Source organism: Hemiscyllium ocellatum, chromosome 38, assembly GCF_020745735.1.
Source record: "Hemiscyllium ocellatum isolate sHemOce1 chromosome 38, sHemOce1.pat.X.cur, whole genome shotgun sequence".
In the NCBI taxonomy this organism is placed as follows: domain Eukaryota; kingdom Metazoa; phylum Chordata; class Chondrichthyes; order Orectolobiformes; family Hemiscylliidae; genus Hemiscyllium; species Hemiscyllium ocellatum.
In genome coordinates, this window is record NC_083438.1 from 36,390,594 (window position 1) to 36,534,772 (window position 144,179).

Genomic DNA, 144,179 nt, shown 5'->3' on the forward strand with positions numbered 1-144,179 from the left:
AAACCCTGAAATCCTGACTGCTTTTGACTGAAGAATCTACAGTTGGATTTGAACTGACATCCTCAGGAGATTAGTACAGTGTCTGGCTTAACAGCTTTGCATGATATCAGAAGGCCGTCAGCTAGCCTACAATTAAGGGCTTGATAGTGTGGGCTAGGTAGTGTTGGCATCTTCACCTTTCTGCTCTGACCTTCCTCATTTTTGACTGTGAACCGGGAGTTGAAATTGAGAATTGTAATGTCACCTTTGAGCAACAGTGTATTCCCTTTAAAATAAAGAGTATATTATTCTGCAGCTTGCTTTAGGAACTGGCCTGGAGAGATAATGCCCATCAATCACTGCTTTAAGAGCATTGTGGGTGATTCAGCACCGAGATAGTGATACGCTTGTGGAAGATGGCTGTACGTTGATTAAGGGAGGACCAGTGCTGGACAAATACCCACAGACCATGTTGAAAAAGAAAAGGGAAGTAAACATTGAATTGTGGGAGATCTGTAAGATGTGTACATTCTCCGGTATCCTTTTGGGAGAGAGAGGTTGAGACAGAGGTGACAAATGGTCTGTTCCAAGCTAATAAAATGAATAGCTTGTGAGGCCTTGGCTTTTTTTTTAAATGTGGAACAATAGAAGCAGCATGAAGGGATGGACACAAGCTCCAACAGAAACAGGATTTTACTTTAACTTTTAGTCATTACTGGGTCTGGAAGTTGGATTTGGAAGCTGTTATTTCTCGTTTTCTTACACCTGAAGGTTTGCCGACTCTCCCTGCTGCTAGAATTGCATGTGAGACAATCTATTTTACTGAATTTCCCTTTGCCATGGGTGCGTTTTTGGTGTGTCACTAGATTGGAACAGTTACTGTTTAAAATAAGCTGTTATTATGATAAGGTTTCCAGTAGAGTTCAGTTTTACCAATTCTTCTTTGTTTTGTTGTTTTTATTTTAACTGTAGCACAAGAATAGAATGTATTTTGCTTCAAGCCTGGTCATTTGAACAATCGAATTGCAGCTGGAACACAAAACCTTATTCTTACTTTAAAAATTGGAAAAGTTAGAGTAGATGTGGGTTTGCTCACTGAGCTGGAAGGTTCGTTTTCAGATGTTTTATCATCATACTCGGTAACATCATCAGTGAGATGAATCACTGGTGGCATGGTCCGCTTTCTATTTATGTGTTTAGGTTTCCTTGGGTAAGTGACATCATCTCCCATGGTGACATCATTTCCCGTGGTGATGTCATTTCCTGTTTTTTTCTCGGGGGTGGTAAATAGGATCCAAGTCAATGTGTTTGTTGGTCGAGTCTACTCTATAACTCTATAGAGCTCAGCAAACAAACCTACATCCAGAACCTCAACCTGAGCGACAAATCTTCTCAAAACTCACGAAAAGCTAGAGTCTATGCGACCTTCTTAATATATTTTGAGAGAGTTTGGTGCAGTCTGTAACAATTGACTCTGATAGGGTTGCAAGAATGAGACAGATCTTACTTTTCTTTTGAAAGCTTCTGGATAGTGCTGCTTTTGTTTTGCTCTCTCACCTCAGTTATAGAATTGTTGAAAATTCTGAGAAAATAATGTAATAAATGAGAAACAGTCTCCAGAAGCCTGAAAAAGCTTCTTGTAAGGGCCAGTGCCTTCAGAATTCAAGCACAATACACAGTCCAAGTGCTTGAGATGCAACCCAGCATCCAAAGATTTCATGATGTTCAGGTATTCATTGTTAAACTGGTTATCAAACTGGGAAATTACAGATCGCTTCTTTATAAATTAATTCCTTCATGGTTAGCACTGCTGCCTCACAGCACCAAGGACCCAGGTTCAATTCCCACCTCGGGCGACTGTCTGTGTGGAGATTGCACATTCTCCCCATGTCTGCCTGAGTTTCCTTTGTGTCCTCCGGTTTCCTCTCACAGTCCAAAGATGTGCAGGTCAAGTGGATTGGCGATGCTAAATTGCCCATAGTTTTAGATACATTAGTCAGGGGTAAATGTAGTGGAATAGGTCTGGGTGGGTTGCCCTTGGAGGGTCAGTGTGGACTTGTTGGGCCAAAGGGCCTGTTTCCATACTGTAGGAAATCTAATCTAAAAAAAATCGTCAGTCCTTCAATATGTGAGTGGACGTATAGGATAAAGAATGATTGGATTTAAATTGCAGATATTGTTTATTGTGCCTAGCTGATTATCTGTGTTTCACTATGAATAATGCATTTTTTTTTGTGATAACTTTAACGCGTAAGATGTAATGTTATAACCTCTGGTGAAGAACAGTTGAGCAAATATGTGGGACATTGAATGTTTCCATTTTGTTGTGTTGTGAATCCAGTGAGAGGGAGGCAGTTTTGCTTTGACTGGTTCTTCCTCTGCTATAACCATAGAATTGATCAGATATTTTAAGATGAATTGGACTGTTATGTTGAAAGGGAGATTGTACAGGTACACTAACATGGACAGAGAATGGCCCAATACCCTTGGAAAGGAACACATTAGTGGACTTCATGGAGTTTGAAGACAATCAGCAGTTGTTACATGCTAACCATTTAAACAAGTCTTTATTCTAGATTTTAGCAATTTTAAATTTCACCCTTTGTGATGGCAGGATTTGAACGAATAACCCTAGGAGTGTTAACCAGGTGCTTTAGCTTGCTAAATCAGTGATAGCAACACTGTGACACCATCTTGGTCAGTTGTGTGGATAATCACCGTGTCAATCATAGCTCATGATGCACTATATCCACAAACTTCTCAATTCATCTTCCAGTCGTTTGGGTGACAATTATGATTCTCTGCTGGGGCAAGTGTGGTATCACCAATGGTGTTTCCCTCTATTAAATCTCCATGGCAACAGGATATCAACTGGTCACTTTGTTTGGTGTCATAATCAATGTACTTGGTAACAGATATTTCCCACTCTCATTCCTGTTCTACACAGCAGTGTGCAGTGTAAATGCTGTGTTGGCCTGTGCTGCTATTGACTGTTCTGTCTGGTAAACCATCGCTTTCACCTTTGACCACTTTGTGGCCATTTGTTGTCGCAATCTGAAAGCCAGACATTACACTGAGAAAGCAGCAGGTACCGTGGTAAGCACTGTTTGTCTGGTGAGCATTCTGAGGAACATCCCATTTTACTTTAAGTATCAACCACATGGGGTGGTGCACCCTCGGGCTGTGCCACCAGACCAGAGTTCTATATCTTGCCAGGATGGGTGGTATTAGTCTGGCTCCACCAGCTGCTGAACCCGTTGATCCCCTACCTCCTGATCCTGCTGTTCAATGCTCTGACCGTCAGGCACATTGTCTTGGCAAATTGGGCACGCAGGGGTCTCCGAGCTCCCAGTAACAGGGACCAGAGAGGAGATGGTCAACAGGCGGAAATCCATCATCCTGCTGTTTGTTGTCTCGGGCAGTTTTATATTGTTGTGGATGCCCAGTGTTTTCTTACTGATGCAGATTACCAACAACCATTTTTACCCCAGTTATGACCATCCTGTTATGATCGCTGACATATCTGGGACAATGCTCTTCTACCTGAGCTCCTGTACAAATACTGCCCTTTATGCCCTGACCCAGAGTCGATACAGAGAGGAGCTGAAGAGGGCTCTGAAATACCCCTTCACTCTCTTCAGTGAACGGCACAGATTACATGGACAGATGGAAGCAGAGGGTGAATTGCTATCAGAACAGCGCAGGTAAGGATTATTGGAGCAATCACTGGGGTTCTAGCATGTTGTCTGACCAGTATTGACAGTGACTCCATATCATAGACCTTTCTGCATTGAGCACTGTTTCATCAGAAATCAGGGGGATCTTGGAAATATACTCCCAAAGTCAGAATTGGTTGGATAGATAGATAGATAGATAGATAGATAGATAGATAGATAGATAGATAGATAGATAGATAGATAGATAGATAGATAGATAGATAGATCAATAGATAGATAGATAGATAGATAGATAGATAGATAGATAGATAGATAGATAGATAGATAGATAGATAGATAGATAGATAGATAGATAGATAGATAGATAGATAGATAGATGGATGAAAAGATAGATAGATAGATGGATAGATAGATAGATAGATCAATAGATAGATAGATAAATGGGTAGGTAGATAGATAGGTAGGTAGGTAGGTAGGTAGATAGATAGATAGATAGATAGATAGATAGATAGATAGATAGATAGATAGATAGATAGATAGATAGATAGATAGATAGATAGATAGATAGATAGATAGATAGATAGATAGATAGATAGATAAATAGATAGATGGATGGATAGAGAGATAGATAGATAGATGGATGGATAGATAGATAGATAGGTAGGTGGGTAGGTAGGTAGGTAGGTAGATAGATAGATCGATAGATAGATAGATAGATAGATAGATAGATAGATAGATAGATAGATAGATAGATAGATAGATAGATAGATAGATAGATAGATAGATAGATAGATAGATAGCTGGATTAGATAGTTGGATAAACAACAGATACACCGATAGACAGATCAATACTTAATGCATAGATAGATAGATAGATAGATAGATAGATAGATAGATGGATGGATGGATATTGATCTTGCTGTGTGCACGGTGCTGTGTGTAAGTTGAATGCCTCACTCTGTCTAAGCACTCTATGATCTGTTTCCTCTTCCTTATTATGATTTGCCTCTATCATTTGCAAACACAGCTTTTCACTGTATGGAAGTACACGTGCCTAGAGTAAATCATATGAAATCAAATCCAAGATTGACGGATGGAATTGATCGCTATTTTAGTTCAGGGGAGGAACAGACAGCCCCTGAAATCTGTCCAGGCAGTCAGAGAGATTGTGGCAGAATATGATCCATGCCCTAAATAACCCAAACAATCTGACTCCCTCCATCACCAGAGAATCATTGCTCATCTCATTGCGTGAATGTTAACTGAATTACATCCCATGTCGTTTCTTGTGCCGAAAGAAATTCCAAGCGTGTAAAGAAAACATTGTCTCCTTTTATTCACCATTTCTGGTTTATTTGGACACGATGACAATACAGGAACACCAGAAGAGGGGAAAAGATCGTCAGGTGTAGCATTTAGTTTACCAAGTTTGTAATGTTAAAAGGCATGCAAATATTTGGTAAAGGATTCTGGAGCAAATACAGATTCAGAAGAGGCTTGATAGGGTCAATGCAGAGAGGGTGTTTCCCTCATGGGAGAGCCGAGGAGCTGAGCACACCGTCTCAGAATAAAGGGGCACCAATTTCATACTGAGATGGGGAGGAATTTCTTCTCTCAGAGAGTTGTGAGTTTTAAAGAGAGCTGTGGGGGCAGAGCATTTGTCTACATTTAAGGCTGAGATTGATTGATTCTTGATGAATTGGGGAATCACTGGTTCTGGGGACAACAGGGATGTGAGGAATATCAGGTCAGGCATGATCCTGTTGACGAACAGAACAGCATTGAGGGGTAGAATGGCATCCTCCTGTTCATATTTTTTAAGCTCTTTTGGTATCACACTATCATGAATCACATGAAGATTCTGTCAACAACATTGGAAAATAAAGATACAACACATGTAAAATGCAATTTATTCAAATTCATCAATTGTGTACATGCCTCTGAATATTCCTTAAAACATGCACAGTCAAGTTTCAATGTGTTTCAAATGGAAACAGAGGTGATTGTGACTTTGCAACAAAAGGATATTTCTCTTTGACTGAGACACATTGTGCCCGTATTTCCATTCCGTTACCATCTGGTTTGGTCTGGGGATGTGACATTGTAGAGCTTTCCACACGGGTAACTTCACAAGGGTCATTGCAGAGCAGTGGTCGGGGCAAAACGGGGCAGGGTTAATGTTAGGGTGAGGGTTAGGGTTAGGATTAGGGTTAAGGTTAGGGTGAGGGTTAGTGTTAGTGGTTGGGTTTGGGTAAGGGTTAGGTTTATTGTTAGGGTCAAGTTTAGGATTCAGGCTAAAGTTAGGGTTAGTGGTTGGGATGGGGTTTAAGTTCAGGTTAGGGTTAGGGTTCGGGTTAGGGTTAGCTTTAGGTTTGGGGGTAGGGTTAGGGTTCGTGGTTGGGTTTGGGTTTGGGTTTGGTTTTGGGTTAGGGTTAGAGTTAGGGTTAGGTTTAGGTTTAGGTTTAGGGTTAAGGTTAGGGTTGGTTGACCAGCACTGGTCCTCCCTTAAATAATCATTTCAACATCCAAGGAGCTGCCAGCCCCCCGAACATAACAACATCTTAGGGCAGCACGGTGGCTCAGTGGTTAGCTCTGCTGCCTCACAGCACCTGGGTTCGAATCCTGCCTCTCTGTGTGGCGTTTGTACATTCTACCTGTGTCTGCTTGGGTTTGCTCCAGTTTCCTCCCACAATCCAGAGATGTGTAGGTTAGATGAATTGGCCTTGCAAAATTGCTCACAGTGTTACGGGTGTTAGTCAGGGGTAAGTATAGGGTAGGGATCTGGGTGGGTTTCTCTCCAATTGTCTCCAGTGTCCTGTGAGCAGTATTAATCTGTTTTATCTTTCTAGGCCATTTTCCAACATTAAGCAACTGTATTTTGTACTACTGTTTTTAAAAAAAGGAAACTCATTGCTGCACAAGTTCCAATTTTCAATTCTCAGCTTTAACTCAAGTTTCTAAAACAAAAATATGAAAAGTCAATGCACAATTGGGGTGGCACGGTGGCTCAGTGGTTAGCTATACTGCCTCACAGCACCAGGGTCCTGAGTTTGATTTCCACCTCGGATGACTCTCTGTGTGGAGTTTGCACGTTCTCCCTGTGTCTGTGTGGGTTTCCTCTGATTTCCTCCCACAATCCAAAGAAGTGCAGGTTGTGGTGGATTGGCCACGCTAATTTGCCAATCAGGTTAGGTGCATTAGTCAGGGGTCAACACAGGTCTGGGTGGGTTACTTTTCAGAGGGTTGGTGTGGACATGTTGGTCCAAAAGGCCTGTTTCTATACTGTAGGGAATTTAATTTAATCTAATATTGAGGTACAACCTGACTAACAGGGCATTATCAAGGAGCTCATTACAGCCTAGTGATAGTGTCCTGGTAATACAATGAAAAATACCTATTTATTATTCAAAATGTATCCGTAGCAGAACATAAAAAATCAACAAGGCAACATAATCAATATCTCAAATTTAAGCCCAATCATCATAGATCATATTTACCCCATCACACACCATTCACAGATATTAAATGTACAAAGCTATTGCTCCTAATTCATGCAGAGTTGGTCAGACACATCAGAAATACCAACAGCACCACACACAGAGGGATGTAAGGCTGTGTGGTGCCATGTCTTTGATATTTGAATCAGATTTTGTGTTAGCTATTTCAGAGTTTAGCAGTGGAGTGATGGGGTTGTGTGTGTGCGTAAGGGAGGATTGAATATTTTTATATTCACCAGTGCTCAGAAACTCTAATAGGGAACTTTCATGAGCAACGGAGTTTGGAAATGCTTCCAGAATTGGACAATGTTGCATTCAGCAATGAGAGAAATGTTCCCGTCCTCAACTCAATACATGAGAGTTCCATTCATGGAAGATTAAATGCTTTGAGACCAGGAAATATTCACGGAGGGATATGTACCAGTGGGAAGCTGCATATCCACCTGTGTTTGTTACTGAAATGCAGGGAGTGATTCACGGATGAGAGTGAAGGGGTATTTCAGAGCCCTCTTCAGCTCCTCTCTGAATTTACTCTGGGTCAGGGCATAAAGGGCAGTGTTTGTACAGGAGCTCAGGTAGAAGAGCATTGTCCCAGATATGTCAGCGATCATAACAGGATGGTCATAACTGGGGTAAAAATGGTTGTTGGTAATCTCCATCAGTAAGAAAACACTGACCTTGGGCATCCACAACAATATAAAACTGCCCGAGACAACAAAGAGCAGGATGATGGATTTCCGCCTGTTGACCATCTCTGCATCTCCTCTCTGGTCCCTGTTACTGGGAGCTCGGAGACCCCTGCGTGCCCGATTTGCCAAGACAATGTGCCTGACGGTCAGAGCATTGAACAGCAGGATCAGGAGGTAGGGGATCAATGGGTTCAGCAGCTGGTGGATCCAGAAAAATGCCACCCATCCTGGCAAGGTGAAGAACTCTGGTCTGGTGGCACAGCCCCAGGGCACACCACCCCATGTACCATATGGTTGGTACTTAAAGTAAAAAGGGATATTCCTTAAAATGTTCACCAGACAAACAGTGCTTACCACGGCAGCTGCTGTTCTGGCAGAGCAATATCTGGCTTTCAGATTGTGGCAACAAATGGCCACAAAGCGGTCAAAGGTGAAAGTGATCGTCAACCAGACAGAGCAGTCGATAGCAGCATAGGCCAATACATCATTTACACTGCACACTGCTGTGTAGAACAAGAATGAGAATGGAAAGTACCTGTGACCAAGCGCATTGATTATGACACCAAACAAAATGACCAGTAGATCGGCTGTTGCCATGGAGATTAGGTAGAGGGAAACACCTTTGGTGATGCCACACTGTCCACGGCAGAGAATCATAATTGTCACCAAATCAGCTGCAAGATAAATTGAGAAGATTGGAGATAATGCGGGTCTTGACGAATGATTAACAGAGTGAACATTCATGTCCGTGACAATTTTGGTGGCAGAGTAGTAATCACACCAGAATAGCAACACAACATACCTGGCTAATGATTTGTGGAGGATTGATTCAAATCACACCATGACAAATGGTGAATTCTGAAATTGCTAATATCTAGAAGGATGATTCTAATGGCTGGCATGGAGAAACTGCAGACTGCAATAAAAAGCTTCAGGTTCACCAACATGTGACTTTCCAAGGGCAATGTGCCATTATCTGCCTTTCCTCACTGGCCCTGTCCCTTATTCCTTTCAATATAACAATGTTATTCAGTGTAAAGTACACCATTAACCCGATTGTTATGACAAAAGGACTCCCTGCCAGATCAAAACTGCCCTGCTAGCATTAGATTTACAACCCAATGAAATTAAAACATTGAATGTTCCTCAATTTTACTCAGTTGTTCTTAACCAGACCTTACTGGTAATGTAGATAGAACATCAAGCTTATACTTAATGATGAAGAAAATTATTATTCATAATGTAACTTTCACAGATCTCTCAGACATTATAATTAATATTTGCAAATTTATCCCAACCTTTGGTAGACTGTACTGTCACTGACATCATTGCAAGGTCAATAATGTTTTCAATATATTACAGTGAAAAATACAAAACTATTATTCATATTGTAACTTTAATAGAACACATATATTCAACAAGGTAATATACTTCCTAGCTTCAATTTAAACTCACCAACCCCGATCTTACACACCCATTGATGTACACAAACAGAGATGGGAGAAATGTTCTCGGGACACAGGCTGAAGTCCAGCCAGATATTTTAAATTTAAAAGGAGTTGGCATTTAAGAATTTAATGATAACTATGAAATAATTGGCAAGAGTAAAAATAAATCTTGGTTATGCATATTTTTTTTGAAAGAAAACAAACATCCTTACCTTGTCTGTCCCACATGTGACTCCAGACCTACAGCAATGTCACTGACTATGAACTGGTAACTGTGCAATAAGTACTGGCCCAGTCAGTGCTGCTAACATCGCATTCATAAATTGGAAACTAGCTCGTCATTTAGGCCACTCAATAGCGGGAGTTGCTGGATAAGGTCTGCTTCCATTTTTCAGCTGCCTCTCACTTCAACTGCACCAATATTTCTCACCCATAATCACATCCCTCATCTTCACAATATGCTTCCGTAGTGTTCAGAATATTCAACTGCTGTTTTGCACAGACGTGATGGGCCGAAGGGCCTGTTTCTGTGCTGTACTGCTCCATGATTGAAAACTAACCCCTGAGTGAGTGATTCTCTCTTATTCTCTCATCCAAAGCTGTACCTTACACAAGGCCCCTTCAATGATTGTGTTTTGTATGATGGCATACACCATCAGAGATTGACAGGATTATAGAGCACAGAAGGATCCCAATCCACCCATACTGCTGACTCAGGAAAGAAATATTCATTCGGACTCACACTCTCACTGTGCCAGTCTTTCCTCACAGTGTTTGTTTTTGATTTTGACCTTTTCCTGTACCTATTCAAAACTTCCTTAGAAATTGTTCCCCTGAAGAGCACCTCAGCAGCATCGGTGCAGAAAGGGAATTCCAATTATCCCGGCTTGCTGTGTGGAATCTTATTCCACCTCTGGCTCTTTCAAAATCCCGTTCCTCTGGAAAAAGAATGGTCCAGTCATGGAAACACCTCTCGCCTTTTATTGTGCACCATCATAACTTCAATCATCTCCCATACACTCTCACCACCTCTCACAGCTCTCACGTCAATGCACAACTTCTTTCATCTATTCACCCCACTGAAGATTCTCACCCTTCACACAATTATCTCCCTGAGTACAATGTATGAAACACTGCAGAGAGATAATGTCCTTGCTCCCCACTTTGGCGATTAATACCAGGAGGCTTTTGATTTTGCCTGAAACGTCGATTTTCCTGCTCCTCAGATGCTGCCTGACCTGCTGCGCTTTTCCAGAACCACTCTATTCTTAACTCTCTTGATTTCAAAGTCAACTTTCTAATGACTAACCATTAAAAATAGACAGAGGACCATAATTTAAGAGGGTAAGATGATCTCCTCACCTGGAAGACAGACGATTGCAAGGCCTTTTAAGAAAACAAACAGAATCTCTAAAATTATTGGTTGTTGCATGTTTTGTGCCCCTATTCATTGAGTCTACAGGTCAAGTTCAGAAACTGAATTGTAAATGGTTCCTTATGTACACAGTATGATAAACCCCCTGTGACATAGTCCATGTTATTCCAGTGTACTGAGCAGGCTCATTAAGCACATTCCTATGACATTGCACATTCCCTCTACGCTGGCCGTTTGAAAATAGAAATGGAACAAATTATAATCTCTCCCCTTTCCCACCCCAAGGACTTTCATGAACAAATAAGTGTGTTTGGTTTTCACTGCTGCTTTGGAAATGCTTGGTTTAGGAAATGGGTTATTCGAATTTCGCTTCTTATGTCAGACACTGGACGGATTACTGTGGGTGTCGTGACTGAAGCCCAGAGTTGTGTGAATTTGGTACACTGTTCCCCTTGACATTGTGTGCAGCGACTAAATTCTAGGCACTAAGCCTAGAGAAATATTGTATCAGATCCCACTGTAGAAAGTTACCATTTCAGACACAATATTCTCATTTACTCAGTAAATGTGAGGGTAAGATCCTTTCACTCCAGAACAGGTCTCCAGTGCATCAGACACAATTAATGGCTCCATCTAAAGTAAAGTTGCCTTTTCCCCGAAATCTCCCTATGGAGAACCAGCCTTCCTTTTCTCCCAGAGTTCAGTTCAGTTCTCGCCCATGTTGAAGCTCAGATGGTGATGTTTTGGTTGGGTGAGTGTGGCAAGGCGTGTGGAGCCATGTTGGTCAAACAAGGAGAGGGACGGAACAGCCGTGGTGTGACAGAATGGGCTCAGAGGGCTGAATGGACTTCTCCTTTTTTCACCTTTTCTACCTGAGCAAGTGAGGAACCACCTCACATCACAGAATTGCCAACTGTGGGAAAATGTAAGTGGCAAGGAATGAAACATTGCACGCAACAATGAGATTCCTCACTCTCCGTCCAACAGTCAGTGGGGATCAGTCAAAACAGGAATGAATCATCAACGTGATAATGTCCAAACTGATTGTACTATGGAACAAGGTCAATCCCAGAATGAAACCTGAATTGATAGATCATCTTGAAACATAAAATATAGGTGCGTGGGTAGTCCATTCATCCCATCAATTCATTGTCAATCCCATTTGATATAAACATAGCTGATCATCCAACTCAGTCCCCTGTTCCTGCTTTCTCCTCATATCCTTAGATCCCTTTAGTGCTAAGAACTATACCTGACTCCATCTTGAAATCACTCAATCTTTTGCCCTCTCCAGTTTGCTTTAATAAAGAATTCCAGAAGCTCACCACTCTGTGTTTGTAGACATTTCTCCTGGTCTCAGCCCTAAATGGTTTACCCTGTACCTTTAAACTGTGACCTCAGTTCTGGTATAATTAATTTTTGGCATTCATTAACCTCACGGTTTATCACTGCGACACAGCGACACACAGCATCATAGGCTTTGTCGACAACAGAAGTTTATTGGAAAACAGAGAAAAAAAACAAACACATATCTAGCACAGAAGGCAGGTTTTCATGAGCTTAAAATTAGATATATTCAATAATATTTGCAAATCTGTCCATTACTGGAGAATCGTGCAAAGAGACATCACACGCCACTGATACCTCTTTCAGTTTCTCATTGACTAGTTCCTTCTGGAATCTTTCCCATGTCTGTGGAGACGACTTCACGATTGGTTTTTTGGACCAGGTGGAATGATATTTTCACACAGATGTTCGGTTCTGAAGTTTCTCATGTCTAATGAGTGGTGTTTGTTTCATCCAATTTCTCAGGAATCTCCACAAACAGTTTCAGGGACTGAAGGTGAAACAGCTGGGGAGAGTGTTTGAAAATTTGGAGGGTGTTACCAAGAAAGGGAGGGGTACGCGTGCTGTAGGAGGTTAGAGAGATGGGGAGGGGGTATAGGGGCTAGAGGAGGTTACAGAGATAGGGAGAGGATGTAAGGGCTTTATGGAGTTATAGAGAATGGGAGGGGGTATAGGAGCTGGAGGAGTTTACAGAGATAGAATGTGATGTTGGGGTTGATGGAGGTTTTAGAGAGATTTGGGAGTGCTGGGTTTGGAGGAATTGACTGAGTTAGGGAGGGGTGTAGGGACTGTATGAGACAACAGACATAGGGAGGGTTGTGAGGACTGGAAGAGGTAACAGAGGTGGGCGATGTAGGGGTTGGAGGAGGTTACGGAGATAAGGAGGATGTGTAGGGGCTGGAGATAGGGAGGGTTTTGAGGGATGCATGGAGATTTCAGAGACAGGGAGAGGTTCATGTATACTTACTCTGCTATCCAACTCAGTCCCCTGTTCCTGGTTTCTCCCTAACCCCTGTGATCCATTAGCCCTGAGAGGAACGTTGAATGTCGGAGCAGGAAAAGAGTGATGCGGATCACCTTATGTCAGTTTGCAATCCCATGGTGCATTTCATTGCCCATTGAGGCTGGGAAAAGTCACATGATATTGAAATACTGTTAAAACTTGGAGACAGACTATTGGATTACACCATCCTCCCTCCCTCAGTATTCACAATTCAGTAAAATTAAATCATTCAAAGACCGTCAACATTGACGCAATGCTTCCTAACCAGCCTTTTAAATAGCCATTTCAGACTCTGCGAATAATTAATTCCAGACCCTGGGTTGTATGGCAAATACAGGGCTTAGCAATTTATTAACAAAGGGGCAATGTTAACAGAGTAAATATAAACAGCAAAGTATTCCAATTAGTCTACATTTTAAACCCCAATAGCTGTTTTCAGTCTCATTCACACAGTAGACAGACAAACTAACAGTTCAGGGATACATTAAAGAATGTGAGAAAGCTGACCAAATTATTTCAGTGGTTCACAGGGTGGTTCATGGGCAGGGATGATGGTTTCTTGCTTGACTTTTTGAAATGTGTATCAGACTCTCCTTTACAGATCACTCAGATAAAGACAGTCATACTTATAACTTAGTTTTCTGTTCCCTGAGTTCAAAAGAGCTGATTAAGGAAGTTAGGCAGGAAGATTTCAAATCTTTGCCCTGCAGCGCCAATAGCCAGATTAATAGAAACTCAGCCCAAATCCAACCCAACTTGTGACCATGCCCTGACAGACTGACTGTCTCTTCCATGATATCCCAGTTACCATTCAACATCTGCACTCTGCCTGAGATAAGGTCTTTTCCAGACCAATTCCTGGAGAGTGACCTAATCGATAACCAACTTCTGTCATCTGTTTCACAAAGGTGGCAGGTAGGAGCTCTCCCTTCATTGTACAAGATAATGTGAAAGTGGATGAATTGTCTAGAATGTGAAACCAATTAATTAACAACTTAAAGGAAAGTGACAAAAGATTACGAAGAAAACAGGGATGATTCAGTGCCAATGGAGGGAGGTTTTGCTTTCTGTTGTCTGTGTGTCAGACACTTGGTGAAGAAATGCATCTTGGGAAATGTGCTTCATCTCACTTTAGGGTGGAGGCATATAAAGACACTTTTACTTTTATTATTGACTGTGGAAAAAAAATGGGGCAAAACGTTGTTCTATGAACAAGAAAACTGTGTAGTAAATTCTGTTCAGTGTTAAAAAGATTAGTGGAACATATTGACAGTTTTATACACATTGTTGTCTGTTGGGACAGCAAAAGAGTGTCTCAAAAACTTTTTGTGTGTGTGAGAGAGTCTGTGTGTCTGTGTGTGTGTGTGTGCGTGTGAGAGAGACAGAGCATGTGCGTGTTTCTGTGTGTGTGTGTGCATCTGTCTGCGTAAGACAGACAGAAAGTGCGTGCGTGCATGAATCTGTGTACGTTTGTGCTTGTGTGTGAGAGAGAGGGTATGTGCCGGGAAAGACACCATTTGATTGGTTTTTAATCAGCACCTGTTGTGTGTTCGGGAGAGCTCAGGACAGTGACAATCTCTTGCTTGTTCCCTGGACAGGTCAGTGCAGCCAAGTGTGTGGAGAATACAGTGTAAGGACCAGCCTGTGAAGACAGAGCATCTATATCACTCTCTCCTTCCTGCATGGGGAACTGAATGAAGACACCCTGATAGCTCAGCGCTCCCTCTCGGTGTTCCTCTGCTGTCTCTGAAAACCCTCTGGTAAAAGGGACAATTGGAAATCACTTCCACACAAACAGAAATGTCAAATTTTCAAGCAGTGAACGGCCGACAGAGAATTGCTGTCCCCACAACCTCGTTCATCATCAAACTTTTTGAAGAAATTGAAAGGTTCTGAAAGAGAGCAGCACATGTTTACTTGATTTTATTTTATCTTAGCGCATAAAATATTTTCCTTCTCTGTCCTTTTTGGTCATCTCTCTGAGTGAACAAAAGTCTTTGAAGTGGAAGAAATGAAGTTACAGTTTGGCAATTGAACACATTTTTTTTCAATTTGTTAACAGTAATTTGAACACAATAATGTTATTTTCACGATTATGCTAAAAAGGTGTGCATATTCCTTTCACAGAAATTGGATATTTGTGCACAATTGGGTAATGTGGTGCTTTCATCAAATGTTCACGTTCTTGAGAACTTAGTGAATCGTGGGGCTGGATTTCCAGTGCACTTCAGTTAGACCACGGAAAGAGTATTGTGTGCAGTTCTGGAATTGATGATAGGAGGGGTGTGTTTACACTGGAGAGGTTACAGAGGGAGATGTACCAGCGTGTTGTCTGGGCTGGACAGAGTTTCAGTTATGTGGAGAAATTGCACAGAGTGGGTTTCTTTCCTTGGAGCAGAGGTGACTGAGGGGAGAGATGGTTGAGATGTGTAACTGTATGAGGGACACAGACAGAAGAGACAGGAAGAGGCTTTCCCCATTGATTGGAGGCATGGATAACCAGGGAGATCGATTTGAGGTTGAGGCAGGCTGTTCAGATGGAATGTGAGGGAAATGCTCTCACATAGGAGGTGGTGGGAAAGTGGAGCTCACTGCCTGTGAGGGTGGGAGAGGCAGAGACCCTTCTAACAATGAAGAAGTATTTAGATGTGCACTTACAATGGCGAGATGTTCCAGGATATTGAGCAAGTGCTTGAAAATAGCTTTAGAATAGTTAGGTGGTTGCTTTTGACCAGTGTAGATTCGATGTGCTGTGCTGTAGACATCAAGGGCTCTCTGACTGTCCTGTTGAATCATAAAAGTTGCTGCCCAGTCTCTGAAATTCTTCAGACCATTCATACCTGCCTCTTGCTGCAATCTCTTCAAAACTCACAAAGCTAAGTCTATAAAATTTTTGTCCATCAATACCCCTCGCTCCTCCAACTCTGCCACCCTACCCACCTACTTTTATGTTTTACTCAGTCACAGCATACTGGTGTCATTATCTGGGACAGCATTTATTCTTCATCATCCCTGAGGATGGGCAGCAGACTGCATAGAGTGTGCTCCTATCTCTCTCTCTCTCTCTCTCCATCTGTCCTTTCTGTGCAGGGAACTGAACCAAGATAACTGAGTAGCTGACAGCTCTCCCTCACCTCTCCTCTGCTCTCCCTGAAAACCCCCCTGTGGAAAGGGACAGTTGACCCCACTTTCAGAGACCCAGAAAGGGTGAATTCTGAAGCCCACTGGTGCTGCATATCATTCAGTCAGATGGTGCAGCTCCATTTCCCTCACTCACCCTTTGTCTATTTGTACAAGAGAATTGTTCCCGTGCTAATAATGCAGGATGTAATTCATTCCCAGCATGGTTAGTGATTGGGGAGAAGGTATCCAGATCCTCACTCTACCTGAATGATTAAGGTACTTTATGATATCAGTCTTTCAATGCACTTGGCTCACATTTTAAGACTGTTTGCCCCGCCCACAGTCCCGGTCCTGTTTCCCACTTTCCACACACATCATCCCATCCTTTATCTCCTCCTGTCATTCAGCTGAATCCACACTGTACATTCCCCAAAGCCCAGTACCACCTTCCTGCGGAGCGGTCCCTTACACAGTGATGAACTTACACTGATCAAGTGTAACCATGGGTTTATCAAACTGAAGCCTAACTGGGTTCCAAATCCAATCCAAACACCATTGAGAAATGTTATCACTGCAGTGACTGTCTTGAATGTTTCTTGAATTCCTTGTCCTGATTGTTACACGTGTATAGATGTATCTGCTTTCTTGGTACAATGTTGAATTCTTATTTTGTAACAAGTCCCACACTGACCTTTCTGTGAGTCAAGGAACCTCCTCCTGTTAGATTACACAAAAAGTCAAAATTTCAGTCTCTCTGCCAGATGGAAAGTCATGTTTTCATACTTTGTGACAAACGTTAAATACACTGCTCGTTTTCTCATCATTTCCCTCACAACTGTTCCATGTTCATTGGTAAGAGTTAGCATTCTCAGTCTGTGCCTTAACTCCGAACGATATAGCATCAATGTTGGTTTTTGGATTGAATTTGCATTCTTGCTCTTTGTCCTGATGAGTGCAAGTCAAAAATTGCAACAACATATGTCCTTCCTCAACAATATTTTGATGAGTTTATCCATTATGTGTCTGGATTCATGACACAAGATCCATGGTTGAAGAGAAAAAAACACGGCAGATCTGTCCAACAGTGTCTATTAACGCGACTGGAATATATTGAGCAACTTAGTGATATGAACAAATGCGTATTTGTTGCTGAATGTGCCATGACATTGGAATTGGACCCATTGCATCTGGGTGTTGTATTGAACTCAAACAGAGTGAGTTCAGGGGTGTGAAAGCTGCATGAGCTGACCTCAGTTGAGTTCCAATGGACTCAGCTGGATAGAAATGGTTTCAGTGAGACTCTAAGTGATGGAGCAGCAATGGGCTCAGTTAAAACCCATCTGATTGTTTTCTTGTTTTCTTCAGTGGAAGACTGTTACAATTTGATAATCATCACAAAAGAGTTTGATGTGAATTTTACCACCTGTTTGAGAAATAAAATGTTCCCTGGTATTTTTTTTTAAAGTCAATTGCAAGTCGAATGTTGGTGCTACTAATATTCAAAGCACAGTTGTGAACTCCCTCTTGACAAGATAAAGGACAGCAGTCTATTGTTGGAACGTAAGTCCAGGATGTCAACCCTCCGTGGACGATAATATATTGAGTGATTGACATGTGAGAGAAAGAAGGTGGATAATGAAAAAAAGTAGAAAAACTAACACTGTTAGAACAGTGTTTGGAAAGCAAGTACAAGTATTAAATTAAGGAGCATTCTTTAGAGAGTGCTGTTTACAATCCTTTTGTATCTCCATGTGGAATATGCCAGTGTTGTGGGGCTGTACAATGTAATGTGAATGATTTTTAAGAGAGTGTTTAGTCAACTGGAAGTGACACCAGATGTCACACACGGTGTTTACGATCATGTATAAATGAGTGTTGATTCTTATCCCAGGGGCTCAGTCCAGACTCCAAGCCCTGCGCGAGAGTTAATGAATGAGATTGCCCAACATTAACAATGCAAGGACCAATAATTCTACAGATCTTATTCGCTTTCTTCCATTTCTTTGCAATTGTCTGTGTTCCAGGTGAGGAGATCTTCCCCGTTACTGACTGTGGTGTTTATAGTTCTGTCTGTGTTTTATGGTGAGATATTTGATGGATTACTTTGGAAGTGGGATGTGGATGGACTGATTGAAGGAGTGACCTTGGGGAAGCTGCAGTGCCATTACACGGGAATGTTACCAGGAATGAGAATCTTCAGTTGTATGGAGAGAGGAAAGAGGTTGCCCAGTGTCCTTCGAACTGAACATGATGAAGGTGGTATAGGGACCATGAGCAGAATAAACCCTAAACCTGAAGACCATTTCCCTTGAGCCTACTTCACCAATAACTCGGATCTTGGCTGATGGGAAATTCCTCACATCCTGCTCTTTCTCTGCATTCCTTGATTTCCCCGACAGATCAAAAAAATCCAAAATGAAGGATGAGAAGATGGCTGCAGGAGCTGCTCCGTTTTGAGGTATTTTAGGTGTTGGAGATCACTTCCTCGAATTCCAGGAGCAGAAATTGCTGTTTTGTATGCTGTTGCATTGTTTTGGAACTTTGGGGGAAAAAACCCCTCAAAACAACAGCACTTTTAAAAGACAGAAAGACAGACGATAGGCAGCGAACACATTGTCAGTGAGGGAGGGAGGTAACTGACCCAGCAATGAATCTGCACAGTTGCTACCTTTGCTGTTTGAGTTGCTGTATCTCTGGACGTCAGAATTGGTCTAGGAAAAAGTTTAAAAAGTGAAATTCACAGCTGACCTTGGAGGAACCTATGTGGGAGAGCTCACAGCACAGGAACATATAAATGCATAGTTTTAAATGTGTAACTTTGCTATACGGTTGCTGTTCTGAATGGGTTCTTTCTTGATTATAAATTTTATTGAAATCTGCCTGATGATTAAATTTTAAAAATATTAACCAGAAATACTAAGTTAGCCTGGAGCACTGTTTTTGTTTAGAGCAAACAGATAATGCTATCTTTCTGGATCTATTGATTGTGAAGGAACAAAGATGATTTTTTTTAGAGTTACATCCTCATCCTGTAAGACGTGGGAGTTTAGGGAGAGTTTCCATGTTACTGATTATTTTGTCTGCAGTAAGTGTGCTTGGTTGCCAATTCTATCGGATCGCATGGATTGGTTGGAGCAAAAGTTAGAGTTAATGAGGAATTTACAAGAGCTAGAGGGTGTGATGGATAGCAGTTATAGGAAGGGAGAAAAGCCGCAGATACAGTCAAATGGACGGGTTAACTCCAGGAAAGCTAGGAGGGGTAGTGCAGGTAGTGCAGGAGTCTCCTGTGACTATCCCCATTTCAAACAAGTATGCTGTTTTGGAAAATGTAGGGGGTGATGGACTCTCAGGGGAACGTAGCATGGAAGCCAAGTTTCTGATATTGAGACAGGCTGTAATGCAATGAGGGGTAAGTCGGGTTCCAAGCAAAAGAATTGCGATAGGGGAATGTACAGTCCAAGGCACGAACAGACATTTCTGTGGCCAGCAGCAATAAATCAGAATGATGTGTCGCCTCCCTGGTGCCAGGATAAAAGATGTTGAAGAGAGGGTGCAGAATGTTCTCAAAGGAGAGAGGGCCCAGCAGGATGTCATTGAAACCAATGACATAGGATTGGAAAAGGATGAGATTCTGAAGGGAGAATGTATGAAATTGGATAGAAATTTTTTTTTAAAATGAGGTCTTTGAGAGAGGTAATATCTGGAATACTCCCAGTGTTACGAGCTAGTGAGAGTAGGAATAGGAGGAGAGAGCAGATGAATTCATGGTTGAGGAACTGGTCCATGGGAGAAGGTTTACACTTTTCAATCTTTGGAATCTCTTCTGGGGTAGAAGTGAACTGTACAAGAAGGATGGATTGTACCTGAATTGCACGTAGTCAAATATACTGACAGAGAGATTTGCTAGAGCTGCTCAGGAAGATTTTAAGGTGGGGGAGATGGCAAGAGTGGTAGTAAGGTAGCATCACACCCTCTAGCTCTTGTAAATTCGTCATTGCCTCTAACGTTTGCTCCAATCAATCCATGTGATCTGGTAGAATTGGCAACCAGACACACTGCAGACAAAATACTCAATAACATGAAAACTCTCCCTCAAGTCCTACAGCCGACAGGTTGAACATGTAACTCTACAAAAGACCATCTTGCAGATAATGCATTGAGAACTTTAATCTCCCATTATCCATCAGCTTTCCATTCAAATCAAATTCAGAATGCTGGGATAGGCATAACGTCCGTCATTTGCTCTGGATGTGAAATCAAACACTTCATGCGGTTTGCCACATGGTCATTTCACCTTCACTCTCTTCTTAGTCAAGAATAGATTGGCTAGAATTTGTAATCATTCACTCTGTGCATATTTATCTTGTTTGCAAAGGAGAGTTCTGTGTGGAACCAATTAGAATGAGGCAGTTTTGTCCAACTTATAACTAGCTCATCCCAATAACATGTTGAGGATTTATAACTCCCTCAGTTCAGCTTTCTCATCCTACTCAGTTGTTTTGGTTCAATTGTTTGCATCAGTTGAATTTCAAAATTCTGTGTTCAGAGTTAACTCCAGAATTTCAGCACAATGCTAAACTTTGCCCTGCTGAGCAGTACTGATGGTGTGCTAGTCAGTCTGAGGTGCTGATTCCACATGCAGTATCAAGCCAACACAGCTTCTGCCTGCTTTATTGGATATTAAATATTCCAAGGCACCAATAATACTTGGTTTCCTCACCAATCCCTCTCCCTCAATCAGCATCACACAAAAAATTAACAACTATCTATAATTCTGGTTGTGGGAACTTGATCAATCTTGGTTATGCCCTTCCTTAATTACAAAATTTATCATTTCTAAGACATGCACCGTAGATGATAAAAAGTATTTCTGGGCATCTGGTGGTTATCCATTTAAAATCCTTCTTGTACTTATTGTTGCAACTGTCCCTGTCCCTGTTTTTGATATTGATGCATACTGCAGCAGTGAAGGTTCATGATCCCACATGCAGAATAATTTTTCAATGTCTCTTCCAGCTAACTTAATGACGATTGTGATTCTCACGCGTGGAAAGTGTGGCATCACCAAAGGTATATCCACGCACCTCATTTCCATGGCAACAGCAGATCTCCTCGTCATTGTATTCAGTGTAATGCTCACAACACTTGGTTTCAAATAATTCCCAGTTTCCTTCCTGTTTTACACAGCGGTGTGCAGTTTTAACATCATCATGAGCTATGCTGCTATTGACTGCTCTGTCTGGTTGACCATCGCTTTCACCATTGATCGCTTTGTGGCCATTTGTTGCCACAATCTGAAAGTCAGATATTGCTCTGCCAGAACAGCATCCTCAGCGGTAACCATTGTCTGGTCAGTGAGCATTTTGAGGAACATTCCATTTTACCACAAATACCAATCTTTGGGCACATGGGGTGGTGTACCCTGGGGCTGTGGCATCAGACCAGAGTTCTTCATCGTGCCAGGATGGGTGTCATTTTTCTGGCTCCACCAGATGCTGAACCCATTGATCCACTACCTCCTGATCCTACAGTTCAATGCTCTGACCGTCAGGCACATTGTCTTGGCAAATACGGCACGCAGGGGTCTCCGAGCTCCCAGTAACAGGGACCAGAGAGGAGATGCAGAGATGGTCAACAGGCGGAAATCCATCATCCTGCTGTTTGTTGTCTCGGGCAGTTTTATATTGTTGTGGATGCCCAAGGTCAGTGTTTTCTTACTGATGGAGATTACCAACAACCATTTTTACCCCAGTTATGACCATCCTGTTATGATCGCTGACATATCTGGGACAATGCTCTTCTACCTGAGCTCCTGTACAAACACTGCCCTTTATGCCCTGACCCAGAGTAAATTCAGAGAGGAGCTGAAGAGGGCTCTGAAATACCCCTTCACTCTCATCCGTGAATGTATCTCTTCATCAAAATAAGAAATGCGGTTGAGACAGGAGCACGGTTTATGTCCCTCACTGAGCTCTCTCTAGTTCCGGGACTTCACCTGATTTTTCCTGTTATGTTCTGTGCAACTGAGAGAAGAGAAGGAATTGTCTTCTTCAGCCGTGAGATGTACACGCGCGTGGCTCGACATGAGGGTTAGTTCATGTCTATTGGCCCTTTCTCTGGTTATTTCTCTATTACTGTTCTCTAGCCCTTGGATCAAGTGAACACATCGCCCCTTTCCTTGCGAGAGTGAGAAGTCACATGACACCAGTTTGCATTCCAACAGGTTTATTTGAAATCGCAGGCTTTCACAGGGCTGCTCCTTTGTCAGGTGAAGCCCTTCCCCAGCCCAACAACACCACTTCCACATCATTTCTTTGAGAAACAGAGTTGTCCAACAGTCTTGTATAAATTACGGTCAGTTTGTTAAAGCTGCATTGATGCATGGTCACATCTCTCTTCCTGTAAGATTTCAGATGGTTGATGTCGCTTTGACCCACTCTGCTTCTCAATGTGGAGAGTGTGCATTCTACACCCTCCCTTCCAGCACAAACTCTATTGCAATTGTCCAATTCCCCCCAAAGCCCTGTGGAGTGCAATGTCTTTTGGATTGTACTTTAATATTCAGCCCTGCGGACGGAGGCCTGCATTCCCTGCTGGGCTGTATCCTGACCAAGAGTCTGAGAACGGTCTGACTAGAAAACTTCCCTCACCTCCTTTTCTCTGCTTTATTACACAGTGGAGGTGATTCTGTCCATGGCTGAGAGAGTTTTCATGAGGAAATGAATAAAAAATGAACAAAAAATGCATGCTGTCAATGTTATGTCTCCATTTTACTTAATTCTTTTTCCAAACCTCACATGATCTGCAATCATACACACTTAAAATGGTCTTCAGGGAGAAAAGAACATCTCAGGGTTTAAGGTGATACTTTCAACATGAGACACATCATTGAAGCTGATCCTCTCTCCACACATTCATAATTTGTCTACATCTCCTTTACTTTCATTCCTTTCCCATTCCCTCCTCCTGTTGTTTCTACTGTTTAGGGGTGGCACGGTGACTCAGTGTTTAGCACTGCTGCCTCACAGCACCACGGTCTCAGGTTCGATTCCAGCCTTGGGCGACTGTCTGCCTGAAGTTTGCATGTTCTCCCCGTGTCTGCGTGGGTTTCCTCTGGGTGCTCCGGTTTCCTCCCACAGGTCAGGTGAATTGGCCATGCTAAATTGCCTCATAGTATGACATGCATTAGTCAGAAGGAAATGGGTCTGGGGGGGTTAGTCTTTGGAGGGTCGGAGTGGACTGGTTGGGCTGAAGGGCCTGTTTCCACGTTGTAGGGAATCTAATCTAATCTAATCTAAACTCATTCGACGGACATCAGGGGGATTGGATAGACTGACATATATTACCTATCCCTAATTACCCAGGGGACAGTTTAGAGTGAAGCACATTGCAGTGGGTCTGGAGTCACCTGTAGGTTCAGACTGAGCAAAGATGGTAGGTTTCATTTCCCTGAAGGGAATGAGTGAACCAAATGGTACTTTATCCCCCAACAATCAAGGACTGTTTCATGTTCATCCTGAAGTTCTTGATTCCAGATTTGTATTGAAGGGAAAACTCCATGGTAGGATTTGGACTCAGATCCACAGAACATTATTAGTGTCATCGGAATGAACAACCCAGTGATAACAAGGCCATCACCATATCCTACGTTCCCTTCCCTTCCTCTCCTTTTATCTCCACTGAACCCTTCAGGTCTCTCTTTCTCTTATTCTCTCCCTATCTGGTAATAATGTAGTCAATTAAATTAAGATGAATATTTTGGAATTGGTCGACATTGATGTTGTCATGTGTACCGAGAGACAGTGAAAAGTGTTGTTTTCCGTGCTGTACAGGCAGATTGTACCATAGGAAGTGCATCAGGGTAGCAGAACCGAGTGCAGAATACAGTGTTCCAGCCACAGAGAAGGTTCAGGGAGAGAAATCATCATCAACATTCGAGATGTCCATCCAAAAGTCTGATACCAGCGGGGAAGAAGCTGTTCTTGAATCTGTTTGAACATGTATTCAAACGTTTACGTCTTTTGACTGATAGAAGGGGATGGAAGAGTATAACTGGGGTTTGACGGTTGTTAGATTGTGATGGTTGCTTTCCAGTCACAATGGGACAAATGGATGGAGTAAATGGATTGAAGGCTGGTTTGTGTGATGGACTGGGCTGTATTCACAACACTCTGCAGTTTCTCACCATCTTGGGAGAAGCAGTAGCCATACCACACTGACATGCGCCCAGGCAGCATTCTTCCTGTGGTTAATCTGTAACAATTGCCCTTACACCTCGCCCTCAGTCTCTTTTGTGTGTTCTGTCTCAATGTTGCTTGAGATCCGACAGACAATGACGTTGTCTTCAGCAACCTTGCAAATGGAGTTAGGGCAGAAAATGGCCACATAGCCGTGTGTGATGAAGGCACAGAGTAGAGGGCTGGGCATGCAGACCTGCTGGGCCTTGTTGTTGAGGATTACGCTGGAGAAGACATTGTAGCCTTGTCCTACCGATTGGTGTTTGTGGGCGGCACGGTGGCACAGTGGTTAGCACTGCTGCCTCACAACGCAAGAGACCTGGGTTCAATTCCCGACTCAGGCGACTGACTGTGTGGAGTTTGCACGTTCTCCCCGTGTCTGCGTGGGTTTCCTCCGGGTGCTCCGGTTTCCTCCCACAGTCCAAAGATGTGCAGGTTAGGTGAATTGGCCATGCTAAATTGCCCGTAGTGTTAGGTAAAGGGCAAATGCAGGGGTATGGGTGGGTTGCGCTTCGGCGGGTTGTAGCACCAATAGCATATGTAGGGAAAGAATGAGGGCCAGAAAAATGAACCGAGGGAGTTAGTTTGGAAGTGGAATGGAAGGATGAACAGCGTAGTAAACTCAGGATTGCTACCGGTGCCGAGGGCTCGTGAGGCTCGGTACAGAGAGCGAGTACAGGTGAACACATGGCTGCAGGGCTGGTGTAAGTGAGATGACTTCAGCTATGTGGATCATTGGGATACCTTCTGGGGAAGGTGGGGCAGGTACAAGGAGGACCATTTACACCTGAACTGTAGGGACACCAATGTCCTGGGCTGGGGTTTTGCTGGAGCTCTTTGCGAGGGTTTCAACTAGATTGTCTGGGGACTGGGAAGTGGAGCTACGGATCACACGATGGAGTATTTAAACAGACAGTGCAGAGAGCTGGAATAGGCAAAGGTACAGTCAGTGTGATGGGTTGATATTTGTCTATTTTAATGCAATAAGTATCAGGAATAAGGGTGATGAATGCAGAGCATGGATCAGTACTTGGAACTATAATGTTGCAGTCATTACTGAGATTTGGATGTCACAGAGACAGGAGTGGGTTGTTGGATGTTTCAGGGTTTAGATGTTTCAAAGGGAAAAGGGAGGGATGTAAAAGAGGTGAGGGGGTGGCATTGTTAATCAGGGATAGCATCACAACTGCAGAAAGGGAGGTCCCCGAGGAGGGCTTGTCTGCAGACTCAGTATGGGTGGAAGTTAGAAACAGGAATCAGGAAAGGAGCAGTCACTTTATTGGGGGGGCAGATTTTGGAAATGTGCAGAAGTAACAGGGTTGTTGTTATGGGTGACTTTAACTTCTCTAATACTGGTTTGAATCTCCTTAGTTGAAATAGTTTGGATGGAGTAGATTTTATCAGGTGGGTCTCGGAAGGATTTCTGACTCAATATGTAGATAGGATCAGTGGTGCTGGAAGAGCACAGCAGTTCAGGCAGCATCCATTTCGGGCAAAAGCCCCTTCCGTCGATTTCGCTGCCCGTTGGATGCTGCCTGAACTGTTGTGCTCTTCCAGCACCACTGATCCAGAATCTGGTTTCCAGCATCTGCAGTCATTGTTTTTACCTCAATATGTAGATAAGCTGACTGAGGGAGGCCATATTGGATTTGGTGCTTGGCAAAGACCCAGATCTGGCATCGTCTCTCTCGGTGGAAGATCATTTTGGTGATAATGCTCACAACTCCATGGCCTTTACTAATGTCATGGAGATGGAAAGGAACAGTCAGTCTGGGATAGTATTGAATTGGAGGAGGAGGAATTACAATGCTATTAGGCAGGCACTGGGATGCCTAACTTGGGAACTGATGTTCTCAGGGAAATGCACAATAAAAACGTGAAAGTTGAGGAAGCACTTGCTGATAGTGCTGGACAGGTTTGTCTCACGGAAGCAAGGAAGGGGTGGTAGGGTGAAGGAAGCTTGGGTGCCAAGGGATGTGGAACATCCAGTCAAGAGGAAGAAGGAAGCTTACATAAGGTTGAGGAGGCAAGGGTCAGACAGGGCTCTAGAGGTTTACATGTTAGCCAGGAAGGAACTGAAGAATGGACTTAGGAGAGCTAGAAGGAGGCATGAAAAAGATTTAGTGGGAAGGATGAAGGAAAACCCTAAGGCATTCTATATTAATGTGAGGAACAAGAGGATGGCCAGAGTGAGGGTAGGGCCAAGGGAAGGAACTTTCTCCTAGAATCGGAGGAAGTAGGTGAGGTCCTTAATGAATACTTTGCTTCAGTATTCACTACTGAGAGGGAGCTTGATGTTTCTGAGGACAGCGGGAAACAGACTAATATGCTAGAACAGGTTGACGTTAGGAAGGAGGATGTGCTGAAAACTTTGAAAAATGGAAGGATAGATAAATCCCCTGGTCCAGATGAAATGTAACCCACGTTACCACAGGAAGCGAGGGGAGAGATTGCTGCACCTTTGGTGAGGATCTTTGCATCCTCACTGTCCACTGCAGTAACGCATGTGATTGGAGGGTGGCAAATATTATTTCCTTCTTCAACAAAAGGAATAGAGATAATCCTGTGAATTACAAACCAGTCAGTCTTATGTCGGTGGTGGGAAAAGTATTGGAAAGGATTCTGAGAGACAGGATTTATGATTACTTTGAAAATCATAGCTTGATTAGCGATAGTCAGCATGGCCTTTTGAGGGGAAGGTCATACCTCGCAAGCCTTATTGTATTCTTTAAGTATGTGACAAAACATATTGAATATACAGCAGTGGATGTTGTGTACATGGATTTCAGCAAGGTGTTTGATAAGGTTCCCCATGGTAGGCTCACTCAGAAAGTACGGAGGCATGGGATACAGGGAAACCTGTTGAACTGGATACAGAATTGGTTGGCTCACAGAGGACAGAATGAGCTAGTAGATGGAAAGTATTCACACTGGAGCTCGGTGAGCAGTGGTGGTTCCACAGGGATCCGTTCTGGTACATCTGCTCTTGTCTTTTTATAAATGACTTGGATGAGGAAGTGGCAGGGTGGGTTAGGAGTTTGCTGATGACATGAAGGTTGGTGGAGTTGTGGATAGTGTGGTGAGCTGTTGTAGGTTGCAACGGGGCATTGACAGATGAGCAGAGGCAGATGGAGTTAACCTGGAAAAGTGTGAAGGTTAAATTTGAATGCAAAGTATAGGTCTAAAGGCAGGATACTTGGCAGTGTGGAGGAACAGGGGGATCTTATGGCTCATGTCCATAGATCCCTCAAAGTTGCCACCCAAATTGATTGGGTTGTTAAGAAGACGTATGATGTGTTGGCTTTCGTTAACAGCGAGATTGTGTTTAAGAGGCGTGAGGTTATGCTGCAGCTCTATAGAGCCCTGGTGAGACCACACTTGAAATATTGTGTTCAGGTCTGGTTGCCTCATTATATGGAAAGATGTGGAAAGGGTTCCGAGGAGATTTACCAGGATGCTGCCGGGACTGGAGGGTGTGTCTTATGAAGAAAGGTTGAAGGGGGCAAGGGCTTTTCTCATTGGTGTGAAGAAGGATGAGAGGTGACTTGACAGAGATTTAAAAGATGTTGAGGGACACACATAGAGTGGGTAGACAGAATACTTTTCCAATGACAGAAAAGCCTATTGTGCAGAGGCATAATGGTATGGCGATTGTTAGAAGGTTTAGGGGAGATGTCAGAGGTAGGTTCTTTACACAGAGAGTGGTGGGTGTGTGGAATGCACTGCCAGCGATGGGAGTGGAGTCAGATAGATTCAGGATATTTAAGTAACTCTTGGATGATAGTACAATGAAGAGTATGTAGGATAGTCTGATCTTAGAGTAAGATAACAGGCTGACACAACATCAAGGGTTGAAGGGTTTGTACTGTGCTGTACTGTTCTATGTTCTATGTTCTAACTGAGGGCATTCTGACGAAGTTTGCAAATGATATAAAGATAGGTAGAGGGAAGGTAGCATTGAGGAGGTGGGGAGGCTGCAGAAGGATTTGGACAGGTCAGGAGAATGGGCAAAGAAGTGGCAGATGCAGTGCAAGGTGGGAAAGTGTGAGGTCATGCACTTTGGCAGGAAGAATGGACTGTTTTGTCAATGGGGAGAAAGTTCAGAAATCTGAAGTGCAAAGAGACTTGGGAGCTCAAGTTCAACTTACAGGTTGAGTCAGTAGTTAGGAAGGCACATGCAATGATGGCATTTATTTTGTAGGACTTCAATATAAAAGCTGGGTTGTACCTCTGAGGACCTATGAGGCTCTGGTCAGACTACATTTGGAGTATTGGGCCCCATATCTCAGGAAGGATGTCCTGGCCCTGGAACATGATCGCAATATGTTCTCGAGAATGGTCCCAGGAATGAAAAGCTTAACATATGAGGAACGTTTGAGGATTCTGGGTCAATGGTCAATGGAGATGAGAAGGATGAGGGGTGGTCTGATTGAAACATAAAGAATACTGAATGGTCTGTACAGATTCGCTGCTAAGAATATGTTTCCAATGGGTAGGAGAGTAGAGGACCCGAGAACACAGACTTCGGGTACAGGGAAAACCTTTTAGAATGGAGATAAGGAGAAACGTCTTCAGCCAGAGACTGGGGAAACTGTGGAATTCATTGCCACAGAAGGTTGTGGAGGCCAAGCCATTGAGTATATATAAGACTAAGATCGATACTTCCTGAATATCTCCTCGATACTCAAGAAAAACATGGGGGGAAACGTGGAGAATGGGATTGAGAAATTTATCAGCCAAGATTGAATAGTAGAGCAGACTCGATGGGCTGAATGGCCTAATTCCTGCTCCTGCGTTTTATGGTCTGTGTAAGTTCATCATTGTGTAAGGGACTGTTCCTCAGGAAGATAGTACTGGCCTTTGGAGAATGTACAGTGTGAATTCAGCTGAATGATAGGAGGAGATGAAGGATGGGATTATGTGTGTGGAAAGCGGGAAACAGGAACGGGTGTGTGGGTGAGGCATGGAGTCTTAACATTTGAGCCAAGTGCATTGAAGGACAGCCATGATAAAGTAGATCATTCAGATAGAGTGGGGATCTGGAAACCTTCCCCCCAGTCACTAACCGTGCTGGGAATGAATTACATCCTGCATTATTAGCACGGACACAATTCTCTTCTACAAACAGACAAAGGGTGAGTGAGGGAAATGGAGCTGCACCATCTGACTGAATGATATGCAGCACCAGTGGGCTTCAGAATTCACCCCTTCTGGGTCTCTGAAAGTGGGGTTCAACTGTCCCTTTCAACAGGGGGGTTTTCAGGGAGAGCAGAGGGGAGGTGAGGGAGAGCTGTTAGATCTCCTCTGCTCTCTCTCCAGTGGCAAACACATCCCTCTGGAAATGTGCAGTTTGCTGTCTGTGGTGTAACCAAGTTTATCCCACTGTGCACTGGAAATCAAGCCCCACTATTTACTGAGTCATCAAAAAGGTGAATGTTTATTTAAAGCAACAAATTGCCCAACAATACACATCGTATTAAAAGGCCTGCAGTTTTCTTTGCTATTTAACTCTTTAATATAATCAAACCAGTTTAAACCAATGACAAAAATTGCCGTGTTGAGTTGCCAATCTGTAATGAAAGTTTAAGTGTTAGTTCTTTTATGTAATCCCATTCACACAAGCAAAACCAGAGAAGACACAAATATTGTGTTTTGTTATAAAAGCTCAAGAAGGAAACACTATTCAGTCGTTCCAGTTGAGATGGCAGGGACTGAAATGTTGTTCTCTTTCAGATTCTTTTGATCCCTTCCAAATGTTTGACGATGACATGAGTTTGCAGGAACACCAATTCTCAATTTCCCATTCGCTGTTTGAAAATGTGTTGTTTCTGTGTCTCTGGAAGTAACTTCCAATTGTCCTTTTTAACAGAGGGTTTTCAGAGAGAACAGAGGAACGCTGAGAGGGATTACCTATCTACCAGGGTGTCTTCATTCAGTTCCCCATGCAGAAAGGGCAGAAAGTGATACGCATGCTTTGTCTTCACAGGCTGTTATCAAAACCTGTATTCTCCACACAATGGGATGTCGTGAGTGACCAAGAGATTGTTACTTTGCTGAGCTCTCCTGAATACACCACAACTGGTGCATGTTGTAAAATGGATTCAAATAGTGTCTCTGATCAGAATGGCACTGAATGCACACGCAGACACATACACAGCCACACACACACACACACACACACACACGCACGCACACATACACACACATACACACTCACACACACACACATACACACACATACACACTCACACTCAAACATATGCACACATTCACACACACACACACACGTACACGCGCAAACATACGTACTCACACTCGAACATACGCACACATTCTCACACACACACACAAACACTGACACATACGTACACACGCACACATACACACACACACTCACACACACTCATGCAGATACACACACACACACACACACACACATCCATCCACTCACACACGGACACGTACACACATGCACACTCTTTCTTTTGGATTACTTTCTGCTTTAAAGAAAAAAAAATGAATATAAAAAACACAATTTTGATGGTCATTCTCTTGTCCATTTCTGACACAGTCTCCTTTTGTTAAAAGCAACACCTTTTCCTACTCGGATCCATGAACCAACAAAGTAAAGTGCTCTTTTGAACCCACCACTGTGAACAGAAATGTGGAGGAGACAGTGTTGGACTGGGATGGACAAAGTCAGAAGGACAGAAAGATCAAGAGGATGCGAGAGATCAAAAGATCCCACAAGTCCCTGCAGGTTACCAAGGGTGTTAGACGGTGTGAGGAAAGTGTCATCAGCTGAAAAACAAGGGAAGGGATGACCTATAATCCGAATAAATGAGGCAGAGAGATAATGACAAACAGGTTAATAAGAAGGTGGTGCTGGAGACAAACCAAATGATTGAAGTAACATGGAACACAAACAGAAGCTGCTGGAAAAGCTCTGCAGATCAAGCAGCATCTGTGAGGAAAAGCAGAGGAAGGGTCACCGGACCTGAAAGGTTACCTCAGATGTTTCAATAGAAATTGGCAATTGTTGGGCAGTATCCAATCTTGTGTTGTTGTAGTGTCTGCACAGTCTCGCTAATATACCACGCCTCGGAGAATCCTTACCCGCAGATGGATTCAAGCAATAGAGTACCCTTCATCGTCCAGTACTTCCCCTCACAGCCTGTCCCTCACAGCCTTCAACACGTCATTAATGACAACAAACATCTCACCAAGGGTCAGCCCTTCACCTCCACTTCTCACCTTCAAACAACCAGCGAACCTTAAACAGACCATCGTTCCAACAAACTGCCTAGCCTTTCGGATCACATCGATCAAAACACCACACCACCCTGGCACAGCACCCTCTGCAAAACATGTCAGATCACCGACGTGGATATTACTATCACACTTGGGAACAATACCCACCACGTACACAGCAGACACTCATGTGACACAGCCAGTGTTGCCTACCTCATACACTTGATGTGATGATGCCCTGAGGCATGGTGTATTGGTGAGACCATGCAGACACTACAGCAATGGATGAATGGACACTGTGCAACAGTCACCCAGTCAGGAATGTTCTCTCCCAGTCGGGGAACAGGTCAGTGCTCAAGGACATTCAGCCTCCGATCTTCGGGTAAACTTTCTCCAAAGCAGCCTTCGAGATACAGAACAACACAGAATCGCCAAGCAGAAACTGATAGGCAAGGTCCGTACCCATGAAAAGGGCCTCAACTGTTATCTTGGATTCATATTGTACTACATGTGACTCCACCAGACAGTTCTGTGTCTGTACAATCTTCCTTGCTGAACAATGAGACCTTGGAGTGCAGGTTCATAGCTCCTTGAAAGTAGAGTCGCAGGTAGATAGAATAGTGAAGGCAGCGTTTGGCATGCTTTCCTTCATTGGTCAGAGTATTGAGTACAGGAGTTGGGAGGTCATGTTGCAGCTGTACAGGATATTGGTTAGGCCCCTGTTGGAATTTTGCATGCAATTCTGATCTCCTTCCTATCGAAAAGATGTTGTGAAACTTGAAAGTGTTCAGAAAAGATTCACAAGGATGCTGCCAGGTTTGGAGGGTTTGAACTATAGAGAGGGGCTGCACAGGCTGGGATTGTTTTCCATGGAGCGTCGGAGGCTGAGGGGTGACCTTATAGAGGTTCACAAAATTATGAGGGGCATGGATAGGGTAAATAGACAAACTATTTTCCCTGGGGTGGGGGAGTCCAGAACTAGAGGAGAAAGGTTTAGGGTGAGAGGGGAAAAGATATAAAAGAGACCTAAGGGGCAACCTTTTCACACAGAGGGTGATACGTGTTTGGAATGAGCTGCCAGTGGAAGTGGTGGAGGCTGGTACAATTACAACATTTAAGAGGCATTTGGATGGGTATATGAATAGGAAGGGTTTGGAGGGATATGGGCCAGGTGCTGGCAGGTGGGACTAGATTGGGTTGGGATATCTGGGTCGGTACGGATGGGTTGGACCGAAGGGTCGGTTTCCATGCTGCACATCTCTATGACCCTATGACTATCACCTTGATTACTTGTCATGATCCCATCACTGGAATTAGTTTGTACAGTTTAGATGACATGTTACTTAGGATACACAATTGGCATGTGACTCTTTTACCCAGCAAGTTGTTCCAGCTGTTTAGTTGGTCTCCAGCACAATGTAATATTTGAGTTTTTTTGGAATTATCTCTCTGCCTTAATTACTCGGATCATAGACTGTACCTTCACTTGTTACTCAGCTGTTTGATACTTTACTCCCAATGTCGGTCCCTTTCGATCACCCGCAGAGACTTGTTATGCAGCCTGTCGACACTCCCACTCACACCATGTGTACGATCTTTATATCGGCCTGCCTATAAATTCTGTGTTCTGTGTGCTTCCATCCCCTTCACCTGACGAAGGAGCAGTGCTGCGAAAGCTTGTGATGCCAAATCGCCGTGTAGAACTGTAACCTGGTGGTGTGTAGTTACTAATGTTCTCCAGCCCAGTCCAACCCTGGCCCCTCCACATTGTAATGTACAGTGATGAACTACTTTGTCTTGAGACGCAGAGAGAAGAAGAGGAAGAGAAACATGGAGGGTTCAGTGAAGGTAAAAGGAGTGGAGGAGAAGGGAAGTTAGGATGAGGCGATGGCCTTGTGCAGTTATCACACGCTGTTCATCCAACGACTCAGAAAATGTTCTGGGAACCTGAATCCAAATTTCACCAAGGACATTTCACGACACTAAAAATCTGGAAGTAAGTGGCCCGGTGTCTCAGTGGCTCGCCATGCTGCCTTAGAGCGCCAGGGACCCGGGTTCGATTCCCACCTCGGGTGACTGCCTGTGTGGAGTTTGCACATTCTCCCCGTGTCTCCGTGGGTTTCCTCCAGGTGCTCCGGTTCCATCCCACAGTCCAAAGATGTGCAGGATAGGTGAATTGGCCAGGCTAAATTATCCCACAGTGTTCAGCAATATGTCGGTTAGGTGCATCCGTCAGGGGTAAATATAGGACGTAGTGGAATGGGTCTGAGTGGGTTTCTCTTCGGAGGATCACTGTGGACTTGTTGGGCCGAAGGACTGTAAGGATTCTATGTAAGGCGTAACCTTTGGGGCAGCATGGTGTCTCAGTGGTTAGCACTGCTGCCTCATAGCACCAAGGACCCAGGTTTGATTCCAGCCTCAGGCCACTGTCTATCTGGAGTTTGCACATTCTCTGCCCGGGTTTCCTCCAGGTGCTCCAGTTTCCTCCCACAACCCAAAAGACATGCAGGCCAGGTGGATTGGCCATGCTCAATTGCCCATAGTGTTAGGGGCATTAGTCAGGGGTACATACGCGGCAGGGGAATGGGTCTGGGTGGGTTACTCTTTGGCGGGTCGTTGCGGTCTTGTTGGGCTGAAGGGCCTGTTTCCACACCGTAGGGAACCGAATCAATTCTCTCAAAAGGAAGATTTTACAGATATAGAACAGTGTGGTGGGGGGTTATGTTCAATGTGACATGAATCCAAGGTCAGAGTTGAGGTTGGCTTCATGGTTACAGGACTTAGCCATCAGTTTCTGCTTGGCAATTCTGTGTTGTCAATTATCTCAAAGGCTGCCGTGGAGAACACATTCCCGGAATATTCTTAACCCCTGAAGGAGGGAGCAAACATTCCTGTCAGGGATATTGCTGCACAGTGTCCTTTCATCAGTTGCCATAGCGTCTGCCTGGTCTCGCCAATGCAATCAAAAGAAACATTCCTTGATTTTTGGCAGATACAAAAAGCTCTCGTTCATTCATCTCCTTCAGAGAAGAGAATACGACCATCCGAGCTTAGTGTGACCTTACATGTGGCTCCACACCCACAGGAACGTGCCTCACTCTGAACTACTCCTGGGAAAGTTAGGGATGGGTCATAAATTCTGGTCAAACCAATCCCAGTGATATCCCTTGAATGAATGAACACAGATGTGAATGAATACAGAACCAACAGATGGAGAGAATGAGAAAGGAATGGAAGTAAAAAGAGAGATGTGGACAAATTATGAATGTTTGAGGGGAGACATAGCTTCCATGAAATGTTTCACGTTGAACGTATCACATGAAGAATTAAATGTTTTGTTTCCTGGTGAATATTTTGAGTGGGCGTGATTGTAATTCATCTGACATTTGTAAAGGGAATCAAGACACAACTCCCATAACATGTATTTTTCTTCATGCTGTGTCTACACAAATTAGGATGACAAACTTGTGAAAGGACCGAAGTCAAACAAAGACACAATGCCCACAAGATGTGTTTTTCTTCACTTTTATTCCTTTCCCCCTGAGCTCTCTCTCAGACTTGGACAGAAACACCCCCAATGTTTTGTGAAGGAGAGAAAAGGAGGTGAGGGAAGTTTTCCACGTCCCACGGCTCAAGCAGATAATTTCTCCTCTTCATCTCTTTACGTGGAGAATAACAGGGGAATTCAGGTGAGACATGAAGATTGGAGAGAACTCAGAGATGGCAACAAACTGTGTGTGGTATTTCAGTCTCAATCACTTTTCTTATTTTGATGTAGGGATACATTCATGGATGAGAGTGAAGGGATATTTCAGAGACCTCTTCAGCTTCTCTCTGAATTTACTCTGGGTCAGGGCATAAAGGGCAGTGTTTGTACAGGAGCTCAGGTAGAAGAGCATTGTCCCAGATATATCAGCGATCATAACAGGATGGTCATAACTGTGGTAAAAATGGTTGTTGGTAATCTCCATCAGTAAGAAAACACTGACCTTGGGCATCCACAACAATATAAAACTGCCCGAGACAACAAACAGCAGGATGATGGATTTCCGCCTGTTGACCATCTCTGCATCTCCTCTCTGGTCCCTGTTACTGGGAGCTCGGAGACCCCTGCGTGCCCGATTTGTCAAGACAATGTGCCTGACGGTCAGAGCATTGAACAGCAGGATCAGGAGGTAGGGGATCAATGGGTTCAACAGCTGGTGGATCCAGAAAAAATGCCACCCATCCTGGCAAGATATAAAATTCTGGTCTGATGCCACAGCCCCAAGGCACATCACCCCATGTGCCCAAAGATTGGTATCTGAAGTAAAATGGAATGTTCCTCAAAATGCTCACAGAACAGACAATGGTCACCACCAAGGCTGATGTTCTGGCAGAGCAATACCTGGCTTTCAGATTGTGGCAACAAATGGCAACAAAGCGGTCAAAGGTGAAAGCGATGGTCAGCCAGACGGAGCAGTCAGTCATCGCATAGCCCATGATGTAGTTAGTACGGCACACTGCTGTGTAAAACAAGAAGGAAACTGGGAAATATTTGAAAGCCAGTGTTATAAGTATAATGTTGAAGACAATGACCAGTAGATCAGCTGTTGCCATGGAAATCAAATAGAGAGAAGTACCCTTGCTGATGCCACACCTCCCACGAGAGAGAATCACAATCGTCACTAGGTTTGCTGCAAGAGACATTGAAAAGATATTTCATCTGTGGGATCATGAATTTTCAGTGTCATAGTGGGCACCAAGATCACAAACAGAGACATGGTTCCAACAACAAGTACAGGGAGGAGTTCAAATGGATAACCACCAGATGTGTCATGGAACTTTATCTTCTACACTTTGAGCAAAGATCACTTTAGAATTCAGGAAGTGAGTACCCAACATTGAACAACATCCGATAAGCACTAAACTCATTAATTCAAGATATTTCTTGCTACCTTAGTGTGGGATATTGACTGAGCGAGGGAGATTGGTGAGGAAATCCAGGATTACTAGTGTGTTGGGATCTTTCTTATCCAATAACACAGGCAGAAGTGCCTTTGGCTTGAAATCACATCCAAGAGCAGCCTCTCAGACTGCCCAGTACCTGGCAGCATTACTCTGCAGGACAGGATGTGAATAATGTGCTACAATTCTGGAATTCACTTTCAACACAGAATCTTCAGATTCAACTTTTACCACACATTGAATCAAAGTTCGTGAATAGAGTCAGAAAGCTAAACGAAGGGGAGTCACCAATACACAATACGCAATTTGGAGAGCTAACTACAAGATTGTCTCATTCAAAGTTGTTCCACTCAGAGTTCTCCCTTGTACAATGAGATAAATGTGACCAGAGTGAATGACTACAGACACTAGTCAACGTATTCATGACTGAGAACAGACAGGAGTTGAAATGACCTTCTAGAAAATTTCTGTGCGGTGTTGGAATTCACACCCAGAGTAAATGACTAAAGCTATGGCTATCCTCATATTCTGCATTAGATTAGTAAGGCGCGCTGATGAAACATAAATCTAATAAAAACTTTATCTTCGTGTACAGCATAAATAAGAACTTGGTCTGTCAGTGACCAACAGCACCATTTTTCTCATAGCCCTCTCTGAACTACACAAAGTTATTCAAAATAACATTGACATTGGAAAACAAACTAAATTAACTCCTTCATAAAAATCTACTTTTCGTTTGAGTGGTGATCTTAAAAATCATTAACAAACTGAAATTGAAATCTTTACTCTAATAGTGAGTTGAGCTAATAGTGATTTTAATCAATGTGCAAAGTTTGAATATCATTTCTCTGTGAACCATGAGTTCTCTTCGTGGAAGGGAGCAACTAGCAGCTACAAAATAGTAGGGAGTCACCAATAAAATGACACAGTAATTGTAAAGAGGTGTTTTCTTATCAAGACAATGCTGGGCATTGAATTGATTATGCAACCGGAAATTGAGTTTGTTTTTTTCATTCAGTCTTGACTTAAGGGTGTAGCTGTTTGTTCCAGTGAGACTCACTCATCCCTAGTTGCACCTTTGAAAAGATGGGGGGTGAGCTGCCTTCTTGAACCGCTGCAGTCCATGTGCTGTAGGGTAGACCCACAATGTCCCTGAGGGAGGGAATTCCAGGATTCTGACCCAGGAAGGAAAGGCCGATATATTTCCAAGTCAGGATGGTGAGGGGCTCGGAGGGGAACTTGCATGGGGGTGGGGTTCCCATGTATCTGCTGTCCTTGTCCTTCCCATGTTCCCTTGTCCTTCATCAAGTCTTTGGAAAGTGCTGTCGAAGGAGCCTTGGGGATATTTCTGTGTTGCATCTTGTCAATGGTACACATCGATGGTACCATAGACCTGCATATTCTTCCACTCCAGAATGAAAACAAAATTCCACCTAGTGTGCCCGGAATGAACCCCTCTCTCCCATTCCCTTCAGCAGTACATCCCAGTCTCTACCCACTCACTGCCATGAAACAGTGTTCCTTCAAAGCTCATTTGTTCCTCTTGTCCATTGTATTCTATCTAACAATCCCTTACAGGCTGCAGGTTGGCCAGTTACCTTTACATCATTGACACCGTCACATGTAGACCTTACCACAAAGGTTAATTCATTCTGTCAGAATTGGATTCCATTGTTCATTCCTGCAATGTTATAAATTACACAAGTGTTCACCATTCCATGGGGATGCATAGGCTGATGGAATGATAGAACATAGATGGATCCTATTCAAGTCATACCCACTGGTCTTGAGAGGGAACTTTCTATCTCATCATTCTTGAATCTCCCACACTTTATTTGTACTCTACCTGAGACGATGGTTCCTCTGATGGGGAAGTCTAGGACCAGGGGGTACAGTCTAAGCATAAATGGGTGAAAATTTAAGATTCAGTATTATCTTCTCTTTGAGGGTTGCGAGTCTTTTGAATTGTTTGCTACTGACACAAGTGTGAGTGGTAAGAGTCCTTGTGCATGTTTAAGGCTGTGTCAATAGATTCTTTTTGTCAGTTGGTGAACAAACTGTAATGGGGAACCGAACAGAACATAAGGAACGTTGGACCAGGCATGATCTGCTTTATGGGTCAAGCAAGCTCCAGGGGAGTTTTCTCCTGTTTTTAGTGTTTATTCTGCCCATGCCCAGTACCCCCACCTCCAACCCCACTCCCTATCACCGCCAGTTCCAAGGATATTGAGCAGCCTCTTTCCTCTCTCCATACAACTGAAGATTCTCATTCCTGGTAACATTCCAATAAAATAGCACTGCAGATTCCCAATGTCCCTCCTTCAATCAGTCCATCCACAAGTCAGTTCCAAAATAATCCATCAAATATCTCACCATAAAACACAGATCGAAGTATAAACACCACATTCAGTAACGGGGAAGATCTCCTCACCTGGAACACAGACAATTGCAAAGAAATGGAAGAAAGCGAATAAGATCTGTAGAATTATTGGTCCTTGCATTGTTAATGTTGGGTGACCTCATTCATTAACTCTCGCGCAGGGCTTGGAGTCTGGACTGAGCTCCTGGGATAAGAATCAACACTCCCTTATACATGATCGTAAACACCATGTGTGACATCTGGTGTTAGTTCCAGTCTACTAAACACTCTCTTCAAAGCCATCCATATTACATTGTGCATTCCCATAACACCGGTATATTCCATGTGGAGCTGCTAAAGGATTGTGAACAGCACTCCCTGAAGGAATAATTCTCAAAAAATAAGTGCACTTGTTTACCAAACCGTGTTCTGCCAACATGTGTTTTTCTTCATTTGGTTCATCATTCCGCTTTGCTCAGTTTTGTTTCACGTGTCAGTCGCTCAGTATATTGTTATCTATGGAGGGTTTGCTTTCTGGAATTAAGGGACAACAAGAGATTGCTGCCCGTTATCTTCTCGAGAGGACGTTCCCAACTGTGCTTTGAATATTAACTAGCACAGGAATTATATTTGCAAATGAAATGGTCCTAAAATAATAAATATAATTCTATACCTCAGACAGATAACAATATTCGTGTCAAAATCTTTTGCAATGAATAAAACAATAAAGCAATCAGATGGGTTTTAACTGAGCCCATTGCTGCTCCATTAATTGGAGTCTAACTCAACCCATCTCTATCCAACTGAGTCCATTTGAACTCAACTGAGCTCAGCTCATGGAGCTTTCAAACATCTGAACTCCCTCTGCTCGAGTCTAACACAACACCCAGGTGCAATGGGTCCAATTCCAATGGAACCCAATTTCATGGCACATTCAGTAACAGTTATGTATTTGTCCCTATCTCTAAGTTGCTTAATTTGCTCCAGTCGAGTTAATATGCACAGCTGGACAGATCTGCTGTCAATTTGTGTTTTTTTCTGTTTGAAACATGCATCTGGTGTTGTTCATCCTGACAAATGATGGATAATCTACTCAAAGTCGCATTGAAAAACAAAATACTTTGTTCTAGTTTTCATCTTACGGTCTTCAGGACATTTGCAAGAATGCAAATTCAAGTGGAAAACCACCATTGATACTGCATGCTTCGGTATTCAGACACGGAATGGGAATGTTAGCTCTTCCCAAAGAACATGGAACAGTTGGTAAGGAGTGATGAAGGAAACGGGCAGTGTATTTTAAGTTGGTCACAAAGTAAACAAAGACAGCTTTCCACCGAATGGAGCAACTGAAAATTTGAGGTCTTCTATAATCAAATGATGGGTACTGCCTTGAGTCACAGAAAGGTCAGTCCTGGTAGTTCCTTCATCACAAGAAGTTCAACGTTGTACCAAGGAAACAGATAGATCTATCCATGTGTGTCAATCATGGTGAAGGGGTAGGGAAACATTCAAGATGGTCACCGCAGTGTTAACATTCCTCAATGGTGTTTGGATTGGAAAGGGAACCCAGTTAGGCTTCAGTTTGATAAACCCTTAGCTATACTTGATCTATGTAAGTTCATCACTGTGTAAGGGACTGTTCCTCAGGAAGGTGGTACTGGGCTTTGGAGAATGTACAGTGTGGATTCAGCTGAATGATAGGAGGAGATGAAGGATGGGATGATATGTGTGGAAAGGGGAAATCAGAAACAGGAATGTGGGTGAGGCATGAAGTCTTAACATTTGAGCCAAGTGTATTGAAGGATTGCCATGGTAAAGTAGATCATTCAGGTAGAGTGAGGATCTGGAAAGCTTCCCCCCAATCACTAACCGTGCTGGGAATGAATTACATCCTGCATTATTAGCACGGACACAATTCTCTTCTACAAACAGACAAAGGGTGAGTGAGGGAAATGGAGCTGCACCATCTGACTGAATGATATGCAGCACCAGTGGGCTTCAGAATTCACCCTTTCTGGGTCTCTGAAAGTGGGGTTCAACTGTCCCTTTCCACAGGGGGGTTTCAGGGAGAGCAGAGGAGAGGTGAGGGAGAGCTGTCAGCTACTCAGTTATCTTGGCTTAGGAGAGAGATAAAGAGAGAGAGAGAGAGACAAAGACAGAGACAGAGAGCGAGAGCGAAAGAGAGAGAGAGAGAGAGAGAGATAAGAGCACACTCTATGCAGTCTGTTGCCCATCCTCAGGGATGTTGAAGAATAAATGCTGGCCCAGATAGTGACACCCATGTCCTGTGGCTGAGTAAAACATAAAAGTAGGTGGGAGGGGTAGCAGGGTTGGAGGAACAAGCCTGCAAAGGCCATAGATGGCCAAGGATGTTACAGATGTGGACAGCATAGTGAGGCTGGAAGAGATTGCAGAGAGAGGCAGGTTTGTAGGGGCTGAAGAAATTCACGGTGATCAGATGGTAACTTTTATGATTCAATGCGGCAGTCAGAGAGTCATTGATGTCTACAGCACAGCTCATCGGGTAGATGCTGGCCAAACTATTCTAATTACATTTTCTAATACTTGGTCCATATCCTGGAATATCTCGCCATTGTAAGTACATTTCTAAATACTTCTTCAATGTTAGAATGCTTTCTGCTTGTACCACTCTGACAGGCAGAGAGTTCCACTTTCCCACCACCATCTTTGTGAAAACATTTCCCTCACATCCCATCTGAACAACCTGCCCTGACCTCAGATCTATCTCCCTGGTTCTCCATGCTTCCAATCAAGGGGAAAAGCTATCTCCTGTTTCCCCTGTCAGTGTCCCTCATAAAGTTACACATCTCAACCATGTCTCCCCTCAGTCACCTCTGCTCCAAGGAAAGGAACCCACTCTGTCCAATTTCACCACTTAACTGAAACCCTGTCCAGCCCAGACAACACGCTGGTACATCTCCCTCTGTACCCTCTCCAGTGTAAACACACCCCTCCTATCATGTGGATTCCAGAACTGAACACAATACTCTCGCTGTGGTCTAACTGAAGTGCACTGGAAATCCAGCCCCACTATTCACCAAGTTCTCAAGAACGTGAACATTTGATGAAAACACCACATTACACAATTGTGCACAAATATCCAACTTCTGTTAAAGGAATATGCACACCTTTTTAGCATCACAGTGAAAAGAACTATTTATTGCAATCAGATTATTATTAACAAATTTCAAAACCTGTGTGCAATCGCCAATCTGGAACTGTAACTTTATTGTTCACTCTTCAAAGACTTTTGTTCACACAGAGAGATGCACAAAAAGGATGGAGAAGTTATGAACATTATGCGTGGAGGTAAAATAAAATCAAGGAAACATAAATTAATAGCTCCAGTTCAGATATGTTTCTCTCTTTCAGAGTCTTTTGATTTTTTCACAAAAGTTTGATGATGGATGAGGTTCTGGGGACAGCAATTCTCAGTCTACCGTTCACTGCTTGAAAATTTGACATTTCTGCTTGCCTGGAATTGATTTCCAATTGTCCCTTTTACCAGAGGGTTTTCAGGGAGAGCAAAGGAACGCCAAGAGGGAGCACTGAGCTATCAGGGTGTCTTCATTCAGTTCCCCATGCAGAAAGGAGAGAGTGATATGGATGCTCTGTCTTCACAGGCTGGTCCTTACACTGTATTCTCCACGCACTTGGCTGCACTGACCTGTCCAGGGAACAAGCAAGAGACTGTCACTGTCCTGAACTCTCCCGAACACACAACTGGTGCTGATTAAAAACCAATCAAATTGTGCCTTGCCTGAACATACCCTCTCTCTCACACACAAGCACACACACACATACACACACATCCGCACACTGTCACACTGTGTCACTGTCTCACACAGACAGATGCACACACAAACATGCACATGCTCTGTCTCTCTCGCTCTCACACATACACAAACGCGTGCACACACACACACACAGGTCCGCACACTGTCACACTTTCTCACTGTCTCACACAGACAGATGCACACACACGCACATGCTCTGTCTCTCTCTCTCACACACATGCACACACGCACACAGAAACACACAGGCTCTCTCACACACTCGCAACAATTTTTTTGAGATACTCTCTTGCTACCCCAACAAGACAACAATTTATATAAAACTGTCAATTTGCTCCACTAATTGTTTTCAAATTGAATCAGTTTTACCGCTCAGTTTTCTTGCTAGAAGAGCAACATTCTGTCCCATTTTTGTTTGCGGACAATAATAAAAGTAATAGTGCCTTCACATGTCTCCACCCTTAAGAGAGATGAAGCACCTTTCCCAAGATGCATTTATTCACCAAGTGCCTGATATACAGACAACAGAAAACAAAACTTACCTCCATTGGTACTGAATCATAGCTGATACAAGATTTTTTATGATGTTTTATCACCTTCCATTTAAATTGTTAACTCAATCCTTTGATTTTACACTCTTGACAATTCACCTACTTCCACATTATCTTTCCAACTGAAGGTACAGCCCCTAACTGCCATCTTTGAGAAATAGATAACAGCAGTTGGTTATTAATGAGGTCAGTCTCTGGGAATGGGTTCCAGCAAGTCTGGAAAAGTCCTTACCTCAGGAAGGTGATCGATGTTGAATGGTAACTGGGATATCGAGGAGGATAGGGTCAGCCTGTCAGGGAGAGGTCACAGATTGGATTGTTTTTGGACTGTGTTTCCTATTTGTGTGGCTATTGATGCTGCAGTATACAGATGTGAAATCTTCACACCTAACTTCCCTTCTCAGCCCTCGGAAGCTTTAGAGAACAGAAAACTAAATTATAAGTATGACTGCCTTTATCTGAGTGAACTGTAAAGTGGCTCTCATCCACATCATCAGAAAATCAGCAAAGGAAAATTCATCCCTATCCATGAACCATCCTATAAACCGCTGAAATAATCTGGTCAGTTTTCTTATATACTTTAGTGTGTCCCTGAACTGTGTTAGTTTGTCTGTCTGTCTACTGTGTGAATGAGACTGAAATCAAAGCTAATGGAGTGTAAAGTGTAGACCAATGGGAATACTTTGCTGGTTATATTTACTCTGTTAAAATTACTCCTTTGTTAATAAATTGCTAAGCCCTTCAGATTCAATGACTTACAGTGTGGAAACAGGCCCTTTGGCCCAACAAGTCCACACCGACCCTCTGAAGAGCGACCCACCCAGACCCATTCCACTACACCTAAACACTATGGGCAATTTAGCATGGCCAATTCTCCCAACATGCACATCTTTGGACTGTGGAGGAAACCAGAGCACACGGAGGAAACCCGCGCAGACACAGGGAAAGCATACACACTCCACACAGACAGACACCCGAGACGGGAATGGAACCTGGGTCTCTGGTGCTGTGAAGCAGCAGTGCTAACCACTGTGTCACTGTGCCGCCCACCATATCTACCCTATAAACCAGTGTCTTGAATTGATTATTCACAGAGTCTGAAACAGCTATTTAAAAGACTGTTTAGGAAGTATTGTGTCAATTTTGAGGGTCTATGAATGAGTTAACCTTACGTGTTGTGAATACAGAGGGAGGGAGGATGATTTAATCCATCTGTCTCCATGCTGTAACAGTACTTCAATATCATGTGACCTTCCCCAGTCTCAATGGACAATGAAATGCACCATGGGATTGCAACTGATTCAGGATGAACCCCATCACTCTCCTCCTGCTCCAATATTCAACGTTCCTGTCAGGACTAATGGATCACAGGGTTTAGGGAGAAACTAGGAACAGGGGACTGAGTTGGATAGCAGAGTACAGATACCCAACCTTCGCATTTTCTCTGTAACCTCCTCCAGACTGCCTTCCTATCACTGTAACCTCCTCCAGACCCCCTCCCTATCTCTGTAACGTCCTCCAGACCCCCTTCCTATCTCTGCAACCTCCTCCAGACCCCCTTCCTGTCAATGTAAAGTCCTCCAGACCCCTTTCCTGTCACTGTAACCTCCTCTACAGCCCCTCCCTATCTATGTAACCTCCTCCAGCTCCCTACAACATTCCCTATCTCTGTAACCTCATCCAGCACCCATTCCCCTCCCTATCTCTGTAACTTCCTCCAGCATTGAAAACCCTCCATATCTCTGTGAATTCCTCCAGTCGCTGTACCCACCTATCTCTGTCACCTGATGCGATCGCTACATCCCTCCCTATCTCTGTCATCTCCTCCTGTGTCTACACCCCTCCCTATCTCTGTAACCTCCTCCAATCCCTACACCCCTCCTATATCTCTGTAACCCCCTCCAGACCCTACACCCCTTCCCTATCTCTGTAACCCCCCTCCAGCCCCTACACCCCCTCCCTATCTCTGTAATCCCCTCCAGTCCCTACACCTCCTCCCTATCTCTGTAACCCCCTCCAGCCCTACACTCCCTCCCTATCTCTGTAACCCCCTCCAGCCCCTATACCCCTCGCTATCTCTGTAACCCCCTCCAACCCCTATACCCCTCCCTATCTCAGTAACTGCTCTCTAGCTTGGTAAACCCCTCCAGACCCTATCCCGTCCCTATCTCGGTAACTCCCTCCAACATTTCCAACATTCTCTGTATCTGTTTGTGGAGATACCTGAGAGACTGGATGAAAAAAATGCCCATCACTTTGTGGGAAACTTTAGAACCCCATATCTGTGTGAAAATATTATTTCACGAGGATAAAAAAATAGTTGTGAACATGTCTCTACGGGCAACGAGAAAGATTCCAGAAGGAACTAGTCAATGAGAAACAGATAGCAGTATCAGTGGTGTATGATTTCTCTCTGCATGAATCTCCATCAATGGGCAGTGTTGCAAGAAATATTGAATATTTTGATTATTAAGCTCATGAAAAAATGCCTTCTGTGTGATAGAGGTGTTTGCTATTTTTTCTGTCTTTCACCCAATAACCTGCTGTTGTCAGCAAAGTCTATGATGCTTTGTGTGGGTGTGTCACAGTGACAAACCCCGAGATTAATGAATCCCAAAAATTAATGATTCCAGAACCAGGGGTCACAGTCTAAAGGTACGGGGTAAACCATTTAGGGCTGAGACCAGGGGAAATGTCTTTAACCACAGCGTGGTGAGCCTTTGGAATTGTTTACCTTTGCAAACTGTTGAGGGCAAAGCAATCGATGTTTTCAAGATGGAGTCAGATACCGTTCTGAAAGCTAAAGGGATCTAAGGGTATGAGGAGAAAGCAGGAACAGGGGACTGAGTTGGATAATCAGCCATGAACATATCAAATGGGATTGACAATGAATTGATGGGATGAATGGACTACCCACGCCCCTATGTTTTGTGTTTCAAGATGATCTATCAATTCAGGTTTCATTCTGGGATTGAAAATGTGTTGCTGGAAAAGCGCAGCAGGTCAGGCAGCATCCAAGGAGCAGGAGAATCGATGTTTCAGGCATGAGCCCTTCTTCAGGAAGGGCTTATGCCCGAAACGTCGACTCTCCTGCTCCTTGGATGGTGCCTGACCTGCTGCGTTTTTTCAGCAATACATTTTCAGCTCTGATCTCCAGCATCTGCAGTCCTCACTTTCTCCTTCATTCTGGGATAAACCTTGTTTCATAGTACAATCATCTTGGACATCATCACGTTGTGTATTCATTCTTGTTTTGACTAATTACCCACTGACTGTTGTGTGTAGAGTGAGGAATCTCATTTCTGTGTGCAATGTTTCATTTCTTGTCACATATGAACGACCACATTTGGCCAATCTGTGATGTGGGGTGGTTCCTCACTTGCTCAGGAACAAAAGGTGGAAAAATAAAAGGAGGAGTCCATTCAGCCCTCTGAGCCCATTCTGTCACACCATAGCTGTTCGGTTCCTCTGCTTGTTTGACCATCATGCCTCCACATGCCTTGGCACTCTCACCCAACCAAAACATCACCACCTGAGCTTCGACATGGGCAAACACTGAACTGAACTCTGGGAGAAAAGCAAGGCTGGTTCTCCAAAGGGAGATTTCAAGGAAAGATCAAATTTATTTCTGATGGAGGCACTCATCGTGTCTGTTGCACTGGGGACCTGTTCTGGAGTGGGAGAATTCTGCTTTGACACTTCCTGAATAAAATGGAACATTTGTGTCTCAAATGGTGACTTTGTACAGCAGGATCAAAACAAGGCCATTTCTCTTGGTTTCGTGTCGACAACTATGTCTCTCTCTGCATGTCACGGGGAACAGTGTACCAAATTCACACAACTCTGGGCTTTAGTCACTACACCCACAGTGACACAGCCAGTGACTGACATAGAGACAGATTTCAAATAAGTTGCCCATTTCCTAAACCAAGCATCGCCAATGTAGCAAGTATCAGTTTAAAAAACAAACACACTTATTTGTTCATGTAAGTCCTTGGGGTGGGAAAGCGGAGAGATTAGAATTTGTTCCATCTCTATTTTCTCAAGGCCAGTGTAGAGGGAATGTACAATGTCACAGGAATGTGCTTAATGAGCCTGCTCAGTACACTGGAATAACATGGACTGTGTCACAGGGGGTGTATCATACTGTGTACACAAGGAACTATTGACAATTCAGTTTCTGAACTTTTCCTGTAGATTCAGCGAATAGAGTCACCCATCAATCAAAGACCAATAATTTTAGCAATTTGATTTTTTTTCTTAAACTGTCGTCAGGTGTGGAGATCATTTTAAATTGTGAAATTATTGTAGTCTGTGTAAATCTAATTGTAAGGCATTGGGAATTTGACTTTGAAATCTATAGCCGAGTGGTATGACTTTGAAGATATAAATCAAGAAACTGCAGTATCTCTGCAGTATTTCATACACTGTACTCAGGGAGATAATTGTATTAAGGATAAGAATCATCAGTGTGGTGAATGAATTAAAGAACGTGTACTTTGTCCTCACAACTGAGAGAGATGTTGAGAAATCCTTTAGGTGTTTAATGCAGGGACAATGCAAGTAAAGGGAAAGTGAGGTCTGCAGATGCTGGAGATCAGAGCTGAAAATATGTTGCTGGAAAAGCGCAGCAGGTCAGGCAGCATCCAAGGAACAGGAAATTCGATGTTCTGGGCATAAGCCCATCATCAGGATGAAGAGCTTATGCCCGAAACGTCGAATTTCCTGTTACTTGGATGCTGCCTGACCTGCTGCGCTTTTCCAGCAACACATTTTCAACAATGCAAGTAAAGGGTGAAATACATTTCACTGCAAGATCATTTGCACTGCAGTATCATTCTTTTGCCAGAGGGAAAGGATTCTTGAAAGGACCAGACATGAAATAAGATTTATTCCACTCATCAATACAGAATAAATTGCATTTCTTCCTGCGTAGATCGTGGGTTTGATATTAAAGGGGGAATAATTTCTAATGGACTTTTGAATAAGTGCAGGAAAAGATCAAAATCAAAGAACTATAAGGAAAGATCAGAGGAGTGAGACACTGAGACCAGTTAAATATTTCTTTCCTAAATCAGCGTTATGATTGGATTGGGATCCTTCTGTGCTCTATAATTCTGTCGATCTCTGAAGGGCATGTCATTATATGAAACTCAATCATGGAAGAAGCCTTGCATAAGTTATAGCTTTGGATGAGAGAATAAGAGAGAACCACTCACTCTTGAAAGGAGGCGTTAGTTAATAGAACATGGAACAGTAAAGCACATGAACAGGCCCTTCGGCCCGTTATGTCTGTGCCAAAAATATTATTGCACATTCTGAATATATTTTGCAAGCATGTTGCAATGATGAGGGATATATTTATGGGTGAGAAATATGATTATAGTTCAAGTAGTTTTAAATGTATAGTGCGTGGGAAATCCTTATTCAGCAAAACCTATAAAGGAGTGTAATCATATTTCTCACCCATAAATGTATCCCTCATCATTGAAAGGGAGGAGATTGCAGAGCCATTGGCCTTGATTTTTATGTCTTCATTGTCTCCAGGAATAGTGCCAGAAGTCTGGAGGATAGCAAATGTCGTTCCCTTGTTCAAGAAGGGGAGTAGGGATAACCCTATAACTATAGGCCAGTGAGTCTCAATTCTGTTGTGGGCAAAGTCTTAGAGTGAACTGTAAGGGATGGGATTTATGAACTTCTGGATAGGAATAATGGGATCAAGGATAGTCAGCATGGTTTTGTGTAGGGCAGGTCGTGCCTCACAAACCTTATTGAATTCTTTGAGAAGGTGACGAAGGAGTTGGACGAGGGTAAAGCAGTAGATGTGGTGTATATGGATTTTAGTAAGGTGTTTGATAAGGTTCCCTATGGTAGGCTATTGCAAAAAATACGGAGGTATGGCATTGAGGGTGCGTTGGAAGTTTGGATTAGGAATTGGCTGGCTGGAAGAAGACAGAGGGTAGTAGTTGATGGTAAAGTTTCATCTTGGAGTGCAGTTACTAGCGGTGTTCCGCAAGGATCTATTTTGGGACCTTTGCTGTTTATAAGTTTTATAAATGACCTGGAGGAGGGTCTAGAAGGTTGGGTGAGCAAGTTTGCGGGTGATACGAAAATCGGTGGAGTTGTTGACAGTGAGGAAGGATGTGGCAGGTTACAGCGGGATATAGATAAGCTGCAGAGCTGGGCAGAAAGGTGGCAAATGGAGTTCAATGTAGGTAAGTGTGAAGTGATTCACTTTGGTAAGAGTAACAAGAAGATGGGGTACTGGGCTAATGGTCGGATACTTGGTAGTGTGGTTGAGCAGAGGGATCTTGGTGTCCATGTATACAGATCTCTGAAAGTTGCCATCCAGGTCAATAGTGCTGTGAGGAAGGCATATGGCGTACTGGCTTTTATTGGTAGAGGAATTGAGTTCCGGAGTCCTGAGGTCATGTTGCAGTTGTATAAGACTCTGGTGCGGCCGCATCTGGAGTGTTGAGTGCAGTTTTGGTCGCCATACTATAGGAAGGATGTGGAAGCACTGGAACGGGTGCAGAGGAGGTTTACCAGGATGTTGCCTGGTATGGTAGGAAGATCGTATGAGGAAAGGCTGAGGCACCTGTGGCTGTTCTCATTGGAGAAAAGAAGGTTTAGGGGTTACTTGATAGAGGTGTACAAGATGATTAGGGGTTTAGATAGGGTTGACCATGAGAACCTTTTTCCACGTATAGAGTCAGCTATTATGAGGGGGCATAGCTTTAAATTAAGGGGAGGTAGGTATAGGACAGATGTTAGGGGTAGATTGTTTACTCAGTGAGTTGTGAGTTCATGGAATGCCCTGCCTGTAGCAGTGGTGGACTCTCCCTCTTTATGGGCATTTAAACGGGCATTGGATAGGCATATGGAGGATAGTGGGCTAGTGTAGGTTAGGCGGGCTTGGATCAGCGTAACATCGAGGGCCGAAGGGCCTGTACTGCGCTGTATTTTTCTATGTTCTATGTTCTATGAAACATGCTCGCAAAATATATTCAGAATGTGCAATAATATTTTATTCATTAGTGTTATGTTAGTGCCACTGACTGGGCCAGCATTTATTGTGCAGTGTCCAGTTATAAGTCAGCTAAGGGTCTGGAGTCACATGCAGGCCTGACGGGGTAAGGACGGCAGTCTCCTTTCCAAAATAAACTGGGTGGTGGTTTTCCTTTGAGGAATCATCACAGAGTCATTATTAAACCCTGAAATCCTGACTGCTTTTGACTGAAGAATCTACAGTTGGATTTGAACTGACATCCTCAGGAGATTAGTACAGTGTCTGGCTTAACAGCTTTGCATGATATCAGAAGGCCGTCAGCTAGCCTACAATTAAGGGCTTGATAGTGTGGGCTAGGTAGTGTTGGCATCTTCACCTTTCTGCTCTGACCTTCCTCATTTTTGACTGTGAACCGGGAGTTGAAATTGAGAATTGTAATGTCACCTTTGAGCAACAGTGTATTCCCTTTAAAATAAAGAGTATATTATTCTGCAGCTTGCTTTAGGAACTGGCCTGGAGAGATAATGCCCATCAATCACTGCTTTAAGAGCATTGTGGGTGATTCAGCACCGAGATAGTGATACGCTTGTGGAAGATGGCTGGACGTTGATTAAGGGAGGACCAGTGCTGGACAAATACCCACAGACCATGTTGAAAAAGAAAAGGGAAGTAAACATTGAATTGTGGGAGATCTGTAAGATGTGTACATTCTCCGGTATCCTTTTGGGAGAGAGAGGTTGAGACAGAGGTGACAAATGGTCTGTTCCAAGCTAATAAAATGAATAGCTTGTGAGGCCTTGGCTTTTTTTTTAAATGTGGAACAATAGAAGCAGCATGAAGGGATGGACACAAGCTCCAACAGAAACAGGATTTTACTTTAACTTTTAGTCATTACTGGGTCTGGAAGTTGGATTTGGAAGCTGTTATTTCTCGTTTTCTTACACCTGAAGGTTTGCCGACTCTCCCTGCTGCTAGAATTGCATGTGAGACAATCTATTTTACTGAATTTCCCTTTGCCATGGGTGCGTTTTTGGTGTGTCACTAGATTGGAACAGTTACTGTTTAAAATAAGCTGTTATTATGATAAGGTTTCCAGTAGAGTTCAGTTTTACCAATTCTTCTTTGTTTTGTTGTTTTTATTTTAACTGTAGCACAAGAATAGAATGTATTTTGCTTCAAGCCTGGTCATTTGAACAATCGAATTGCAGCTGGAACACAAAACCTTATTCTTACTTTAAAAATTGGAAAAGTTAGAGTAGATGTGGGTTTGCTCACTGAGCTGGAAGGTTCGTTTTCAGATGTTTTATCATCATACTCGGTAACATCATCAGTGAGATGAATCACTGGTGGCATGGTCCGCTTTCTATTTATGTGTTTAGGTTTCCTTGGGTAAGTGACATCATCTCCCATGGTGACATCATTTCCCGTGGTGATGTCATTTCCTGTTTTTTTCTCGGGGGTGGTAAATAGGATCCAAGTCAATGTGTTTGTTGGTCGAGTCTACTCTATAACTCTATAGAGCTCAGCAAACAAACCTACATCCAGAACCTCAACCTGAGCGACAAATCTTCTCAAAACTCACGAAAAGCTAGAGTCTATGCGACCTTCTTAATATATTTTGAGAGAGTTTGGTGCAGTCCGTAACAATTGACTCTGATAGGGTTGCAAGAATGACACAGATCTAACTTTTCTTTTGAAAGCTTCTGGATAGTGCTGCTTTTGTTTTGCTCTCTCACCTCAGTTATAGAATTGTTGAAAATTCTGAGAAAATAATGTAATAAATGAGAAACAGTCTCCAGAAGCCTGAAAAAGCTTCTTGTAAGGGCCAGTGCCTTCAGAATTCAAGCACAATACACAGTCCAAGTGCTTGAGATGCAACCCAGCATCCAAAGATTTCATGATGTTCAGGTATTCATTGTTAAACTGGTTATCAAACTGGGAAATTACAGATCGCTTCTTTATAAATTAATTCCTTCATGGTTAGCACTGCTGCCTCACAGCACCAAGGACCCAGGTTCAATTCCCACCTCGGGCGACTGTCTGTGTGGAGATTGCACATTCTCCCCATGTCTGCCTGAGTTTCCTTTGTGTCCTCCGGTTTCCTCTCACAGTCCAAAGATGTGCAGGTCAAGTGGATTGGCGATGCTAAATTGCCCATAGTTTTAGATACATTAGTCAGGGGTAAATGTAGTGGAATAGGTCTGGGTGGGTTGCCCTTGGAGGGTCAGTGTGGACTTGTTGGGCCAAAGGGCCTGTTTCCATACTGTAGGAAATCTAATCTAAAAAAAATCGTCAGTCCTTCAATATGTGAGTGGACGTATAGGATAAAGAATGATTGGATTTAAATTGCAGATATTGTTTATTGTGCCTAGCTGATTATCTGTGTTTCACTATGAATAATGCATTTTTTTTTGTGATAACTTTAACGCGTAAGATGTAATGTTATAACCTCTGGTGAAGAACAGTTGAGCAAATATGTGGGACATTGAATGTTTCCATTTTGTTGTGTTGTGAATCCAGTGAGAGGGAGGCAGTTTTGCTTTGACTGGTTCTTCCTCTGCTATAACCATAGAATTGATCAGATATTTTAAGATGAATTGGACTGTTATGTTGAAAGGGAGATTGTACAGGTACACTAACATGGACAGAGAATGGCCCAATACCCTTGGAAAGGAACACATTAGTGGACTTCATGGAGTTTGAAGACAATCAGCAGTTGTTACATGCTAACCATTTAAACAAGTCTTTATTCTAGATTTTAGCAATTTTAAATTTCACCCTTTGTGATGGCAGGATTTGAACGAATAACCCTAGGAGTGTTAACCAGGTGCTTTAGCTTGCTAAATCAGTGATAGCAACACTGTGACACCATCTTGGTCAGTTGTGTGGATAATCACCGTGTCAATCATAGCTCATGATGCACTATATCCACAAACTTCTCAATTCATCTTCCAGTCGTTTGGGTGACAATTATGATTCTCTGCTGGGGCAAGTGTGGTATCACCAATGGTGTTTCCCTCTATTAAATCTCCATGGCAACAGGATATCAACTGGTCACTTTGTTTGGTGTCATAATCAATGTACTTGGTAACAGATATTTCCCACTCTCATTCCTGTTCTACACAGCAGTGTGCAGTGTAAATGCTGTGTTGGCCTGTGCTGCTATTGACTGTTCTGTCTGGTAAACCATCGCTTTCACCTTTGACCACTTTGTGGCCATTTGTTGTCGCAATCTGAAAGCCAGACATTACACTGAGAAAGCAGCAGGTACCGTGGTAAGCACTGTTTGTCTGGTGAGCATTCTGAGGAACATCCCATTTTACTTTAAGTATCAACCACATGGGGTGGTGCACCCTCGGGCTGTGCCACCAGACCAGAGTTCTATATCTTGCCAGGATGGGTGGTATTAGTCTGGCTCCACCAGCTGCTGAACCCGTTGATCCCCTACCTCCTGATCCTGCTGTTCAATGCTCTGACCGTCAGGCACATTGTCTTGGCAAATTGGGCACGCAGGGGTCTCCGAGCTCCCAGTAACAGGGACCAGAGAGGAGATGGTCAACAGGCGGAAATCCATCATCCTGCTGTTTGTTGTCTCGGGCAGTTTTATATTGTTGTGGATGCCCAGTGTTTTCTTACTGATGCAGATTACCAACAACCATTTTTACCCCAGTTATGACCATCCTGTTATGATCGCTGACATATCTGGGACAATGCTCTTCTACCTGAGCTCCTGTACAAATACTGCCCTTTATGCCCTGACCCAGAGTCGATACAGAGAGGAGCTGAAGAGGGCTCTGAAATACCCCTTCACTCTCTTCAGTGAACGGCACAGATTACATGGACAGATGGAAGCAGAGGGTGAATTGCTATCAGAACAGCGCAGGTAAGGATTATTGGAGCAATCACTGGGGTTCTAGCATGTTGTCTGACCAGTATTGACAGTGACTCCATATCATAGACCTTTCTGCATTGAGCACTGTTTCATCAGAAATCAGGGGGATCTTGGAAATATACTCCCAAAGTCAGAATTGGTTGGATAGATAGATAGATAGATAGATAGATAGATAGATAGATAGATAGATAGATAGATAGATAGATAGATAGATAGATCAATAGATAGATAGATAAATAGGTAGGTAGATAGATAGATAGATAGATAGATAGATAGATAGATAGATAGATAGATAGATAGATAGATAGATAGATAGATAGATAGATAGATAGATAGATAGATAGATAGATAGATGGATGAAAAGATAGATAGATAGATGGATAGATAGATAGATAGATCAATAGATAGATAGATAAATGGGTAGGTAGATAGATAGGTAGGTAGGTAGGTAGGTAGATAGATAGATAGATAGATAGATAGATAGATAGATAGATAGATAGATAGATAGATAGATAGATAGATAGATAGATAGATAGATAGATAGATAGATAGATAGATAGATAGAAAGATAGATAGATAGATAGATAGATAAATAGATAGATGGATGGATGGAGAGATAGATAGATAGATGGATGGATAGATAGATAGATAGGTAGGTGGGTAGGTAGGTAGGTAGGTAGATAGATAGATCGATAGATAGATAGATAGATAGATAGATAGATAGATAGATAGATAGATAGATAGATAGATAGATAGATAGATAGATAGATAGATAGATAGATAGATAGATAGATAGATAGCTGGATTAGATAGTTGGATAAACAACAGATACACCGATAGACAGATCAATACTTAATGCATAGATAGATAGATAGATAGATAGATAGATAGATAGATGGATGGATGGATATTGATCTTGCTGTGTGCACGGTGCTGTGTGTAAGTTGAATGCCTCACTCTGTCTAAGCACTCTATGATCTGTTTCCTCTTCCTTATTATGATTTGCCTCTATCATTTGCAAACACAGCTTTTCACTGTATGGAAGTACACGTGCCTAGAGTAAATCATATGAAATCAAATCCAAGATTGACGGATGGAATTGATCGCTATTTTAGTTCAGGGGAGGAACAGACAGCCCCTGAAATCTGTCCAGGCAGTCAGAGAGATTGTGGCAGAATATGATCCATGCCCTAAATAACCCAAACAATCTGACTCCCTCCATCACCAGAGAATCATTGCTCATCTCATTGCGTGAATGTTAACTGAATTACATCCCATGTCGTTTCTTGTGCCGAAAGAAATTCCAAGCGTGTAAAGAAAACATTGTCTCCTTTTATTCACCATTTCTGGTTTATTTGGACACGATGACAATACAGGAACACCAGAAGAGGGGAAAAGATCGTGAGGTGTAGCATTTAGTTTATCAAGTTTGTAATGTTAAAAGGCATGCAAATATTTGGTAAAGGATTCTGGAGCAAATACAGATTCAGAAGAGGCTTGATAGGGTCAATGCAGAGAGGGTGTTTCCCATGGGAGAGCCGAGGAGCTGAGGACACCGTCTCAGAATAAAGGGGCACCAATTTCATACTGAGATGGGGAGGAATTTCTTCTCTCAGAGAGTTGTGAGTTTTAAAGAGAGCTGTGGGGGCAGAGCATTTGTCTACATTTAAGGCTGAGATTGATTGATTCTTGATGAATTGGGGAATCACTGGTTCTGGGGACAACAGGGATGTGAGGAATATCAGGTCAGGCATGATCCTGTTGACGAACAGAACAGCATTGAGGGGTAGAATGGCATCCTCCTGTTCATATTTTTTAAGCTCTTTTGGTATCACACTATCATGAATCACATGAAGATTCTGTCAACAACATTGGAAAATAAAGATACAACACATGTAAAATGCAATTTATTCAAATTCATCAATTGTGTACATGCCTCTGAATATTCCTTAAAACATGCACAGTCAAGTTTCAATGTGTTTCAAATGGAAACAGAGGTGATTGTGACTTTGCAACAAAAGGATATTTCTCTTTGACTGAGACACATTGTGCCCGTATTTCCATTCCGTTACCATCTGGTTTGGTCTGGGGATGTGACATTGTAGAGCTTTCCACACGGGTAACTTCACAAGGGTCATTGCAGAGCAGTGGTCGGGGCAAAACGGGGCAGGGTTAATGTTAGGGTGAGGGTTAGGGTTAGGATTAGGGTTAAGGTTAGGGTGAGGGTTAGTGTTAGTGGTTGGGTTTGGGTAAGGGTTAGGTTTATTGTTAGGGTCAAGTTTAGGATTCAGGCTAAAGTTAGGGTTAGTGGTTGGGATGGGGTTTAAGTTCAGGTTAGGGTTAGGGTTCGGGTTAGGGTTAGCTTTAGGTTTGGGGGTAGGGTTAGGGTTCGTGGTTGGGTTTGGGTTTGGGTTTGGTTTTGGGTTAGGGTTAGAGTTAGGGTTAGGTTTAGGTTTAGGTTTAGGGTTAAGGTTAGGGTTGGTTGACCAGCACTGGTCCTCCCTTAAATAATCATTTCAACATCCAAGGAGCTGCCAGCCCCCGAACATAACAACATCTTAGGGCAGCACGGTGGCTCAGTGGTTAGCTCTGCTGCCTCACAGCACCTGGGTTCGAATCCTGCCTCTCTGTGTGGCGTTTGTACATTCTACCTGTGTCTGCTTGGGTTTGCTCCAGTTTCCTCCCACAATCCAGAGATGTGTAGGTTAGATGAATTGGCCTTGCAAAATTGCTCACAGTGTTACGGGTGTTAGTCAGGGGTAAGTATAGGGTAGGGATCTGGGTGGGTTTCTCTCCAATTGTCTCCAGTGTCCTGTGAGCAGTATTAATCTGTTTTATCTTTCTAGGCCATTTTCCAACATTAAGCAACTGTATTTTGTACTACTGTTTTTAAAAAAAGGAAACTCATTGCTGCACAAGTTCCAATTTTCAATTCTCAGCTTTAACTCAAGTTTCTAAAACAAAAATATGAAAAGTCAATGCACAATTGGGGTGGCACGGTGGCTCAGTGGTTAGCTATACTGCCTCACAGCACCAGGGTCCTGAGTTTGATTTCCACCTCGGATGACTCTCTGTGTGGAGTTTGCACGTTCTCCCTGTGTCTGTGTGGGTTTCCTCTGATTTCCTCCCACAATCCAAAGAAGTGCAGGTTGTGGTGGATTGGCCACGCTAATTTGCCAATCAGGTTAGGTGCATTAGTCAGGGGTCAACACAGGTCTGGGTGGGTTACTTTTCAGAGGGTTGGTGTGGACATGTTGGTCCAAAAGGCCTGTTTCTATACTGTAGGGAATTTAATTTAATCTAATATTGAGGTACAACCTGACTAACAGGGCATTATCAAGGAGCTCATTACAGCCTAGTGATAGTGTCCTGGTAATACAATGAAAAATACCTATTTATTATTCAAAATGTATCCGTAGCAGAACATAAAAAATCAACAAGGCAACATAATCAATATCTCAAATTTAAGCCCAATCATCATAGATCATATTTACCCCATCACACACCATTCACAGATATTAAATGTACAAAGCTATTGCTCCTAATTCATGCAGAGTTGGTCAGACACATCAGAAATACCAACAGCACCACACACAGAGGGATGTAAGGCTGTGTGGTGCCATGTCTTTGATATTTGAATCAGATTTTGTGTTAGCTATTTCAGAGTTTAGCAGTGGAGTGATGGGGTTGTGTGTGTGCGTAAGGGAGGATTGAATATTTTTATATTCACCAGTGCTCAGAAACTCTAATAGGGAACTTTCATGAGCAACGGAGTTTGGAAATGCTTCCAGAATTGGACAATGTTGCATTCAGCAATGAGAGAAATGTTCCCGTCCTCAACTCAATACATGAGAGTTCCATTCATGGAAGATTAAATGCTTTGAGACCAGGAAATATTCACGGAGGGATATGTACCAGTGGGAAGCTGCATATCCACCTGTGTTTGTTACTGAAATGCAGGGAGTGATTCACGGATGAGAGTGAAGGGGTATTTCAGAGCCCTCTTCAGCTCCTCTCTGAATTTACTCTGGGTCAGGGCATAAAGGGCAGTGTTTGTACAGGAGCTCAGGTAGAAGAGCATTGTCCCAGATATGTCAGCGATCATAACAGGATGGTCATAACTGGGGTAAAAATGGTTGTTGGTAATCTCCATCAGTAAGAAAACACTGACCTTGGGCATCCACAACAATATAAAACTGCCCGAGACAACAAAGAGCAGGATGATGGATTTCCGCCTGTTGACCATCTCTGCATCTCCTCTCTGGTCCCTGTTACTGGGAGCTCGGAGACCCCTGCGTGCCCGATTTGCCAAGACAATGTGCCTGACGGTCAGAGCATTGAACAGCAGGATCAGGAGGTAGGGGATCAATGGGTTCAGCAGCTGGTGGATCCAGAAAAATGCCACCCATCCTGGCAAGGTGAAGAACTCTGGTCTGGTGGCACAGCCCCAGGGCACACCACCCCATGTACCATATGGTTGGTACTTAAAGTAAAAAGGGATATTCCTTAAAATGTTCACCAGACAAACAGTGCTTACCACGGCAGCTGCTGTTCTGGCAGAGCAATATCTGGCTTTCAGATTGTGGCAACAAATGGCCACAAAGCGGTCAAAGGTGAAAGTGATCGTCAACCAGACAGAGCAGTCGATAGCAGCATAGGCCAATACATCATTTACACTGCACACTGCTGTGTAGAACAAGAATGAGAATGGAAAGTACCTGTGACCAAGCGCATTGATTATGACACCAAACAAAATGACCAGTAGATCGGCTGTTGCCATGGAGATTAGGTAGAGGGAAACACCTTTGGTGATGCCACACTGTCCACGGCAGAGAATCATAATTGTCACCAAATCAGCTGCAAGATAAATTGAGAAGATTGGAGATAATGCGGGTCTTGACGAATGATTAACAGAGTGAACATTCATGTCCGTGACAATTTTGGTGGCAGAGTAGTAATCACACCAGAATAGCAACACAACATACCTGGCTAATGATTTGTGGAGGATTGATTCAAATCACACCATGACAAATGGTGAATTCTGAAATTGCTAATATCTAGAAGGATGATTCTAATGGCTGGCATGGAGAAACTGCAGACTGCAATAAAAAGCTTCAGGTTCACCAACATGTGACTTTCCAAGGGCAATGTGCCATTATGTGCGTTTCCTCACTGGCCCTGTCCCTTATTCCTTTCAATATAACAATGTTATTCAGTGTAAAGTACACCATTAACCCGATTGTTATGACAAAAGGACTCCCTGCCAGATCAAAACTGCCCTGCTAGCATTAGATTTACAACCCAATGAAATTAAAACATTGAATGTTCCTCAATTTTACTCAGTTGTTCTTAACCAGACCTTACTGGTAATGTAGATAGAACATCAAGCTTATACTTAATGATGAAGAAAATTATTATTCATAATGTAACTTTCACAGATCTCTCAGACATTATAATTAATATTTGCAAATTTATCCCAACCTTTGGTAGACTGTACTGTCACTGACATCATTGCAAGGTCAATAATGTTTTCAATATATTACAGTGAAAAATACAAAACTATTATTCATATTGTAACTTTAATAGAACACATATATTCAACAAGGTAATATACTTCCTAGCTTCAATTTAAACTCACCAACCCCGATCTTACACACCCATTGATGTACACAAACAGAGATGGGAGAAATGTTCTCGGGACACAGGCTGAAGTCCAGCCAGATATTTTAAATTTAAAAGGAGTTGGCATTTAAGAATTTAATGATAACTATGAAATAATTGGCAAGAGTAAAAATAAATCTTGGTTATGCATATTTTTTTTGAAAGAAAACAAACATCCTTACCTTGTCTGTCCCACATGTGACTCCAGACCTACAGCAATGTCACTGACTATGAACTGGTAACTGTGCAATAAGTACTGGCCCAGTCAGTGCTGCTAACATCGCATTCATAAATTGGAAACTAGCTCGTCATTTAGGCCACTCAATAGCGGGAGTTGCTGGATAAGGTCTGCTTCCATTTTTCAGCTGCCTCTCACTTCAACTGCACCAATATTTCTCACCCATAATCACATCCCTCATCTTCACAATATGCTTCCGTAGTGTTCAGAATATTCAACTGCTGTTTTGCACAGACGTGATGGGCCGAAGGGCCTGTTTCTGTGCTGTACTGCTCCATGATTGAAAACTAACCCCTGAGTGAGTGATTCTCTCTTATTCTCTCATCCAAAGCTGTACCTTACACAAGGCCCCTTCAATGATTGTGTTTTGTATGATGGCATACACCATCAGAGATTGACAGGATTATAGAGCACAGAAGGATCCCAATCCACCCATACTGCTGACTCAGGAAAGAAATATTCATTCGGACTCACACTCTCACTGTGCCAGTCTTTCCTCACAGTGTTTGTTTTTGATTTTGACCTTTTCCTGTACCTATTCAAAACTTCCTTAGAAATTGTTCCCCTGAAGAGCACCTCAGCAGCATCGGTGCAGAAAGGGAATTCCAATTATCCCGGCTTGCTGTGTGGAATCTTATTCCACCTCTGGCTCTTTCAAAATCCCGTTCCTCTGGAAAAAGAATGGTCCAGTCATGGAAACACCTCTCGCCTTTTATTGTGCACCATCATAACTTCAATCATCTCCCATACACTCTCACCACCTCTCACAGCTCTCACGTCAATGCACAACTTCTTTCATCTATTCACCCCACTGAAGATTCTCACCCTTCACACAATTATCTCCCTGAGTACAATGTATGAAACACTGCAGAGAGATAATGTCCTTGCTCCCCACTTTGGCGATTAATACCAGGAGGCTTTTGATTTTGCCTGAAACGTCGATTTTCCTGCTCCTCAGATGCTGCCTGACCTGCTGCGCTTTTCCAGAACCACTCTATTCTTAACTCTCTTGATTTCAAAGTCAACCTTCTAATGACTAACCATTAAAAATAGACAGAGGACCATAATTTAAGAGGGTAAGATGATCTCCTCACCTGGAAGACAGACGATTGCAAGGCCTTTTAAGAAAACAAACAGAATCTCTAAAATTATTGGTTGTTGCATGTTTTGTGCCCCTATTCATTGAGTCTACAGGTCAAGTTCAGAAACTGAATTGTAAATGGTTCCTTATGTACACAGTATGATAAACCCCCTGTGACATAGTCCATGTTATTCCAGTGTACTGAGCAGGCTCATTAAGCACATTCCTGTGACATTGCACATTCCCTCTACGCTGGCCGTTTGAAAATAGAAATGGAACAAATTATAATCTCTCCCCTTTCCCACCCCAAGGACTTTCATGAACAAATAAGTGTGTTTGGTTTTCACTGCTGCTTTGGAAATGCTTGGTTTAGGAAATGGGTTATTCGAATTTCGCTTCTTATGTCAGACACTGGACGGATTACTGTGGGTGTCGTGACTGAAGCCCAGAGTTGTGTGAATTTGGTACACTGTTCCCCTTGACATTGTGTGCAGCGACTAAATTCTAGGCACTAAGCCTAGAGAAATATTGTATCAGATCCCACTGTAGAAAGTTACCATTTCAGACACAATATTCTCATTTACTCAGTAAATGTGAGGGTAAGATCCTTTCACTCCAGAACAGGTCTCCAGTGCATCAGACACAATTAATGGCTCCATCTAAAGTAAAGTTGCCTTTTCCCCGAAATCTCCCTATGGAGAACCAGCCTTCCTTTTCTCCCAGAGTTCAGTTCAGTTCTCGCCCATGTTGAAGCTCAGATGGTGATGTTTTGGTTGGGTGAGTGTGGCAAGGCGTGTGGAGCCATGTTGGTCAAACAAGGAGAGGGACGGAACAGCCGTGGTGTGACAGAATGGGCTCAGAGGGCTGAATGGACTTCTCCTTTTTTCACCTTTTCTACCTGAGCAAGTGAGGAACCACCTCACATCACAGAATTGCCAACTGTGGGAAAATGTAAGTGGCAAGGAATGAAACATTGCACGCAACAATGAGATTCCTCACTCTCCGTCCAACAGTCAGTGGGGATCAGTCAAAACAGGAATGAATCATCAACGTGATAATGTCCAAACTGATTGTACTATGGAACAAGGTCAATCCCAGAATGAAACCTGAATTGATAGATCATCTTGAAACATAAAATATAGGTGCGTGGGTAGTCCATTCATCCCATCAATTCATTGTCAATCCCATTTGATATAAACATAGCTGATCATCCAACTCAGTCCCCTGTTCCTGCTTTCTCCTCATATCCTTAGATCCCTTTAGTGCTAAGAACTATACCTGACTCCATCTTGAAATCACTCAATCTTTTGCCCTCTCCAGTTTGCTTTAATAAAGAATTCCAGAAGCTCACCACTCTGTGTTTGTAGACATTTCTCCTGGTCTCAGCCCTAAATGGTTTACCCTGTACCTTTAAACTGTGACCTCAGTTCTGGTATAATTAATTTTTGGCATTCATTAACCTCACGGTTTATCACTGCGACACAGCGACACACAGCATCATAGGCTTTGTCGACAACAGAAGTTTATTGGAAAACAGAGAAAAAAAACAAACACATATCTAGCACAGAAGGCAGGTTTTCATGAGCTTAAAATTAGATATATTCAATAATATTTGCAAATCTGTCCATTACTGGAGAATCGTGCAAAGAGACATCACACGCCACTGATACCTCTTTCAGTTTCTCATTGACTAGTTCCTTCTGGAATCTTTCCCATGTCTGTGGAGACGACTTCACGATTGGTTTTTTGGACCAGGTGGAATGATATTTTCACACAGATGTTCGGTTCTGAAGTTTCTCATGTCTAATGAGTGGTGTTTGTTTCATCCAATTTCTCAGGAATCTCCACAAACAGTTTCAGGGACTGAAGGTGAAACAGCTGGGGAGAGTGTTTGAAAATTTGGAGGGTGTTACCAAGAAAGGGAGGGGTACGCGTGCTGTAGGAGGTTAGAGAGATGGGGAGGGGGTATAGGGGCTAGAGGAGGTTACAGAGATAGGGAGAGGATGTAAGGGCTTTATGGAGTTATAGAGAATGGGAGGGGGTATAGGAGCTGGAGGAGTTTACAGAGATAGAATGTGATGTTGGGGTTGATGGAGGTTTTAGAGAGATTTGGGAGTGCTGGGTTTGGAGGAATTGACAGAGTTAGGGAGGGGTGTAGGGACTGTATGAGACAACAGACATAGGGAGGGTTGTGAGGACTGGAAGAGGTAACAGAGGTGGGCGATGTAGGGGTTGGAGGAGGTTACGGAGATAAGGAGGATGTGTAGGGGCTGGAGATAGGGAGGGTTTTGAGGGATGCATGGAGATTTCAGAGACAGGGAGAGGTTCATGTATACTTACTCTGCTATCCAACTCAGTCCCCTGTTCCTGGTTTCTCCCTAACCCCTGTGATCCATTAGCCCTGAGAGGAACGTTGAATGTCGGAGCAGGAAAAGAGTGATGCGGATCACCTTATGTCAGTTTGCAATCCCATGGTGCATTTCATTGCCCATTGAGGCTGGGAAAAGTCACATGATATTGAAATACTGTTAAAACTTGGAGACAGACTATTGGATTACACCATCCTCCCTCCCTCAGTATTCACAATTCAGTAAAATTAAATCATTCAAAGACCGTCAACATTGACGCAATGCTTCCTAACCAGCCTTTTAAATAGCCATTTCAGACTCTGCGAATAATTAATTCCAGACCCTGGGTTGTATGGCAAATACAGGGCTTAGCAATTTATTAACAAAGGGGCAATGTTAACAGAGTAAATATAAACAGCAAAGTATTCCAATTAGTCTACATTTTAAACCCCAATAGCTGTTTTCAGTCTCATTCACACAGTAGACAGACAAACTAACAGTTCAGGGATACATTAAAGAATGTGAGAAAGCTGACCAAATTATTTCAGTGGTTCACAGGGTGGTTCATGGGCAGGGATGATGGTTTCTTGCTTGACTTTTTGAAAATGTGTATCAGACTCTCCTTTACAGATCACTCAGATAAAGACAGTCATACTTATAACTTAGTTTTCTGTTCCCTGAGTTCAAAAGAGCTGATTAAGGAAGTTAGGCAGGAAGATTTCAAATCTTTGCCCTGCAGCGCCAATAGCCAGATTAATAGAAACTCAGCCCAAATCCAACCCAACTTGTGACCATGCCCTGACAGACTGACTGTCTCTTCCATGATATCCCAGTTACCATTCAACATCTGCACTCTGCCTGAGATAAGGTCTTTTCCAGACCAATTCCTGGAGAGTGACCTAATCGATAACCAACTTCTGTCATCTGTTTCACAAAGGTGGCAGGTAGGAGCTCTCCCTTCATTGTACAAGATAATGTGAAAGTGGATGAATTGTCTAGAATGTGAAACCAATTAATTAACAACTTAAAGGAAAGTGACAAAAGATTACGAAGAAAACAGGGATGATTCAGTGCCAATGGAGGGAGGTTTTGCTTTCTGTTGTCTGTGTGTCAGACAGTTGGTGAAGAAATGCATCTTGGGAAATGTGCTTCATCTCACTTTAGGGTGGAGGCATATAAAGACACTTTTACTTTTATTATTGACTGTGGAAAAAAAATGGGGCAAAACGTTGTTCTATGAACAAGAAAACTGTGTAGTAAATTCTGTTCAGTGTTAAAAAGATTAGTGGAACATATTGACAGTTTTATACACATTGTTGTCTGTTGGGACAGCAAAAGAGTGTCTCAAAAACTTTTTGTGTGTGTGAGAGAGTCTGTGTGTCTGTGTGTGTGTGTGTGCGTGTGAGAGAGACAGAGCATGTGCGTGTTTCTGTGTGTGTGTGTGCATCTGTCTGCGTAAGACAGACAGAAAGTGCGTGCGTGCATGAATCTGTGTACGTTTGTGCTTGTGTGTGAGAGAGAGGGTATGTGCCGGGAAAGACACCATTTGATTGGTTTTTAATCAGCACCTGTTGTGTGTTCGGGAGAGCTCAGGACAGTGACAATCTCTTGCTTGTTCCCTGGACAGGTCAGTGCAGCCAAGTGTGTGGAGAATACAGTGTAAGGACCAGCCTGTGAAGACAGAGCATCTATCTCACTCTCTCCTTCCTGCATGGGGAACTGAATGAAGACACCCTGATAGCTCAGCGCTCCCTCTCGGTGTTCCTCTGCTGTCTCTGAAAACCCTCTGGTAAAAGGGACAATTGGAAATCACTTCCACACAAACAGAAATGTCAAATTTTCAAGCAGTGAACGGCCGACAGAGAATTGCTGTCCCCACAACCTCGTTCATCATCAAACTTTTTGAAGAAATTGAAAGGTTCTGAAAGAGAGCAGCACATGTTTACTTGATTTTATTTTATCTTAGCGCATAAAATATTTTCCTTCTCTGTCCTTTTTGGTCATCTCTCTGAGTGAACAAAAGTCTTTGAAGTGGAAGAAATGAAGTTACAGTTTGGCAATTGAACACATTTTTTTTCAATTTGTTAACAGTAATTTGAACACAATAATGTTATTTTCACGATTATGCTAAAAAGGTGTGCATATTCCTTTCACAGAAATTGGATATTTGTGCACAATTGGGTAATGTGGTGCTTTCATCAAATGTTCACGTTCTTGAGAACTTAGTGAATCGTGGGGCTGGATTTCCAGTGCACTTCAGTTAGACCACGGAAAGAGTATTGTGTGCAGTTCTGGAATTGATGATAGGAGGGGTGTGTTTACACTGGAGAGGTTACAGAGGGAGATGTACCAGCGTGTTGTCTGGGCTGGACAGAGTTTCAGTTATGTGGAGAAATTGCACAGAGTGGGTTTCTTTCCTTGGAGCAGAGGTGACTGAGGGGAGAGATGGTTGAGATGTGTAACTGTATGAGGGACACAGACAGAAGAGACAGGAAGAGGCTTTCCCCATTGATTGGAGGCATGGATAACCAGGGAGATCGATTTGAGGTTGAGGCAGGCTGTTCAGATGGAATGTGAGGGAAATGCTCTCACATAGGAGGTGGTGGGAAAGTGGAGCTCACTGCCTGTGAGGGTGGGAGAGGCAGAGACCCTTCTAACAATGAAGAAGTATTTAGATGTGCACTTACAATGGCGAGATGTTCCAGGATATTGAGCAAGTGCTTGAAAATAGCTTTAGAATAGTTAGGTGGTTGCTTTTGACCAGTGTAGATTCGATGTGCTGTGCTGTAGACATCAAGGGCTCTCTGACTGTCCTGTTGAATCATAAAAGTTGCTGCCCAGTCTCTGAAATTCTTCAGACCATTCATACCTGCCTCTTGCTGCAATCTCTTCAAAACTCACAAAGCTAAGTCTATAAAATTTTTGTCCATCAATACCCCTCGCTCCTCCAACTCTGCCACCCTACCCACCTACTTTTATGTTTTACTCAGTCACAGCATACTGGTGTCATTATCTGGGACAGCATTTATTCTTCATCATCCCTGAGGATGGGCAGCAGACTGCATAGAGTGTGCTCCTATCTCTCTCTCTCTCTCTCTCCATCTGTCCTTTCTGTGCAGGGAACTGAACCAAGATAACTGAGTAGCTGACAGCTCTCCCTCACCTCTCCTCTGCTCTCCCTGAAAACCCCCCTGTGGAAAGGGACAGTTGACCCCACTTTCAGAGACCCAGAAAGGGTGAATTCTGAAGCCCACTGGTGCTGCATATCATTCAGTCAGATGGTGCAGCTCCATTTCCCTCACTCACCCTTTGTCTATTTGTACAAGAGAATTGTTCCCGTGCTAATAATGCAGGATGTAATTCATTCCCAGCATGGTTAGTGATTGGGGAGAAGGTATCCAGATCCTCACTCTACCTGAATGATTAAGGTACTTTATGATATCAGTCTTTCAATGCACTTGGCTCACATTTTAAGACTGTTTGCCCCGCCCACAGTCCCGGTCCTGTTTCCCACTTTCCACACACATCATCCCATCCTTTATCTCCTCCTGTCATTCAGCTGAATCCACACTGTACATTCCCCAAAGCCCAGTACCACCTTCCTGCGGAGCGGTCCCTTACACAGTGATGAACTTACACTGATCAAGTGTAACCATGGGTTTATCAAACTGAAGCCTAACTGGGTTCCAAATCCAATCCAAACACCATTGAGAAATGTTATCACTGCAGTGACTGTCTTGAATGTTTCTTGAATTCCTTGTCCTGATTGTTACACGTGTATAGATGTATCTGCTTTCTTGGTACAATGTTGAATTCTTATTTTGTAACAAGTCCCACACTGACCTTTCTGTGAGTCAAGGAACCTCCTCCTGTTAGATTACACAAAAAGTCAAAATTTCAGTCTCTCTGCCAGATGGAAAGTCATGTTTTCATACTTTGTGACAAACGTTAAATACACTGCTCGTTTTCTCATCATTTCCCTCACAACTGTTCCATGTTCATTGGTAAGAGTTAGCATTCTCAGTCTGTGCCTTAACTCCGAACGATATAGCATCAATGTTGGTTTTTGGATTGAATTTGCATTCTTGCTCTTTGTCCTGATGAGTGCAAGTCAAAAATTGCAACAACATATGTCCTTCCTCAACAATATTTTGATGAGTTTATCCATTATGTGTCTGGATTCATGACACAAGATCCATGGTTGAAGAGAAAAAAACACGGCAGATCTGTCCAACAGTGTCTATTAACGCGACTGGAATATATTGAGCAACTTAGTGATATGAACAAATGCGTATTTGTTGCTGAATGTGCCATGACATTGGAATTGGACCCATTGCATCTGGGTGTTGTATTGAACTCAAACAGAGTGAGTTCAGGGGTGTGAAAGCTGCATGAGCTGACCTCAGTTGAGTTCCAATGGACTCAGCTGGATAGAAATGGTTTCAGTGAGACTCTAAGTGATGGAGCAGCAATGGGCTCAGTTAAAACCCATCTGATTGTTTTCTTGTTTTCTTCAGTGGAAGACTGTTACAATTTGATAATCATCACAAAAGAGTTTGATGTGAATTTTACCACCTGTTTGAGAAATAAAATGTTCCCTGGTATTTTTTTTTAAAGTCAATTGCAAGTCGAATGTTGGTGCTACTAATATTCAAAGCACAGTTGTGAACTCCCTCTTGACAAGATAAAGGACAGCAGTCTATTGTTGGAACGTAAGTCCAGGATGTCAACCCTCCGTGGACGATAATATATTGAGTGATTGACATGTGAGAGAAAGAAGGTGGATAATGAAAAAAAGTAGAAAAACTAACACTGTTAGAACAGTGTTTGGAAAGCAAGTACAAGTATTAAATTAAGGAGCATTCTTTAGAGAGTGCTGTTTACAATCCTTTTGTATCTCCATGTGGAATATGCCAGTGTTGTGGGGCTGTACAATGTAATGTGAATGATTTTTAAGAGAGTGTTTAGTCAACTGGAAGTGACACCAGATGTCACACACGGTGTTTACGATCATGTATAAATGAGTGTTGATTCTTATCCCAGGGGCTCAGTCCAGACTCCAAGCCCTGCGCGAGAGTTAATGAATGAGATTGCCCAACATTAACAATGCAAGGACCAATAATTCTACAGATCTTATTCGCTTTCTTCCATTTCTTTGCAATTGTCTGTGTTCCAGGTGAGGAGATCTTCCCCGTTACTGACTGTGGTGTTTATAGTTCTGTCTGTGTTTTATGGTGAGATATTTGATGGATTACTTTGGAAGTGGGATGTGGATGGACTGATTGAAGGAGTGACCTTGGGGAAGCTGCAGTGCCATTACACGGGAATGTTACCAGGAATGAGAATCTTCAGTTGTATGGAGAGAGGAAAGAGGTTGCCCAGTGTCCTTGGAACTGAACATGATGAAGGTGGTATAGGGACCATGAGCAGAATAAACCCTAAACCTGAAGACCATTTCCCTTGAGCCTACTTCACCAATAACTCGGATCTTGGCTGATGGGAAATTCCTCACATCCTGCTCTTTCTCTGCATTCCTTGATTTCCCCGACTGATCAAAAAAATCCAAAATGAAGGATGAGAAGATGGCTGCAGGAGCTGCTCCGTTTTGAGGTATTTTAGGTGTTGGAGATCACTTCCTCGAATTCCAGGAGCAGAAATTGCTGTTTTGTATGCTGTTGCATTGTTTTGGAACTTTGGGGGAAAAAACCCCTCAAAACAACAGCACTTTTAAAAGACAGAAAGACAGACGATAGGCAGCGAACACATTGTCAGTGAGGGAGGGAGGTAACTGACCCAGCAATGAATCTGCACAGTTGCTACCTTTGCTGTTTGAGTTGCTGTATCTCTGGACGTCAGAATTGGTCTAGGAAAAAGTTTAAAAAGTGAAATTCACAGCTGACCTTGGAGGAACCTATGTGGGAGAGCTCACAGCACAGGAACATATAAATGCATAGTTTTAAATGTGTAACTTTGCTATACGGTTGCTGTTCTGAATGGGTTCTTTCTTGATTATAAATTTTATTGAAATCTGCCTGATGATTAAATTTTAAAAATATTAACCAGAAATACTAAGTTAGCCTGGAGCACTGTTTTTGTTTAGAGCAAACAGATAATGCTATCTTTCTGGATCTATTGATTGTGAAGGAACAAAGATGATCTTTTTTTAGAGTTACATCCTCATCCTGTAAGACGTGGGAGTTTAGGGAGAGTTTCCATGTTACTGATTATTTTGTCTGCAGTAAGTGTGCTTGGTTGCCAATTCTATCGGATCGCATGGATTGGTTGGAGCAAAAGTTAGAGTTAATGAGGAATTTACAAGAGCTAGAGGGTGTGATGGATAGCAGTTATAGGAAGGGAGAAAAGCCTCAGCTACAGTCAAATGGACGGGTTAACTCCAGGAAAGCTAGGAGGGGTAGTGCAGGTAGTGCAGGAGTCTCCTGTGACTATCCCCATTTCAAACAAGTATGCTGTTTTGGAAAATGTAGGGGGTGATGGACTCTCAGGGGAACGTAGCATGGAAGCCAAGTTTCTGATATTGAGACAGGCTGTAATGCAATGAGGGGTAAGTCGGGTTCCAAACAAAAGAATTGCGATAGGGGAATGTACAGTCCAAGGCACGAACAGACATTTCTGTGGCCAGCAGCAATAAATCAGAATGATGTGTCGCCTCCCTGGTGCCAGGATAAAAGATGTTGAAGAGAGGGTGCAGAATGTTCTCAAAGGAGAGAGGGCCCAGCAGGATGTCATTGAAACCAATGACATAGGATTGGAAAAGGATGAGATTCTGAAGGGAGAATGTATGAAGTTGGGCAGAAATTTTTTTTTAAAAATGAGGTCTTTGAGAGAGGTAATATCTGGAATACTCCCAGTGTTACGAGCTAGTGAGAGTAGGAATAGGAGGAGAGAGCAGATGAATTCATGGTTGAGGAACTGGTCCATGGGAGAAGGTTTACACTTTTCAATCTTTGGAATCTCTTCTGGGGTAGAAGTGAACTGTACAAGAAGGATGGATTGTACCTGAATTGCACGTAGTCAAATATACTGACAGAGAGATTTGCTAGAGCTGCTCAGGAAGATTTTAAGGTGGGGGAGATGGCAAGAGTGGTAGTAAGGTAGCATCACACCCTCTAGCTCTTGTAAATTCGTCATTGCCTCTAACGTTTGCTCCAATCAATCCATGTGATCTGGTAGAATTGGCAACCAGACACACTGCAGACAAAATACTCAATAACATGAAAACTCTCCCTCAAGTCCTACAGCCGACAGGTTGAACATGTAACTCTACAAAAGACCATCTTGCAGATAATGCATTGAGAAGTTTAATCTCCCATTATCCATCAGCTTTCCATTCAAATCAAATTCAGAATGCTGGGATAGGCATAACGTCCGTCATTTGCTCTGGATGTGAAATCAAACACTTCATGCGGTTTGCCACATGGTCATTTCACCTTCACTCTCTTCTTAGTCAAGAATAGATTGGCTAGAATTTGTAATCATTCACTCTGTGCATATTTATCTTGTTTGCAAAGGAGAGTTCTGTGTGGAACCAATTAGAATGAGGCAGTTTTGTCCAACTTATAACTAGCTCATCCCAATAACATGTTGAGGATTTATAACTCCCTCAGTTCAGCTTTCTCATCCTACTCAGTTGTTTTGGTTCAATTGTTTGCATCAGTTGAATTTCAAAATTCTGTGTTCAGAGTTAACTCCAGAATTTCAGCACAATGCTAAACTTTGCCCTGCTGAGCAGTACTGATGGTGTGCTAGTCAGTCTGAGGTGCTGATGCCACATGCAGTATCAAGCCAACACAGCTTCTGCCTGCTTTATTGGATATTAAATATTCCAAGGCACCAATAATACTTGGTTTCCTCACCAATCCCTCTCCCTCAATCAGCATCACACAAAAAATTAACAACTATCTATAATTCTGGTTGTGGGAACTTGATCAATCTTGGTTATGCCCTTCCTTAATTACAAAATTTATCATTTCTAAGACGTGCACCGTAGATGATAAAAAGTATTTCTGGGCATCTGGTGGTTATCCATTTAAAATCCTTCTTGTACTTATTGTTGCAACTGTCCCTGTCCCTGTTTTTGATATTGATGCATACTGCAGCAGTGAAGGTTCATGATCCCACATGCAGAATAATTTTTCAATGTCTCTTCCAGCTAACTTAATGACGATTGTGATTCTCACGCGTGGAAAGTGTGGCATCACCAAAGGTATATCCACGCACCTCATTTCCATGGCAACAGCAGATCTCCTCGTCATTGTATTCAGTGTAATGCTCACAACACTTGGTTTCAAATAATTCCCAGTTTCCTTCCTGTTTTACACAGCGGTGTGCAGTTTTAACATCATCATGAGCTATGCTGCTATTGACTGCTCTGTCTGGTTGACCATCGCTTTCACCATTGATCGCTTTGTGGCCATTTGTTGCCACAATCTGAAAGTCAGATATTGCTCTGCCAGAACAGCATCCTCAGCGGTAACCATTGTCTGGTCAGTGAGCATTTTGAGGAACATTCCATTTTACCACAAATACCAATCTTTGGGCACATGGGGTGGTGTACCCTGGGGCTGTGGCATCAGACCAGAGTTCTTCATCGTGCCAGGATGGGTGTCATTTTTCTGGCTCCACCGGATGCTGAACCCATTGATCCACTACCTCCTGATCCTACAGTTCAATGCTCTGACCGTCAGGCACATTGTCTTGGCAAATACGGCACGCAGGGGTCTCCGAGCTCCCAGTAACAGGGACCAGAGAGGAGATGCAGAGATGGTCAACAGGCGGAAATCCATCATCCTGCTGTTTGTTGTCTCGGGCAGTTTTATATTGTTGTGGATGCCCAAGGTCAGTGTTTTCTTACTGATGGAGATTACCAACAACCATTTTTACCCCAGTTATGACCATCCTGTTATGATTGCTGACATATCTGGGACAATGCTCTTCTACCTGAGCTCCTGTACAAACACTGCCCTTTATGCCCTGACCCAGAGTAAATTCAGAGAGGAGCTGAAGAGGGCTCTGAAATACCCCTTCACTCTCATCCGTGAATGTATCTCTTCATCAAAATAAGAAATGCGGTTGAGACAGGAGCACGGTTTATGTCCCTCACTGAGCTCTCTCTAGTTCCGGGACTTCACCTGATTTTTCCTGTTATGTTCTGTGCAACTGAGAGAAGAGAAGGAATTGTCTTCTTCAGCCGTGAGATGTACACGCGCGTGGCTCGACATGAGGGTTAGTTCATGTCTATTGGCCCTTTCTCTGGTTATTTCTCTATTACTGTTCTCTAGCCCTTGGATCAAGTGAACACATCGCCCCTTTCCTTGCGAGAGTGAGAAGTCACATGACACCAGTTTGCATTCCAACAGGTTTATTTGAAATCGCAGGCTTTCACAGGGCTGCTCCTTTGTCAGGTGAAGCCCTTCCCCAGCCCAACAACACCACTTCCACATCATTTCTTTGAGAAACAGAGTTGTCCAACAGTCTTGTATAAATTACGGTCAGTTTGTTAAAGCTGCATTGATGCATGGTCACATCTCTCTTCCTGTAAGATTTCAGATGGTTGATGTCGCTTTGACCCACTCTGCTTCTCAATGTGGAGAGTGTGCATTCTACACCCTCCCTTCCAGCACAAACTCTATTGCAATTGTCCAATTCCCCCCAAAGCCCTGTGGAGTGCAATGTCTTTTGGATTGTACTTTAATATTCAGCCCTGCGGACGGAGGCCTGCATTCCCTGCTGGGCTGTATCCTGACCAAGAGTCTGAGAACGGTCTGACTAGAAAACTTCCCTCACCTCCTTTTCTCTGCTTTATTACACAGTGGAGGTGATTCTGTCCATGGCTGAGAGAGTTTTCATGAGGAAATGAATAAAAAATGAACAAAAAATGCATGCTGTCAATGTTATGTCTCCATTTTACTTAATTCTTTTTCCAAACCTCACATGATCTGCAATCATACACACTTAAAATGGTCTTCAGGGAGAAAAGAACATCTCAGGGTTTAAGGTGATACTTTCAACATGAGACACATCATTGAAGCTGATCCTCTCTCCACACATTCATAATTTGTCTACATCTCCTTTACTTTCATTCCTTTCCCATTCCCTCCTCCTGTTGTTTCTACTGTTTAGGGGTGGCACGGTGACTCAGTGTTTAGCACTGCTGCCTCACAGCACCACGGTCTCAGGTTCGATTCCAGCCTTGGGCGACTGTCTGCCTGAAGTTTGCATGTTCTCCCCGTGTCTGCGTGGGTTTCCTCTGGGTGCTCCGGTTTCCTCCCACAGGTCAGGTGAATTGGCCATGCTAAATTGCCTCATAGTATGACATGCATTAGTCAGAAGGAAATGGGTCTGGGGGGGTTAGTCTTTGGAGGGTCGGAGTGGACTGGTTGGGCTGAAGGGCCTGTTTCCACGTTGTAGGGAATCTAATCTAATCTAATCTAAACTCATTCGACGGACATCAGGGGGATTGGATAGACTGACATATATTACCTATCCCTAATTACCCAGGGGACAGTTTAGAGTGAAGCACATTGCAGTGGGTCTGGAGTCACCTGTAGGTTCAGACTGAGCAAAGATGGTAGGTTTCATTTCCCTGAAGGGAATGAGTGAACCAAATGGTACTTTATCCCCCAACAATCAAGGACTGTTTCATGTTCATCCTGAAGTTCTTGATTCCAGATTTGTATTGAAGGGAAAACTCCATGGTAGGATTTGGACTCAGATCCACAGAACATTATTAGTGTCATCGGAATGAACAACCCAGTGATAACAAGGCCATCACCATATCCTACGTTCCCTTCCCTTCCTCTCCTTTTATCTCCACTGAACCCTTCAGGTCTCTCTTTCTCTTATTCTCTCCCTATCTGGTAATAATGTAGTCAATTAAATTAAGATGAATATTTTGGAATTGGTCGACATTGATGTTGTCATGTGTACCGAGAGACAGTGAAAAGTGTTGTTTTCCGTGCTGTACAGGCAGATTGTACCATAGGAAGTGCATCAGGGTAGCAGAACCGAGTGCAGAATACAGTGTTCCAGCCACAGAGAAGGTTCAGGGAGAGAAATCATCATCAACATTCGAGATGTCCATCCAAAAGTCTGATACCAGCGGGGAAGAAGCTGTTCTTGAATCTGTTTGAACATGTATTCAAACGTTTACGTCTTTTGACTGATAGAAGGGGATGGAAGAGTATAACTGGGGTTTGACGGTTGTTAGATTGTGATGGTTGCTTTCCAGTCACAATGGGACAAGTGGATGGAGTAAATGGATTGAAGGCTGGTTTGTGTGATGGACTGGGCTGTATTCACAACACTCTGCAGTTTCTCACCATCTTGGGAGAAGCAGTAGCCATACCACACTGACATGCGCCCAGGCAGCATTCTTCCTGTGGTTAATCTGTAACAATTGCCCTTACACCTCGCCCTCAGTCTCTTTTGTGTGTTCTGTCTCAATGTTGCTTGAGATCCGACAGACAATGACGTTGTCTTCAGCAACCTTGCAAATGGAGTTAGGGCAGAAAATGGCCACATGGCCATGTGTGATGAAGGCACAGAGTAGAGGGCTGGGCATGCAGACCTGCTGGGCCTTGTTGTTGAGGATTACGCTGGAGAAGACATTGTAGCCTTGTCCTACCGATTGGTGTTTGTGGGCGGCACGGTGGCACAGTGGTTAGCACTGCTGCCTCACAACGCAAGAGACCTGGGTTCAATTCCCGACTCAGGCGACTGACTGTGTGGAGTTTGCACGTTCTCCCCGTGTCTGCGTGGGTTTCCTCCGGGTGCTCCGGTTTCCTCCCACAATCCAAAGATGTGCAGGTTAGGTGAATTGGCCATGCTAAATTGCCCGTAGTGTTAGGTAAAGGGCAAATGCAGGGGTATGGGTGGGTTGCGCTTCGGCGGGTTGTAGCACCAATAGCATATGTAGGGAAAGAATGAGGGCCAGAAAAATGAACCGAGGGAGTTAGTTTGGAAGTGGAATGGAAGGATGAACAGCGTAGTAAACTCAGGATTGCTACCGGTGCCGAGGGCTCGTGAGGCTCGGTACAGAGAGCGAGTACAGGTGAACACATGGCTGCAGGGCTGGTGTAAGTGAGATGACTTCAGCTATGTGGATCATTGGGATACCTTCTGGGGAAGGTGGGGCAGGTACAAGGAGGACCATTTACACCTGAACTGTAGGGGCACCAATGTCCTGGGCTGGGGTTTTGCTGGAGCTCTTTGCGAGGGTTTCAACTAGATTGTCTGGGGACTGGGAAGTGGAGCTACGGATCACACGATGGAGTATTTAAACAGACAGTGCAGAGAGCTGGAATAGGCAAAGGTACAGTCAGTGTGATGGGTTGATATTTGTCTATTTTAATGCAATAAGTATCAGGAATAAGGGTGATGAATGCAGAGCATGGATCAGTACTTGGAACTATAATGTTGCAGTCATTACTGAGATTTGGATGTCACAGAGACAGGAGTGGGTTGTTGGATGTTTCAGGGTTTAGATGTTTCAAAGGGAAAAGGGAGGGATGTAAAAGAGGTGAGGGGGTGGCATTGTTAATCAGGGATAGTATCACAACTGCAGAAAGGGAGGTCCCCGAGGAGGGCTTGTCTGCAGACTCAGTATGGGTGGAAGTTAGAAACAGGAATCAGGAAAGGAGCAGTCACTTTATTGGGGGGGCAGATTTTGGAAATGTGCAGAAGTAACAGGGTTGTTGTTATGGGTGACTTTAACTTCTCTAATACTGGTTTGAATCTCCTTAGTTGAAATAGTTTGGATGGAGTAGATTTTATCAGGTGGGTCTCGGAAGGATTTCTGACTCAATATGTAGATAGGATCAGTGGTGCTGGAAGAGCACAGCAGTTCAGGCAGCATCCATTTCGGGCAAAAGCCCCTTCCGTCGATTTCGCTGCCCGTTGGATGCTGCCTGAACTGTTGTGCTCTTCCAGCACCACTGATCCAGAATCTGGTTTCCAGCATCTGCAGTCATTGTTTTTACCTCAATATGTAGATAAGCTGACTGAGGGAGGCCATATTGGATTTGGTGCTTGGCAAAGACCCAGATCTGGCATCGTCTCTCTCGGTGGAAGATCATTTTGGTGATAATGCTCACAACTCCATGGCCTTTACTAATGTCATGGAGATGGAAAGGAACAGTCAGTCTGGGATAGTATTGAATTGGAGGAGGAGGAATTACAATGCTATTAGGCAGGCACTGGGATGCCTAACTTGGGAACTGATGTTCTCAGGGAAATGCACAATAAAAACGTGAAAGTTGAGGAAGCACTTGCTGATAGTGCTGGACAGGTTTGTCTCACGGAAGCAAGGAAGGGGTGGTAGGGTGAAGGAAGCTTGGGTGCCAAGGGATGTGGAACATCCAGTCAAGAGGAAGAAGGAAGCTTACATAAGGTTGAGGAGGCAAGGGTCAGACAGGGCTCTAGAGGTTTACATGTTAGCCAGGAAGGAACTGAAGAATGGACTTAGGAGAGCTAGAAGGAGGCATGAAAAAGATTTAGTGGGAAGGATGAAGGAAAACCCTAAGGCATTCTATATTAATGTGAGGAACAAGAGGATGGCCAGAGTGAGGGTAGGGCCAAGGGAAGGAACTTTCTCCTAGAATCGGAGGAAGTAGGTGAGGTCCTTAATGAATACTTTGCTTCAGTATTCACTACTGAGAGGGAGCTTGATGTTTCTGAGGACAGCGGGAAACAGACTAATATGCTAGAACAGCTTGACGTTAGGAAGGAGGATGTGCTGAAAACTTTGAAAAATGGAAGGATAGATAAATCCCCTGGTCCAGATGAAATGTAACCCACGTTACCACAGGAAGCGAGGGGAGAGATTGCTGCACCTTTGGTGAGGATCTTTGCATCCTCACTGTCCACTGCAGTAACGCATGTGATTGGAGGGTGGCAAATATTATTTCCTTCTTCAACAAAAGGAATAGAGATAATCCTGTGAATTACAAACCAGTCAGTCTTATGTCGGTGGTGGGAAAAGTATTGGAAAGGATTCTGAGAGACAGGATTTATGATTACTTTGAAAATCATAGCTTGATTAGCGATAGTCAGCATGGCCTTTTGAGGGGAAGGTCATACCTCGCAAGCCTTATTGTATTCTTTAAGTATGTGACAAAACATATTGAATATACAGCAGTGGATGTTGTGTACATGGATTTCAGCAAGGTGTTTGATAAGGTTCCCCATGGTAGGCTCACTCAGAAAGTACGGAGGCGTGGGATACAGGGAAACCTGTTGAACTGGATACAGAATTGGTTGGCTCACAGAGGACAGAATGAGCTAGTAGATGGAAAGTATTCACACTGGAGCTCGGTGAGCAGTGGTGGTTCCACAGGGATCCGTTCTGGTACATCTGCTCTTGTCTTTTTATAAATGACTTGGATGAGGAAGTGGCAGGGTGGGTTAGGAGTTTGCTGATGACATGAAGGTTGGTGGAGTTGTGGATAGTGTGGTGAGCTGTTGTAGGTTGCAACGGGACATTGACAGATGAGCAGAGGCAGATGGAGTTAACCTGGAAAAGTGTGAAGGTTAAATTTGAATGCAAAGTATAGGTCTAAAGGCAGGATACTTGGCAGTGTGGAGGAACAGGGGGATCTTATGGCTCATGTCCATAGATCCCTCAAAGTTGCCACCCAAATTGATTGGGTTGTTAAGAAGACGTATGATGTGTTGGCTTTCGTTAACAGCGAGATTGTGTTTAAGAGGCGTGAGGTTATGCTGCAGCTCTATAGAGCCCTGGTGAGACCACACTTGAAATATTGTGTTCAGTTCTGGTTGCCTCATTATATGGAAAGATGTGGAAAGGGTTCCGAGGAGATTTACCAGGATGCTGCCGGGACTGGAGGGTGTGTCTTATGAAGAAAGGTTGAGGGGGGCAAGGGCTTTTCTCATTGGTGTGAAGAAGGATGAGAGGTGACTTGACAGAGATTTAAAAGATGTTGAGGGACACACATAGAGTGGGTAGACAGAATACTTTTCCAATGACAGAAAAGTCTATTGTGCAGAGGCATAATGGTATGGCGATTGTTAGAAGGTTTAGGGGAGATGTCAGAGGTAGGTTCTTTACACAGAGAGTGGTGGGTGTGTGGAATGCACTGCCAGCGATGGGAGTGGAGTCAGATAGATTCAGGATATTTAAGTAACTCTTGGATGATAGTACAATGAAGAGTATGTAGGATAGTCTGATCTTAGAGTAAGATAACAGGCTGACACAACATCAAGGGTTGAAGGGTTTGTACTGTGCTGTACTGTTCTATGTTCTATGTTCTAACTGAGGGCATTCTGACGAAGTTTGCAGATGATATAAAGATAGGTAGAGGGAAGGTAGCATTGAGGAGGTGGGGAGGCTGCAGAAGGATTTGGACAGGTCAGGAGAATGGGCAAAGAAGTGGCAGATGCAGTGCAAGGTGGGAAAGTGTGAGGTCATGCACTTTGGCAGGAAGAATGGACTGTTTTGTCAATGGGGAGAAAGTTCAGAAATCTGAAGTGCAAAGAGACTTGGGAGCTCAAGTTCAACTTACAGGTTGAGTCAGTAGTTAGGAAGGCACATGCAATGATGGCATTTATTTTGTAGGACTTCAATATAAAAGCTGGGTTGTACCTCTGAGGACCTATGAGGCTCTGGTCAGACTACATTTGGAGTATTGGGCCCCATATCTCAGGAAGGATGTCCTGGCCCTGGAACATGATCGCAATATGTTCTCGAGAATGGTCCCAGGAATGAAAAGCTTAACATATGAGGAACGTTTGAGGATTCTGGGTCAATGGTCAATGGAGATGAGAAGGATGAGGGGTGGTCTGATTGAAACATAAAGAATACTGAATGGTCTGTACAGATTCGCTGCTAAGAATATGTTTCCAATGGGTAGGAGAGTAGAGGACCCGAGAACACAGACTTCGGGTACAGGGAAAACCTTTTAGAATGGAGATAAGGAGAAACGTCTTCAGCCAGAGACTGGGGAAACTGTGGAATTCATTGCCACAGAAGGTTGTGGAGGCCAAGCCATTGAGTATATATAAGACTAAGATTGATACTTCCTGAATATCTCCTCGATACTCAAGAAAAACATGGGGGGAAACCTGGAGAATGGGATTGAGAAATTTATCAGCCAAGATTGAATAGTAGAGCAGACTCGATGGGCTGAATGGCCTAATTCCTGCTCCTGCGTTTTATGGTCTGTGTAAGTTCATCATTGTGTAAGGGACTGTTCCTCAGGAAGATAGTACTGGCCTTTGGAGAATGTACAGTGTGAATTCAGCTGAATGATAGGAGGAGATGAAGGATGGGATTATGTGTGTGGAAAGCGGGAAACAGGAACGGGTGTGTGGGTGAGGCATGGAGTCTTAACATTTGAGCCAAGTGCATTGAAGGACTGCCATGATAAAGTAGATCATTCAGATAGAGTGGGGATCTGGAAACCTTCCCCCCAGTCACTAACCGTGCTGGGAATGAATTACATCCTGCATTATTAGCACGGACACAATTCTCTTCTACAAACAGACAAAGGGTGAGTGAGGGAAATGGAGCTGCACCATCTGACTGAATGATATGCAGCACCAGTGGGCTTCAGAATTCACCCCTTCTGGGTCTCTGAAAGTGGGGTTCAACTGTCCCTTTCAACAGGGGGGTTTTCAGGGAGAGCAGAGGGGAGGTGAGGGAGAGCTGTTAGATCTCCTCTGCTCTCTCTCCAGTGGCAAACACATCCCTCTGGAAATGTGCAGTTTGCTGTCTGTGGTGTAACCAAGTTTATCCCACTGTGCACTGGAAATCAAGCCCCACTATTTACTGAGTCATCAAAAAGGTGAATGTTTATTTAAAGCAACAAATTGCCCAACAATACACATCGTATTAAAAGGCCTGCAGTTTTCTTTGCTATTTAACTCTTTAATATAATCAAACCAGTTTAAACCAATGACAAAAATTGCCGTGTTGAGTTGCCAATCTGTAATGAAAGTTTAAGTGTTAGTTCTTTTATGTAATCCCATTCACACAAGCAAAACCAGAGAAGACACAAATATTGTGTTTTGTTATAAAAGCTCAAGAAGGAAACACTATTCAGTCGTTCCAGTTGAGATGGCAGGGACTGATATCTTGTTCTCTTTCAGATTCTTTTGATCCCTTCCAAATGTTTGATGATGACATGAGTTTGCAGGAACACCAATTCTCAATTTCCCATTCGCTGTTTGAAAATGTGTTGTTTCTGTGTCTCTGGAAGTAACTTCCAATTGTCCTTTTTAACAGAGGGTTTTCAGAGAGAACAGAGGAACGCTGAGAGGGATTACCTATCTACCAGGGTGTCTTCATTCAGTTCCCCATGCAGAAAGGGCAGAGAGTGATACGCATGCTCTGTCTTCACAGGCTGTTATCAAAACCTGTATTCTCCACACAATGGGATGTCGTGAGTGACCAAGAGATTGTTACTTTGCTGAGCTCTCCTGAATACACCACAACTGGTGCATGTTGTAAAATGGATTCAAATAGTGTCTCTGATCAGAATGGCACTGAATGCACACGCAGACACACACACACACACACACACACACACACACACACACACATACACACACATACACACTCACACACACACACATACACACACATACACACTCACACTCAAACATATGCACACATTCACACACACACACACGTACACGCGCACACATACGTACTCACACTCGAACATACGCACACATTCTCACACACACACACAAACACTGACACATACGTACACACGCACACATACACACACACACACACACACACACATCCACACACACACACACGGACACGTACACACATGCACACTCTTTCTTTTGGATTACTTTCTGCTTTAAAGAAAAAAAAATGAATATAAAAAACACAATTTTGATGGTCATTCTCTTGTCCATTTCTGACACAGTCTCCTTTTGTTAAAAGCAACACCTTTTCCTACTCGGATCCATGAACCAACAAAGTAAAGTGCTCTTTTGAACCCACCACTGTGAACAGAAATGTGGAGGAGACAGTGTTGGACTGGGATGGACAAAGTCAGAAGGACAGAAAGATCAAGAGGATGCGAGAGATCAAAAGATCCCACAAGTCCCTGCAGGTTACCAAGGGTGTTAGACGGTGTGAGGAAAGTGTCATCAGCTGAAAAACAAGGGAAGGGATGACCTATAATCCGAATAAATGAGGCAGAGAGATAATGACAAACAGGTTAATAAGAAGGTGGTGCTGGAGACAAACCAAATGATTGAAGTAACATGGAACACAAACAGAAGCTGCTGGAAAAGCTCTGCAGATCAAGCAGCATCTGTGAGGAAAAGCAGAGGAAGGGTCACCGGACCTGAAAGGTTACCTCAGATGTTTCAATAGAAATTGGCAATTGTTGGGCAGTATCCAATCTTGTGTTGTTGTAGTGTCTGCACAGTCTCGCTAATATACCACGCCTCGGAGAATCCTTACCCGCAGATGGATTCAAGCAAGAGTACCCTTCATCGTCCAGTACTTCCCCTCACAGCCTGTCCCTCACAGCCTTCAACACGTCATTAATGACAACAAACATCTCACCAAGGGTCAGCCCTTCACCTCCACTTCTCACCTTCAAACAACCAGCGAACCTTAAACAGACCATCGTTCCAACAAACTGCCTAGCCTTTCGGATCACATCGATCAAAACACCACACCACCCTGGCACAGCACCCTCTGCAAAACATGTCAGATCACCGACGTGGATATTACTATCACACTTGGGAACAGTACCCACCACGTACACAGCAGACACTTATGTGACACAGCCAGTGTTGCCTACCTCATACACTTGATGTGATGATGCCCTGAGGCATGGTGTATTGGTGAGACCATGCAGACACTACAGCAATGGATGAATGGACACTGTGCAACAGTGACCCAGTCAGGAATGTTCTCTCCCAGTCGGGGAACAGGTCAGTGCTCAAGGACATTCAGCCTCCGATCTTCGGGTAAACTTTCTCCAAAGCAGCCTTCGAGATACAGAACAACACAGAATCGCCAAGCAGAAACTGATAGGCAAGGTCCGTACCCATGAAAAGGGCCTCAACTGTTATCTTGGATTCATATTGTACTACATGTGACTCCACCATACAGTTCTGTGTCTGTACAATCTTCCTCGCTGAACAATGAGACCTTGGAGTGCAGGTTCATAGCTCCTTGAAAGTGGAGTCGCAGGTAGATAGAATAGTGAAGGCAGCGTTTGGCATGCTTTCCTTCATTGGTCAGAGTATTGAGTACAGGAGTTGGGAGGTCATGTTGCAGCTGTACAGGATATTGGTTAGGCCCCTGTTGGAATTTTGCATGCAATTCTGATCTCCTTCCTATCGAAAAGATGTTGTGAAACTTGAAAGTGTTCAGAAAAGATTCACAAGGATGCTGCCAGGTTTGGAGGGTTTGAACTATAGAGAGGGGCTGCACAGGCTGGGATTGTTTTCCATGGAGCGTCGGAGGCTGAGGGGTGACCTTATAGAGGTTCACAAAATTATGAGGGGCATGGATAGGGTAAATAGACAAACTATTTTCCCTGGGGTGGGGGAGTCCAGAACTAGAGGAGAAAGGTTTAGGGTGAGAGGGGAAAAGATATAAAAGAGACCTAAGGGGCAACCTTTTCACACAGAGGGTGATACGTGTATGGAATGAGCTGCCAGTGGAAGTGGTGGAGGCTGGTACAATTACAACATTTAAGAGGCATTTGGATGGGTATATGAATAGGAAGGGTTTGGAGGGATATGGGCCAGGTGCTGGCAGGTGGGACTAGATTGGGTTGGGATATCTGGGTCGGTACGGATGGGTTGGACCGAAGGGTCGGTTTCCATGCTGCACATCTCTATGACCCTATGACTATCACCTTGATTACTTGTCATGATCCCATCACTGGAATTAGTTTGTACAGTTTAGATGACATGTTACTTAGGATACACACTTGGCATGTGACTCTTTTACCCAGCAAGTTGTTCCAGCTGTTTAGTTGGTCTCCAGCACAATGTAATATTTGAGTTTTTTTGGAATTATCTCTCTGCCTTAATTACTCGGATCATAGACCGTACCTTCACTTGTTACTCAGCTGTTTGATACTTTACTCCCAATGTCGGTCCCTTTCGATCACCCGCAGAGACTTGTTATGCAGCCTGTCGACACTCCCACTCACACCATGTGTACGACCTTTATATCGGCCTGCCTATAAATTCTGTGTTCTGTGTGCTTCCATCCCCTTCACCTGACGAAGGAGCAGTGCTGCGAAAGCTTGTGATGCCAAATCGCCGTGTTGTACTGTAACCTGGTGGTGTGTAGTTACTAATGTTCTCCAGCCCAGTCCAACCCTGGCCCCTCCACATTGTAATGTACAGTGATGAACTACTTTGTCTTGAGACACAGAGAGAAGAAGAGGAAGAGAAACCTGGAGGGTTCAGTGAAGGTAAAAGGAGTGGAGGAGAAGGGAAGTTAGGATGAGGCGATGGCCTTGTGAAGTTATCACACGCTGTTCATCCAACGACTCAGAAAATGTTCTGGGAACCTGAATCCAAATTTCACCAAGGACATTTCCCGACACTAAAAATCTGGAAGTAAGTGACCCGGTGTCTCAGTGGCTCGCCATGCTGCCTCAGAGCACCAGGGACCCAGGTTCGATTCCCACCTCGGGTGACTGCCTGTGTTGATTTTGCGCATTCGCCCCGTGTCTGAGTGGGTTTCCTCTGGGTGCTCCGGTTCCATCCCACAGTCCAAAGATGTGCAGGATAGGTGAATTGGCCAGGCTAAATTGTCCCACAGTGTTCAGCAATATGTAGGTTAGGTGCATCCGTCAGGGGTAAATATAGGATATAGTGGAATGGGTCTGAGTGGGTTTGTCATCGGAGGATCACTGTGAACTTGCTGGGCTGAAGGACTGTAAGGATTCTATGTAAGGTTTAACCTTTGGGGCAGCATGGTGGCTCAGTGGTTAGCACTGCTGCCTCATAGCACCAAGGACCCAGGTTTGATTCCAGCCTCAGGTCACTCTCTATCTGGAGTCTGCACATTCTCAGCCCGGGTTTCCTCCAGATGCTCCAGTTTCCTCCCACAGCCCAAAAGACATACTGGTCAGGTGGATTGGCCATGCTCAATTCCCATTGTGTTAGGTGCATTAGTCAGGGGTACATAAGCGGCAGGGGAATGGGTCTGGGTTGGTTACTCTTTGGCGGGTCGTTGCGGTCTTGTTGGGCTGAAGGGCCTGTTTCCACACCGGAGGGAACCGAATCAATTCTCTCAAAAGGAAGATGTTACAGATATAGAACAGTATGGTGGGGTTATGTTCAATGTGACATGAACCCAAGGTCAGAGTTGAGGTTGTCTTAATGGTTACAGGACTTAGCTATCAGTTTCTGCTTGGCAATTCTGTGTTGTCGTTTATCTCAAAGGCTGCCATGGAGAACACTTTCCCGAAGATCAGAGGATGAATATTCTTAACCCCTGAAGGAGGGAGCAAACATTCCTGTCTGGGACATTGTTACACAGTGTCCTTTCATCAGTTGCCAAAGCGTCTGCCTGGTCTCACCAATGCAATCAAAAGAAACATTCCTTGAATTTTGGCAGACACAAAAAGCTCTCGTTCACTCATCTCCTTCAGAGAAGAGAATACGACCATCCGAGCTCAGTGTGACCTTACATGTGGATCCAGACCCACAGGAACGTGCCTCACTCTGAACTACTCCTGGGAAAATTAGGGATGGGTCATAAATGCTGGTCTAACCAATCCCAGTGATATCCCTTGAATGAATGAACACAGTTGTGAATGAATACAGACCAACAGATGGAGAGAATGAGAAAGGAATGGAAGTAAAAAGAGAGATGTGGACAAATTATGAATGTTTGAGGGGAGACATAGCTTCCATGAAGTGTCTCATGTTGAACGTATCACATGAAGCATTAAATGTTTTGTTTCCTGGTGAATATTTTGAGTGTGCGTGGTTGTAATTCATCTGACATTTGTAAAGGGAATCAAGACACAACTCCCATAACATATATTTTTCTTCATGTTGTGTCCACACAAATTAAGATGACAAACTTGTGAACGGATAGAAGTCAAACAAAGACACAATGCCCACAAGATGTGTTTTTCTTCACTTTTATTCCTTTCCCCCTGAGCTCTCTCTCAGACATGGACAGAAACACCCCCAATGTTTTGTGAAGGAGAGAAAAGGAGGCGAGGGAAGTTTTCCACGTCCCACGGCTCAAGCAGATAATTTCTCCTCTTCATCTCTTTACGTGGAGAATAACAGGGGAATTCAGGGGGGACATGAAGATTGGAGAGAACTCAGAGATGGGCACAAACTGTGTGGGGTATTTCAGTCTCAATCACTTTTCTTATTTTGATGTAGGGATACATTCACGGATGAGAGTGAAGGGATATTTCAGAGCCCTCTTCAGCTCCTCTCTGAATTTACTCTGGGTCAGATCATAAAGGGCAGTGTTTGTACAGGAGCTCAGGTAGAAGAGCATTGTCCCAGATATGTCAGCGATCATAACAGGATGGTCATAACTGGGGTAAAAATGGTTGTTGGTAATCTCCATCAGTAAGAAAACACTGACCTTGGGCATCCACAACAATATAAAACTGCCCGAGACAACAAACAGCAGGATGATGGATTTCCGCCTGTTGACCATCTCTGCATCTCCTCTCTGGTCCCTGTTACTGGGAGCTCGGAGACACCTGCGTGCCCGGTTTGCCAAGACAATGTGCCTGACGGTCAGAGCATTGAACAGCAGGATCAGGAGGTAGGGGATCAATGGGTTCAGCAGCTGGTGGAGCCAGAAAAATGCCACCCATCCTGGCAAGATGAAGAACTCTGGTCTGATGCCACAGCCCCAGGGCACACCACCCCATGTGCCCAGAGATTGGTATTTGTGGTAAAATGGAATGTTTCTCAAAATGCTCACTAAACAAACAATGGTTATCACTGAGGCTGCTGTTCTGGCAGAACAATATCTGGCTTTCAGATTGTGGCAACAAATGGCCACAAAGCGATCAATAGTGAAGGCGATGGTCAACCAGACGGAGCAGTCAATAGCAGCATAGCCCATGATGACGTTAAACTTGCACACCGCTGTGTAAAACAGGAAGGAAGCTGGGAAGTACTTGAAACCAAGAGTTTTCAGTATCACATTGAATGCAATGACCAGGAGATCCGCTGTTGCCATGGAAATCAGGTAGATAGATATACCTTTGGTGATGCCACATTTTCCACGAGAGAGAATCACAATTGTCAATAAATTTGCTGGAAGACAGATTGAAACATTATTCCAGGTGTGTGATTGTGAACATTCCCCTTGTTTTGGACCAGGCCAGAACCCACTGAAAACATTTAGACAAAGTAGCCTCTCCCCTATCTTTTTCTCATTTTTAATTGAGATGTGAAGTGAATATTCCAGTTGTGATTCAGCTGGTCAAACCACTCAGCTTAAAATAAAACAGAATTTATTTAAATACTACCATTGAAACATGAACAAAAGAAAGCAGAATTTAGAATAAATTAACTACTGGAAAACTTAACAACTTGACACACAATAATTAACTGTTCCAATCTAGTAACATCCCACAAACACAGCCCTTGGCACAAAGGGAAATTTAAACACAGATTCTTTCAGGCAGGAGGGAACAGCATCCAGAAAGAGATTTCAGAGAAAGGCAGAGGTATTCTTTACAAAGCTTTTAACCTTTCATGTGACTGCTACAGTTACAAAATGAGAAAAAATCTGTAATGGGAGAACCAGCCTCTCGTCTTCCATTGTTTAACTAAACTCTTCGACACCTCTGCTTTTCCAGCCTCTCTTCAAAACATCCAAGCACAGAAGTGGAATGTTGGGTTAGTAAGTTTGCCAATGACACAAAGGTTGACGGTGTTATAGATAGTGTCAGGGGCTGTTGCAAAGTACAACTAGACATTGACAGGATGCAGAACTGGGCTGAGAAATGGCAGATGGAGTTCAACCTGGATAAATGCAAAGTGCTTCATTTTCGAAGGTTGAATTTGAATGCTGAACACAGGGTTAAAGGCAGGATTCTCGGGAGAGTGGAAGAGCAACAGGCTCTTGTGGTCCACATACATAGATCCCTGAAAGTTGCAACCCAAGTTGATAGGGTTGTTCAGGAGGCTTATGGTGTTTTGGCTTTCACTAACAGGGGGATTGAGTTTAAGAGCTGGGAGGTTATGCTGCAGCTCTATAAAGGCCTTGCTAGACCTTGTTAGGCTTGGAATATTGTATCCACTTCTGGTTGCCTCATTATAGGAAGGATGTAGAGGCTTTAGAAAGGGTACAGAGGAGGTTTACCAGAATGCTGCCTGGATTGTAGGGCTTGTCTTATGAAGTGAGGTTGAGTTAGCTCAGGCTTTTCACACTGGAGAGAAGGAAGAGGTGACTTGGTCGAGGTGTACAAGGTAATGAGAGGTATGGATAGAATAGATAGCCAGAGACTTTTTCCCAGGGCAGGAGTAGCTGTCACAATGGCTCATATATTTAGGTGATTGGAGGAAGGTAATATGGTGATGTCAGAGGTAGGTACGTTATGCAGAGAGTGGTGGCTGTGTGGAATGCACTGCAAGATTTGCTGGTAGAGTCAGAGACATTTGGGACATTTAACCAACAGCTGGACAAGCCCATGGATGGCAGTGAATTGAGGGGTGTGTAGGTTGGGTTGACCTGAGATTAAGATAAATACTCTGAACCACATCGCGGGGTGAAGGGACTGTACTGTGCTGGATCGTTCTATGTTTCATGTCCTCGAACCTTTTTAAAATGACAGCATTGTCACGACTGCCATTGTCAGCACTGACATCAAGAACAGGAACGTCTTTACAACAACAACAACTGAGAGGTTTTTGAATTTACAATGACCAGGCGCCTGAAAAGACTTTACCACCTACAGTGCATGTGTGAAAAATGATAAATTTTGGAATTAAGGAAAGGCAGAAGCAAGGTGGACCAAGTTCCCACAAACAGAATGAAAGACCGTACTCGTTGTTTCTGTGCGTGATGCTGATTGAAGTAATCAAGGAGCACTGATACCTTCGAATGTTTCATATCCAAGAAAGCAATCGAATTCAACTTGAAGCTGCATGTGGAATCATCATCTCAGACTGAGGAGGACATCATCAGTAACGCTCCGCAGGATAGGGTTTAGAATTATGCTGAAATTCTGGAGTTTGCTCTGAACACAGAATCTTGAAATTCGAACTATGTAACCCATCGAGCTAAAGCACCTTGACTGGGTTGTTAACGCTAAACTGACTGGGAGTTATAAATCCTCAATGTGCAATTCGGTGAGCTAGCTGCAAAATAGAACAGTAGAACACAGTTCAGGCTCTTTCTGCCAAAATGTTGTGCCAATCTTTTATCCTACTCTAAGATCAAACTCTAAGATCATTTTACTGTCATCCACGTGCCTGTCCAAGTGTTGCTTAAATGTTCTTAAAGTGTCCGACTCTACTGTTACCATTGGAAGTGCATTCCACTCACGCACCGCTTTCTGTTTGATGATCCTGCCTCTGACACCTCCCCTCAACCTTCTTCCAATCACCTGAAAATTATGCCCCTCATGATAGCCGTTTCTGCCCTGGGAACATATCTCTGGTTACCCACTCTATCCATGTCCCTCATCATCTTGTACACCTCCATCAAGTCACCTCTCATCCTGCTTTGTGTCAATGAGAAAAGCTGCAGCATAAACTCGATGCTCTTAAAGTCAATCCTCCTGTAATGAAAGTCAACACACCATATGCCTTCTTAACAACCCGATCAACTTGGGTGGCAAGTTTGAGGGATCTATGGACACCAAGATCCCTCCATTCCTCCACACTGCCAAGAATCCCATCTTTAATCCTGTATTCTGCATTCAAATTTGATCTTCCAAAGAGAAGTTTTCCCACTTTTCCAGATTGAACTCCATCTGCCACTTATCAGCCCAGCTCTGCATCCTGCCAATGTCCCAATTTTTTACTATTAACATGCAGTTTTATTGGTTAATGCCTGATGTCTTTTCGCTGCTCGATGCTCTCTCTTCCACTAAGGGAACTCATGGTTATCAGAGCAACAATATTGGATCTTCGCACAATCCCATCAATCACCATTAATTCAGAATCTACACTTCCATCTTGTAGAGCAAGAACCTAATTCCATTTTGTTAATAATTTTAAGCACACCACTCAATCAGAAAGGGGATTGAAGTAAGAGACCTACTTTCATTTACTTTGCAATCTCCATTTTGTTCAGAATGACTAATGTTTCATGCAAAGAGTGTTGTGGGAAAAAACATATAATGGGCTGTTCACCACGGACAGCCCATGTCGTTATTTATGTTGTACACTGAGAAAAAGGGCTAATCATTTTCAGGTCCAATGTTCCAATATCCATCATCACTCCTTGCTAATATAAATCAGAAGGGAAGTGGGAGAACTTAGATTAACCAGAGGACAGAGAGTGTGCACAGCTGTAAAAAAGGCAAGGATTGGAAATAGGTTGTATCTTGGGGCAGTGACAATGTTTTGATTTGAATTTGTCCCTGAGAAGATATTAAAAGGAGGATATTACTATCATTCCAACACATCACAGGGATTTCTCAGAAGTGATTGCACCTTCTTTCCATTCTCAGTCATGATTATATTGACTAGTATCTGTGGTTATTCATTCTGTGCACGTTTATCTTCCTTTACAAATGAGACTGCTCTGTGGAACCACTTGAAACATTGGAATTTTGACAGGGGCAGAGCATGCCCCAAAAACCTTATTGAATTCTTTGAGGAAGTGATGAAACACATTGATGAAGGTAGAGCAGTGGATGTGGCGCAAATGGATTTTAACAAGGCATTTGATAAAGTTCCCCACAATGGGCTCATTCAGAAAGTGGTCATAGAGGGTGGTGCTGGAAAATCACCAGTCAGGCAGCATCTGAGGAGCAGGAGAATCCAAGTTACGGGCATAAACCGTTCATCAGGAGTGATCATAACTGCCCAACCAGCTGTGCTTTTCTAGCATCACACTCTTCATTGATGTCCATCATAGGACAAGCCAGACAGAGAACAGCCAGGGAATTCCTAGAGGCATGGCATTCATCCTCAAACTCCATTAACAGACACATCGACCTGGACCCCATATACAAACCACTACAGCTGAAACTGACACCCGGAAGCGGCAAGAACAAACCACTATAAATACCGGAAGAAACATCAAAGCAGCGCTTCACAGAGGCTCCAATAGCACTGATTATGTTCCCGAGCCAGGGAACGAAACGTTTGCAGCAAAAACTTCCAGCTCGGCGAACAGAACCACAACAACGGACACCCGAGCTAAAAATCTTCAACCAGACTTTTCATGCACTCTCTGTCTTCTGGTTAATCAAAGTTCTGCTACAGGAATCATCATAATTTTAATCGTTTCTAACATTGAAAACTGCAGAGAACTACAATGCCAAAGTGCTTGGGGAGACTTGTACATCAAACACAGAAAGCTGGCAGACAGGAGCAGCAGATCATCAGAAAGGTCAATGGAATTTGTCCCTGACTTCCAGGGGGTTGTAGTATAAGAGTAGGGAATTCTTACTGCAACTGAACAAGGTTCTGTGGAGACCACTTCTGGAGAAATGTGAGAAGATTTGGTCCCATCATCTATCATTTCATTACAGGCAGTTCAGAGAAGGTACTGTAGCAAGATCCCTGGAGGATTTGTCTCGTTTGCAAAGATTACACAGGTTAAGACGGTAGTCACTGAAGTTAAAAAGAGTGGGAGGTGACATCATTGAAAGAATGAGGATTCTAAAGGGGCTGGACAGGGTCAATGCTGAGAGGATGTTTCCCCTCATGGGAGACTCTAGGACAAGGGGGCACAGTCTCAGAATATAGGAGCTGAAATTTAACACTGAACTGAAGGGAATGTCTTCCCTCAGTGGGTTGTGAGTCTTTCAAAATCTTTGCCATTGTTAGCTGTGAGATATAAAAAATCTTTTGTATATTTTAGGCTGCCTTACTAGATTCTCGATCAGTCGGAGGATCAAGGGTAATTGGGGAAGAGCAGGATGTGGGGAATCTAAGATCATCCGAGATCTGATTTATTAGTGAAGCAGGCTCCAGGGGTAATTTCTTCAGGTTTTGGGGTTTATTCTGCTCACGCTCTCTATCCCGCCATCCCTGCACCCCCCACCATTTTCAGTTCCAAGGACACTGGGCAACCTCTTTCCTCTCTCCATACAACTGAAGATTCACATTCCTGGGAACATTCCGGATAAATGGCACTGCAGCTTCCCCAAGGTCACTCCTTCAATCAGTCCATCCACACCCGCTTCCAAAGTAATCCATCAAATATTTTGCCATGAAACACAGACCGAACTACAAACACCACAGTCAGTAACGGGGAAGATCTCCTCACCTGGAACACAGACAATTGCAAAGAAATGGAAGAAAGCGAATAAGATCTGTAGAATTATTGGTCCTTGCATTGTTAATGTTGGGTGATCTCATTCATTAACTCTCGCGCAGGGCTTGGAGTCTGGACTGAGCTCCTGAGATAAGAATCAACACTCATTTATACATGATCGTAAACCATGTGTGATGTCTCATGTTAGTTCAAATCTAGTCAGCACTCTCTTCAACCCCATCCCCATTACATAGCACAGTTCCACTACACTGGTTTATTCCATGTGGAGATGCAAAAGGATTGCAAACAGCACTCCCTAAGGAATGTTCCGTAAAAATAAAACTTGTAGTTGTTTTCCAAACCCTTTTCTGACAGCATTCATTATTATTATTTCTTGTTCATCTCCTACTTTCTTTCAGTTTAGTTTCACATCAGTCACTCAATATATTATTGTCCATGGAGGGCTCACATCCTGGAATTAAGGGACAGCAACAGACTGCTGTCCTTTATCTTCTCGAGAGGATGTTTTCAACGGTGCATTGTGTATTAAGGAGCTCAGAAATAGTACTTGCAATTGAAATGATCTTAAAATAATGGGAAACATTTTATTTCTCAGATTTTAAAATGAACTTGAAACACATTTCTAATCAATATCAAAATGTAGCAATCTTCCACTGAATAAAACAATAAAGCAACGACATGGATTTCAACCGAGCCCATTCCTGCTCCATCAATTGGAGTCCAACTCAACCCATCCCCATCCAACTGAGTCCATTGGAACTCAGCTGTGCTCAGCTCATGGATGTTTTACACACCCGAACTCACACTGTTCGAGATCAACACAGCACCCAGGTGCAATGGTTCCAATTCCAAAGGAACCCAATATCACGGCACATTCAGCAACAGTTGTGTATTTGTTCATATCACTGAGTTGCTAAGTTTGTTCCAGTCAAGTTAATACACACACTGGACAGATCTGCTAGCGATTCTGTGTTTTACTCTTTGAAGCATGGATTCAGTGTTCTGCATAATGGCAAATGATGGATCGGCTAATCAAATTATCATTAAGAAAGAAAGTACTTTGTTGCAGTTATTGTCTGGCACTTATCAGGATCATGTGCAAGAATGCAAATTCAAGTGGAAAACCACCATTGATACTGTATGGTTCAGTTTAAAGTCACAGACTGGGAATGTGAGTACTTACCAGTGAACATAGAACAGTTGCTATGGAAGTGATGATAGACACGAACAGCATATTTAAAGTTGGTCATAAAGTAAACAAAGAGTTTTCCACCTGATGGAGAGACTGAAATTTTGGTTTGTCATGGGATCTAATGGTGGAACTGCAATGTGCCACAGAAAGGTCAGCTGTGTCAGTTTCCACATAGTGAGAAATTTAACGTTGTACCAGGAAAGCAGATCCAACCATCCCTGTGTGACAATCAGGGTGAGGAAGTTGAGAAACATTCAAGATCCTCAGAGCAGTGCCATCCTTCCTCAATGGTGTTTGAAATGGAAAGGGAACCCAGTTAGGCTTCAGTTTGATAAACTCTTGGTTACACTTGATCTGTGTAAGTTCATCGTTGTGTAAGGTACCGCTCCTCAGGAAGATGGTACTGGGCTTTGGAGAATGTAGAGTGTGGATTCAACTGAATGACAGGAGGAGATAAAGGATGGGATGATGTGTGTGGAAAGGGGGAAACAGGAACGGGTGTGTGGGCGGGGCAAACAGTCTTAAATGTCAGCCAAGTGCATTGAAAGACTGACATCATAAAGTACCCCAATCATTCAGGTAGAGTGAGGATCTGGAAACCTTCCCCCCAGTCACTAACCATGTTGGGAATGAATTACATCCTGCATTATTAGCACGGGCACAATTCTCTGGTACAGACAAAGGGTGAGTGAGGAAAATGGAGCTGCACCATCTGACTGAATGATATGCGGAACCAGTGGCCTTCAGAATTCAACCTTTCTGGGTCTCTGAAAGTGGGGTTCAACTGTCCCTTTCAACAGGGGGTTTTCAGGGAGAGCAGAGGACAGGTGAGGGATAGCTGTTAGATCTTCTCTGCTCTCTCTCCAGTGGCAAACACATCCCTCTGGAAACATGCAGTTTGCTGTCTGTGGTCTAACCAAGTTTATCCCACTCTGCACTGGAACTCAAGCCCCACTATTTACTGAGTCATCCAAAAGTTGAACATTTGATTAAAGCGCCAAATTGCCCAAATATACACATCGTAATAACAGAATATGGGCCTGCAGCTTTCATTGCTATTTAACTGTTTAACATAATCAAACCAGTTTAAACCAATCACAAAAAAAAGCTGTTTTGAAATGCCAATCTGTAACTACAATTTAATTATTCTCTCTTTTAAGAAATCCCATCCACATAAACAAAGTCTGAGAAGACACAGATATCCCATTTTGCGATAAAGTGATATGGATGTTTTCGCTTCACTGACTTTTCCGTACCCTGGTATTCTCCATGCACTTGGCTGCAGTGACCTGTCCAGGGAACAAACAAGAGATTGTCACTGTGCTGAGTCTCCTGAACACACAACAGCTGGTGCTATTTGGAAAACTAACCAAAATAGCATTTCTGATCAGAATTGCAACGAATGTGCATGTGCACGCGCGAGCGCACGCTAACGCACACACTTATTCTCTCTCTCACACACACGCACTTACACACGCACACACTCAAACTCACCCACACATGTACACACACTCATATACATTCACAAATGTGCTTTGACGCAGACACGCATGCACTTACACACAGACACACTCACAAACACATGCACACAGATGCACACTCAAACACACATGTACGCGCAAACACACCCATATCGATTCCACACACACAGTTACACACGCACACTTTTTTTTGGATTCATTTCTTCTTCAATGAGACAATAATGAATATAAATTCGATCATTTTGATGCTAACTGCCTTTTCCCTCAGGTGGGGAGATTTGAATGCGGGACACAAAAAATGGTGATTAGAGAAAGATTTAATAAAGACATCAGAATCGAACTTTTTACACAGATGGTGCGGATTGACCTTTCTGAGCAAGTGGGGAATGCAGGTACATTGACAAAGTTTAAATGACATTTGGATGGATACATGAATTGGAAAAGTTTGGAGGGACATACACCATGAGCAGGCAGGTGGGACTAGTTTAGTTTAGGTTTGTTGTTGGTCTGAATTTGTTGGAATGAAGGGTCTGTTTCCGTTCTCTCTGAACCAAGGACTATGACAGTAGCTTATTCTAAGACTATAACCACCGTCCTACACAGTGTCCTTTTGTTCAAAGCAATACCTTTTCCCACTTGGGTCCATGGTCCATTCTGAACACAGGTGTGTAGGGGCCAGTTTTGGACTCGGGTGGACCAAGTCAGAAATCACATGACACCAGGTTATAGTCCAACAGGTTTATTTGAAATCACAATCTTTCAGAGCACAGCCCCTTTGTCAAGTGAAGTGAGAGTGAAGCCCTCAGAACACAGAATTGATAGGCAGGGAGACCTGGGCTGGGCTGGGGGGTGGTGGGGGGAGGTGAGGGAGAGGTTGCAGAGAGATCAAAAGATCATGCAAATGTTGTGAGTGGAGTGTGGAATAATAAGTTTCTGCAGGTGACAAACGGTGTTAGACGGTGTGAGGGAAGTGTCAACAGCTGAATAGCGAGTGAAGGGATGGTGTATAATCTGATTAAATGAGGCAGAGAGATAATGGCAACGAATTAATCAGAATGTGGTGCTGGAGACAAACCAAATGTCTGGAGTAACATCGAACACAAACAGAAGATGCTGGAAAAGCTCAGCAGGTCCAGCAGCAACTGTGAGGAAAAGCAGAGGAAGGGTCACAGGACCCAGGATTGGCGATTGTTGCTCAGTGTCCATTCATCTTCTGTTGTAGTGTCTACACGGTCTCGCTAATACACCATGCCCAGGGCATCTTTGCCAGCAGACCAACACAGTCAATAGAGTGCCCTTCATCGTCTAGTTCTTCCTAGGAGTGGATGACTACGCCATGTTCCTCACAGCCTTTAACAAATCATTGATAGAGACAAATATCTCACCATGATCAACCCTACGTCTCCACTTCTCACCTTCAAACCACCACCCAACCTTAAACAGACCACCGTTCCCAACAAACTGCCCAGCCTTCAGGATCACATTGACCACAACGCCGCACAACCTTGCCACAGCACCCTCTGCAAGACATGTCAGATCATCACCATGGATACTACTATCACACGAGGGAACACCATCAACCACGGGCGTGGCAGAGACTCATGTGACTCGGACAATGTTGTCTACCTCACATACTGCAGGCAAGGCTGCCCCGAGGCACGGTATATTGGTGAGGCCGTGCAGACGCTACAGCAGTAGGTGAATGGACACCGCGCTTAAATAGCCCAGACAGGAATGTTCTCTCCCAGTTGGAGAACAATTCAGGGAGCAAGGTCATTCAGCCTCTGATCTTCTGGTAAACGTCCTCCAAGGGTCGCCTTCGAGATACACAGCAACGCAGAATCATTGAGCAGGAACTGATAGCCAAGTTCTGTACCCATGAGGATGGCTTCATCTGTGATCCTGGGTTCATGTCATTCTACAACTAACCCCACCACACAGTTCTACATCTATAAACACTAACTTCATGTTCAGTTTTGACGCTATCACCTGGATAACCTGCTAGAATCTCTCTACTGTTTTAGTTTGTGTAGTTTTGTATTACTTATTACATTGTTTTGACACTCAGTGTGTGCCTCTTGAACTTACCATGTTATTCCAGTCATGTCAATTCACTCCAGCACCACATTAGTTTTATTTATTGTAATTATGCCTCTGTCTCAATTAATCAGATCATTGACCATCCTTTTACATGATATTCAGGGATTGACACTTCACTCACACCATCCGTCATGTCTGATCACCTGCACGGTTTTGTTACTCAGCCTCTCAATAGCTCTCTTTAGATTGTCTCAATTTCCTGGCATTATTCTGCCATTATCTCTCCGCATGTAACATCTGTCCACGTGAGCTTCCCTCCACTTCACCTGATGAAGGGGCAGCGCTCCGAAAGCTTGTGATTTCAAATAACCTGTTGGAGTATAACCTGGTGTCATGTGATTTCTGACTTTGTGCATCCCAGTCCAACTCTGGCACCTCCACATTATAATGTAGTGAACGAGTTTGTCTTTAGACACGGAGAGGAGCAGAGAAAGGGAAACCTGGGAGGTTCAGTGAAGAGAAGGGAAGTTAGGATGAGGTGATGTCCTTGTGGAGTTATCACGGGCTGTTCATCCAATGTTCTGAGAACCCGAATCCACATTCCACCACAGAGATATCCCCACACTGAAAATCTGGAGATAAACTCAAAAGGAACATGAAACAGTTCATCATTGTTGCTGGATAAAAAGCCATCTGGTTCACTCATATCCATCAGGGAAGGGCAAACCATCATCCCTGTTTGGTCTGACCCGACAGGTGACTCCAGACCCTCAGAAAAGCGCTTCACTGTGAGCTACCAACCCCTCCACCGGGCAAGTTAGGGATGGGTCAGAAATGCTCCTTTAGCCAATCCCAGTGATATACCTTGAATGAGTGAACACAGTTGTGAATGAATGTAGATCCATCAGATGGAGAGAATGCGAAAGAAATGATAGTAAAATGAGCGATAGCTTCAGTGATGTGTCTCAAGCTGAAAATATCACTTTAAACCTTAAAGTCTTTGTTTCCTGGAGAACATTTTGAGTGTGCATGATTATAGATCGTGTGAGATTGGTGAAGGGAATCACATAAAACCAAGACACAACATTAACAACGTACATTTTTTTTCTGAAGTCGCACCAATGTACATTATGTCAGGATTGTGAAAGGAATAAGGTAACACCAAGGCACAAAGTACATACTGTACATTTTTCTTTATTTTTCTTTATTTCCTCCCGAATACTCTCTCGGACGTGAACAGAATCACCTTCAATGTGGTTAAAGGAGAGAAAAGAAGGTGAGGGAAGTTTTCCAGTCAGACGGGAAACTGACCGTTCTCATACCCTTGGACAGGATCCAGCGCACGAGGTAATCCAGACCACTGCCTGCTGGGCGGAATATTAAAATACCATCCAAAATGCGTTGCACTCCACAGGGCTTTGGGGAATGGGGCTATTGGAATGGTGTCTGTGCTGGAAGGGATATCAGGCAGGGTGTTTATTGAGAAGCAGAGTGTGTCAGAGATTTATCAGTCATCTGAAACCTCACAGGAAGAATGAGATGCCCATAAATTGACACCTCTTGAAAAACTGATCTTATTTTCTTTAAGGATGTGGGACAACTGTATTTCTCAAGGAAAGGTTTGATTAGGAGAAGTCAACATGGCTTTGCATGTGGAGATCATGCCTCACAAATTTGTTAGAGTGTATTGATGAAGTGAACAGGAAGGTTGAAAAGGGCCGGCCGATTTGTATTTCAGTTCGGCCATTGATAAGGGTGCTCTGGAAGGTTAGATCGCACGTAATGCAGGATGAGCTGGCAAATTGGATACAAAATTGGCTCGATGGTAGGATGCAGAGCATAGTAGTGGAAGGATGCTTGTCAGACTGGAAGCCTGTGACTAATGGAATGCCTCAGGGGTTGGTGCTGGGACCATTACTGTTTGTTATCTATATCAACCATTTGGATGAGAATGTACAAGGTTTGACATGCTTAGTCAGTTTGCAGATGACACTTAACAAGGTGGTATCTTGGACAGTGAGGAAGGTTATCAGGAATTGTAGCAGGATATTGACACCTGGGGAAATAGGCTGAGAAATGGCAAATGGAGTTTAATGCAGTTAAGTGTTTGGTCTCGCATATTGGGAAAGTCAAATAAAGGGAGGAGTTTCATGGTGAATGGTAGGGCCTTAAGGAGTGCAATGGAACTTGGAGTTCAGGTTCACAGACCTGTGAAAGTGGAATCACAGGTAAACAGGGCAGTGAAGAAGACTTTTGTCACATTGACCTTATCAGTCAGGGCACTGAGTAGTGAAGGTGGGAAGTTATGGTGCAGTTATACAGGAGCGGCTGCACGGAGACCATTGTGTTCTGTTTTGGTCACTTTGTGATTGGAAGAATGTTATCACACTGGAAAGAATGTAAAAGAAATTTACAAGGATGGTGCCAGGACTCAAGGAACTGAGTTATAGGGAGAGTCTGGAGAAACTAGGACAATTTTCTTTTGAGAATAGGAGACTGAGTGGAGACATTATCGAAGCATCTAGCACCATGAGAGGCATGGATCGGGTAAGTGCACTCAGACATTTTCCCGGGATTGGGAAATTGAGGACGAGAAGGCATCAGCGTAAGGTTAGAGGGGAAAGAATGAAAGGGAACCAGAGAGATTTTTTACACAGAGGGTGATATGGATATGGGATGGGCTGCCAGTGGAAGTGGTTGAGGGGGGTACATTAACAACATTTCAAAGGCATTTGGACAAATACATGGAGAGGAAAAGATTGGAAGGATATGGGCTAAGTACAGGGAAATGGGGGTTAGCGTGGATGGATATTTTGGTTGGCATGGAGCAGTTTGTACCAAAGGGCCTAACTCCATGCTATAGGACACTATGCATCGATGAGAAATGGTGAGAGCACAGAGAGGGACAAAAACTTCAGTCTTAATCACTTTTCTTATTTTGATGTAGGGATACATTCACGGATGAGAGTGAAGGGATATTTCAGAGCCCTCTTCACCTCCTCTCTGAATTTACTCTGGGTCAGAGCATAAAGGGCAGTGTTTGTACAGGAGCTCAGGTAGAAGAGCATTGTCCCAGATATGTCAGCGATCATAACAGGATGGTCATAACTGGGGTAAAAATGGTTGTTGGTAATCTCCATCAGTAAGAAAACACTGACCTTGGGCATCCACAGCAATATAAAACTGCCCGAGACAACAAACAGCAGGATGATGGATTTCCGCCTGTTGACCATCTCTGCATCTCCTCTCTGGTCCCTGTTACTGGGAGCTCGGAGACCCCTGCGTGCCCGATTTGCCAAGACAATGTGCCTGACGGTCAGAGCATTGAACAGCAGGATCAGGAGGTAGGGGATCAATGGTTTCAGCAGCTGGTGGAGCCAGAAAAATGCCACCCACCCTGGTAAAATGAAGAACTCTGGTCTGATGCCACAGCCCCAGGGCACACCACCCCATGTACCCCAAGATTGGTATCTGAAGTAAAATGGAATGTTTCTCAAAATGCTCACAGAACAAACCATGGTTATCACTGAGGCTGCTGTTCTGGCAGAGCAATATCTGACTTTCAGATTGTGGCAACAAATGGCCACAAAGCGGTCAATAGTGAATGCAATGGTCAGCCAGACTGAGCAATCTTTCACGGCATAGCCCATGACAATGTTAAAACTGCACACTGCTGTGTAAAACAGGAAGGAAACTGGGAAATATTTGAAAAGCAGTGTTAAAAGTATGATATTGAACACAATGACCAGTAGATCAGCTGTCGCCATGGAAATCAGATAGAGAGAAGTACCTTTGGTGATGCCACACTTTCCGTGAAAGAGAATCACAATCGTCACTAGGTTAGCTGGAAGAGACATTGAAAAGTTATTCCATATGTGGGATCAGAGACCTTCACTGCTCCAGTGTGCACCAAGATCAACAACAACAAGTAAAGGAAAGAATTCAAACAGATGACCACCAGATGCCTCATAGTCCTTTATAGTCTACACTGAAATCTTTTCCAATAATGTTCACCTTATATGTCAGGATATTGATAACCAAAATTGAGTTGTGACAGTCATCTGATTAATTCCAGATGTTAGCAAATTTTGAGAAGCTCAGCGAGCAAATTTACATACAGAATTGCAGATTTATTTTGTTTGGTTTGTGTGGAATGTTAATTGAGGGAGGGATATTGGTGAGGAATCCCAGGAGTACTGATGCCTTCTGATCTTTAATATCCAACAACACAAGCAGAAGTGGCTTTGTCTTGATATCACATCTAAGGTTAGCATCTCAGACTGCCCAATATACCAACAGGACTGCAGGAAAAGATTTGAATATTGCGCTGCAATTCTGAATTTACGTTCAACAAAGAATCTTCAGATTTAATGTTTACCACATATTGAACCAAAGTAAGTGAGGAGTGTGAGAAAGTTAAATTAACTGGGACTAATAAATCCAATATAGACAAGTGGATGAGCTGGTTGCAAGATGGACAAAATTGTCTCATTCTCCGTCGTTCCACTTCGAACTCTCCCTTGGACAACAAGACAAATGTGCACAGAGTGAATGAGTGATGATACATTTCCAACTGAAGATGGTGTGTGGCTTGGTGTGGAAATGGCAGGGGATGGTTTTCCCATATATCTGCTGCCCTTATCCTTTTAGATGGAAGTGATCATGGTTTTTACAGTGCTGTCTAAGGAGCATTGGTGTATTTCTGCAGTTTAACTTAGCAATGGCATCCACTGTTGGTACCACAGTCCTGCACATTCTTCCAGTTCAGAATGAAAACCAAATTCCATGTTTGCTGTTTGGATTGAACCCCTCTCTCCCATTCCCTTCAGCAGTACATCCCGGTCTCTAAACACTCACTAAAATAAAACATTGTTCCTTCAAAGCTCATTTGTTTCTCTTACCAATTGTATTCTATCTAACAATCCCTTCCAGTCTGCAGGTTGGCCAGTTAGCTTTACATCATTGACACCATCACATGTAGGGCTTACCACAAAGGCTAATTCATTCTGTCAGAATTGGATTCCATTGATCATTCCTGCAATGTTATAAATTACACAAGTGTCCTGCATTCATGGGGATGCATAGACTGATGGATTGGTAGAGCACTGATGGTTCCATTCACCTCATAACACTGGGCTTGTGATGCAGGTTTCTGTACCTCCCCTCAATTTTACACTGTGACCTGTTAGTTTCATCTTTAACCATTCTTAATCAGTGCACATCTTAAAATGTGGAACTGTCATCTCCCTCCAGTCCCTTCGGAGTCAGTGAATTGAGCTGACAACAATCCCTGGCTGGAAATGGAAATCTCCGTTCAGTTTTGGTCTGAGTAAGAACTGCAGAGAATCGATTTCCTCGGCTTACAAACATCTAGTCACCAGAACCATTCCACTCCTCTGTTCTATCAACACCATTGATCAGATGAAGCACTTTGTGAAACTTTCCAGTCCCTGGACAGTGTACAATTCTCTAAAATCTCTCTATGTATCCACTGTTACCGAATTTCTTTTTTAAAAAATGTTCATTACAAACTTCACTTTACGGTGCGTGCTCAGGGACAGAATTCAAATCAAAGTAATGGTATTGCTTAAACATCAAGCCAATTTCCAAACCTTGACCTTGTACCACTGTGTACAATGTCTGTTCTCTGCCTAATGAAAGTCCTGGTATGGGAGACATCATTTTCCTTTGACTTGTTGTCATAATTTTAATCATCTCTATTGTTGAAAACTGCAGAAATCTACAACACAAAGAGACATGGGGAAACTTGTGAATGAAACACAGAAAGCGAAAATGCAGATGCAGCAGGTAATCGAGAAGGGCCATGGAATGCTGGCCCTTGTTCAAAGGGGGTTAAGAGTAGGGGAGTAGTGCAAGGTGCTGGGGAGACCACATCTGGAGAAATGTGAACAGTTTTGATCCCGTTATTTCAGGAAGGTTAGCATTTTGCTTCAGACAGTTCAAAGAATGTTCACCAGAAAGATCCCTGACGTGGAGAGATTGTCTTATGATAGAAGTTTAAACAGATTGGACTCTTGTCACTGCAGTTTAGATAATGGAAGGTCATATCATTGTAAGAATGAAGGATCTTAAGGGGCTGGACAGGGGAAATACTAAGACAATGTTTCTCCTCATGGGGAAGTCGAGGCAAAAAAGGGCCCAGTCTCAGCGTATAGGGGTGAAAATTTAAGATTGAGATGAGGAGGGATGTCTAATCTGAGGATTCTGAGTCTTTCATATTCTTGACCATTGATAGCTGTGGGGTATAAAATGACCTTTTGCATATCTTCGGTTCCATGACTAGATTTTTGATCAGTCAAGAATCAAGGGTTATGGGGAAAGAGAAGAATGTGTGGAACGTCGGATCAGCCAAGATTTATTGTTGAAGCAGACTGGAGGGAAAATTCCTTCAAGGTTTATTCTACCGACGTCTCTACACACCCGCGTCCAACCCACCCCACACACACCTCCACATCATCTCAAGTTCCGAGAACATTGAGCAACCTCTCCTCTCTCCACATAACTGATAAAATTCCAATCAATTGGCACTGCAGGTTTCCTCCAATCAGACCATCCACATCCCGCTTCCAAACTAATCCATTAAATATTACACATAAAACACAGACCGAACTATAAACACCACATTCAGTAACGGGGAAGATCTCCTCACCTGGAACACAGACAATTGCAAAGAAATGGAAGAAAGCGAATAAGATCTGTAGAATTATTGGTCCTTGCATTGTTAATGTTGGGTGATCTCATTCATTAACTCTCGCGCAGGGCTTGGAGTCTGGACTGAGCTCCTGATTAAAGAGTCAACACTCCCTTATACATGATCGTAAACACCGTGTGGTGTTAGTTCTAATCTATTAAGCAGTCTCTTTAAAAGCATCCACATTACATTTCACACTCCCACAACACTGGATATTCCACATGGAAATGAAAAGGGATTGTGAACAGCACTCCCTAAAGAAAATTCCTTGAAAAAAACATGTGTTATTTTCCAAACCTTGGTTCTGACAGCATTTGTTTATCTTTATTTTGTTCATCATCTATCTTCTTTCAGTTTTGTTTCATGGGTCAGTCACTCAATCTAGTATGTTATTGTCGATGGTGGGTTTACATCCTGGAATTAAGGGACAGCTATAGGCAGCTGTCCTTTATCTTTTCAAGAGGATGTTCCCAACTGTACTTTGACTTTTCCGTAGCACAGAAATTGTACTTGCAATTGAAATAGTCTTAAAATAATAGAAATCATTATGTTTCTCAAGCAGATTTTTAAAATTCACATCAAACTCTTTTGTAATGAACGTCAATTTGTAACAAACTTACCACTAAATAAAACAATAAAGCAATTACATGGACTCCAACCGAGCCCATTCCTGCTTCATCATTCCCATCTTCATTCAACTGAGTCCATTGGAGCTCAACTGAGCTCAGCTCATGGATATTTCACACGTCTGAACTCAGTCTGCTCGAGTTCAAAACAACACCCGGGTGCAATGATTCCAATTCTAGAGGAATGTCAGGACACGTTTAGTACCAGTTATGTGTTTGTGGAGATAGTGGAGACTGCAGAAGCTGCAGATTAGAGTCAAAACGAGTGGTGGTGGAAAAGCACAGAAGGGTCAGGCAGCATCTGAGGAGCAGAAGAGTCGATGTTTCAGATCTAAGCTCTTCATCAGGAATGTGAGGGTTAGTGCAAAGGGGGCTGAGAGATAAATAGGAGGGTGGTAACTCGGAATGCAATTGGCGGATGAAGGTGAGGGGTGATGGTGATAGTCAGTGTGGAGGGTGGAGCCGTTAGGTGGGAAGGAAGGTGGACAGGTAGGACAGTTCAAGAGGGTGGTGTCGAGTTGGAATGTTGGATCTGGGATAAGGTGGGGGGAGAGGAGATGGTGAAACTGGTGAAACCGACATTGTTCCCGTGTGGTTGGAGAGTCCCAATGTGGAAGATGAGGTGACCTTCCACCAGCCAGCGAGTGGCTAGAGTTTGATGGTGGAGGAGGCCCGGGATCGGCATGTTCACGGTGGTGTGGGAGGGGATGTTGGAGTGGTAGGGGGAGTTGAAGTGGTCGGTCACAGGGCAGAGAGTTTGTTTAGTGTCTGTGTATGTGTGTCCTGGAAATGTTCTCTGAAACATTCAGCAAGTTGGCGTCCTGTCTCCTCGGTGTGTAGGAGACCACATTGAGAGCAACAAGCACAGTTGATGAGGTTCGGGAACATCTCTATCAGATCTTGAGAGATTCTTTGGGGCCTTGGATGAAGTTGGGGTGGGAGGTGATGGGGTAGGTTTTGCACCTCTTGCAGTGGCAGGGGAAGGTTGCGTGAATGAAGAGTGGGTTAGTGGGGGGGGGGGGGGGTGGGGGGAGTGGGGTGGACCTAATGAAGGAGTCGTAGGGGGAATTGTCTCTGCAGAACAAAGACAAGGATGAAGAGGAAACTACATCCCTGGTTGCAGGGTGTGACTGTAGGTGGCGAAAATGGCGGAGGATGATTTGTTGTATCTGGATATTGGCACTTGCCACATTCCCTTGCCACCACTGCAGACGTAAAACTTGTGCCCACACCACACCCTCACCTGAATCTAAGGCCCCAAAGGATCCTTCCACAACCGACAGAGATTTACATGTTCCACCACACACCTTGTCTACTGTGCCTGTTGCTCTCGATATGGTCTCCTCTGCACTGGGGAGACAGGGCGCCATCTTGCTGAATGTTTCAGAGAACACCTCTGGGACACAGGCATACAGCATCCTCACCAATCTGTGGCTGAACACTACAACTTCCCCTCCCACCCCACCAAGGACATGCAAGTCCAGGGTCTCCTCCACCGCCAAAGTCTGGCCACCCACTCCCTGGAGGAAGAACACCTCATCTTGTGCCTGGAATCAAATGTTGATTTCACCAGTTTCCTTCTCTCCTCTACCCCCACCTTATCTCAGATCTAACCCGCCAACTTGACACTGCCCTCTTGAACTGTCTTACCATCCATCCTACATCACTGCTATCTGCTCCAGCCATTGCTCTGAACTATCGCTGTCACCACCTCCACTTTCATTGACCTATATTCTTCCTAGCTACCTTCACCCCGCCATCCCCAGCCCCTCCCATTTGTCACCCAGCCCCCTTGGACACACTCCCTCACCCCGCATTCCTGATGTAGGGCTTATGCCCAAATCATCGACTCGCTTGCTCCTACTACGCTGCCTGACCAGTTATGTGACTGAGCCAATCACCAAGTTGCTGAATTTGTCCCAGTCTGGTTACTGTGCACTGCTGGACAGATCTGCTGCCAATTTTTTGCTCTGCATTTAAAGCATGGATCCTCTGTTATAAATCTTGATGGTGATGGATTAACTCATCAAATTATGAATGCAAAAGGTCTGACGTTGTTGCATTTTTTTTTTGTTTTGCACGCATTAGGACATTGAGCAAGTATACAACTTCAAGTGGAGCCCCAACAATGATACTGTGTGGGTTGGTGTTAAGACATGGACTGGGAATGTTAACACTTACCAATGAACATGTGGCAGTTGTTAAGGAAGTGATGAGGGAAATGAGCAGGGTATTTAAAGTTGGTCACAAAGTAGGTAAAGGCAGCTTTCCCCCTGATGGAGCCACTGGAAACTTGAGTTCTTGTGTGATCGAACGACCGAAATGACTCGTGTCACAGAAAGGTCAGTTGTGGTAGTTTCTGCATAACATGAAATTCAACGTTGCACCAAGAAAGCTGATCCATCTCTCCGTGTGTGACAATCAGGGTGAGGAAGTAGAGAAACATTCAAGATGGTCAGAACAGTGCCATCCTTCCCCAATGGTGTTTGGAATCGAATGGGAACCCAGTTAGGCTTCAATTTGATAAACCCTTAGTTATGCTTTATCTGTGTAAGGTCATCACTGTGTAAGGGACCGCTCCTCAGGAAGTTGGTACTGGCCTTTGGAGAATGTACAGAGTGGATTCAGCTGAATGATACGGGATGGGATTATGTCTGTAAAGGGGGAAAGGGGAACGGGTATGCGAGCGGGGCATGAAGTCTTAAAATTTGATCCAAATGCATTGTAGAACTGATATCACAGAGTTCCTCAATGATTCAGGTAGATTGAGGATCTGGAAACCTTCCCCCGAATCACTAACCGTGCTGGGAATGAATTACATCCTGCATTATTAGCACGGGCACAATTCTCTGGTAGAGACAGACAAAGGGTGAGTGAGGAAAATGGAGCTGCACCATCTGACTGAATGATATGCAGCACCAGTGGGCTTCAGAATTCACCCTTTCTGGGTCTCTGAAAGTGGGGTTCAACTGTCCCTTTCAACAGGGGGGTTTTCAGGGAGAGCAGAGGAGAGGTGAGGGAGAGCTGTCAGAGCTCCTCTGTTGTCTCTCTCTCCAGTGCAATTACATCCCTCCAGAAATGTGCACTTTGGGGTCTGTGGTCTAATCAAGTTTAGCACTTGTGCACTGGAAATCAAGCCCCATTATTTCCTGAGTCATCAAAAATATGAACATTTATTTAAAGCAACAAATTGCCCAACAATACACATCGTGGTAAAAGAATACGGGCCTGCAGCTTTCTTTGCTATTTAACTGTTTAACATAATCAAACCAGTTTAAACCAATGACAAAAATTGCTGTGTTGAGTTGTCAATCTGTAATGAAAGTTTAATTGTTAGCTCTTTTATGTAATCCCATTCACACAAGCAAAACCAGAGAAGACACAAATATTATGTTTGTTATAAAATTTCAAGAAGGAAACACTATTCAGTCGTTCCAGTTGAGATGGCAGGGACTGATATGTTGTTCTCTTTCAGATTCTTTTGATCCCTTCCAAATGTTTGATGATGACATGAGTTTGCAGGAACACCAATTCTCAATTTCCCATTCGCTGTTTGAAAATGTGTTGTTTCTGTGTCTCTGGAAGTAACTTCCAATTGTCCTTTTTAACAGAGGGTTTTCAGAGAGAACAGAGGAACGCTGAGAGGGATTACCTATCTACCAGGGTGTCTTCATTCAGTTCCCCATGCAGAAAGGGCAGAGAGTGATACGCATACTCTGTCTTCACAGGCTGGTACCGAACCCTGTATTCTCCACACAATGGGCTGTCGTGAGTGAGCAAGAGATTGTTACTTTGCTGAGCTCTCCTGAATACACCACAACTGGTGCATATTGTAAAATGGATTCAAATCGTGTTTCTGATCAGAATGACACTGAATACACACACAGACACACACACACACACACTTAAACATATGTACACATTCTCACACACACACACACACATACATACACACACACATACACACACATACACACACACGCACACACGCACACACACACGTGCACACAAACATATGCACACATTCCCACACGCACACACACTCACACTCAAACATACGCACACATTCTCTCTCTCTCTCACACACACACACACACTCACACACACACTCATGCAGATACGCACACACACACACAGCCATATACCATCCACTCACACACGGACACGTACACACGCGCACACTCTCTTTTTTGGGATTACTTTCTTCTTTAAAGAAAAAACAATGAATATAAATCTCACAATTTTGATGGTCGTTCTCTTGTCCATTTCTGACACAGTGTCCTTTTGTTAAAAGCAACGCCTTTTCCTACTCGGATCCATGAACCAACAAAGTAAAAGTGCTCTCACTCTCTCGGCGGAGCAGGTAACGGCTGTCTGGTGGTGTTTTTTTTAAGTTGCGGGTATAGTCCAGTTTTTGTTTTTTTTTAACGGCTGAAATTTAAATTTTTTTAAGCGCCTAGCGGACCCGGAAGCTGGTGTCGCGCTAGCTTACCTGGGAAGGTTTTTTTTCTTACAAAAGCCCGCAGGCGAGGAACCCGAGGCACTACAGGGGTAGAGCCTCCCACCCGCCCTCCTCCTCTAACCTGATAATAAGACCCATTGTGGTAAGCAGGTAATTGCTGCATTTTGCTTGTTTGTTTCTTTAGATCTAGTTTTTAAAGGTTACCTTTTAGAGGGATGGCAGCGAAGGCAGTGCAATGTTCCTCTTGCAACATGTATGAGATGAGGGAAGCCATTAGCGTCCCTGCTGATTACACTTGCAAGAAGTGCACCCATCTCCAGCTCCTCCAAGACCGTGTTAGGGAACTGGAGCTGGAGTTGGATGAGCTGCGGATCATTCGGGAGGCAGAGGTGGTCATAGATCAGAGCTTTAGGGAAGTAGTTACTCCGAAAGTTATAGAGAGATGGGTGACAGTGAGGGGGCGTGGGAGGAAGCAGCCAGTGCAGGGACCTCCTGCGGTCATTCCCCTCAAGAACAAGTATACCGTTTTGGATACTTTTTGGGGGGATTACTTACCAGGGGTAAGCAACGAGGTTCAGGCCTCTGGCACGGAGCCTGGCCCCGTTGCTCAGAAGGGAAGGGTGGAGAAAGGTAGAGCGATTGTTATTGGGGACTCAATAGTTCGGGGCACAGATAGGCGGTTTTGCGGGGGCAACAGAGACTCACGATTGGTATGTTGCCTCCCAGGTGCAAGGGTACGTGATGTCTCTGATCGTGTTTTCCAGGTCCTTAAGGGGGAGGGGGAGCAGCCCCAGGTCATGGTCCACGTTGGCACCAACGATATAGGTAAGAAGAGGGGTGAGGATGTTAGGCAGGCTTTCAGCGAGCTAGGTTGGAAGCTCAGAGTTACACCAAACAGAGTTGTTGTATATGGTTTGTTACCCGTGCCACGTGATAGAGAGTCGAGGAATAGGGAGAGAGAACAGTTAAATACGTGGCTACAGGGATGGTGCAGGAGGGAGGGATTCCGGTTTCTGGACAACTGGGGTTCTTTCTGGGAAGGTGGGACCTCTATAAACAGGGTGGTCTGCACCTGAACCTGAGGGACACCAGTATCCTTGGGGGGAGGTTTGCTAGTGCTCTTTGGGAGGGTTTAAACTAACTCTGCAGGGGCATGGGAACCTGGACTGTAGCTTTAGGGTACAGGACCTTGAGTGTAGGGAGGTTAGGAACATGGCATCGATCTCGAAGGAGGGTGCCTGTAAACAGGAAGGTGGCTTGAAGTGTGTATACTTCAATGCCAGAAGTATAAGAAATAAGGTAGGTGAGCTTGCAGCGTGGGTTGGTACCTGGGACTTCGATGTTGTGGCCATTACAGAGACGTGGGTAGGACAGGGACAGGAATGGCTGTTGCAGGTTCCAGGGTTTAAATGTTTTAGTAGGGTCAGAGATGGGGGTAAAAGAGGGGGAGGTGTGGCATTGCTTGTCAAGGATAGTATTACAGCGGTGGAAAGGTTGATGGAGGAAGACTTGTCATCTGAGGTAGTTTGGGCGAAGGTTAGAAATAGGAAAGGTGAGGTCACCCTGTTAGGAGTTTTCTACAGGCCTCCTAATAGTCCGAGAGAAGTAGAGGCAAGTATTGCGAGGATGATTCAGGAGAAGAGTGAAAGTAGCAGGGTGGTTGCTATGGGGGCTTTAACTTCCCAGATATTGACTGGGAAAGCTATAGCTCGAGTTCGTTAGATGGGTCGGTGTTTGTCCAATGTGTGCAGGAGGGTTTCCTGACACAATATGTAGACAGGTCAACAAGAGGTGAGGCCATACTGGATTTGGTTCTAGGTAATGAACCAGGCCAGGTGTTAGACTTGGAGGTAGGTGAGCACTTCGGGGACAGTGACCACAACTCGGTGACTTTTACTCTAGTGATGGAGAGGGATAATTGTGCACTGCAGGGCAAGAGTTATAGCTGGGGGCAGGAAAATTATGATGCGGTGAGGCATGACTTAGGATGCGTGGATTGGAAAAATAGGCTTCAAGGGAAGAACACAAATGATATGTGGAGCTTGTTCAAGGAACAGCTAATGGTTGTCCTTGATAAGTATGTACCAGTCAGGCAGGGAGTAAAGGGTCTTGTAAGGAAGCCGCGGTTTAATAAGGGATTAGAATCCCTTCTGAAAGGGAAGAAGGCGGCATATGTAAAGATGAGGCGTGAAGGTTCAGTTGGGGCGATTGAGAGTTATAAGGTAGCCAGGAAGGATCTAAAGAGAGAGCTAATAACAGCGAGAAGGGGACATGAAAAGTCCTTAGTTGGTAGGATTAGGGAAAACCCAAAGGCTTTCTATAGGTATGTCAGGAATAAAAGAATGACTAGGGTAGGTATCGGTCCAGTCAAGGATAGTAGTGGGAAGTTGTGCATGGAGGCGGAGGAGATTGGAGAGACACTAAATCAATACTTTTCGTCAGTATTCACTCAGGAACAGGACACTGTTGCTGATGTGAATATTGAGTCACAAGTGATTAGAATGGATGGCCTTGAGGTACGTAGGGAAGAGGTCTGGGGAATACTGGAAAGGATGAAAATAGGTAAGTCCCCTGGGCCTAATGGCATTTATCCTGGGATCCTCTGGGAAGCTCGGGAGGAGATAGCGGAGCCATTGGCCTTGATTTTTATGTCGTCGTTGTCTACGGGAATAGTGCCAGAGGACTGGAGGATAGCGAATGTGGTCCCCTTGTTCAAGAAGGGGAGTAAGGATAGCCCTAGTAACTATAGGCCAGTGAGACTCACTTCTGTTGTGGGCAAAGTCTTAGAGAGAATTGTAAGGGATAGGATTTATGAACATCTGGATAGGAATAATGTGATCAAGGATAGTCAGCATGGTTTTGTGAAGGGCAGGTCGTGCCTCACAAACCTTATTGAGTTCTTTGAGAAGGTGACCAAGGAAGTGGACGAGGGTAAAGCAGTAGATGTGGTGCATATGGATTTTAGCAAGGCGTTCGATAAGGTACCCCATGGTAGGCTATTGCAAAAACTACGGAGGTATGGCATTTAGGGTGCATTTGAGGTTTGGATTAGGAATTGGCTGGCTGGAAGGAGACAGAGGGTAGTAGTTGATGGTATAGGTTCATCTTGGAGCGCAGTTACTAGCAGTGTTCCACAAGGATCTGTTTTGGGACCATTGCCGTTTGTCATTTTTATAAATGACCTGGAAGAGGGGCTTGGAAGCTAGGTGAGCAAGTTTGCGGATGACACGAAAGTCGGTGGAGTTGTGGACAGTGAAGAAGGATGTGACAGGTTACAGCGGGATATAGATAAGTTGCAGAGCTGAGCAGAAAGGTGGCAAATGGAGTTCAATGTAGCTAAGTGTGAAGTCATTCACTTTGATAGGAGTAACAAGAAGATGGATTACTGTGCTAATGGTAGACTACTTGGTCGTGTGGATGAGCAGAGGGATCTTGGTGTCCATGTACACAGATCTCTGAAAGTTGCCACCCAGGTAAATAGTGCTGTGAAGAAGGCATATGGTGTACTGGGCTTTATTGGTAGAGGAATTAAGTTCCGGAGTCCTAAGGTCATGTTGCAGTTGTATAAGACTCTTGTGCGGCCGCATCTGGAGTATTGTGTGCAGTTTTGGTCGCCATACTAGAGGAAGGATGTGGAGGCATTGGAACGGGTGCAGAGGAGGTTTACCAGGATGTTGCCTGGCATGGTAGGAAGATCGTATGAGGAAAGGCTGAGGCACTTGGGACTTTTCTCATTGGAGAAAAGAAGGTTTAGGGGAGATTTGATAGAGGTGTACAAGATGATTAGGGGTTTAGATAGGGTTGACAGTGAGAACCTTTTTCCACTAATGGGGTCAGCTGTTACTAGGGGACACAGCTTTAAATTAAGGGGTGGTAGGTATAGGACAGATGTTAGGGGTAAATTTTTTACTCAGCTCGTTGTGAGTTCATGGAATGCCCTGCCTGTAGCAGTGGTGGACTCTACCTCTTTATGGTCATTTAAGCGGGCATTGGATAGGCATATGAAGATTATTGGGCTAGTGTAGGTTAGGTAGGCTTCGGTTGGCCCAACATCGAGGGCCGAAGGGCCTGTACTGCACTGTATTTTTCTATGTTCTATGTTTTGAATCCACCACTGTGAACAGAAATGTGGAGGAGACGGTGTTGGACTGGGATGGACAAAGTCAGAAGTCACACAACACCAGGTTATAGTCCAACAGGGTTATGGAGCGAAGCCCCTTCGTCAGATGTCGGGAGAGTGAAACTCACGGACACAGAATTTATGGACAGAAAGATCAAGGGGATGCAGAGAGATTAAAGATCCCACAAGTCCCTGCAGGTGACCAAGGGTGTTAGACGGTGGGAGCTGCCCGGGTTTCCTCCAGATGCTCCAGTTTCCTCCCACAATCCAAAAGACATGCAGATCAGGTGGATTGGCCATGCTCAATTGCCCATAGTGTTAGGTGCATTAGTCAGGGGTACATAAGCGGCAGGGGAATGTGTCTGGGTGGGTTAATCTTTGGCGGATGTGTTGGGCTGAAGGGCCTGTTTCCACACTGTAGGGAACTGAATCAATTCTCTCAAAAGGAAGATTTTACAGAGATAGAACAGTATGGTGGGGTTATGTTCAATGTGACATGAACCCAAGGTCAGAGTTGAGGTTGGCTTCATGGTTACAGGACTTAGCTATCAGTTTCTGCTTAGTAATTCTGTGTTGTCAATTATCTCAAAGGCTGCCATGGAGAACGCATTCCTGGAGATCAGAGGCTGAATATTCTTAACCCCTGAAGGAGGCAGCAAACATTCCTGTCAGGGATATTGCTGCACAGTGTCCTTTCATCAGTTGTCATAGCGTCTGCCTGGTCTCGCCGATGCATTCAAAATAAACATTCCTTGATTTTTGGCAGATACAAAAAGCTCTCGTTCACTCATCTCCTTCAGAGAAGAGAAAACGACCATCCGACCTTAGTGTGACCTTCCATGTGGCTCCAGACCCACAGGAACGTGCCTCACTCTGAACTCCTCCCGGGAAAGTTAGGGATGGGTCATAATTTTAGCTGGTCAAACCAATCCCAATGATATCCCTTGACTGAATGAACACAGTTGTGAATGAATGCAGAACCAACAGATGGAGAGAATGAGAAAGGAATGGAAGTAAAAAGAGAGATGTGGACAAATTATGAATGTTTGAGGGGAGACATAGCTTCCATGAAGTGTCTCATGTTGAACGTATCACATTAAGCATTAAATGTTTTGTTTCCTGGTGAATATTTTGAGTGTGCATGATTGTTATTCATCTGACATTTGTAAAAGGAATCAAGACACAACTCCCATAACATACATTTTTCTTCATGTTGTGTCTACACAAATTAGGATGTCAAACTTGTGAAAGGATAGAAGTCAAACAAAGACACAATGCCCACAAGATGTGTTTTTCTTCACTTTTATTCCTTTCCCCCTGAGCTCTCTCTCAGACATGGACAGAAACACCCCCAATGTTTTGTGAAGGAGAGAAAAGGAGGTGAGGGAAATTTTCCACGTCCCACGGCTCAAGCAGACAATTTCTCCTCTTCATCTCTTTACGTGGAGAATAACAGGGGAATTCAGGTGAGACATGAAGATTGGAGAGAACTCAGAGATGGGCACAAACTGTGTGGGGTACTTCAGTCTCAATCACTTTTCTTATTTTGATATAGGGATACATTCATGGATGAAAGTGAAGGGATATTTCAGAGCCCTCTTCAGCTCCTCTCTGAATTTACTCTGGGTCAGGGCATAAAGGGCAGTGTTTGCACAGGAGCTCAGGTAGAAGAGCACAGTCCCAGATATGTCAGCGATCATAACAGGATGGTCATAACTGGGGTAAAAATGGTTGTTGGTAATCTCCATCAGTAAGAAAACACTGACCTTGGGCATCGACAACAATATAAAACTGCCCGAGACAACAAACAGCAGGATGATGGATTTCCGCCTGTTGACCATCTCTGCATCTCCTCTCTGGTCCCTGTTACTGGGAGCTCGGAGACCCCTGCGTGCCCGATTTGCCAAGACAATGTGCCTGACGGTCAGAGCATTGAACAGCAGGATCAGGAGGTAGGGGATCAATGGGTTCAGCAGCTGGTGGATCCAGAAAATTGTCACCCATCCTGGCAAGATGAAGAATTCTGGTCTGATGCCACAGCCCCAGGGCACACCACCCCATGTGACCAAAGATTGGTATTTGTAGTAAAATGGAATGTTCCTCAAAATGCTCACTGAACAAACAATGGTCACCACCAAGGCTGCTGTTCTGGCAGAGCAATATCTGGCTTTCAGATTGTGGCAACAAATGGCCACAAAGTGGTCAATATTGAAAGTGATGGTCAGCCAGACAGAGCAGTCAGTCATCGCATAGCCCATGATGTAGTTAGTACGGCACACTGCTGTGTAAAACAAGAAGGAAACTGGGAAATATTTGAAAGCCAGTGTTATAAGTATAATGTTGAAGACAATGACCAGTAGATCAGCTGTTGCCATGGAAATCAAATAGAGAGAAGTACCCTTGCTGATGCCACACTTCCCACGAGAGAGAATCACAATCGTCACTAGGTTTGCTGCAAGAGACATTGAAAAGATATTTCATCTGTGGGATCATGAATTTTCAGTGTCACAGTGGGCACCAAGATCACAAACAGAGACATGGTTCCAACAACAAGTACAGGGAGGAGTTCAAATGGATAACCACCAGATGTGTCATGGAACTTTGTCTTCTACACTTTGAGCAAAGATCACTTTAGAATTCAGGAAATGAGTACCCAACATTGAACAACATCCGATAAGCACTAATCTCATTAATTCAAGATATTTCTTGCTACCTTAGTGTGGGATATTGACTGAGCGAGGGAGATTGGTGAGGAAATCCAGGATTACTAGTGTGTTGGGATCTTTCTTATCCAATAACACAGGCAGAAGTGCCTTTGGCTTGAAATCACATCCAAGAGCAGCCTCTCAGACTGCCCAGTACCTGGCAGCATTACTCTGCAGGACAAGGTGTGAATAATGTGCTACAATTCTGGAATTCACTTTCAACACAGAATCTTCAGATTCAACTTTTACCACACATTGAATCAAAGTTCGTGAATAGGGTCAGAAAGCTAAATGAAGGGGAGTCACCAATACACAATACGCAATTTGGAGAGCTAACTACAAGATTGTCTCATTCAAAGTTGTTCCACACAGAGCTCTCCCTTGTACAATGAGATAAATGTGACCAGAGTGAATGACTACAGACACTAGTCAATGTATTCATGACTGAGAACAGACAGGAGTTGAAATGGCCTCCTAGAAAATCCCTGTGAGGTGTTGGAATTCACACCCAGAGTAAATGACTAAAGCTATGGCTATCCTCATATTCTGCATTAGATTAGTAAGGCGCACTGATGAAACATAAATCTAATAAAATCTTTATCTTCGTGTACAGCATAAATAAGAACTTGGTCTGTCAGTGACCAACAGCACCATTTTTCTCATAGCCCTCTCTGAACTACACAAAGTTATTCAAAATAACATTGACATTGGAAAACAAACTAAATTAACTCCTTCATAAAAATCGACTTTCCATTTGAGTGGTGTTCTTAAAAATCATTAACAAACTGAAATTGAAATCTTTACTCTACAAAACTGAAGTCTGGGTGTTGAGTTAATAGTGATTTTAATCAATGTGCAAAGTTTGAATATCATTGCTCTGTGAACCATGAGTTCTCTTCGTGGAAGGGAGCAACTAGCAGCTACAAGATAGTAGGGAGTCACCAATAAAATGACACAGTAATTGTAAAGAGGTGTTTTCTTATCAAGACAATGCTGGGCATTGAATTGATTATACAACTGGAAATTGAGTTTTTTTTTTATTCAGTCTTGACTTAAGGGTGTAGCTGTTTGTTCCAGTGAGACTCACTCATCCCTAGTTGCACCTTTGAAAAGGTGGGGGGGGGGTGAGCTGCCTTCTTGAACCGCTGCAGTCCATGTGCTGTAGGGTAGACCCACAATGTCCCTGATGGAGGGAATTCCAGGATTCTGACCCAGGAAGGAAAGGCCGATATATTTCCAAGTCAGGATGGTGAGGGGCTCGGAGGGGAACTTGCAGGGGGGTGGTGTTCCCATGTATCTGCTGTCCTTGTCCTTCCCATGTTCCCTTGTCCTTCATCATGTCTTTGGAAATTGCTGTCGAAGGAGCCTTGGGGATATTTCTGTGTTACATCTTGTTGATGGTACACATCGATGGTACCATAAACCTGCATATTCTTCCACTCCAGACTGAAAACAAAATTCCACCCAGGGTGCCTGGAAAGAACCCCTCTCTCCCATTCCCTTCAGCAGTACATCCCAGTCTCCACCCACTCACTACCATGAAACAGTGTTCCTTCAAAGCTCATTTGTTCCTCTTGCCCATTATATTCTATCAAACCATCCCTTCCAGTTTGCAGACTCCACACAGTCAGTTAACTGAGGTGGGAATTGAACCCGGGTCTCTGGCGCGGTGGTTAGCACTGCTGCCTCACAGCGCTAGAGACCCGGGTTCAATTCCCACCTCAGGTTACTGACTATGTGGAGTTTGCACGTTCTCCCCGTGTCTGCGTGGGTTTCCTCCGGGTGCTCCGGTTTCCTCCCACAGTCCAAAGATGTGCAGGTCAGGTGAATTGGCCATGCTAAATTGCCCGTAGTGTTAGGTAATGGGCAAATGTAGAGGTATGGGTGGGTTGCACTTCGGAGGGTCGGTGTGGACTTGTTGGGCCAAAGGGCCTGTTCCCACACTGTAAGTAATCTAATCTCCTCACCTGGAACACAGACAATTGCAAAGAAATGGAAGAAAGCGAATGCGATCTGTAGAATTATTGGTCCTTGCATTGTTCATGTTGGGTGACCTCATTCATTAACTCTCGCGCTGGGCTTGGAGTCTGGACTGAACTCCTGAGATAAGAATCAACACTCCCTTATACATGATCGTAAACACCGTGTGTGACATTGGGTGTTAGTTCCAGTCTACTAAACACTCTCTTCAAAGCCATCCATATTACATTGTGCATTCCCATAACACCGGTATATTCCATGTGGAGCTGCTAAAGGATTGTGAACAGCACTCCCTGAAGGAATAATTCTCAAAAAATAAGTGCACTTGTTTACCAAACCGTGTTCTGCCAACATGTGTTTTTCTTCATTTGGTTCATCATTCCGCTTTGCTCAGTTTTGTTTCACGTGTCAGTCGCTCAGTATATTGTTATCTACGGAGGGTTTGCTTTCTGGAATTAAGGGACTACAAGAGATTGCTGCCCGTTATCTTCTCGAGAGGACGTTCCCAACTGTGCTTTGAATATTAACTAGCACAGGAATTATATTTGCAAATGAAATGGTCCTATAATAATAAATATAATTCTATACCTCAGACAGATAACAATATTCATGTCAAAATCTTTTGCAATGAATAAAACAATAAAGCAATCAGATGGGTTTTAACTGAGCCCATTGCTGCTCCATTAATTGGAGTCTAACTCAACCCATCTCTATCCAACTGAGTCCATTTGAACTCAACTGAGCTCAGCTCATGAAGCTTTTACACATCTGAACTCACTCTGCACGAGTCTAACACAACACCCAGGTGCAATGGGTCCAATTCCAATGGAACCCAATTTCATGGCACATTCAGTAACAGTTATGTATTTGTCCCTATCTCTAAGTTGCTTAATTTGTTCCAGTCGAGTTAATATGCACAGCTGGGCAGATCTGCTGTCAATTTGTGTTTTTTTTCTGTTTGAAACATGCATCTGGTGTTGTTCATCCTGACAAATGATGGATAATCTACTCAAAGTCGCATTGAAAAACAAAATACTTTGTTCTAGTTTTCATCTTACGGTCTTCAGGACATTTGCAAGAATGCAAATTCAAGTGGAAAACCACCATTGATACTGCATGCTTCGGTATTCAGACACGGAATGGGAATGTTAGCTCTTCCCAAAGAACATGGAACAGTTGGTAAGGAGTGATGAAGGAAGCGGGCAGTTTATTTAAAGTTGGTCACAAAGTAAACAAAGACAGCTTTCCACCGAATGGAGCAACTGAAAATTTGAGGTCTTCTGTGATCTAATGATGGGTACTGCCTTGAGTCACAGAAAGGTCAGTCCTGGTAGTTCCTTCATCACAAGAAATTCAACGTTGTACCAAGGAAACAGATAGATCTATCCATGTGTGTCATTCAGGGTGAAGGGGTAGAGAAACATTCAAGGTGGTCACCGCAGTGTTAACATTCCTCAATGGTGTTTGGAATGGAAAGGGAACCCAGTTAGGCTTCAGTTTGATAAACCCTTAGCTATACTTGATCTGTGTAAGTTCATCACTGTGTAAGGGACCGCTCCTCAGGAAGGTGGTACTGGGCTTTGGAGAATGTACAGTGTGGATTCAGCTGAATGACGGGAGGAGATGAAGGATGGGATGATGTGTGTGGAAAGGATGAAACAGGAACGGGACTGTAGGCGGGGAAGGGAGTCTTAAAATTTAATCCACATGCATTGAGGGATTGACATGGTAAAGTACTTCAATCATTCAGGTAGAGTGAGGAGCTGGAAACCTTGCCCCCAATCACTAACCGTGCTGGGAATGAATTACATCCTGCATTATTAGCACGGGCACAATTCTCTTCTACAAACAGACAAAGGGTGAGTGAGGGAAATGGAGCTGCACCATCTGACTGAATGATATGCAGCACCAGTGGGCTTCAGAATTCACCCTTTCTGGGTCTCTGAAAGTGGGGTTCAACTGTCCCTTTCAACAAGGGGTTTTCAGGGAGAGCAGAGGAGAGGTGAGGGAGAGCTGTCAGCTACTCAGTTATCTTGGCTTAGGAGAGAGATAAACAGAGACAGAGACAGAGAGCGAGAGCGAAAGAGAGAGAGAGAGAGATAGGAGCACACTCTATGCAGTCTGCTGCCCATCCTCAGGGATGTTGAAGAATAAATGCTGGCCCAGATAGTGACACCCATGTCCTGTGGCTGAGTAAAACATAAAAGTAGGTGGGAAGGGTAGCAGGGATGGAGGAACAAGTCTGCAAAGGCCATAGATGGCCAAGGATGTTACAGATGTGGACAGCATAGTGAGGCTGGAAGAGATTGCAGAGAGAGGCAGGTTTGTAGTGGCTGAAGAAATTCATGGTGATCAGACGGTAACTTTTATGATTCAATGCGGCAGTCAGAGAGTCATTGATGTCTACAGCACAGCTCATCGGGTAGATGCTGGCCAAACTATTCTAATTACATTTTTTAATACTTGGTCCATATCCTGGAATATCTCGCCATTGTAAGTACATTTCTAAATACTTCTTCAATGTTAGAATGCTTTCTGCTTGTACCACTCTGACAGGCAGAGAGTTCCACTTTCCCACCACCATCTTTGTGAAAACATTTCCCTCACATCCCATCTGAACAACCTGCCCTGACCTCAGATCTATCTCCCTGGTTCTCCATGCTTCCAACCACGGGGAAAAGCTATCTCCTGTTTCCCCTGTCAGTGTCCCTCATAAAGTTACACATCTCAACCATGTTTCCCCTCAGTCAACTCTGCTCCAAGGAAAGGAACCCACTCTGTCCAATTTCTCCACATAACTGAAACTCTGTCCAGCCCAGACAACACGCTGGTACATCTCCCTCTGTACCCTCTCCAGTGTAAACACAACCCTCCTATCATGTGGATTCCAGAACTGCACACAATACTCTCGCTGTGGTCTAACTGAAGTGCACTGGAAATCCAGCCCCACGATTCACCAAGTTTTCTAGAACGTGAACATTTGATGAAAACACCACATTACCCAATTGTGCACAAATATCCAACTTCTGTTAAAGGAATATGCACACCTTTTTAACATCACCGTGAAAAGAACTATTTATTGCAATCAGATTATTATTAACAAATTTCAAAACCTGTGTGCAATCGCCAATCTGTAACTGTAACTTTATTGTTCACTCTTCAAAGACTTTTGTTCACACAGAGAGAGATGCACAAAAAGGATGGAGAAGTTATGAACATTATGCGTGGAGGTAAAATAAAATCAAGGAAACATAAATTAATAGCTCCAGTTCAGAAAAGTTTCTCTCTTTCAGAGTCTTTTGAATTTTTCTCAAAAGTTTGATGATGAATGAGGTTGTGGGGGCAGCAATTCTCAGTCTCCCATTCACTGCTTGAAAATTTGACATTTCTGCTTGCCTGGAAGTGATTTCCAATTGTCCCTTTTACCAGAGGGTTTTCAGGGAGAGCAGAGGAACGCCAAGAGGGAGCGCTGAGCTATCAGGGTGTCTTCATTCAGTTCCCCCTGCAGAAAGGAGAGAGTGATATGGATGCTCTGTCTTCACAGGCTGGTCCTTACACTGTATTCTCCACGCACTTGGCTGCAGTGACCTGTCCAGGTAACAAGCAAGAGACTGTCACTGTCCTGAGCACTCCCGAACACACAACAACTGGTGCTGATTAAAAACCAATCAAATTGTGCCTTGCCTGAACATACCCTCTCTCTCACACACAAGCACAGCCACACACACACACCCACACACACCCACACACACACATACACACACACACACACACACACCCCACACACACACACACACACACACATCCGCACACTGTCACACTGTCTCACTGTCTCACACAGACAGATGCACACACAAACAAGCACATGCTCTGTCTCTCTCTCACACATACACAAACGCGCGCACACACACACACAGATCGGCACACTGTCACACTTTCTCATTGTCTCACACAGACAGATGCGCACACACACACACACACATGCTCTGTCTCTCTCTCACACATGCACACACGCAAACATACACACACAGATCTGCACACTGTCACACTTTCTCACTGTCTCACACAGACAGATGCACACACACGCACATGCTCCGTCTCTCTCTCTCACACACATGCACACACGCACACAGAAACACATAGGCTCTCTCACACACACGCAACAATTTTTTTTGAGACACTTGCTACCCCAACAAGACAACAATTTATATAAAACTGTCAATTTGCTCCACTAATTGTTTTCAAATTGAATCAGTTTTACCGCTCAGTTTTCTTGCTAGAAGAGCAACATTCTGTCCCATTTTTGTTCGCGGACAATAATAAAAGTAATAGTGCCTTCACATGTCTCCACCCTTAAGAGAGATGAAGCACCTTTCCCAAGATGCATTTATTCACCAAGTGCCTGATATACAGACAACAGAAAACAAAACTTACCTCCATTGGTGCTGAATCATAGCTGATGCAAGATTTTTTATGATGTTTTATCACCTTCCATTTAAATTGTTAACTCAATCCTTTGATTTTACACTCTTGACAATTCACCTACTTTCACATTATCTTTCTAACTGAAGGTACAGCCCCTAACTGCCATCTTTGAGAAATAGATAACAGCAATTGGTTATTAATGAGGTCAGTCTCTGGGAATGGGTTCCAGCAAGTCTGAAAAAGTCCTTACCTCAGGAAGGTGATCGATGTTGAATGGTAACTGGGATATCGAGGAGGATAGGGTCAGCCTGTCAGGGAGAGGTCACAGATTGGATTGTGTTTGGACTGTGTTTCCTGTTTGTGTGGGTATTGATGCTGCAGTATACAGATGTGAAATCTTCACACCTAACTTCCCTTCTCAGCCCTCGGAAGCTTTAGAGAACAGAAAACTAAATTATAAGTATGACTGCCTTTATCTGAGTGAACTGTAAAGTGGCTCTCATCCACATCATCAGAAAATCAGCAAAGGAAAATTCATCCCTATCCATGAACCATCCTATAAGACGCTGAAATAATCTGGTCAGTTTTCTTATATACTTTAGTGTGTCCCTGAACTGTGTTAGTTTGTCTGTCTGTCTACTGTGTGAATGAGACTGAAGTCAAAGCTAATGGAGTGTAAAGTGTAGTCCAATGGGAATACTTTGCTGGTTATATTTACTCTGTTAAAATTACTCCTTTGTTAATAAATTGCTAAGCCCTTCAGATTCAATGACGAACAGTGTGGAAACAGGCCCTTTGGCCCAACAAGTCCACACCGACCCTCTGAAGAGCGACCCACCCAGACTCATTCCACTACACCTAACGATATGGGCAATTTAGCATGTCCAATTCACCCAACCTGCACATCTTTGGACTGTGGAGGAAACCAGAGCACACGGAGGAAACCCACGCAGACACAGGGAAAGCATACACACTCCACACAGACAGACACCCGAGACGGGAATGGAACCTGGGTCTCTGGTGCTGTGAAGCAGCAGTGCTAACCACTGTGTCACTGTGCCGCCCACCATATCTACCCTATAAACCAGTGTCTTGAATTGATTATTCACAGAGTCTGAAACAGCTATTTAAAAGGCTGTTTAGGAAGTATTGTGTCAATTTTGAGGGTCTATGAATGAGTTAACCTTACGTGTTGTGAATACAGAGGGAGGGAGAATGATTTAATCCATCTGTCTCCATGCTGTAACAGTACTTCAATATCATGTGACCTTCCCCAGTCTCAATGGACAATGAAATGCACCATGGGATTGCAACTGATTCAGGATGAACCACATCACTCTCCTCCTGCTCCAATATTCAACGTTCCTGTCAGGGCTAATGGATCACAGGGTTTAGGGAGAAACTAGGAACAGGGGACTGAGTTGGATAGCAGAGTACAGATACCCAACCTTCGCATTTTCTCTGTAACCTCCTCCAGACCGCCTTCCTATCACTGTCACCTCCTACAGACCCCCTCCCTATCTCTGTAACCTCCTCCAGACCCCCTTCCTATCTCTGCAACCTCCTCCAGACCCCCTTCCTGTCAATGTAAACTCCTCCAAACCCCTTTCCTGTCACTGTAACCTCCTCTACAGCCCCTCCCTATCTATGTAACCTTCTCCAGCTGCCTACGCCATTCCCTATCTCTGTAACCTCATCCAGCACCCATTCCCCTCCCTATCTCTGTAACTTCCTTCAGCATTGAAACCCCTCCATATCTCTGTGAATTCCTCCAGTCGCTGTACCCACCTATCTCTGTCACCTGATGCGATCGCTACATCCCTCCCTATCTCTGTCATCTCCTCCTGTGTCTACACCCCTCCCTATATCTGTAACCTCCTCCAGCCCCTACACCCCTCCCATATCTCTGTAACCCACTCCAGCCCCAAAACCCCTTCCCTATCTCTGTAACCCCCCTCCAGCCCCTACACCCCCTCCCTATCTCTGTAATCCCCTCCAGTCCCTACACCCCCTCCCTATCTCTGTAACCCCCTCCAGCCCTACACTCCCTCCCTATCTCTGTAACCCCCTCCAGCCCCTACACCCCTCCCTATCTCTGTAACCCCCTCCAGCCCCTATACCTCTCCCTATCTCAGTAACCGCTCTCTATCTCGGTAAACCCCTCCAGACCCTATCCCGTCCCTATCTCGGTAACTCCCTCCAACATTTCCAACATTCTTTGTATCTGTTTGTGGAGCTACCTGACAGACTGGATGAAAAAGATGCCCATCACTTTGTGGAAAACTTTAGAACCCCATATCTGTGTGAAAATATTTTTTTCTGATGGAGGCACTCATCGTGTCTGTTGCACTGGGGACCTGTTCTGGAGTGGGAGAATTCTGCTCTCACACTTCCTGAATAAAATGAAACACTTGTGTCTCAAATGGTGACTTTGTACAGCAGAATCAAAACAAGGCCATTTCTCTTGGTTTTGTGTCGACAACTAAGTCTCTCTCTGCATGTCATGGGGAACAGTGTACCAAATTCAGACAACTCTGGTCTTTAGTCACTACACCCACAGTGACACAGCCAGTGACTGATATAGAGGCAAATTTCAAATAAGTTGCCCATTTCCTAAACCAAGCATCGCCAATGTAGCAAGTATCAGTTTAAAAAACAAACACACTTATTTGTTCATGTAAGTCCTTGGGGTGGGAAAGGGGAGAGATTAGAATTTGTTCCATCTCTATTTTCAAACGGCCAGTGTAGAGGGAATGTACAATGTCACAGAAATGTGCTTAATGAGTCTGCTCAGTACATTGGAGTAACATGGACTGTGTCACAGTGGGTGTATCATACTGTGTATACAAGGAACTATTGACAATTCCGTTTCTGAACTTTTCCTGTAGATTCAGCGAATAGAGTCACCCATCATTCAAAGACCAATAATTTTAGCAATTTGATTTTTTTTCTTAAACTGTCGTCAGGTGTGGAGATCATTTTAAATTGTGAAATGATTGTAGTCTGTGTAAATCTAATTGTAAGGCATTGGGAATTTGACTTGAAATCTATAGCCGAGTGGTATTACTTTGAAGATAATAATCAAGAAATTGCAGTATCTCTGCAGTATTTCATACACTGTACTCAGGGAGATAATTTTATTAAGGATAAGAATCATCAGTGTGGTGAATGAATTAAAGAACTTGTACTTTGTCCTCAGAATTGAGAGAGATGTTGAGAAATCCTTTAGGTGTTTAATGCAGGGACAATGCAAGTAAAGGGAAAGTGAGGTCTGCAGATGCTGGAGATCAGAGCTGAAAATGTGTTGCTGGAAAAGCGCAGCAGGTCAGGCAGCATCCAAGGAACAGGAAATTCGATGTTCTGAGCATAAGCCCATCATCAGGATGAAGGGCTTATGCCCGAAACGTCGAATTTCCTGTTCCTTGGATGTTGCCTGACCTGCTGCGCTTTTCCAGCAACACATTTTCAACAATGCAAGTAAAGGGTGAATAACATTTCACTGCAAGATCATTTCCACTGCAGTATCGTTCTTTTGCCAGAGGGAAAGGATTCTTGAAAGGACCAGACATGAAATAAGATTTATTCCACTCAGCAATCCAGAATAAATTGCATTTCTTCCTGCGTAGATGCTGGGTTTGATATTAAAGGGGGAATAATTTCTAACGGACTTTTGAATAAGTACAGGAAAAGATCAAAATCAAAGAACTATAAGGAAAGATCAGAGTAGTGAGACAATGAGACCAGTTAAATATTTCTTTCCTAAATCAGCGTTATGATTGGATTGGGATCTTTCTGTGCTCTATAATTCTGTCGATCTCTGACGAACATGTCATTATATGAAACTCATATGCAAGGAGCCTTGCATAAGTTACAGCTTTGGATGAGAGAATAAAAGAGAACCACTCACTTGAAAGGAGGGGTTAGTTGTTAGAACATGGAACAGTAAAGCACATGAACAGGCCCTTCGGCCTGTCATGTCTGTGCCAAAAATATTATTGCACATTCTGAATGTATTTTGCAAGCATGTTGCAATGATGAGGGATATATTTATTGTTGAGAAATATGATTACAGTTCAAGTAATTGTAAATGTATAGTGCATGGGAAATCCTTATTCAGCAAAACCTATAAAGGACTGTAATCATATTTCTCACCCATAAATGTATCCCTCATCATTGAAAGAGACGAGATTGCAGAGCCATTGGCCTTGATTTTTATGTCCTTGTTGTCTGCAGGAATAGTGCCAGAAGACTGGAGGATAGCAAATGTGGTTCCCTTGTTCAAGAAGTGGAGTAGGGATAACCCTAGTAACTATAGGCCAGTGAGTCTCACTTCTGTTGTGGGCAAAGTCTCATAGAGAATTGTAAGGGATAGGATTTATGAACATCTGGATAGGAATAATGTGATCAAGGATAGTCAGCATGGTTTTGTGAAGGGCAGGTCGTACCTCACAAACCTTATTGAATTCTTTGAGAAGGTGACTAAGGAGGTGGACGAGGGTAAAGCGGTAGATGTGGCGTATATGGATATTAGTAAGGCGTTTGATAAGGTTCCCCATGGTAGGCGACTGCAAAAAATACAGAGGTATGGCATTGAGGGTGCGTTGGAGGTTTGGATTAGGAATTGGCTGGCTGGAAGAAGACAGAGGGTAGTAGTTGATGGTAAAGGTTCATCTTGGAGTGCAGTTACTAGCAGTGTTTCGCGAGGATCCATTTTGGGACCATTGCTGTTTGTCATTTTTATAAATGACCTGGAGGAGGGGCTAGAAGGTTGGGTGAGCAAGTTTGCAGATGATACGAAAGTCGGTGGAGTTGCTGACAGTGAGGAAGGATGTGGCAGGTTACAGCGGGATATAGATAAGCTGCAGAGCTGGGCAGAAAGGTGGCAAATGGAGTTCAATGTAGGTAAGTGTGAAGTGATTCACTTTGGTAAGAGTAACAAGAAGGTGGGGTACTGGGCTAATGGTCAGATACTTGGTAGTGTGGATGAGCAGAGGGATCTTGGTGTCCATGTACACAGATCTCTGAAGGTTGCCACCCAGGTAAATAGTGCTGTGAAGAAGGCATATGGCATACTGGCTTTTATTGGTAGAGGAATTGAGTTCTGGAGTCCTGAGGTACTGTTGCAGTTGTATAAGACTCTGGTGCAGCCGCATCTGGAGTATTGTGTGCAGTTTTGGTCGCCATACTATAGGAAGGATGTGGAGGCACTGGAACGGGTGCAGAGGAGGTTTACCAGGATGTTGCCTGGCATGGTAGGAAGATCGTATGAGGAAAGGCTGAGGCACTTGGGGCTGTTTTCATTGGAGAAAAGAAGGTTTAAGGGTGACTTGATAGAGGTGTACAAGATGATTAGGAGTTTAGGTAGGGTTGACCATGAGAACCTGTTTCCACGTATGGAGTCAGCTATTACGAGGGGGCATAGCTTTAAATTAAGGGGAGGTAGGTATAGGACAGATGTTAGGGGTAGATTCTTTACTAAGCGAGTCGTGAGTTCATGGAATGCCCTGCCAGTAGCAGTGGTGGACTCTCCCTCTTTATGGGCATTTAAACGGGCATTGGATAGACATATGGAGGATAGTGGGCTAGTGTAGGTTAGGCGGGCTTGGATCGGCGCAACATCGAGAGCCAAAGGGCCTGTACTGCGCTGTATTTTTCTATATTCTATGTTCTATGAAACATGCTCGCAAAATATATTCAGAATGTGCAATAATATTTTATTCATTCGTGTTATGTTAGTGTCACTGACTGGGCCAGCAGTTATTGTGGAGAGTCCAGTTATAAGTCAGCTATGGGTCTGGAGTCACATGCAGGCCTGACGGGGTAAGGATGGCAGTTTCCTTTCCAAAATAAACTGGGTGGTGGTTTTCCTTTGAGGAATCATCACAGAGTCATTATTAAACCCTGAAATCCTGACTGCTTTTGCCTGAAGAATCTACAGTTGGATTTGAACCTACATCCTCAGGAGATTAGTACAGTGTCTGTCTTAATAGCTTTGCATGATATCAGAAGGCCATCAGCTAGCCTACAATTGAGGGCTTGATAGTGTGGTCTAGGTAGTGTTGGCATCTTCACCTTTCTGCTCTGATTTTCCTCATTTTTGACTTGGAACCGTGAGTTGAAATTGAGAATTGTAATGTCACCTTTAAGCAACAGTGTCTTCCCTTTAAAATAAAGAGTATATTAGACTGCAGCTTGCTTTAGGAACTGGCCTGGAGAGATAATGCCCATTAATCACTGCTTTAAGGGCATTGTAGATGATTCAGCACCGAGATAGTGATACGCTTGTGGAAGACGGCTGGACGTTGATTAAGGGAGGACCAGTGTTGGCCAACTACCCACAGACCATGTTGAAAACGAAAAGGGAAGTAAACATTGAATTGTGGGAGACTACAATGGCTGTAAGATGTGTACATTCTCCGGTATCCTTTTGGGAGAGAGAGGTTGAGACAGAGGTGACAAATGGTCTGTTCCAAGCTAACAAAATGAATAGCTTGTGAGGCCTTGGCTTTTTTTAAAATTTGGAACAATAGAAGCAGCATGAAGGGATGGACACAAGCTCCAACAGAAACAGGATTTTACTTTAACTTTCAGTCATTACTGGGTCTGGAAGTTGGATTTGGAAGCTGTTATTTCTCGTTTCCTTACACCTGAAGGTTTGCCGAATCTCCCTGCTGCTAGAATTGCATGTGAGACAATCTATTTTACTGAATTTCCCTTTGTCATGGGTGTGTTTTTGGTGTGTCGCTATATTGGAACAGTTACTGTTTAAAATAAGCTGATATTATGTTAAGGTTTCCAATGGAGTTAAGTTTTATCAATTCTTCTTTGTTTTGTTCTTTTTATTTTAACCGCAGCATAAGAATAGAATGTATTTTACTTCAAGCCTGGTCATTTGAACAATCAAATTGCAGCTGGAACACAAAACCTTATTCTTACTTTAAAAATTGGAAAAGTTAGAGTAGATGTGGGTTTGCTCACTGAGCTGGAAGGTTCGTTTTCAGATGTTTTATCATCATACTAGGTAACATCATCAGTGAGATGAATCACTGGTGGCATGGTCCACTTTCTATTTATGTGTTTAGGTTTCCTTGGGTAAGTGACATCATCTCCCGTGGTGACATCATTTCCCGTGGTGATGTCATTTCCTGTTTTTTTCTCGGGGGTGGTAAATAGGATCCAAGTCAATGTGTTTGTTGGTAGCGTCTACTCTATAACTATATAGAGCTCAGCAAAAAAAAACTACATCCAGAGTCTCAACCTGAGCGACAAATCTTCTCAAAACTCCTTAAAAGCTAGAGTCGATGCGACCTTCTTAATATATTTTGAGAGAGTTTGGTGCAGTCTGTAACAATTGACTCTGATAGGGTTGCAAGAATGAGACAGATCTTACTTTTCTTTTGAAAGCTTCTGGACGGTGCTGCTTTTGTTTTGCTCTCTCACCTCAGTTATAGAATTGTTGACAATTCTGAGAAAATAATGTAATAAATGAGAAACAGTCTCCAGAAGCCTGAAAAGGCTTCTTGTAAGGGCCAGTGACTTCAGAATTCAAGCACAATACACAGTCCAAGTGCTTGAGATGCAACCCATCATCCAAAATTTCATGATGTTCAGGTATTCATTGTTAAACTGGTTATCAAACTAGGAAATTACAGATCGCTTCTTTATAAATTAATTCCTTCATGGTTAGCACTGCTGCCTCACAGCACAAGGGACCCAGGTTCAATTCCCACCTCGGGCGACTGTCTGTGTGGAGATTGCACATTCTCCCCATGTCTGCCTGAGTTTCCTCCGGGTGCTCCGGTTACCTCCCACAGTCCAAAGATGTGCAGGTCAGGTGAATTGGCCATGCTAAATTGCCCATAGTTTTAGATACGTTAGTCAGGGGTAAATGTAGTGGAAAAGGTCTGGGTAGTTTGCTCTTTGGAGGGTCAGTGTGGACTTGTTGGGCCAAAGGGCCTGTTTCCATACTGTAGGAAATCAAATCTAAAAACAATTGTCAGTCCTTCAATATGTGAGTGGACGTATACCATAAAGAATGATTGGATTTAAATTGTAGATATTTTTTATTGTGCCTTACTGATTATTTGTGTTTCACTATGAATAATACATTGTTTTTTGTGTTAACTTTAACGCGTAAGATGGTGAAGAACAGTTGAGCAAATATGTGGGACAGTGAATGTTTCCATTTTCTTGTGTTGTGAATCCAGTGAGAGGGAGGCAGTTTTGCTTTGACTGGTTCTTCCTCTGCTATTACCATGGAATTGATCAGATATTTTAAGATGTATTGGACTGTAATGTTGAAAGGGAGATTGTACAGGTACACTAACATGGACAGAGAATGGCCTAATACCCTTGGAAAGGAACACATTAGTGGACTTCATGGAGTTTGAAGACAATCAGCAGTTGTTACATGCTAACCATTAAAACAAGTCTTTATTCCAGATTTTAGCAATTTTAAATTTCACCCTTTGTGATGGCAGGATTTGAACGAATACCCCTAGGAGTGTTAACCAGGTGCTTTAGCTTGCTAAATCAGTGATAGCAACACTGTGACACCATCTTGGTCAGTTGAGTGGATAATCACCGTGTCAATCATAGCTCATGATGCACTATATCCACAAACTTCTCAATTCATCTTCCATTGGTTGGGTGACAATTATGATTCTCTGCTGGGGCAAGTGTGGTATCACCAATGGTGTTTCCCTCTATTAAATCTCCATGGCAACAGGATATCAACTGGTCACTTTGTTTGGTGTCATAATCAATGTACTTGGTAACAGATATTTCCCACTCTCATTCCTGTTCTACACAGCAGTGTGCAGAGTTAATGCTGTGTTGGCCTGTTCTGCTATTGACTGTTCTGTCTGGTAAACCACCGCTTTCACCTTTGACCACTTTGTGGCCATTTGTTGTCACAATCTGAAAGCCAGACATTACACTGAGAAAGCAGCAGGTACCGTGGTAAGCACTGTTTGTCTGGTGAGCATTCTGAGGAACATCCCATTTTACTTTAAGTATCAACCATATGGCATATGGGGTGGTGTACCCTCGGGCTGTGCCACCAGACCAGAGTTTTACACCCTTCCAGTATGGGTGGTATTTGTCTGGCTCCACCAGCTGCTGAACACATTGATCCCCTACCTCCTGATCCTGCTGTTCAATGCTCTGACCGTCAGGCACATTGTCTTGGCATAACGGGCACGCAGGGGTCTCCGAGCTCCCAGTAACAGGGACCAGAGAGGAGATGCAGAGATGGTCAACAGGCGGAAATCCATCATCCTGCTTTTTGTTGTCTCGGGCAATTTTATATTGTTGTGGATGCCCAAGGTCAGTGTTTTCTTACTGATGGAGATTACCAACAACCATTTTTACCCCAGTTATGACCATCCTGTTATGATCGCTGACATATCTGGGACAATGCTCTTCTACCTGAGCTCCTGTACAAACACTACCCTTTATGCCCTGACCCAGAGTAAATTCAGAGAGGAGCTGAGGAGGGCTCTGAAATACCCCTTCACTCTCATCCGTGAATGGCACAGATTACATGGACAGATGAAAGCAGAGGGTGAATTGATGTCAGAACAGCACAGGTAAGGGTTATTGGAGCAATCACTGGGGTTCTAGCATGTTGTCTGACCAGTATTGACAATGACTCCATATCATAGACCTCTCTGCATTGAGCACTGTTTCATCAGGAATCCAGGGGGATCTTGGAAATATACTCCCAAAGTCAGAATTGGATGGATAGATAGGTAGATAGATAGATGGATAGATAGATAGATAGGTAGATAGATAGATAGATAGATAGATAGATAGATAGATAGATAGATAGATAGATAGATAGATAGATAGATAGATAGATAGATAGATAGATAGATAGAAAGATAGATAGATAGATAGATAGATAGATAGATAGATAGGTAGATAGATAGATAATAGCCCCTGAAATCTGTCCAGGCAGTCAGAGAGATTGTGGCAAAATATGATCCATGCCCTAAATGATCCAAACAATCTAACTCCCTCCATCACCAGAGAATCATTGCTCATCTCATTGCGTGAATGTTCAACTGAATTACATCCCATGTCGTTTCTTGTGCCTGAAGAAATTCCAAGCGTATAAAGAAAACATTGTCTCCTTTTATTCACCATTTCTGGTTTATTTGGACATGATGACAATACAGGAACACCAGAAGAGGGGAAAAGATCGCGAGGTGTAGCATTTAGTTTACCAAGTTTGTAATGTTAAAAGGCATGCAAATATTTGGTAAAGGATTCTGGAGCAAATACAGATTCAGAAGAGGCCCGATAGGGTCAATGTTTATCCTCATGGGAGAGTCAAAGAGCAGAGGACACCGTCTCAGAATAAAGGGGCACCAATTTCAGACCAAGATGGGGAGGAATTTCTTCTCTCAGAGAGTTGTGGGCCTTTGGAACTCTGTCACAGAGAGTTGTGAGGGTAGAGTCCGTGTGTATCCTGAAGGCTGTGATAGAGAAATTCCTGATCAGTCAGGGAATCAAGGAAAAGGGCAGGAAAGTGGACATGATGAATGTCGGATCAGCCATGATCCTCTCCAATGGCAGAGCTGGCTGAAATGACCAAATGGCTAAATCCTTAAAACTTGGCAAATGGAAAACCCAACGCCACAAGTGAGGGCAGAGCACTTGTCTACATTTAAGGCTGAGATTGATTGATTCTTGATTAATTGGGGAATCACTGGTTCTGGGCACAACAGGGATGTGAGGAATGTCAGATCAGCCATGATCCTGTTGACGGGCAGAACAGCATCGAGGGGTAGAATGGCATCCTCCTGTTCCTATTTTTTCAGCTCTTTGAGAATGTTTTGGTATCACATTATCATGCATCACATGAAGATTCTATCAGCAACATCATCAAATAAAGATACAACACATGTAAAATGCAATTTATTCAGATTCACCAATTGTGTACATGCCTCTGAATATTCCTTAAAACATGAACAGTCAAGTTTCAATGTGTTTCAAATGGAAACAGAGGTGATTGTGACTTTGCAACAAAAGGCCATTTCTCCCTGACTGAGACACATTGTGCCCGTATTTCGATTCTGTTACCATCTGGTTTGGACTGGGGATGTGACATTGTAGAGCTTTCCACACGGGTGACTTCACAAGGGTCATTGCAGAGCAGGGGTTGGGGAAAAACAGGGTCGGGTTAACGTTAGGGTGAGGGTTAGAGTTAGGGTAGGGTTAGGGTTAGGGTTAGGGTTAGGGTTAGGGGTAGTGGTTGGGTTTGAATTTTGGTTCGGGTTAGGGTTAAGGTTAGGTTTAGTGTTAGGGTTAGGGTCAGAGTTAGGTTTAGTGTTTGGGTTTGGGTATAGGTTCGTGTTAGTGTTCGGGTTATGGTTAGGGTAAGGTGAAGGGTGAGGGTTCGAGTATGGGTTGAGTTCGGGTTAGGATTTGGGTTAAGGTTAAGGTTAGGGTTGGGGTTTGTTTTGGGTTAGGGTTAGAGTTAGGGTTAGGTTTAGGTTTAGGTTTAGGGTTAAGTTTAGGGTTGGTTGACCAACACTGGTCCTCCCTTAAATAATAATTTCAACATCCAAGCAGCTGCCAGTTCCCAAACATAACAACATCTGAGGGTGGCACCGTGGCTCAGTGGTTAGCACTGCTGCCTCACAGCACCAGGGACCTGAGTTTGATTTCCACCTCAGGTGACTCTCTGTGTGGGGTTTGTACGTTCTCCCTGTGTCTGTGTGTGTTTCCTTTGATTTCCTCCCACAATCCAAAGATGTGCAGGTTGTGGTGGATTGGCCACGCTAATTTGCACATCATGTTAGGTGCATTAGTCAGGAGTGAACATAGGTCTGGGTGGGTTACTTTTCAGAGGGTTGGTGTGGACATGTTGGACCAAAAGGCCTGTTTCTACACTGTAGGGACTCTAATTTAATATAATAGTGAGGTACAACCTGACTGACAGTGTATTATCAAGGACCTCATTACAGCCTAGGGATAATGTCCTGGTAATACAATGAAAAATACCTATTTATTATTCAATATGTATCCATAGCAGAATACAAAAAGTCAACAAGGCAACAAAATTAATATCTCACACTGAAGCCCAACCATCATAGATCATATTCACCCCATCACACACCATTCACAGACATCAATTGTACAAAGCTATCGCTCCTAATTCATGCAGAGTGGGTCAGACACATCAGAATTACCAACAGTCCCACACACAGAGGGATGTAAGGCTGTGTGGTGCGATGTCTTTGATATTTGATTCCGATTTTGTATTAGCTATTTCAGAGTTTAGCAGTGGAGTGATGGGGTTGTGTGTGTGTGTGTGTGCGTGCGTAAGGGAGGATTGAATATTTTTATATTCACCAGCGCTCAGAAACTCTAATAGGGAACTGTCATGAGCAATGGAGTTTGGAATTGCTTCCAGAATTGGACAATGTTGCATTCAGCAATGAGAGAAATGTTCCCAGCCTCAACTCAATACATGAGAGTTCCATTCATGGAAGATGAAATGCTTTGAGACCAGGAAATGTCCACGGAGGGATATGTACCACTGGGAAGGTGCATATTAACCTGTGTTTGTTCCTGAAATGCAGGGAGTGATTCACGGATGAGAGTGAAAGGGTATTTCAGAGCCTTTTTCAGCTCCTCCCTGAATTTACTCTGGGTCAGGGCATAAAGGGCAGTGTTTGTACAGGAGCTCAGGTAGAAGAGCATTGTCCCAGATATGTCAGCGATCATAACAGGATGGTCATAACTGGGGTAAAAATGGTTGTTGGTAATCTTCATCAGTAAGAAAACACTGACCTTGGTCATCCACAACAATATAAAACTGCCCGAGACAACAAACAGCAGGATGATGGATTTCCGCCTGTTGACCATCTCTGCATCTCCTCTCTGGTCCCTGTTACTGGGAGCTCGGAGACCCCTGCGTGCCCGATTTGCCAAGACAATGTGCCTGACGGTCAGAGCATTGAACAGCAGGATCAGGAGGTAGGGGATCAATGGGTTCAGCAGCTGGTGGATCCAGAAAAATGCCACCCATCCTGGCAAGATGAAGAACTCTGGTCTGACGCCACAGCCCCAGGGCACACCACCCCATGTACCCAAAGATTGGTATCTGAAGTAAAATGGAATGTTCCTCAAAATGCGCACTGACCAAACAATGGTCACCACCAAGGCTGCTGTTCTGGCAGAGCAATATCTGACTTTCAGATTGTGGCAACAAATGGCCACAAAGCGGTCAAAGGTGAAAGCGATCGTCAACCAGACAGAGCAGTCGATAGCAGCATAGGCCAATGCATCATTTACACTGCACACTGCTGTGTAGAACAGGAATGAGAGTGGAAAGTACCTGTGACCAAGCGCATTGATTATGACACCAAACAAAATGACCAGTAGATCGGCTGTTGCCATGGAGATTAGGTAGAAGGAAACACCTTTGGTGATGCCACACTGTCCACGGCAGAGAATCATAATTGTCACCAAATCAGCTGCAAGATAAATTGAGAAGATTGTAGATAATGCGGGTCTTGACGAATGATTAACAGAGTGAACATTCGTGTCCGTGACAATTTTGGTGGCATAGTAGTAATCACACCAGAGGAGCAACACAACATACCTGGCTAATGATTTGTGGAGGATTGATTCAAATCACACCATGACAAATGGTGAATTCTGAAATTGCTAATATCTAGAAGGATGATTCTAATGGCTGGCATGGAGCAACTGCAGTCTGCAATAAAAACCTTCAGGTTCACCAACATGTGGCTTTCCAAGGGCAATGTGCCATTCTCTGTCCTTCCTCACTGGCCCTGTCCCTTATTCCTTTCAATATAACACTGTTATTCAGTGTAAAATACACCATTAACCCGATTGTTATGACAAAAGGACTCCCTGCCAGATCAAAACTGCCCTTCTAGCATTAGATTTGCAACCCAGTGAAATTAAAACATTGAATGTTCCTCAATTTTACTCAGTTGTTCTTAACCAGACCTTACTGGTAATGTAGATAGAACATCAAGCTTATACTTCATGATGAAGAAAATTATTATTCATAATGTAACTTTCACAGATCTCTCAGACATTATAATTAATATTTGCAAATTTATCTCAACCTTTGGTAGACTGTACTGTCACTGACATCATTGCAAAGTCAATAATGTTTTCAAGATGTTACAGTGAAAAATACAAAATTATTATTCATATTGTAACTTTAATAGAACACATATATTCAACAAGGTAATATACTTCCTAGCTTCAATTTAAACTCACCAACCCCGATCTTACACACCCATTGATGTACACAGAGATGGGACAAATGTTCTCGGGACACAGGCTGAAGTGCAGCCAGATATTTTAAATTTGAAAAGAGTTGGCATTTAAGAATTTAATGATAACTATGAAATAATTGTCAAGAGTAAAAATAAATCTTGGTTACGCATGTATTTTTTTGAAAGAAAACAAACATCCTTACCTTGTCTGTCCCACATGTGACTCCAGACCTACAGCAATGTCACTGACTATGAACTGGTAACTGTGCAATAAATACTGGCCCAGTCAGTGCTGCTAACATCGCATTCATAAATTGGAAACTAGCTCGTCATTTAGGCCACTCAATAGCGGGAGTTGCTGGATAAGGTCTGCTTCCATTTTTCAGTTGCCTATCACTTAAACTGCACCAATATTTCTCACCCATAATCACATGCCTCATCTTCACAATATGCTTCCATAGTGTTCAGAATATTCAACTGCTGTTTTGCACAGACGTGATGGGCCGAAGGGCCTGTTTCTGTGCTATACTGCTCCATGATTGAAAACTAACCCCTGAGTGAGTGATTCTCTCTTATTCTCTCATCCAAAGCTGTACCTTACACAAGGCCCCTTCAATGATTGTGTTTTATATGATGGCATACACCATCAGAGATTGACAGGATTATAGAGCACAGAAGGATCCCAATACACTCATACTGCTGACACAGGAAAGAAATATTCATTCAGACTCACAGTTTCACTGTGCCAATCTTTCCTTATAGTGTTTGTTTTTGATTTTGACCTTTTCCTGTACCTATTCAAAACTTCCTTAGAAATTGTTCCCCTGAAGAGCACCTCAGCAGCATCGGTGCAGAAAGGGAATTCCAATTATCCCGGCTTGCTGTGTGGAATCTTATTCCACCTCTGGCTCTTTCAAGACCACGTTCCTCTGGCAAAAGAATGGTCCTGTCATGGAAACACCTCTCGCCTTTTATTGTGCACCATCATAACTTAAATCATCTCCCACACACTCTCACCACCTCTCACAGCTCTCAAGTCAATGCACAACTTCTTTCATCTATTCACCCCACTGAAGATTCTCACCCTTCTCACAATTATCTCCCTGAGTACAATGTATGAAACACTGCAGAGAGATAATGTCCTTGCTCCACACTTTTCAGATTAATACCAGGTGGCTTTTGATTTTGCCTGGAATGTCGATTTTCCTACTCCTCAGATGCTCGCTGAACGGCTGCGCTTTTCCAGAACCACTCTAATCTTGACTCTCTTGATTTCAAAGTCAACTTTCTAATGACTAACCATTAAAAATAGACAGAGGACCATAATTTAAGAGGGTAAGATGATCTCCTCACCTGGAAGACAGACGATTGCAAGGCCTTTTAAGAAAACAAACAGAATCTCTAAAATTATTGGTTGTTGCATGTTGTGTGCCTCTATTCATTGAGTCTACAGGTCAAGTTCAGAAACTGAATTGCAAATGGTTCCTTATGTACACAGTATGATAAACCCCCTGTGACATAGTCCATGTTATTCCAGTGTACTGAGCAGGCTCATTAAGCACATTCCTGTGACATTGCACATTCCCTCTACGCTGGCCGTTTGAAAATAGAAATGGAACAAATTATAATCTCTCCCCTTTCCCAACCCAAGGACTTTCATGAACAAATAAGTGTGTTTGTTTATCACTGCTGCTTTGGAAATGCTTGGTTTAGCAAATTAGTTATTCGAATTTCGCTTCTTATGTCAGTCACTGGACGGATTACTGTGGGTGTAGTGACTGAAGCCCAGAGTTGTGTGAATTTGGTACACTGTTCCCCTTGACATTGTGGGCAGAGACTAAGTTCTAGGCACTAAACCTAGAGAAATATTGTATCAGATCCCACTGTAGAAAGTTACCATTTCAGACACAACATTCTCATTTACTCAGTAAATGTGAGGATAAGATCCTTTCACTCCAGAACAGGTCTCCAGTGCATCAGACACAATTAATGGCTCCATCTAAAATAAAGTTGCCTTTTCCCCGAAATCTCCCTATGGAGAACCAGTCTTCCTTTCCTCCCAGAGTTCAGTTCAGTTCTCGCCCATGTTGAAGCTCAGATGGTGATGTTTTGGTTGGGTGAGTGTGGCAAGGCGTGTGGAGGCATGATGGTCAAACAAGGAGAGGGACGGAACAGCTGTGGTGTGACAGAATGGGCTCAGAGGGCTGAATGGACTTCTCCTTTGATTTGTTTCACCTTTTATACCTGAGCAAGTGAGGAACCACCTCACATCACAGATTGGCCAACTGTGGTAAAATGTAAGTGGCAAGGAATGAAACATTGCACGCAACAATGAGATTCCTCACTCTCCGTCCAACAGTCAGTGGGTATCAGTCAAAACAAGAATGTATCAGCGATGTGATAATGTCCAAACTGATTGTACTTTGTAACAAGGTCATTCCCAGAATGAAACCTGAATTGATAGATCACCTTGAAACATAAAACATAGGGACGTGGGTAGTCCATTCATTCCATCAATTACTTGTCAATCCCACTTGATATAATTATATCCAACTCAGTCCCGTGTTCCTGCTTTCTCCTCATACCCTGAGATCCCTTTAGTGCTAAGAACTATACCTGACTCCATCTTGAAATCATTCAATCTTTTGCCCTCTACAGTTTGCTTTAATAAAGAATTCCGGAACCTTACCACACTGTGGTTGAAGACATTTCTCCTGGTCTCAGCCCTAAATGGTCTACCCTGTACCTTTAGGCGGTGACCTCAGTTCTGGAATAATTAATTTTTGGGGTTCGTTAATCTCGCGGTTTATCACTGCGACACAGCGACACACGACATCATATGTTTTGTCGACAACAGAAGTTTATTGGAAAACAGAGAAAACAAACACATATTTAGCACAGAAGGCAGGTTTTCATGAGCTTAACATTAAAAATTTTCAAGAATATTTGCAACACTATCCATTACTGGAGACTCATGCAAAGAGAAATCACACGCCACTGATACCTCTTTCAGTTTCTCATGAACGAGTTCCTTCTGGAATCTTTTCCATTGTCCCATTGATCCTGTTGACGGACAGAACAGCATTGAGGGGTAGAATGGCATCCTCCTGTTCCTACTTTTTCAGCTCTTTGAGAATGTTTTGGTATCACATTATCATGCATCACATGAAGATTCTATCAGCAACATCATCAAATAAAGATACAGCACATGTCAAATGCAATTTATTCAGATTCATCAATTGTATCCATGCCTCTGAATATTCCTTAAAACATGCACAGTCAAGTTTCAATGTGTTTCAAATGGAAACAGAGGTGATTGTGACTTTGCAACAAAAGGCCATTTCTCTGTGACTGAGACACGTTTTGCCCATATTTCCATTCCGTTACCATCTGGTTTGGACTGGGGATGTGACATTGTAGAGCTTTCCACACGGGAGACTTCACAAGGGTCATTGCAGAGCAGGAGTCAGGGCAAAACGGGGCAGGGTTAACGTTAGGGTGAGGGTTGGTGTTAGCATGAGGTTTAGGGTTAGAGTTAGGGTTAGAGGTAGTGGTAGGGTTTGGGTTTTGTTTCAGGTTAGGGTAAGGGTTAGGCTTAGGGTTAAGGTTAGGTTTAGTGTTAGGCTTAGGGTCACTGTTAGGGTTAGTGGTTGGGTTTGGCTTTCGGTTCGGTTAGTGTTAAAGTTAGGTTTAGGGTTAGAGTTATGGTTAGGGGCAGTGGTTGGGTTTGGGTTTCGTTTTGGGTAAGGCTTAGGGTTAGGGTTAGTGTTAGGGTTAGTGCTAGGGTGAGGATCACGGTTAAGGTTAGTGGTTGGGTTTGAGTTGAGGTTCGGGTTAGGGTTAGGGTTAGGTTTAGAGTTAAGTGTAGGGTTCGGGTTCGTGGTTGGGTTGGGTTAGGGTTTGGATTAATATGATGTTGGGATTGGTTTTGTGTTAGGGTTAATGTGAGGTTCATGTTTAGGGTTAAGGTTAAGGTTAGGGTTCGGTTTATGTTCAGGGTTAAGGTTCGGGTATTTTGACCAGCACTGGTCCACCCTTAAATAATCATTTCAGCATCCAAGCAGCTGCCAGTTCCCAAACATAACAACACCTGAGGGTGGTATGGTGGCTCAGTGGTTAGCACTGCTGCCTCACAGCACCAGGGACCTGAGTTTGATTTCCACCTCGGGTGACTCTCTGTGTGGGGTTTGTACGTTCTCCCTGTGTCTGTGTGTGTTTCCTCTGATTTCCTCCCACAATCCAAAAGATGTGCAGGTTGTGGTGGATTAGCCACGCTAATTTGCCCATCATGTTCGGTGCATTAGTCAGGGGTCAACATAGGTCTGGGTGGGTTACTTTTCAGAGGGTTGGTGTGGACTAGTTGGACCAAAAGGCCTGTTTCTATCCTGTAGGGAATCTAATTTCATCTAATACTGAGGTACAACCCGACACTCAGTGCATTTTCAAGGACCTCATTACAGCCTAGGGATAGTGTCCTGGTAATACAATTTAAAATACCTATTTATTATTTAAAATGTATCAGTAGCAGAATATAAAAAGTCAACAAGGTTACATAATTAATATCTCAAATTTAAGCCGAATCATCATGAATCATATTCGCCCCACCACACACCATTCACAGACATAAGACAAAGCTATTGCTCCTAATTCATGCAGAGTTGGTCAGACACATCAGAAATACCAACAGCACCACACACAGAGGGATGTAAGGCTGTGTGGTGCCATGTCTTTGATATTTGAATCAGATTTTGTATTAGCTATTTCAGAGTTTGGCAGTGGAGTGATGGGGTTGTGTGTTTGTAAGGGAGGGTTGAATATTTTTATATTCACCAGCGCTCAGGAACTGTAATAGGGAACTTTCATGAGCAACGGAGTTGGGAAGTGCTTCCAGAATTGGACAATGTTGCATTCAGCAATAAGAGAAATGTTCCCATCCTCAACTCAATACATGAGAGTTCCATTCATTGAAGATTAAATGCTTTGAGACCAGGAAATGTCCACGGAGGGATATGTACCAATGGGAAGCTGCATATCCACCTGTGTTTGTTACTGAAATGCAGGGAGTGATTCACGGATGAGAGTGAAGGGATATTTCAGAGCCCTCTTCAGCTCCTCTCTGAATTTACTTTGGGTCAGGGCATAAAGGGCAGTGTTTGTACAGGAGCTCAGGTAGAAGAGCATAGTCCCAGATATGTCAGCGATCATAACAGGGTGGTCATAACTGGGGTAAAAATGGTTGTTGGTAATCTCCATCAGTAAGAAAACACTGACCTTGGGCATCCACAACAATATAAAACTGCCCGAGACAACAAACAGCAGGATGATGGATTTCCGCCTGTTGACCATCTCTGCATCTCCTCTCTGGTCCCTGTTACTGGGAGCTCGGAGACCCCTGTGTGCCCGATTTGCCAAGACAATGTGCCTGACGGTCAGAGCATTGAACAGCAGGATCAGGAGGTAGGGGATCAATGGATTCAGCAGCTGGTGGAGCCAGAAAAATGCCACCCATCCTGGCAAGATGAAGAACTCTGGTCTGGTATTGCATCCCCATGGCACACCATCCAATGTGTCATCTGGTTGGTACTTAAAGTAAAACGGGATGTTCCTCAGAATGCTCACCAGACAAACAGAGCTTACCACGGCAGCTGCTGTTCTGGCAGAGCAATATCTGGCTTTCAGATTGTGGCAACAAATGACCACAAAGCGGTCAAAGGTGAAAGCGATGGTCAACCAGACAGAGCAGTCGATGGCAGCATAGTCCAACACAGCATTAACACTGCACACAGCTGGCTGGAACAGGAATGAAAGGAGGAAGTATGTGGAAGCAAGTGCGTTGAGTATAATACCAAACAAAATGACCAGTAGATCGGCTGTTGCCATGGAGATTAAGTAGAGGGAAGCACCTTTGGTGATGCCGCACTTTCCCCGGATGAGAATCATAATTGTCACCAAATCAGCTGCAAGATAAATTGAGAAGATCGTAGATATTGTGGATCATGAGCAATGATTGACAGAGAGAACATTCATGTCCGTGACAATTTTGATGGCATAGTAGAAACCTCACCAGAGTAGCAACACAACATACATAGCTAATGATGTTTTTATTGATTCAAATCCCACCATAACAAATAGTGAATTCTGAAATTGCTCATATCTGGAAGGAATATTCTAATGGTTGGCATGGAGCAACTGCTGACTGTCATAAAAACCCTTGATGTTCACCAACATGTGGCTTTCCAAGGGCATTGTGCCATTCTCTGCCCTCTCTCAGTTATATTCCTTTCAATATAACAGTGCTATTAAGTGTAAAATACATCATTCACCCTATTGCTATGACAAAGGGACACCCTGACAGATTAAAACTGCCCCTCTATATCTGTATTTGTAACTCAGTAAAATTAAAACATTGAATGTTCTTCAATCTTGCTCTGGTGTTCTGAACCAGCCCTTACTCGTCATATCGACAGGACATCAAGCTTATACTTCAAGAGCAAATTTTTTCTTAATGTAAGTTTCACAGATCACTCGGGCATTAAAATTAATATTTCCAAATTAATCCCAACCTTTGGTAGTTTGTACTGTCACTGAAGTAATTGCAGGGTCAATAATGTCCTCATGATAATACAGTAAAATACACAAAATTCTTATTGATATTGTCACTTTAACGGAACACATACATTCAGCAAGGCAATACAATCCCTAGCTACAATTTAAGACCCACACTACCTGACCATACACACCCATTGCTGCACACAAACAGAGATGGGAGAAATGTTCTCGGGACTCATCTTCAAATCCAGTCCTGGATTTTCAATTTTAAAAGAGTCAGCATTTAAGAATTTAATGATAACTATGAAATAATTGTCAAGAGTAAAAATAAATCTTGGTTACGCATGTATTTTTTTGAAAGAAAACAAACATCCTTACCTTGTCTGTCCCACATGTGACTCCAGACCTGCACCAATGTAACTGACTATGAACTGGTAACTCTGCAATAAATACTGGCCCAGTCAGTGCTGCTAACATCGCATTCATGAATTGGAAACTAGCTCGTCATTTAGGCCAGTCAATAGCGGGAGTTGCTAGATAAAGTCTGCTTCCATTTTTCAGTTGCCAATCACTTAAACTGCACCAATATTTCTCACCCATAATCACATCCCTCATCTTCACAATATGCTTCTGTAGTGTTCAGAATATTCAACTATTGTTTTGCACAGACATGATGGGCTGAAGGGCCTGTTTCTGTGCTGTACTGCTCCATGATTGAAAACTAACCCCTGAGTGAGTGATTCTCTCTTATTCTCTCATCCAAAGCTGTACCTTACACAAGGCCCCTTCAATGATTGTGTTTTATATGATGGCATACCCATCAGAGATTGACAGGATTATAGAGCACAGAAGGATCCCAATCCACCCATACTGCTGACTCAGGAAGGAAATATTCATTCGGACTCACACTCTCACTATGCCGATCTTTCCTTACAGTGTTTGTTTTTGATTTTGACCTTTTCCTGCACCTATTCAAAACTTCCTTAGAAATTGTTCCCTGAAGAGCACCTCAGCAGCATCAGTGCAGAAAGGGAATTCCAATTATCCCGGCTTGCTGTGTGGAATCTTACTGGCTCTTTCAAAATCCCGTTCCTCTGGGAAAAGAATGGTCCAGACATGGAAACGCCTCTCGCCTTTTATTGTGCACCATCATAACTTCAATCAGCTCCAACACACTCTCACCACCTCTCGCAGCTCTCACGTCAATGCACAACTTCTTTCATCTATTCACCCCACTGCAGATTCTCACCCTTCACACAATTATCTCCCTGAGTACAATGTATGAAACACTGCAGAGAGGTAATGTCCTTGCTCCACACTTTGGGGATTAATACCAGGAGGCTTTCAATTTTGCCTGAAACGCGATTTTCCTGCTCCTCTGATGCTGCCTGACCGGCTGTGCTTTTCCAGTACCACTCTAATCTTGACTCTCTTGATTTCAAAGTCAACTTTCTAATGACTAACGATTAAAAATAACAGTACCATAATTTAAGAGGGTAAGAGATCTCCTCACCTGGAAGACAGACGATTGCAAGGCCTTTTAAGAAAACAAACAGAATCTCTAAAATTATTGGTTGTGCATGTTTTGTGCCCTATTCATTGAGTCTACAGGTCAAATTCAGAACTGAATTGTAAATGGTTCCTTATGTATACAGTATCAT